General features: G+C 53.3%; 2 protein-coding genes across 8 annotated transcripts; both read right to left on the bottom strand.

The window, feature by feature from the left end:
* Nucleotides 1-63,300: 63,300 nt before the first annotated feature.
* On the bottom strand, nt 63,301-124,887 carry Dnajb6 (DnaJ heat shock protein family (Hsp40) member B6). 7 transcript variants are annotated; one of them, XM_058573451.1, is made up of 12 exons: nt 124,743-124,879; nt 123,798-123,867; nt 107,566-107,656; nt 103,938-104,047; nt 101,714-101,773; nt 100,833-100,943; nt 98,493-98,597; nt 90,413-90,544; nt 89,168-89,309; nt 87,286-87,356; nt 68,121-68,330; nt 63,301-64,665 (listed from the first exon to the last, which is right to left on the bottom strand). In XM_058573451.1, exons 3-12 carry the CDS (start codon nt 107,628-107,630, stop codon nt 64,583-64,585), a joined length of 1,089 nt encoding a protein of 362 aa, XP_058429434.1. In that variant the 5' UTR covers nt 107,631-107,656; nt 123,798-123,867; nt 124,743-124,879; the 3' UTR covers nt 63,301-64,582. The 7 variants fall into 7 exon arrangements, with proteins under 7 accessions (XP_058429434.1, XP_058429180.1, XP_046278834.1 ...); XM_058573197.1 differs by lacking the exon at nt 123,798-123,867 and adding an exon at nt 108,576-108,659 and having other exon boundaries at nt 124,743-124,874; XM_046422878.2 differs by lacking the exons at nt 98,493-98,597; nt 123,798-123,867 and adding an exon at nt 108,576-108,659 and having other exon boundaries at nt 124,743-124,874.
* Nucleotides 124,888-125,103: 216 nt separating this feature from the next.
* Nucleotides 125,104-142,388, bottom strand: Ube3c (ubiquitin protein ligase E3C; the record flags this gene model as incomplete). The annotated part of the gene is given in 8 exon segments (XM_058572886.1): nt 125,104-125,358; nt 129,288-129,520; nt 129,663-129,820; nt 133,484-133,570; nt 138,116-138,303; nt 140,554-140,705; nt 141,657-141,877; nt 142,235-142,388. Coding segments are annotated over 8 exon segments (1,433 nt in total), but the record flags the coding sequence as incomplete, so codon positions are not given.
* Nucleotides 142,389-142,921: the final 533 nt, after the last annotated feature.

The raw sequence follows: 142,921 nt of genomic DNA, 5'->3' as shown, positions 1-142,921 counted from the left end.
CGTGGACAGGACCGTCACCAGGTTGAGGAGCAACGGGCTCCGTCCCACCCTGCGTCCCACCCTGTGGCTGGTCAGAAGGCGTCACAGGAGACTCCCTGGACTGTGTGGACGGCAGCGGCACGCGGAGAGGGAAGCAGGACACAGTCCTCCGGTAGGCGGTAGCCTCAGAGGTAGGGCCTGAGAGAGACCAAGACAGGGAGAGAGACGGAGAGACAGGGTCAGAGAGAGGGAGAGACAGAGAGGAGAGAAAATCAGAGAGCAGGAGAGACACAGGGATGTGCCCTTCTAGGACACACCCCAGTGTCCCCTCAGCAGACACCAGCTCTCAGAAGTGCACAGCGCCTGGTCTGTGGTTCGGCCAGTGAACACGTGCAGGAAGCACACACCTCACACACTCACCCAGCGCACGCGCTAGGAGCTAGGCCGGCAGCACACCACCATGGCCAGAGACTCCACCACACTCCTTTGCAACTGGACTCCAGGTATTTTCCAGTTAAAAAAATAAAAATTTTCCAGTTAAAAAAAATAATAAAAAATTGGAAAAAAAGAAAAAGATCGCAACTGAATGGAGTTTAAAACAGGGGAAGTGCATTTGGTGTGTGCAGAATGAGGCAAGGTCTCTCCCTGACCAAGTTTTCAGGTGAAACACAGAAACACCTGCCAGCCCAGGTGGCTTGTCACGCATCCCAGAGAGGCTTTCCAGAGTTTAGAGGAAGGAGGGACGTACTGTGCCCAGGGTACGTGTGGTCTCGGTCTGTTCCCTGTTCCTGTGACAAAATACCTGAGGTGGCCTGCTTCATACGGAAAAGAGGTTTATCTAGCTCACAGTCCTAGAGGTCCAAACTCCAAGTTCAGGCAGCCTTGTTGGTCCGTCCTCTCGCAAGGGCCTCTTGCCCTCTGCAGCAGTACATGTTGGGGAAGCCGTCATGTCCCAAGACGGGGCCAGCTCCATGAGAGAGAGACCAGCTCCATTAGAGAGACCAGCTCCACGAGAGAGATAGAGTCCAGCTCCACGAGAGAGAGAGAGAGAGAGACCAACTACATAACAGAGAGACAAGCTCCACGAGAAACAGAGACCAGCTCCACCAGAGAGAAAGCAGATCCATGAGAGAGACCATCTCCAAAAGAGAAAGTCCGGCTCCATGAGAGAGAGACCAGCTCCACAAGAGAGAGATCAGCTCCATGAGAGACAGACCAGCTCCATCAGAGAGACCTGTCACTGCTCCACTCGTTTTGTATTCTCTTGGCCCCAACGACTGCACTTGCCCTCACTGGTGGATCTCTGCTCAGTCCACGCAGACTCGTGTCCGTCTCCCATGGAAACACCCTCACAGACTTGCCCAATGTGCCGGCTAACCAGTGTTGTAGGGATTTCTCGTTCCAGCCAAGTTTGTACCTGAAAGGAGGCAACAGACCCGTGGAGCCACAGTTGTCTATGGGCTCTGTGGGTCCTGCCACTCTGGGCTAGGCTGCCAGGTCCACATGGGCCCAGGCATCCTGCGTCACCATAGGCAGCTATCACCGACACTGAGGGCGTTCCACTGTGGCCTGAGTGTCCCCAAAACTCGTTCTTAATCCCCAACACGATGGTTTGAGGCACGCAGCACTGCAGGAAGTGGGGGTGGGGTCCTACAGTGCCTCCTCTTCTGCAGATCAATGCTGTCACCAAAGGGCTCAGCATAAGAGTCTGGCACCTTCCCCTCTGTCCCTCTGCCAGGCGAAACCAGTGTCCAGTGCCACAAGAGAGATAGCAGAGAGCAGCCCTGGCAGACACTGACCATGCTGGTACCTTGACCTTGGCCCTTCAGCCTCCAGAGTTGAGAAAATGCACTTCTGTGCTTCCCAAGTTGCTTCCAAGACTGCCCTGTGGCAGTCTGTCACAGCGAGCTACGCAGAAGAGGCTGAGATACCTCTGTCTCGGGGGTTGAGTTTTGTTGTTATTTTATGGGTTGGTACTTTTTTCTTTGTTGGTTTTGAACAGTGCAGGCATTGTGTCGCATCCTGTATGTGGGCTTGTCCTACAAGGTGCTACTGTAATAACCGACAACAAGGACCAGGGCGCCTCTAGCCCTGCCCTGGCCTTAGCCTCAGGAGGTTCAGCCCTCCTGTGCAGGGGAAGGCCGCAAGCTCCTTGTGTTTCTCACTCCACACCAAAGCCTCATGACCACAGGAAGGACTCTGCATCAGACCGCTGGCCCTCTCTGAACCCACTGACAAGGCCAGGGCAGGAAACAATGTTTTTAAGGCATTTAACACTACAAGTGTTCAAAGTCCCAGAACCTGGGTTTTCTTCACCCCAAACTGTCCCACAGAGGAAGCCCCTCTCTGGGCCCTAAGCACTCCTGATTCCCTCCCTCTCCCAGTGAAAGCGAGATTTTTCAAAGTAAAAGGAGGTAAGTGAGAAAGAGAAACCAAGTCGGTTGCCATTCACGAACACCTCACTTCACAGAGCCCCTGGCGACTCACACTCACACCTGCATGACGGATTGCGACACGGGTGTGTGAAGCCCCCAGGGTGGCAGGTGCCATGCAATGCAGCTCGGACATGCCCCAGCCTGGTGTGACACCTCCCGGTGGCCCGCCACCTTCAGTGCTCTTCTGTTCACGGTGTCACAGCAGGATGGATCAGGCAGCACCAAGCGCCTCCTGCGACCCTCCCTACCGTCACTGAAAGCCATGAGACTCAGCCTCTGAGACTCACTCCCTGCGTGGTACGGCTCGGCCTCCACAAGGCTTCACATAGTCTGGGTTCTTGCATCCTTACCTGTCCAGAACCTGTTTTCATCACGTGGCCAAAACAAGAACGACTTAGAGGAGGAAAGGTTTATCTCGGCCCATAGTTCAGTCCATGGCCAGCTGGCTCCAAGGCACACATATCATGGCTCGGAATGGCTCCACCTCCCTCCTCCACCTCCCTCTCCTCCCCTCCCCTTCCCCCTCCTCCCCTCCCCCCTCCTCACCTCCCCCTCCTCACCTCCCCCCCTCACCCCCCCCTCCTCACCTCCCCCCTCCTCACCTCCCCGCTCCTCACCTGGCTCAGAATGGCTCCACCTCCCTCCTCCACCTCCCTCTCCTCCCCTCCCCTTCCCCCTCCTCACCTCCCCCCTCCTCACCTCCCCCCTCCTCACCTCCCCTCCTCACCTCCCCCCTCCTCCACCTCACTCCCCCCCCTCACCTCTCCCCCCTCACCTCCCCCCCCTCACCTCCCCCTCCTCACCTCCCCCCTCCTCACTCCCCCCTCCTCACCTCCCCCCTCCCTCCCCCCTCCTCCCCTCCCCCCTCCTCACCCTCCATCTCCCCTCCCTCCCCACCTCCCTCTCCCCCCTCCCCTCCCCCTCCTCACCTCCCCCCTCCTCCCCTCCCCCCCCTCACCTCCCCCCCCCTCCTCCCCCCCCTCACCTCCCCCCTCCTCCCCTCCCCCCTCCCCTCCCCCCTCACCTCCCCCCTCCTCCCTCCCCCCTCACCTCCCCCCTCCCTCCCCCCCCTCCCCTCCCCCCCTCCCTCCCCTCCCCCTCCCCCCCTCCCCCCCCCTCCCCCCCCCTCCTCACCCCCCCCCTCACCCCCCCCCTCCTCCCCCTCCCTCCCTCCCCTCCCCTCCCCCCCTCCCTCCCCCCCTCCCCTCCCCCCCTCCCCCTCCCCCCTCCCTCCCCCTCCCCCCCCCTCCCCCCCCTCCCCCCCCCCTCACCTCCCCCCTCCTCCCCCCCCCCCTCCCCCCCCCTTCCTGCCCCCCCTCCCCCCCCCCCTCCTCCCCCCGCCCCCCCCCCCCCCCCTCCCCCCCCCTCCCTCCCCTCCCCCCCCTCCCCCCCCCACCTCCCCCCCCTCCCTCCTCCCCCCTCCCCTCCCCCCTCCCCCTCCCCCCCCCCCTCCCCCCCCTCCCTCCCCCCCCCTCACCCCCCCCCCCTCCCCCCCCTCCCCCCCCCCCCTCCCTCCCCCCCTCCCCTCCCCCCCTCCCCCTCCCCCCTCCCCCCTCCCCCCCCTCCCCTCCCCCTCCCCCCCCCCTCCCCCCCCCCTCCCCTCCCCCTCCCCCCCCCCTCCCCCTCTCCTCCCCTCCCCCCCCTCCCCTCCCCCCCTCCCTCCCCCCCTCCCTCCCCCCCCCTCCCCCCTCCCCCCTCCCCCTCCCCCCCCTCTCCCTCCTCCCCCCCCCCCCCCCCCCCCCCCGCCCCGCCCCCACCCCCCTCCCCCCCCTCCCCCCCCCCCCTCCCCTCCCCCCTCCCCTCCCCTCCCCCCCCTCCCCTCCCCCCTCCCCCCCCCCCCCCCTCACCTCCCCCCCCTCCCTCCCCCCCCTCCCCCCCCCCTCCCTCCCCCCTCCCTCCCCCCCCTCCCCCTCCCCCCCCCTCCCCTCCCCCCCCTCCCTCCCCCTCCCCTCCCCCCCCCCTCCCCTCCCCCTCCCCTCCCCCCCCCCTCCCTCTCCCCCTCCCTCCCCCCCCCCTCCCCCCCCCCCTCCCCCCCCCCCCTGCCCCCCCCACCCTCCCCCCCCTCCCTCCCCCCCCCTCCCTCCCCCCTCCCCTCCCCCCCTCCCTCCCCCTCCCCCTCCCCTCCCCCCCCCCCCTCCCCCCTCCCTCCCCCCCCCCCTCCCCCTCCCCCCCCCCCTCCCCTCCCCCCCCCTCCCCCCCCCTCCCCCCCCCTCCCCCTCCCCCCCCTCACCTCCCCCCCCCTCCCCTCCCCCCCTCCCCCCCCCCCTCCCTCCCCCCCCTCCCCTCCCCCCCCCTCCCCCCCCCCCCTCCCTCCCCCCTCCCCCTCCCCCCCCCCCCCCCTCCCCCCCCTCCCTCCCCCCCTCCCCCCCCCCCTCCCCCCCCCTCCCCTCCCCCCCCTCCCTCCCCCCTCCCCCCCCCTCCCCCTCCCCCCCCCCCTCCCTCCCCCCCCCTCCCCCTCCCCCCCCCCTCCCCCTCCCCCCCCTCCCCCCTCCCCCCTCCCCCCTCCCCCCCCCCTCCCCCTCCCCCCCCCTCCCCCCCCCCCTCCCCCTCCCCCCCCTCCCTCCCCCCCCCTCCCCCCCCCCTCCCCCCCCCCTCCCCTCCCCCCCCTCCCCCCCCCTCCCTCCCCCCCCTCCCCCCCCCCCCCCTCCCCCCTCCCTCCCCCCCCCTCCCCCCTCCCCCCCCCCTCCCCCCTCCCCCTCCCCCCCCTCCCTCCCCCCCTCCCTCCCCCCCCTCCCCCCTCCCCCCCCCCTCCCCCCCTCCCCCCCCCTCCCCCCCCCTCCCTCCCCCCCCTCCCCTCCCCCCCCCCTCCCCCCCCCCCTCCCCCCCCCCCCTCCCCCCTCCCCCCCCCCCTCCCCCCTCCCCCCCCCCCTCCCTCCCCCCCCCTCCCTCCCCCCCCTCCCCCCCCCCCTCCCCCCCCCTCCCTCCCCCCCCTCCCCTCCCCCCCTCCCTCCCCCCTCCCCCCTCCCCCCCCCTCCCCCCCCCCCCTCCCCCCCCCCTCCCCCTCCCCCCTCCCCCCTCCCCCCCCTCCCCCCCCCTCCCCCCCCCCTCCCTCCCCCCCCTCCCCTCCCCCCCCCTCCCTCCCCCCCCTCCCCTCCCCCCCCTCCCCCCCCCCCCCCTCCCCCCCTCCCCCCCCCCCCCTCCCCTCCCCCCCCTCCCTCCCCCCCCTCCCTCCCCCCCCCTCCCCCCTCCCCCCCCCCTCCCCCTCCCCCCCTCCCCCCCTCCCCCCCCTCCCTCCCCCCCCCTCCCTCCCCCCCCTCCCCCCCCCCCCTCCCCCCTCCCCCCCCCCCCTCCCCTCCCTCCCCCCCCTCCCCCTCCCTCCCCCCTCCCTCCCCCCCCCTCCCCTCCCCCCTCCCCCCCCCCCTCCCCCCCTCCCCCCCCTCCCCCCCCCCCTCCCCCCCCCCCTCCCCCTCCCCCCCCCTCCCCCCCCCCTCCCCCCTCCCCCCCCCCCTCCCCCCCCCCCTCCCCCCCCCTCCCCCCCCCCCCTCCCCCCTCCCCCTCCCCCCCCCCTCCCCCCCCCTCCCCCTCCCCCCCTCCCCTCCCCCCCCCTCCCCCCCCCCCTCCCCCCTCCCCCCTCCCCCCCCCCCTCCCTCCCCCCCCTCCCCCCCCCTCCCCCCTCCCCCCCCCCTCCCCTCCCCTCCCCCCCCCTCCCCCTCCCCCCCCCCTCCCCCCCCCCTCCCCCCCCTCCCCCCTCCCCCCCTCCCCCCCCCCCTCCCCCCCCCTCCCCTCCCCCCCCTCACCTCCCCCCCCTCCCTCCCCCCTCCTCACCTCCCCCCCCTCCTCACCTCCCCCCCTCCTCACCTCCCCCTCCTCACCTCCCCCCTCCTCACCTCCCCCCTCCTCACCTCCCCTCCCCCCTCACCTCCCCCCTCCTCACCTCCCCCCTCCTCACCTCCCCCCCCACCCTCCTCACCTCCCCCCCTCCTCACCTCCCCCCCTCACCTCCCCCCCCTCACCTCCCCCCTCCTCACCTCCCCTCCTCCTCCCTCTCCCCCCTCCTCCCCTCCCCCCTCCTCACTCCCCCTCCTCACCTCCCACTCCCCCCCTCCTCACCTCCCCCCTCCTCACCTCCCCCCCTCCTCACCTCCCCCCCCTCACCTCCCCCCTCCTCCACCTCACCTCCCCCCTCCTCCCCTCCCCCCCCTCCTCCCCCTCCCCCCCTCCTCCCCCCTCCCCCCTCCTCACCTCCCCCCCCTCACCTCCCCCCCCTCACCTCCCCCCTCCTCACCTCCCCCCTCACCTCCCCCCTCCTCACCTCCCCCCTCCTCACCTGGCTCGGAATGGCTCCACCTCCCTCTCAGCCTGCCCACTCAGCCTCTGTGTCCAGAGCCACAGGGACACCAGGAGCCTCTGGGGCTGGGCAACATGGATGACCCTGCTGATGGGGAATCCCGACCTCTAAAGCCACACAGGCGCCCTGTCCCCCAAGCACACAGCCAGCCACAGAGTGCAAGGACAACAATGAAAAAGGTGACATCACTGCCAAGCCCAGGCCCAGGAGAAGAGCACTCCTAGGTGTCAGGGGCTGGAGTGGCCAGGGGCGAAGGGTGGCCCTCTCCCAGATGCAGCTGAGACCTGCGCAGCAAGGCTGAGCGGCTCCCCAGGACCCGGAAGGCAAGGCAGGTGGGCTGGAGGAGGCCAGAAGGCCAGCACCCCTTGGCCCCTGCTCCTACACGTACCAGAGAGGTCTCCTCCTGCCGCGAGGGTCCCTTTATTGGCATCAGATCAATATTGGCCTCTGATTCGCCATTTTGGGTGAGGAGTCATTTTATCTAGTGGCTCCAAAGTTTCAGTTCTTTGGCGAAGCTGCTTAACTTCCGAGAGGACGTGTGCCAACTGGTCAGCCCCGCCCAGCAACTGCCAAGCAGCATGGAATTCCCCTTGCAGGCTCTAAGCTGCCCTGAGTGCCCACGCTGCTGCTGTCCTCAGAGGGACAGCCTTGCAGTTTGCCTCCTGCTTCTGACAGCGAATCTCTTGCGTGAGATTCCAGTGTGTGGCATGGTCTTTGGATTTCGCGTGGACTCTGCAAGTGTCCTTTCTAAAACCCTTGTTTTCCAGTTTTACGGCTTATGTCTTCTCTATTCTCCCACAGTCTGCACCGTGGAGTCCCAAACCCACCGGTGGAGGTAGTGCCAATCAAGACGCACCCGTCCCATGTGCCAGGCAGGTGGACCAGACCCGCTGTTTCCTGAACTGCCCTGACTCTGGCCCCTAGCGTGCATCACCCTGTGGAAACAGAGCCAAACCCAGCACACGTGGTCAGGAAAGAGCTCACCAGAGGAGACCAAGCCCGGCCTCGGCAAGAGAGACCAGACGAAGCCCAATGGACCGCTCCAAGAGGTCTGCCAAGGGATCCCATAAGGCGTCCTGTGCCACCTCAGCCACACATAGTGGCACTGGCCCTGAGAAGCACAACAGACACTGATAACTGGTCACCAGGTCCCACACGGGCCACAGGGTGGCGTCCATCTGGGATGGAGCAGGACTACAAGAACTGTCAGGAACGCAGCAGATGGAGACGGAGAGCACGGAGGCGGGCCAGGCCCCCATTCCCTGTCCACCGCACTCCCAGCCCACCTGGGCTCCCAGGCCCGCCCTCTATGAGAGCCCACGGGCACTCCTGACCCCGCGCGCACTCCGGGCCCACCCACGCTCTGAGCCCCGCCCTCACTCCCAGCCGCGCCCTCACTCCCGACCCCACCCTCACTCCTAACCCCACGCTCACTCCCAACCCCACCCGCACTCCGGGCCCCACCCTCACCCTGCCCACCCACGCTCTGAGCCCCACCCGCACTCCCGACCCCACCCTCACTCCTGACCCCACCCTCACTCCGAGCCCCTCTGGTGGCTCTGTTGATTTGTTGCTAAATCAAAAATATCTACATTGCTCCTAATACATAAACATTACCTAGAATCTTAGACATTCAGAACGCCCCGTATAGGAGCCGGAAATTCTCAGCAAGTCAAATCCCAGGAGGCAGAAACATCTCAGCTCACAGACAGCAGCTGGGCCAACACAGTATGAGACCATCTCAGGAGAGCCTTGTAATAACACTCCAAAAAGTAGGAGTGGACACTCTTGAGACATGGAGGTAAGACGTTCCAGCAAAGAAGTATGTGATATAAAGAAGACACAAATTGGCATTTTAAAACTGAAATACTCAAGAATCAAATTCAAAACTTACCGGAGGACTTACCGGCAAGGAACAAGTGACAGAGGACACAGCCGTGACCATGGAGATCCATAGATGGTGTTCAACCTGAACAAGAGAAAGAAGAGTGAAAAGCAAACAGACCCAGGCCCCCCCGGACAGGAGCACCACCTGCAGGCTCCATGCCCCTGGAGTCCAAGGATGCTGGTGTCTGTCAGCTCCACTGGGCCCCAGTGCCCATGGTGGCCAAGCACGTCTGCACGTCTGCTGTGCAGGGACTGTTAAAAGTGATCAACTTTTGGCTGGAGTGACTCTGAGTACAGCAGACAACTGTCCATAGTGTGGCTGGGCTTGACCACCAGCAGAGGCCCCGACCCTATGCTGTGCTCTCCGCTCTGCAGTCTGTGGCCAGGAGAGAGAGCAGCTCAAGGGAGACCATCTGAGGAAACAGCAGCTGAGACATCCCACGTCCAGCAGACGACTCAGAATCTGAACAGACCCCCATCAGGGTGACCCAGGAAGTCCTCCTCACCCAGATGCATCACAAAAACAACTACCCAGAGATGAAGAAAAGTTCTTTCAGTCAGAGAAAATCGAAGTTGACTTATAACAACTGGGGGCTGGGGTTGTGGCTCAGCGGTAGAGCCCTCGCCTCGCACGTGCGAGACCCTGGGTTCGATCCTCAGCACCACATACAAAAATAAACAAGTGAAATAAAGGTGTTGTATCCAACTACAACTAAAAAATAATAATAATAATAACAACAACAACTGTTTGGAAGACAGCAGGTTCCTCCTCAAAACCATGGGTCCAGAGGCAGATGGAACAGCATGTCTAAAGTGCCGAAATAAAACCACCATCAGCCGGAACTCCGGCTCAGTGAAAGGATCCTCCAGGAATGAGTGAGGGACGACGTCCTCCACAGAGGAAAAGTAGAACTGGGGCCAGCAGCCCTGCCAGCGGGCCCCAGAAGGCACACGTCACCAGGAATGTCAAGAGAAACAGGAAGTCAGTGTGGTGAGCCGTGTTTGTAGACCCGTTGCCGCCATTAGAAGATGGCACCGGTCTCCGTTGTGGATCTTGGTAAACAACTCCTTATTAGGGAAAGTTGGCGCGCTGTCCCTCAACACCCTATGAGAAAACCCCGCGTGGCAGCTTTGGATTGGACTTGAGTAAGCTTTATTAGGCTGTGCTTGGGCGCTCGGCGGGGGGTCACTAGAAGATGATACATGAAACAAGGCCTGAATAAACTGCTGAAAGAAGAATCCTGTGTCGTGTTTTCCCTTGCCGGCGAGGGGTCGCGACAATTGGTGGCCCGGACGGGGAATTATATTCCTCGAACCCAGGATCCAGAACTTTCAGCAGTCAGGGTGGTGCACCGGTAAGTTCCCAGGTAAAGTGGGAATCCGCAAGCAAATAGCGGGGCGCTCTCTCTGTAAATAGAGAGAGAGCGGGAAAAAGGATGCTCCCCTGTAAAAGGAAGAGAGCGGGGATTTTTGTACTTTCACTTTCTTTATAGCTCTAAAAACATTATGGGCGCTACTTCTTCAAGCCCAATTTTGTTGGCCCTAGATGGGTTGCTACGTTCAAAAGGACTTAAGGTAAAGCAGAGCACTTTGCAGATGTTTTTGAGAGAAGCTGCCGGGGCCGCGGCCGCGGTCTGGGCATGAGGATGGCGGTGGGCTCAGTCAAGATGCAGCCGCCGTGCGAGAACCCGGCCCTGGCCGCGGCGGTGGCGGCGGCGGACAGCGCTCTGCGCCGCAGTCCCAGCGCCCGCGAGCCGGAGCGCGAGCAGCCGCCGGCGTCGCTGCGGCCGCGGCTGAAGGACCTGCCTGCACTGCTGCGGAGCGGGCTCACGCTGCGGAGAAAGCGGAGCACCGCCGGGGGCCGGGACCGGACGGAGCCGATGTGGGTTCCAGAACGCCTGACAAGAAGAGTCCCGACAAATACATCTGAGTTAAATATAACCACTTTGGCCATTACTTCCCAGGTGTTAATTCCGTTGTCTCCTTCTAATGAGACCTCTAATGCCACTCATTTTAAGGCTTCTCCTTATTGCACCCCTGAGTATGGCTTCCCTCCTACATTTACACCTTGTCAAGATCACTCTTGGGAGAAACATCAGGTCGCTAAAGGTTTTTCCCTTTCCCCCTCTCTCAAAAGGTACTTGTATAATTCTTCCAACAGTAATTCCTCTATAGGAGCGGGTTGGTCCTGGTTTCAATGGTTGATTTCCAATGAAAAGGGGGCCACAGCCGACATTGGCTCAATTACGAGGAGTCCAAAGTTGGCTGTTTAATGTTTCTGGCAGTACCCAAGACTCGGGGTGGGGTAGGAGACTCAAATCTATTTCACACAATGCACTATTAGGTAATGCAACGTTACCCTCTGCAGCAGTCTGTCTCCAATCTCCGTTTCTGTTCCTTTTGGCTAATGTTACATCACAGGGGATGCTTAATTGTTCTAATACTACCTGTTACTTGTCTGAGTGTTGGAATGGATCCTGGACTATGGCAGTGGTTATGAAAATTCCAACTTTTGTCCCGATCCCGGTTACTGCGGATCCAGAGTCATTTCCTATTGTTGAACTGATTAGAGCCCGTAGAGATTTTGGAATTACGGCAGCTATAGTGACAGCTGTGGCAGTGTCTGCTGCTGCAGCAGTTACAGCTGGAGTAGCCATGGCCAGCCAGGTTCAAACTGCTGCCACTATTAATCAGGTCATCCAACAAACTTCCAGCATTTTAGAGTCTCAAAGTAAAATCAATCAACATATTTTATCAGGAATTTTGGCCGTTAATCAAAGGGTGGATCTCCTCCAAGCTCAGATTGAGGAATTGTCAGACCTAGTACATTTGGGTTGTGTTGATCATCGTGCACATCTATGTATAACATCTCTCAGATTTAATGATTCCAGAAATACCTCTCAAATCATCGGACAGTACCTGGCCGGAAACTGGTCCATGGAAGCAGAGAAGTTGATCCAGACCCAACTGACACAAATTGCCATGTTGAACAACACTCGTGTGGACCCTGTGACATTGGGCCAATTTACGAATTGGCTGTCTTCTGCTTTTTCTTTCTTTAAGGAATGGGTGGGAGTAGGCATTTTTGGAGCGATGTGTTGTTTTGGGGTTGTCCTTTGTCTGTGGCTTTTCTGTCGCCTAAGAGCTCGCCATAGCCAAGAAAAGGCTATGATCATCCAGGCTTTTGCAGCCCTAGAGAATGGTATCTCTCCACAAGTTTGGCTTGCGCAACTTAAGCAATAATTTCCTGGGTCTTGGCCATTGCACCCCAAGTCATCTTTGACATTGCACTGGGTTTGGCATGCCCTCCTCTTCCTGCCTTCCCAGTTATGGAAGGCCCATGCACTCTGCAGGCCTTGTTGCCATTGCACGCAGGTGGGCTTCCATGCTGGTGCTGCACTTTATGCTTTGGACCCTTCGTTTTCTCAGGGGCTGAGGGATGGTGTTGCCACTTCCAACCTCATAGTCACTGACCGGCTACTTGTAAAATCCCCCTTTTCTTTTCGCCGTCAGCACGATGCAGGATGCGAGGCAAGGCACTGCACTTGAGTGATCCGGTCTCCGGACCTCAAGGGAAGCATGTCCTATTGCATACGGGTTTGGCGTCCACGCCCCGTCCCACGAAAAAAGGCGTCGGCTGATATGGTGTCAGATCTAGGGAAGGGGCCTCCTTAGGACTGAGCCATACATTGCAGCCATGTTTGCACAGTGGGATAGGACCTCTACTTTCGCCTGCATTGTTTTTTAAGAGATAAGGGGGAACTGTGGTGAGCCGTGTTTGTAGACCCGTTGCCGCCATTAGAAGATGGTGCAGGTCTCCGTTGTGGATCTTGGTAAACAACTCCTTATTAGGGAAGGTTGGCGCGCTGTCCCTCAACACCCTATGAGAAAACCCCGCGTGGCAGCTTTGGATTGGACTTGAGTAAGCTTTATTAGGCTATGCTTGGGCGCTCGGCGGGGGGTCACTAGAAGATGATACATGAAACAAGGCCTGAATAAACTGCTGAAAGAAGAATCCTGTGTCGTGTTTTCCCTTGCCGGCGAGGGGTCGCGACAAGTCAGCACCTGGGGAAACCCGCCTCTTCCTCCCCCTTGGGGGCCTCACAAGACGTTGGACCCTTCAACAGGCAATGATGCCTTCGCTGGTGTTCTCCACATCTGTAGGTTCCGTGCCTGAGACAACCGAGCCTGCGTCCCTCCCCAGTCCAGCAGCAAGGAGGCCCACAGACCTGCTGCCTGGGAAGCGGCACAGCTGCTGGACGTGTTGACCAAGCACATTCTGAGTTTCTGGGAATTGTCCTAGAGGATGCAGCAAGTGAAGAAACGTGTGTCCTGAAACTCTTGAGCCTCGACATGCAGAGCAAGGGCTGAGCCCGCGCTGGTCCTCTCTCCCTCCCACCCGGGTGCAGCTCAGCAGCCCCACTCCTGGGGTGCAGCCAAGACCCAGCCTTCACCCCAGCTCCTATGGAGGACACCAAGGACTCCCAGGCTGCTGCTGCCCCTCTCGCCTTCCAGTGGCCGGAGGCCCAGCCAACTCCAGGCCAGTGCCTGTCAGGTGTCCTAGATGGGGCCTGGGGAGACCCACTTTGCACCCAGGACCTGGTCCTTCCCTCTGCCCCTGAGTCAGCTGGGCCACTGCCCTCCTCCCGGGCTTTCAGCACAGGGTCAGGAACTCTCACGGGCTTTGCACACACCTCACAGTGGGGACTGTCACCCAGAGAGCAGACCTCAGGAGCACACAGACGGCGGTTTAGATGGCGAGCACGACCAGGCATGGCGTGGTCTGCTCCTCAGAGGCAGAGCAAGGGGCAGATGGAAGAGAGGCGGGCAGAGGCCCACAGCTGTGTGCCACAGCAGCAGGACAGGATGGCCGAGAAGAAGGCCAGGACTTCCAGAGCGGTGCAGAGTCAGTCGGAACAGGCCCGCCGTGAGTCTGTCAGCAAAGGGCTGAGTCTCCTGCAGCGGGCCACGGCCTGGGGGCCAGTCCTGCAGCCAGGCCTCTCGCTGGCATGAGCAACCAACTCCATCGGGCTGCTCCTGGTGGCTGTGCCTTGTCCAGGGCCAACCCCACTGGACAGGTGGGTCTCAGTAGATGGGGCAGGGCAGAGCACAGAAGCTGCAGGGGTCCTGTGAGGGGACCCTTGCAAGGGGACCCTCCTGCCTGGAAGGTAGCCGCGGGGTAGCGGCCATCAGGTACACATACCCACTAAACGCTGCCTGACAAGGCGTCCTGCACAGCCCCTCTTCCCACAAGCCCACCAGTCATCCTGTCCCTCAGAGGCCTGCACCCACTCCTGGACATGGGGCTCTGCCCCCCAAGTAGCGAGAACACGCGACTTTCCCATCAAGGCTGCACTAGCTGAGGCTGACACGCTGTGACCCAGACCCTCACCCCACCGGGCTGTGGAGCTGTGGCTGCCCTGGCCCACCTGGCCCTCCAACCCGCCTCCCTCCCGCAGCCTCTCCTGCCAGTGCCTTCTAACACCCGCTTCATCATCAGTGGCCAGAGCGGAATCCGTCCTCCCACTGACACGGAACCGGGATGGAGCTCACGCCTCCCGGCAGGGGCAGGGTGTCCTGGGCTGCTCCTCTTCCATGAACTAGAGGTTTCCCCACACCCCTGCAGCTCCCACGGCGGGGAGCCTGTCCTCCCATGTGGAGGGAGCAGCAGCGCTGGAGCGGGCAGGGGCTGGATGCCACTGCAGGGGGGACTGGGCTCTGGGAGGTGGTCCGGGGGGGGACATGGGGCCAGCAGCTCTGGGGGATGGCCCTGGGCTCTGTGAGGTGGTTCAGGGGGACATGGGGCAGCAGTGACAGCCTATTCCAGGCCCTTGCTTCTGGATGGCAGTGGCTGTCTGGGCCTGCAGGGTGCCATAGGACCCCCTGCTCTTAGATCCCCTGCCCTGTGCCACAGGCTGGTGTCCCAGAGTGGAGCAGAGAGGCAGGGGCAGCTGAGTCCGAACAGAGGGACAGAAAGCGGAGAAGGCAGCCCTGGGCTCCACAGGCAGCGCCCGGTGGACAAAGGGGGGCGAAGGAAGCACCACTGCCGCCCCAGGAGGAAAGACGGCTCCTTGAGGGCCCAGGCCACCATCGTCACCATCCCTGCTCTTGGCCACAGGACCCCACTGCAGGGGCAGCCCTAGGAGCCCCGGGCATCCTGCTGGAGGGCCCAGCCTGGGATGGGCAACGGGCACCAGGGGAAGCCAAGCCGAGACCCAGGCAGGGCCAGGCACACTCAGGAGGACCAGGCAGGCCGTGGTGGAGACCCCAGAGCCCTCACTCCTGACCCAGGCTCCACATGCCCTGCGCACAGGCGCGGGAAGGAGGGCACGGCCCCCAGGGCAGGGCTGGCTGAACTGTAGCCGTGAGAGGGATGAACAGGGTTTCTGCCCCCCGAACCCCAAGGACCCAGACCAGCACCCTGACCATGACCCCTCCAAGCCACACCAAGGGTGAATGACACCCAGTCAGCAATGTGGAGATGACCAAGCGTCCCCAGGACTCCTGCACACAGGTGTGCACAGACGTGGGTACCCAGACACACCAGACACACAAGAGACACACCCAGACACACACAGACACACACAGACACACAAGAGACACACCCAGACATACCCAGACACACACAGACACACAAGAGACACACCCAGACACAGACACACAAGAGACACACCCAGACACACCCACAGACACACACATGAGACACACTCAAACACACACAGACATACCCACAGACACACCCAAACACAGACACACCAAGACACACCAAGCACGCCAAAGATACCCATAGACATACTACAGACACACCCACAGACACATAGACACACCCAGACACACCAGACACACCAGACACACACCCACAGACACATTCACACACAGACACCCAAAGACACACAGGACACACAGACACACCACAGAACACCCACAGACACCCACAAATACAAAGACACATCACAGACACACACACACACCCAAACACACCACAGACACACCCTGAGCCGTGCAGACACTCCCAGATTCACCCAGAGGCCGTGGAGTCACCCTCACACACACACATTCACAGAAGCGTGGTCAGCTGGCTGGCCGACTGGTGGACAGGGCACTGCGAAGCAGACCTTTGGCCACCCGGGCAGGTGCTGGGCTCAGCACTGGGTACAAAGTGGGAAAGAGCGGAGGCGACCAGGCCGGCAGAGGCAGGGACTAACCCTAACAAAACACTGACACAGAGAGACCCAGGAGGAAAGGGGACGCTGGACGGCGGCAGAGGAGGAAGGAGTCCGCAGCCTCCCTCGCACCACACACCCCGAAGACACCCACACGGATTTAGGAGTCTTTTAGAATTAAGGGACCTGTGAGTGTTTTCCTCCTGTCTTTAACGAGACTCCACTCTTGAGAGCCACGGGCACAAGTCACAGGGAAACTGTCCACCATAGAAAGTAAAGCTTCAGGTAGAGGGCCCCGAGCCAGACTGGAGAGACCCCGCGGGTGCCCTGGCGCCAGGGAATGCGTGTACATGTGTGAGGACACGCGGTGCTGAGGAAAAAGTACATCGCAAAATGTAGGAGGGCAGAACACTCTCATCAGTAATTCACAGACAAATGGAAGTCTCGGGAACACTCAGAATCCCCCGTCGCGGGCCTCCAAGCTACGAAAACCAGACCTCAGCAAGGACTGCGACCGGGGCTGGGCTGTTTTAGGGTGAGCTTGCTGAACGGGGGCTCTGCCTGAGGAAGCTGAAAGGGAAGTGAGGAAGAGAGACCAGGCAGAGACACTCACGAGAGTTTGTCAGAGCTGACCAACACAGGCCATCGCTCCACAGCAGAGAGAGGCCAGACGGGCTTGGGTTCAGGGAAATAAATGGGAGAGGCTCGGAGTCAGAGCCGACGGTCCTAATGCGCGGTTGGCAGGAGGGCTGGGTTGGTATGAGGGGTGGTTGGTATGAGGCTGGGTTGGTATGAGGGGTGGTTGGTATGAGGCTGGGTTGGTATGAGGGGTGGTTGGTATGAGGGGTGGTTGGTATGAGGGGTGGTTGGTATGAGGCTGGGTTGGTAGGAGGCTGGGTTGGTATGAGGCTGGGTTGGTATGAGGCTGGGTTGGTATGAGGCTGGGTTGGTATGAGGGCTGGGTTGGTATGAGGGGTGGGTTGGTATGAGGGGTGGTTGGTATGAGGGGTGGTTGGTATGAGGGTGGGTTGGTAGGAGGCTGGGTTGGTATGAGGCTGGGTTGGTATGAGGGGTGGTTGGTATGAGGGTGGGTTGGTATGAGGGGTGGGTTGGTATGAGGGGTGGTTGGTATGAGGCTGGGTTGGTATGAGGGGTGGTTGGTATGAGGCTGGGTTGGTATGAGGGGTGGTTGTTATGAGGGGTGGTTGGTATGAGGGGTGGTTGGTATGAGGGGTGGTTGGTATGAGGGTGGGTTGGTATGAGGGGTGGGTTGGTATGAGGGGTGGTTGGTATGAGGCTGGGTTGGTATGAGGGGTGGTTGGTATGAGGGGTGGTTGGTATGAGGGGTGGTTGTTATGAGGGGTGGTTGGTATGAGGGGTGGTTGGTATGAGGGCTGGGTTGGTATGAGGGGTGGTTGGTATGAGGGGTGGTTGGTATGAGGGTGGGTTGGTATGAGGGGTGGGTTGGTAGGAGGCTGGGTTGGTATGAGGCTGGGTTGGTATGAGGCTGGGTTGGTATGAGGGCTGGGTTGGTATGAGGGGTGGGTTGGTATGAGGGGTGGGTTGGTATGAGGGGTGGTTGGTATGAGGGGTGGTTGGTATGAGGGTGGGTTGGTAGGAGGCTGGGTTGGTATGAGGCTGGGTTGGTATGAGGCTGGGTTGGTATGAGGCTGGGTTGGTATGAGGGGTGGTTGGTATGAGGGCTGGGTTGGTACTAGGCTGGGTTGGTACTAGGCTGGGTTGGTGTGCGGCTGGGTTGGTGTGAGGCTGGGTTGGTGTGCGGCTGGGTTGGTATGAGGGCTAGGTGGGTATGAGGACTAGGTTGGTATGGGGGGTGGGTTGGTATGAGGGCTGGGTTGGTACTAGGCTGGGTTGGTACTAGGCTGGGTTGGTACTAGGCTGGGTTGGTGTGCGGCTGGGTTGGTGTGAGGCTGGGTTGGTATGAGGCTGGGTTGGTATGAGGGGTGGTTGGTATGAGGCTGGGTTGGTAGGAGACTGGGTTGGTGTGAGGGCTGGATTGATGTGAGGGCTGGGTTGGTATGAGGACTAGGTTGGTATGGGGGGTGGGTTGGTATGAGGGCTGGGTTGGTGTGAGGGCTGGAGTGGTGTGAGGGGGTGGTGAGCCTTTTGAGAAACGCCCTTGGGTGGGAAAGCAAAACTTTTCCCTGAAAATGGCAGCTGTCACTTAAGATGGCCATTCAGATGGTTAGCGGGGACCTTACAGAAGCCACCTGGGTGCTGGGAGGGCTGTTTTAGGGTGAACCTGCAGGGCAGGGGCAGAGGGAGCCTGCAGCTCTGCTGTTGGACGTCCCTGTGTGTGTTTCAGGAAAGCACAACGTTGGCCTGGAGAGCTGCCACCCGTGTCCCTTGTGCCTCTGACTCTTGCCCACTAGCCCTGGGAACAGCCCCCATGTGTGTAAACAGGAATGGGCGCCCTCTCAGCAGCCCTTGAACCTGGTCACCCAGAGACCTTGACGGGGCCTGTGCGGTGTCAGGCCCAGGGCCGCTGTGCTCAAGCAGGTTAGGGGGAGAGCGAGGAGAGGCCTGAGTGCCCTCCTGCTCCAGGAGACAGGGGCACCCAGGAGGCCGACCTCCTGCTCTTCTACATCCGGGCCTTCCCGGTGAGAGCCGGAGAACCAGCCTGGGCAACTTAGGGAGAACCTGCCCGAGTGAGAAACAACAAGGGCGGGGACGTGGCTCAGCCAGGAGCACCCTGGGCTCAGTCCCCAGCCCAGAAACAAGCCAGCCAAAAACCCTGGCGGAGGGGTGGAGGGCAGGGGCTCGCTCGCTCCCTCAGATAGGCTCAGGCTGCGTGTCCCCACCCCCATTCTCCTGCCAGGGCCACCAAGGAGGAGGAGGCCCCTGTCAGCGGTGGGCAGCCTGGGGGGCCAGCTCCCCAAGTGTAGGGGAGTGGCGGGACTCACCCCACAGAGAAAGCTAGGCGGTACCCCTGCGCGAGGTCACGAAGGCGGTCACTGTCGCCAGGGGAAATTCCATGCCGGGACTTCCTGACTTAATGTCCCTTATCAGACATTCTTGTGTCACAACGCAGGCCTCGCCTGACAGGGCGGGAAGGCAGACTCAGTGCTTCCTGCTTCCTGTGGTGGGACCTGCAGCTCCTTTGCCCCTGTCCGCCTGCCCCTCACCTGCACAGCGGGGACGTGGGAGAACACACAGGAAACACGCTAGCCCGCTGCTCCCTGGAACGGTACTCCCAAACCTCAGCGGACCCCGCTGCCACTCACGGGGGTGCACCCTGGCCCTCAGCCGGTGAGGGAGAGGACAGAGTGCTGCGCAGCCCCAGCAGGGCCACACCGGCTCCCCAAGGGGTGGGGCTGAGCAAGGACCCGGCTTCTGGCCAGGAAGAGCTTGCAGGTGCGTCTGAAGGTGCACAGGAAAAAACAAGAGGATGGGGTGGGGAGCGCGGGGCCAGGCGCCCAAGGGCCCTGTGGCTTGTGCCACTGTTGGATCCCGACCTCCCGTTTGCAGAGGTGTGACAGACAAGCCACCCAAGCTCTCTCCAAGTAAGTGTTTGACTTCGCACTTCCCCGTGGTCATGGTGAAGTTCCAGTCAGTTCTTTCCCATCAGCGGAAGCTTCCTCTGAGGCAGGTCCGCAAACCACCCTCGCCCTCCTTCGGGGGAGAGCATGAATCTTTCCATCTGTGCGTCCCCAGAAGAAGTGACATCGAAGTCCTCCAACACCAGCGGACTCTGTCCTCAGTCCTGGAGAGAGAGCAGGGGTGGGGACAGAGGACGGCTCTCCTGTGCAGGAGCCTGTCACTCTGGGGCTGTGGCTCAGCCAGAGACTGGGAGCAGCAGTCCCCCACCAGGACAGACTCACTCTCAGGAGGTGGCCTGGCTGTAGCCTGCTGCAGAGCCCAGCGGTGTGTAGCCAGGACCTAGCTCCAGCTTTCCTACCCCCACTCCTCCCATCAGAGATTCCCAGCGTGACCTGCACCTCTCCCACTTCCCCCAGGGCTCCCGCTCCTGGGGGGCTCCAACGCGGCTCTCGCCAAGTCCCAGGGCCTGTGTCAGGGACGGAGACTCAGACCCCAGCAAGCAGCAGTTGGGAGAGTGGACCCAGCCCCCAGCCCCAGCCAGTCCCCCTACCCCCACCCACAAGTCTTTCCATAGACCCTTTTACGTGCAGGCCAGAGGAAGAAGGGACACTGCCAACAGGTTATGCAGTGGGCACATCCTCCCAGGCAAATGTCTGTGACCTTGGGTACATACAGTGAATCGGGGGTTCATGACCTTGGCCACAGGCTGAAACCAGCCGGCAGGGCTGGCGAGGGAGCCCAACTACAGCATCACGGGCCTGCCCTCCAATCCACCCCTAGGATTCCTCTCCTTACATTTTGCGCATCCGAAGTCGTCCACAGGGACCCCTTCGTGAGGGGGCAGAGCCCCGCATCCACAGGACCCAACAGTACAAGCTCAACAGTACACAACCAGGAAGCAGACCCATCCCTGGGATCCCTCGGACCCACTGCCAGCCCCCTCCACCTGCCGGGGCAGCCATGTCTTTTCCAGGCACGTCCAGCTGTCCAGCTATTGCAGGGGACAGAGGCAGGGCACCAAAGACAGCAGGAAGCAGGTTTATTGGGCTGCAGCCAGGCTCAGAGGGCAAAGCTTTTGCTGTAAACAATCAATCCCCTGAACCCCGAGTTCAGGGAGTTTCAGAACTTTATACCCAGCCTGTGAGGGGAGGGGCTCAGAAGCTCACAGTCTGCAGAAGTTCACATAAAAGCAGCTTTTTCTCTCACTGTTCAGGGCAAGTTAACCCCTCAAGGTCAGCACCGGAGACGGGGAGAGCTTCTTCTCCCCTTTCTTTCCTCCCCCTGTACCTGTCACCAGGGAGCCCAGTTGGCAACTTCTCTGTCCTAGAAATGTAGACGTTTCTGTGAAGCCCAGCTCAGGCCAGAGCCTTGTTAAAGGATCTGTCTTTTTTTTTTTAAATCACATTTTCCATTTGCAAACACACATCTACAAACTACTATTTTGGATAAATATTTGTGAAAAACTAGTAAGGGGGCATCTAGCACCTGGAGTGCTGATCTCTTCTAGGCCAGTGGCCAAGGAATAGAGCAACAGGAAAATAGGAAGTTTACCTCCATTGAACTGTTTTGTGGAGACTCTTTTGCTGACAGTCCTAAAATCAATCATGAAGATTTTTGGAGATGCTCAGTTAAGATTCTCTGGAGGACAGGGTGCCCTACACAGGGACAGAGCCGGGTTCAGCAGGGAAGTCCAGCGTAGAACTCACAGCACGCAGAGTTGTGTGCTGTCCTGACGTAGTTGTGCCCAGCCCACAGCGGTGTTGGCAAGATCATGCCCACAGATGAAGGACAGAGCAGACACAGGCACTGACGCAGGTAAAGCGCGTCCATCCAAGAGAATGCACGCCAGCCTCGGGTCCCAGGACAGCACAGTGGCCACCCATAGTGGCTTCCCTGGGGGGCAATGCCACCTTGGACAGCTTGGTCCTGAACTTCGGCAGGCTGCGTGGGCACCAGCCCAGGGGACTCACTATTGGGCAAAGGGAAATGACAAACTTGCCCTTTAAACGCTTTGTCCCATCGGAGGAACCCAGCCAAGTCACGTGCACCTGGGGGCCATTCACTAGTTACCCCTGGCACCTCCTCCCCATGCAGCTAACAGGGCTACCAAAAAAGGTGGGCCTTTTCTGTCCAGGGCCATGTCCACGCCACAATTAGCCCCCGATTCAGTCCAGTGGGAGCAGGCAAGGGACACTCCCTCACTCCTCACCCAGGGGCCACCGGCCCCTGCTGGTGCTCTCTGCGAGGCAGCAAAGCCCCCACAGGAGCTGGTCCTCCTCGCCAGGGACGCTCGCTCAGAGCTCTCGCAACTCCCACCACAGACGCTGCGCCCTCCCCTCCATGCAAGGTGGGTGGCTGCAGCCCTGGGTCCTCACTGAAGCCGGCCACCACGGCGCTCTGTCATGCCCACAGCCTGTGGCAGTCTGGGTTGTGCCACCAAATCTGTAACTGAGTGGCCCATCACTGCACACCCTGACCATGAAGTGACCCATTGTGATGTCTGGCGGTGAAGAGCCCAGCTCTGTGAGTGTGAGAACCGTAGCCCGCTGATCCGCTTGACCACAAGACCAGGGACACACTGTAGCCGCACCCCCTGCCGTCAGGACAAGCAGGGCCCTCTGCCTTCCACAGAGAGCCAACGTGGTCAACCTGGGCAGGCCCGTCCGGGGCCCCACATTCGAGGCAGGCCTCACGTGGACCACATGCCACGTGGTTTCACACCTGCCCACGCAGGCTGCCATGCACCAGTGACCGGGTCAGAGGACGTGCCCGCTCTAACCCCTGCAGCCCAGCCAAAGCATCTGCTTCCTCACTCCCTGGGCTAGTGGGGGACGTGGCCAGTGACATGCCCTGTAGTCACCTGTTCCTGATACACCTGTCCGTGACTGTCAGTACTATCACTGTGGGAGACGCTTCATTTGCTGTCCCCATCCAGTGGTGCATAGCCCAGCCCACTGGCTACGTTGTCCTGCACCAGTGTCAAACCACACACTGTCTGCTTCCAGCCCCTCAGGCACTGCCGGTGGGCACACGGGAGTAGTGCACGCTGGGGCCACCTGAGCCTCAGACACTGCCCGTGGGCACACGGGAGTAGTCCACGCTGGGGCCACCTGTGTCTCAGGAACTGCTGGTGGGCACACGGGAGTAGTCCACACTGGGGACACCTGAGCCTCAAGCACTACCCATGGGCACACAGGAGTACTACACACTGGGGACACCTGTGTCTCAGGCACTACCCATGGGCACACGAGAGTAGTCCACACAGGGGCCACCTGTGTCTCAGGCACTACCCATGGGCACACGGGAGTAGTCCACACAGGAGCCACCTGAGCCTCAGGCACTACCCATGGGCACACGAGAGTAGTCCACACCGGGACCCCACCAGAATTTCGTGGCACACCTGGGCTCTCTTGTTCCTCACCACCTCCTGGCACACCTGGGCTCTCTTCCCCCTCACCACCTCCTGGCACACCTGGGCTCTATTGTTCCTCACCGCCTCCTGGCACGTGGGCTCTCTTCCCCCTCACCACCTCCTGGCACACCTGGGCTTTCTTGGCCCCCACCACCTCCTGGCACACCTGGGCTCTCTTGTTCCCAACCACCTCGTGGCACACCAGGGCTCTCTTCACCCTCAACTCCTGGCACACCTGGGCTCTCTTCCTCCTCACCACATCCTGGCACACCTGGGCTCTCTTGTTCCCCTCACCACCTCCTGGCACACCTGGGCTCTCTTGTTCCCCCCCCACCTCCTGGCACAACTGAGCTCTTTTCCCCCTCACCACCTCCTGGCACACCTGGGCTCTCTTCCCACTTACCGCCTGGCACACCTGAACTCTCTTGTTCCCCACCACCTCCTGGCACACCTGGGCTCTCTTCTTCCCCACCACCTCCTGGCACACCTGGGCTCTCTTGTTCCCCACCACCTCCTGGCACACCTGGGCTCTCTTCCCCCTCACCACCTCCTGACACACCTGGGCTCTCTTGTTCCTCACTACCACCTGGCACACCTGGGCTCTCTTCCACCTCACCACGTCCTGGCACACCTGGGCTCTCTTGGCCCCCACCACCTCCTGGCACACCTGGGCTCTCTTGTTCCCAACAACGTCCTGGCACACCTGGGATCTCCTCCCCCTCATCTCCTGGCACACCTGGGCTCTCTTCCACCTCACCACCTCCTGGCACACCTGGGCTCTCTTGTTCCTCACCACCTCCTGGCACACATGGGCTCTCTTAGTCCTCACTACCTCCTGGCACACCTGGGCTCTCTTCCCCCTCAACTCATGGCACACCTGGGCTCTCTTGTTCCCCTCACCACGTCCTGGCACACCTGGGCTCTCTTCCCCCTCACCACGTCCTGGCACACCTGGGCTCTCTTCCCCCTCACCACCTCCTGGCACACCTGAGCTCTCTTGTTCCTCACCACCTCCTGGCACACGTGGGCTCTCTTGGTCCTCACCACCTCCTGGCACACCTGGGCTCTCTTGTTCCTCACCACCTCCTGGCACACCTGGGCTCTCTTGTTCCTCACCACCTCCTGGCACACCTGGGCTCTCTTGCGCCTCACCACCTCTTGGCACACCTGGGCTCTCTTGGCCCCCACCACCTCCTGGCACACCTGGGCTCTCTTGTTCCCAACCACCTCCTGGCACACCTGGGCTCTCTTCCCCCCCACCTCCTGGCACACCTGGGCTCTCTTCCACCTCACCACCTCCTGGCACACCTGGGCTCTCATGTTCCCCTCACCACCTCCTGGCACACCTGGGCTCTCTTGTTCCTCACCACCTCCTGGCACACCTGGGCTCTCTTCCCATTCACCTCCTGGCACACCTGGGCTCTCTTGTTCCCCTCACCACCTCCTGGCACACCTGGGCTCTCTTCCCCCTCACCACCTCCTGGCACACCTGGGCTCTCTTGTTCCCCTCCACCTCCTGGCACACCTGGGCTCTCTTGTTCACCACCACCTCCTGGCAAACCTGGGCTCTCTTCCCCCTCACCACCTCCTGGCACACCTTAGCTCTCTTGTTAACCACCACCTCCTGGCACACCTGGGCTCTCTTCCCCCTCACCACCTCCTGGCACACCTGGGCTCTCTTGATCCCCACCTCCTCCTGGCACACCTGGGCTCTCTTATTCCTCACCACCTCCTGGCACACCTGGGCTCTCTTGTTCCCCTCACCACCTCCTGGCACACCTGGGATCTCTTCCCCCTCCCCACCTCCTGGCACACCTGGGCTCTCTTGTTCCCCTTCACCTCCTGGCACACCTTGGCTCTCTTGTTCCCCACCACCTCCTGGCACACCTGGGCTCTCTTCCCCCTCACCACCTCCTGGCACACCTGGGCTCTCTTCCCCCTCACCACCTCCTGTCACACCTGGGTTCTCTTGTTCCTCACCACCTCCTGGAAAACCTGCGCTCTCTTCCCCCTCATCATCTCCTGGCACACCTGGGCTCTCATTGTCCCCACCAACTCCTGGCACACCTAGGCTCTCTTGTTCCCCACCACCTCCTGGCACACTTGGGCTCTCTTGTTCCTCACCACCTCCTGGCACACCTGGGCTCTCTTGTTCCACTCCACCTCCTGGCACACCTGTGCTCTCTTGTTCCCCACCACCTCCTGGCACATCTGGGCTCTCTTCCCCCTCACCACCTCCTGGCACACCTGTGCTCTATTCCCCCTCGTCACCTCCTGGCACACCTGGGCTCTCTTCCCCCTCACCACCTCCTGGCATACCTGTGCTCTCTTCCCCCTCACCACCTCCTGGCATACCTGGGCTCTCTTCCCCCTGACCACCTCCTAGCACACCTGGGCTCTCTTCTTCCCCTCCACCTCCTGGCACACCTGGGCTCTCTTGTTCCTCACCACCTCCTGGAACACCTGGGCTCTCTTCCCCCTCACAATCTACTGGGACACCTTGGCTCTCTTTGTCCCCACCAACCCCTGGCACACCTTGGCTCTCTTGTTCCCCGACTCCTCCTGGCACACCTGGGCTCTCTTGTTCCCCACCACGTCCTAGCACACCTGGGCTCTCTTGTTCCCCACCACGTCCTAGCACACCTGGGCTCTCTTGTTCCCCTCCACCTCCTGGCACACCTGGGCTCTCTTGTTCCCCACCACCTCCTGGCACACCTGGGCTCTATTCCCCCTCACCACCTCCTGGCACACATGGGCACTCTTGTTCCTCACCACCTTCTGGCACACCTGGGCGCACTTGTTCCCCACCACCTCCTGGCACACCTGGGCTCTCTTGCCCCCCACCTCCTGGCACACCTGAGCTCTCTTGCCCCCCCCAACCTCGTGGCACAGCTGAGCTCTCTTCCCCACCACCTCCTGGCACACCTGTGCTCTCTTCCCTATCACCACCTCCTGGCACACCTGGGCTCTCTTGGTCCCTCACCACCTCATGGCACACCTGGGCTCTCTACTTCCCCTCCTCCTCCTGGCACACCTGGGATCTCTTGACCCCTCCTTTTCCTGGCACAACTGGACTCTCTTCCGCCTCACCACCTCCTGGCACACCTGGGCTCTCTTCCTCCTCACCACATCCTGGCACACCTGGGCTCTCTTGTTCCCCTCACCACCTCCTGGCACACCTGGGCTCTCTTGTTCCCCCCCCACCTCCTGGCACAACTGAGCTCTTTTCCCCCTCACCACCTCCTGGCACACCTGGGCTCTCTTCCCACTTACCGCCTGGCACACCTGAACTCTCTTGTTCCCCACCACCTCCTGGCACACCTGGGCTCTCTTCTTCCCCACCACCTCCTGGCACACCTGGGCTCTCTTGTTCCCCACCACCTCCTGGCACACCTGGGCTCTCTTCCCCCTCACCACCTCCTGACACACCTGGGCTCTCTTGTTCCTCACTACCACCTGGCACACCTGGGCTCTCTTCCACCTCACCACGTCCTGGCACACCTGGGCTCTCTTGGCCCCCACCACCTCCTGGCACACCTGGGCTCTCTTGTTCCCAACAACGTCCTGGCACACCTGGGATCTCCTCCCCCTCATCTCCTGGCACACCTGGGCTCTCTTCCACCTCACCACCTCCTGGCACACCTGGGCTCTCTTGTTCCTCACCACCTCCTGGCACACATGGGCTCTCTTAGTCCTCACTACCTCCTGGCACACCTGGGCTCTCTTCCCCCTCAACTCATGGCACACCTGGGCTCTCTTGTTCCCCTCACCACGTCCTGGCACACCTGGGCTCTCTTCCCCCTCACCACCTCCTGGCACACCTGAGCTCTCTTGTTCCTCACCACCTCCTGGCACACGTGGGCTCTCTTGGTCCTCACCACCTCCTGGCACACCTGGGCTCTCTTGTTCCTCACCACCTCCTGGCACACCTGGGCTCTCTTGTTCCTCACCACCTCCTGGCACACCTGGGATCTCTTGCGCCTCACCACCTCTTGGCACACCTGGGCTCTCTTGGCCCCCACCACCTCCTGGCACACCTGGGCTCTCTTGTTCCCAACCACCTCCTGGCACACCTGGGCTCTCTTCCCCCCCACCTCCTGGCACACCTGGGCTCTCTTCCACCTCACCACCTCCTGGCACACCTGGGCTCTCATGTTCCCCTCACCACCTCCTGGCACACCTGGGCTCTCTTGTTCCTCACCACCTCCTGGCACACCTGGGCTCTCTTCCCATTCACCTCCTGGCACACCTGGGCTCTCTTGTTCCCCTCACCACCTCCTGGCACACCTGGGCTCTCTTCCCCCTCACCACCTCCTGGCACACCTGGGCTCTCTTGTTCCCCTCCACCTCCTGGCACACCTGGGCTCTCTTGTTCACCACCACCTCCTGGCAAACCTGGGCTCTCTTCCCCCTCACCACCTCCTGGCACACCTTAGCTCTCTTGTTAACCACCACCTCCTGGCACACCTGGGCTCTCTTCCCCCTCACCACCTCCTGGCACACCTGGGCTCTCTTGATCCCCACCTCCTCCTGGCACACCTGGGCTCTCTTATTCCTCACCACCTCCTGGCACACCTGGGCTCTCTTGTTCCCCTCACCACCTCCTGGCACACCTGGGATCTCTTCCCCCTCCCCACCTCCTGGCACACCTGGGCTCTCTTGTTCCCCTTCACCTCCTGGCACACCTTGGCTCTCTTGTTCCCCACCACCTCCTGGCACACCTGGGCTCTCTTCCCCCTCACCACCCCCTGGCACACCTGGGCTCTCTTCCCCCTCACCACCTCCTGTCACACCTGGGTTCTCTTGTTCCTCACCACCTCCTGGAAAACCTGCGCTCTCTTCCCCCTCATCATCTCCTGGCACACCTGGGCTCTCATTGTCCCCACCAACTCCTGGCACACCTAGGCTCTCTTGTTCCCCACCACCTCCTGGCACACTTGGGCTCTCTTGTTCCTCACCACCTCCTGGCACACCTGGGCTCTCTTGTTCCACTCCACCTCCTGGCACACCTGTGCTCTCTTGTTCCCCACCACCTCCTGGCACATCTGGGCTCTCTTCCCCCTCACCACCTCCTGGCACACCTGTGCTCTATTCCCCCTCGTCACCTCCTGGCACACCTGGGCTCTCTTCCCCCTCACCACCTCCTGGCATACCTGTGCTCTCTTCCCCCTCACCACCTCCTGGCATACCTGGGCTCTCTTCCCCCTGACCACCTCCTAGCACACCTGGGCTCTCTTCTTCCCCTCCACCTCCTGGCACACCTGGGCTCTCTTGTTCCTCACCACCTCCTGGAACACCTGGGCTCTCTTCCCCCTCACAATCTACTGGGACACCTTGGCTCTCTTTGTCCCCACCAACCCCTGGCACACCTTGGCTCTCTTGTTCCCCGACTCCTCCTGGCACACCTGGGCTCTCTTGTTCCCCACCACGTCCTAGCACACCTGGGCTCTCTTGTTCCCCACCACGTCCTAGCACACCTGGGCTCTCTTGTTCCCCTCCACCTCCTGGCACACCTGGGCTCTCTTGTTCCCCACCACCTCCTGGCACACCTGGGCTCTATTCCCCCTCACCACCTCCTGGCACACATGGGCACTCTTGTTCCTCACCACCTTCTGGCACACCTGGGCGCACTTGTTCCCCACCACCTCCTGGCACACCTGGGCTCTCTTGCCCCCCCACCTCCTGGCACACCTGAGCTCTCTTGCCCCCCCCAACCTCGTGGCACAGCTGAGCTCTCTTCCCCACCACCTCCTGGCACACCTGTGCTCTCTTCCCTATCACCACCTCCTGGCACACCTGGGCTCTCTTGGTCCCTCACCACCTCATGGCACACCTGGGCTCTCTACTTCCCCTCCTCCTCCTGGCACACCTGGGATCTCTTGACCCCTCCTTTTCCTGGCACAACTGGACTCTCTTCCGCCTCACCACCTCCTGGCACACCTGGGCTCTCTTCCCCATCACCACCTCCTGGCACACCTGGGCTCTCTTCCCCCTCACCACCTCCTGGCACACCTGGGCTCTCTTGTTCCCCTCACCACCTCCTGGCACACCTGTGCTCTCTTGTTCCCCACCACCTTCTGGCACACCTGGGCTCTCTTCCCCCTCACCAACTCCTGGCACACCTGTGCTCTCTTCCCCCTCACAACCTTCTGGCACAACTGGGCTCTCTTCCCCTTCACCACCTCCTGGCACACCTGGGCTCTCTTCCCCATCACCGCCTCCTGGCACACCTGGGCTCTCTTCCCCCTTACCACCTCCTGGCACACCTGGGCTCTCTTGTTCCCTAACACCTTCTGGCACACCTCTGCTCTCTTGTTCCCCACCACCTACTGGCACACCTGGGCTCTCTTGTTCCACTCCACCTCCTGGCACACCTGTGCTCTCTTGTTCCCCACCACCTCCTGGCACATCTGGGCTCTCTTCCCCCTCACCACCTCCTGGCACACCTGTGCTCTATTCCCCCTCGTCACCTCCTGGCACACCTGGGCTCTCTTCCCCATCACCGCCTCCTGGCACACCTGGGCTCTCTTCCCCCTCACCACCTCCTGGCACACCTGGGCTCTCTTGTTCCCCTCACCATCTCCTGTCACACCTGGGTTCTCTTGTTTCCCACCACCTCCTGGCACACCTGAGCTCTCCTGTTCCTCACCACCTCCTGGCACACCTGGGGTCTCTTCCCCCTCACCACCTCCTGGCACACCTGGGCTCTCTTGTTCCCCTCACCTCCTCCTGGCACACCTGGGCTCTTTTGTTCCCCTCACCACCTCCTGGCACACCTGGGCTCTCCTTCCACTCACAACCTCCTGGCACACCTGTGCTCTATTCCCCCTCACCACCTCCTGGCACACCTGGGCTCTCTTCCCCCTCACCACCTCCTGGCACACCTGGGCTCTCTTGTTCCCCTCCACCTCCTGGCACACGTGGGCTCTCTTGTTCCCCACCTCCTCCTGGCACACCTGGGCTCTCTTATTCCCCTCCACGTCCTGGCACACCTTGGCTCTCTTGTTCCCGACCACCTCCTGGCACTCCTTGGCTCTCTTCCCCCTCACCACCTCCTGGCACACCTGGCCTCTCTTCCCCCTCACCGCCTACTGGCACACCTGCCCTCTCTTCCCCCTCCCCACCTCCTGGCACACCTGGGCTCTCTTGTTCCTCACCACCTCCTGGCACACCTTGCCTCTCTTGTTCCCCACCACCTCCTGGCACACCTGGGCTCTCTTCCCCCTCACCACCTCCTGGCACACCTGGGCTCTCTTCCCCCTCACCACCTCCGGGCACACCTGGGCTCTCTTCCCCCTCATCACCTCCTAGCACACCTGGGCTCTCTTGTTCCACACCACCTCCTGTCACACCTGGGCTCTCTTGTTCCTCACCACCTCCTGGAACACATAGGCTCTCTTCCCCCTCACCACCTCCTGGCACACGTGGCCTCTCTTTGTCCCAAACACCTCCTGGCACACCTTGGCTCTCTTGTTCCCCACCTCCTCCTGGCACACCTCGGCTCTCTTGTTCCCCTCCACCTCCTCGCACACCTGGACTCTCTTGTTCCCCACCACCTCCTGGCACACCTGGGATTTCTTATTCCTTTCCACCTCCTGGCACACCTGGGCTCTATTGTTCCTCACCACCTCCTGGCATACCTGGGCTCTCTTGTTCCCATGCACCTCCTGGCACACCTCGGCTCTCTTGTTCCCCATCACCTCCTCACACACCTGGGCTCTCTTGTTCCACACCATCTCCTGGCACACCTGGGCTCTCTTCCCCCTCACCACCTCCTGGCACACCTGGGCTCTCTTGGCCGCCACCACCTCCTAGCACACCTGGGCTCTCTTCCTCCTCACCGCCTTCTGGCACACCTCGGCTCTCTTGTTCCCCACCACCTCCTGGCACACCTGGGCTTTCTTATTCCTCTCCACCTCCTGGCACACCTGGGCTCTCTTGTTCCCATGGACCTCCTGGCACACCTCGGCTCTCTTGTTCCCCATCACCTCCTGCCACACCTGGGCTCTCTTGTCCTCACCACCTCCTGGCACACCTGGGCTCTCTTGTTCCCGACCACCTCCTGGCACACCTGGCTCTCTTGGTCCTCACCACCTCCTGGCACACCTGGGCTCTCTTGTTCCCCACCACCTACTGGCACACCTGGGCTCTCTTGGTCCTCACCACCTCCTGGTACACCTGGGCTCTCTTGTTCCCCACCACCTCCTGACACACCTGGCTCTCTTCTTCCTCACCACCTCCTGGCACACCTGGGCTCTCTTGCTCCTCACCACCTCCTGGCACACCTGGGCTCTCTTGTTCCTCACCACCTCCTGGCACAACTGGGCTCTTTTGTCCTCACCACCTCCGGGCACACCTGGGCTCTCTTGCCCCACCTCCTCCTGGCACACCTGGGCTCTCTTGTTCCCCTTCACCTCCTGGCACACCTGAGCTCTCTTCTCCCCCACCACCTCCTGGCACACCAGGGCTCTCTTCCCCCTCACCACCTCCTGGCACACCTGGGCTCTCTTCTCCCCCACCATCTACTGGCAAACCTGGGTTCTCTTGCCCCCCCACGTCCTGGCAAACCTGAGCTCTCTTGCCCCACCACATCCTGGCACACCTGGGCTCTCTTCCCCCTCACCACCTCCTGGCACACCTGGGCAATCTTGTTCCTCACCACCTTCTGGCACACCTGGTCTCTCTTGTTCCCCTCCACCTCCTGGCACACCTGGGCTCTCTTGTTCCCCACCACCTCCTGGCACACCTGTGCTCTCTTGTTCCCCACCACCTCCTGGCACACCTGGGCTCTCTTGTTCCCCACCACCTCCTGGCACACCTGGGCTCTCTTGTTCCCCACCACCTCCTGGCACACCTGGGCTCTCTTGTTCCTCACCACCTCCTGGCACACCTGGGCTCTCTTGTTCCCCACCACCTCCTGGCACACCTGGGCTCTCTTGTTCCCCACCACCTCCTGGCACACCTGGGCTCTCTTGTTCCTCATCACCTCCTGGCACACCTGGGCTCTCTTGTTCCTCACCACCTCCTGGCACACCTGGGGTCTCTTGGTCCTCACCACCTCCTGGCACACCTGTGCTCTCTTGCCGCCCACCCCCTGCCATCTCCTGGCTCACCTGGGCTCTCTCAGCCCCTGATGGCACACCTAAGTCACAGGGTTGTGCAGTATCAAGAACATGTATCACACAGAGTGTGTTCCCCTGTCTGCTCCCAGCTCCCCTAAATCACTCAGGCAAAACAACGAATTGGTCAGGGGCTCTCGTGGCCTCTGTCTAAATTATTTTCCCAAGTCCATGAGCTGTTGTCAGGCGTGGTGGACGTGGCTACCTGGGCCCGCCCTGCCCGCTGCCCACTGGTGTCAGCAGCGGCTCCCTCTCACTTTCCGCATTACCACCTGGGAATTGCAGGAGTTGATCCCTCTCCTCCTGGGACTCCATTAGCACCACGTGGTAGGCCACGGGGGTTTTCGAGGCATGGAGATCCTCCTCTGGACCTGTGCGCTGGTTTCCAAGGCCCCTTCGCTGTCCTGTGGCCCCCTCACCTTGGCAGTCTCTGGTAAAGCCGCCTCAGTGTTTTGTCTCTGAGCTGTAAGAGACACGCACCCCGCGTCCCTGTGGTCCTTCAGGCTGTGTCCCTGTCTCATCTGTCCTGAGGCTGCCACCTTCCTCCTGCAGCACGCTGGTGCAGTTCAGTCTCCCCCAGGGTCCACATCTCCTTGTAGGATAATCGGACATCTCCCCTGTGCCCACGGAGACCACAGCATCCCAGCTCTCCCCAGGAGTCCCTCCTAACAGGACTGCAGCAACCAGGTGCTACGTGCTGCTCAGTGGACACAGGCCCCTCCTGTCATCAGGGTCCACGCGTCTCTTACCTCCTCAAGATCTGCAGACCTCACTAATTGTCAGGATGGAGGCTCAGACCCAAGAAACAAACTGAGGAGCCTAGCAGGTGGAAGAGGATGCAAGATGCAGTTGGGAGAGTAGACGTGCTTTATTCAGAGAGGGCAGCAGCCCCTGGCCAGCCCCAGTCTCCACTCCCACCAGCCCTTCCACAGCCCTATTTTATGTGCAGGTCAGACATCGAAGGCAGCTGCCGACAGGTTACACCATGGGCGCATGCTCAGAAGCCGACGTTCATGGCCTTGAGAACACAAGGAATCAGGGTGTTCGTGACCTTGGCTATACACTCAAAAAGCCCACGGAAGCCTTGGTAAGGGAGCCTGGTCATCACCATCTTGTGCCCACCTACTACCCCTTGGTTAACTGGCTTAGCTCTGGAACCCAGCATGGTCCAAGTCCTTCAGTCTCCGAGTCTGGCTGCCCCGCCAGGACTCGTGTGGAGCCCAACACCGCGCCCTGACACGGCCTCCTGATTATCCCAACAAGCAGATTGCCGCGTGCACACTGGGAAGCCCAATTCTAGATAGCCACACAGCATCTAATGTGGCTTCTCAAAGCATTAGCATTGGAAATGGTCCCGCATCCATAAGAAGCCACCAGGACCTGGGTGTCCCCCATCCCCCCAGAACCCCCTGGGTGGTTTCTCCCAGGAGGAGCCATTCTGCCTCCCCGGTGAGATCCAGGTGCACGCTCTCTGCCTGATGGGGTAGGCAGAAGAGATGGGGAGGCAGGCGCCATCTGCACCAAGATCAGAAGTCCAGGGCGTGTGCGTCCATCCAAGGCCTCGTCCAGGTTGCCAAGCCTCGGTGATAACATCCGGGAGGAGCCGCAGAGGGCACGATATGGTTTTCACTGCAGGAAGGACAGACCTAGATGGGAATCAGAGATCGTGCCGAGGTTCTCCTCAACACCAGCCCCTGAAACAAGAAGGCACTTCGCAACCTGCTTAACGCCTTGGCTGAGCCAAATTCTAGGGAGGCTCTGGATACCGCCCTGGGGTCTCTGCCCTCACCTCAAGGCTCATGCCCCTTGAGCAGCTGCAGGGGCTGATTTGGGGACGCTTCTTGATGCTGAGAAGAGTCTGGATACAATGCTTGCATATTTTGTGGGGCTTCTAGATGTGATTTTATGTGACTCTTGAATTTTTGCAACTAAAGGTTTTTCCAATTATTCACAAGATCACGTTGAGTTGGATTGAATGAAATTCGCTTTGACTCGGGGAGAGCAGTGGAATGCCACCAGCATGGGTCTGGATGTCCCTGTCCCCAGTGCCCCAGCCTGCAGTGCCCTCAGGGACACCACTCTGCATGCCCACCAATCTGCGTTGTCACAACGTCACAAACCTAATGTCCCTGAGTGGGATCCAGAGCTGGCTTGCCATGGCAGGAGGAAATGGGGGGACCCAGGGGAAGCTGGCAGGGAAGGAGCTGGGCACAGTGGCTCGGTGCCACCGTGAGGCTCTAGGCTCCGCGACAGACCTCACAGGTTGCAGGGCAGCCGCTGGGAAGGCTCCCCCACATTCTGCTCAGGTTTGTGTCCAGTGGAAAGTGGGGTCCCTTATACAAAAACCAGAGCACCTCTGTCCACGTGGCCCTAGGCCCAACACTGAGCCACAGGCAGGAACACCAGAGGCTGCGGAGACAGCCATTGCTAGACAGTCCCACCAAGCAGGAAGAATGGAGCCCTAACAACAGTGAACACAGGGGTAGCACTGGGTACTGCCCACCTGTCCCCAGCACTGGACTCAATGACTTGGCCCACCCTCCGGTTGGCACCACTGCTGTCCGGCTGCATTCGTGCCGGGGCCAGCCAGTGCAGCCTGTGAGCACGGGGCCACTCTTGCCCCTCAGCCCAAGGGGCCAGCGCGTTGCTGGCACAGCGCCAGCTTATGGGATCCCCAGGTGGTGCTGAGCGTCCTCAGCAGGTGGGGCTCCTTGGCACGCTCCCCTGACGTTAAAACGGACCACCCGCCATGCTGACCGTGCTGGACGCCAGGCGGCCAAGTGATCCCTTACTGCAGTTGGTACCTGAGAAATGTGCAGCCTCCACTGGTGGTTTAGTTTTATAAATTCAACCCAAAATGGTCCAAAATGCAGCCCGATCTCTGCCTGAAACACACAGGGCCCCTTGGGCACAGGCATAAGAGCGCTCCCTGGCACAACCGCTCACCAGGGCTGGGCGGATCCCCCCGTCCTCCAGACGGAGGTGCGACGTGGCCACGCTCTGCTGTCCTGGTCAGCAAGTAGTCACTGTTGGCCGTGCCTGACGCACAGCTGATTTGCGATTAATGACATATTAACGACTGCGAGAGCAGCTGCTGGAGTCGGCGCCTGTTTATTGCACTACGCGAGAATGGGGGTGCCACCGTGTGCCCTGCATTCACGGGTGCTTCCCTCACAGAGGGCTGCTGCGCCCTCACGGCCCTCGGCTTGGCGTACGCGTGTCTGTCTGATTTCACTCAAAGGAACCACACGGCACAAAGCACATTGTTTTAAAACATCCTCTTCCTACAAGCCCTGCCTGTGCTGGATGTTTCAAAATAGCCCACTTTCACATTAATCTAACACCTCGCCTGGCCAGCGGTCACACCAGCATCGTGTGAGCCGCAGAACTCCCTGGCGGGTGCCGCCGCCCGCCTGCCTGCCAGCCGTCTCACTGCACATGTCTCCACTGCACATCGGGAGGCCAAGGCGCCTCTGCAGGTCACACTGGCTCCAAGCTCACACAGGAGAAGAATCACCCTGAGGCACGGCTGTCTCTGTCCTCTGTCACTCTGTAGGTGAGCACTGGGGGGACGGCCAAGTCCCTGGGCCTTCCCTCCCCATCTTGCTATCTTTTCAGTTTGAAGACGATCACTACCCAGTTTCCGTGGCTCTTCCCTTAAGAGGCCCAACACTGCATCTCACTCCCGGACTGTGGCAGCGTCTGGAGGTGCTTCCCGGGGCTCCCCCTCCCCAGCCTGCCTCTGAGAGCCCGGCTGGCGTGGGGCACAGGGGCGATTTTCACCTGGCGGCTTCGTCCTGGCTCCAGCATAAACACTGCTCTGAGCTGAGGCCCCTCCTCTGTGTCTCCCTCTTCGGCCCCGCGCCTTGGGGTGGCGGTGGCCTGCTGCCGGGGCAGGCCGCGACAGGTACCCGCCACCCTGTCCAGAAAGCGTCTGGCCCTGGGAGTCGCGCTCCACCCCTCCTGCCTGTGAGTCTCCTGGGCTCTGGCTAGGCCTCCGCTGACTCCACCTGGTGACATTTCCTCTCTGCAGAGCAGCTGGGGCAGTGGGGTTTGGAGGGCCGGCTGGGACCCGGCCAGGAGAAGCAGGGCGCCCTTGCTGCTCTGCGGGAGGAATTGGCCACGCCCTCCCCCCTGCACCGGGCGGACCCTGCGTGGACGGCTGGATACCAGTGGTGCTAGACGGGAGCCCAGCCTGCCCTTCGTCCCCTTGGCCATCCGTGGCTGGCTTCGAGGCAGGCTTGTGGCACGGACACTGTGTCAACGTGGCCCTCTCCCACCCCAGCCTGTCACGGGCCACTCTCAGGAAACACTTCTGCCTCGGGTGGAGGTTGGAAGAGAGGAGGGAGGCTGGAGCCCTGGCCTCCTGCCCCTGCCCCCGCGTCTGCCCGCCCGAGGAAGCCAGTACTTAGAGAACTCCAGGTCGCGTGTGCACACCCCATCCGTTCTGGTCACTCAGGGAGAGCGTGCCCCCACCGGTTTCAGCGCTCAGAGAAAATCCTACACGCTCCCTAGAACAAACAGCAGCCCCCGGCCTGGCTGTTCCTTGCATAAGAATCAACATCCTCTGTGGCAGGAGCCATCGCCAACGGCCACTGGGACTGCCACAATCCAGCTTTGGATTTAAAACTGATTTTTTTCTTAAGAAACCAGAAGAAAAGAGGGGACTTGGAGCTCATCTGCATTACAGATCAGCCCTCTCAGAGAAAATCAGCCATCCATAATTCATTACATGCTTCCTGCCGGGGCTGGCAACAGCCTGATCCTAGCAACGAGTCCTAGCAACCAGGAGCCAGCCCAGCCTGCACCGCGGGGAGGAGGGGCGAGGCTGGGACTCCTTGCCCCTCACATGGGTGTTACAGGAACAGGGGTGGGGGTTGCAGTGGGAGGGGTGGGGTGGAGATGAGTGAGGTGGAGGTGGGTGGGGTGGAGGTAGGTGTGGTAGAGGTGGAGGTGGGTGGGGTGGAGGTGGGTAGATTGGAGGTGGGATGTGTGGAGTAGAGTGGAGGTGGGTGGAGTGGAGGTGGGTGGGGTGGGGCTAGGTGAGGTAGAGGTGGAGGTAGGTGGGGCGGAGCTGGGTGTGGCACAGGTGGAGGTAGGTGGGGCGGAGCTGGGTGTGGTAGAGGTGGAGGTGGGTGGGGTGGAGGTGGGTGGGGCGGAGCTGGGTGTGGCACAGGTGGAGGTAGGTGGGGCGGAGCTGGGTGTGGTAGAGGTGGAGGTAGGTGGGGCGGAGCTGGGGTGGAGGTGGGTGGGGTGGAGGTGGGTGGGGCGGAGCTGGGGTGGAGGTGGGTGGGGTGGAGGTGGGTGGGGCGGAGCTGGGTGTGGCAGAGGTGGAGGTAGGTGGGGCGGAGCTGGGTGTGGCAGAGGTGGAGGTAGGTGGGGCGGAGCTGGGGTGGAGGTGGGTGGGGTGGAGGTGGGTGGGGCGGAGCTGGGTGTGGTAGAGGTGGAGGTGGGTGGGGTGGAGGTGGGTGGGGCGGAGCTGGGTGGGCCAGAGCTGGGGTGGAGGTGGGTGGGGCAACATGCCCAGTGGCTGACGGCTTCTGCAGCTGTTTTGTGAGCACCCAGCTGAGGGGGCTGTGCTTGGACACCACCTAAGAGGGAGGGGAGGGAAGGGGTGGCATCGTCCCCCTTGCCCTCCTGACACACTGCAGGGGGCTTCTCTGCTCAGCTGCAGGACAAACCTTCCAGGACAGGGCTGGGCTGCGGGCAGGACAGGGTGGGTGGGCAGGAGGAAGAACCTGGGCTCAGGCTTCAGGAGGTGAATTGGAGCCACTGGGAACCTGGGCCGCATGAGAGGGTTGGTGTTGTAGAGCTGCAGGTGAGCGAGGCTCCGTGGCAGAGGCCTGCTGCCAGGTTCTCCTACAAACACACAGACAGACAGCGCCCAGCCCCGCAGCTGGACAGCTGAGCACTGAGTGGGCGCCGGCCTCCCTGGCTGCCTGCCTGCCCGCAGCTCTGGAGACCAAAGCAGGGGACATCATCCTCTTCCTGCGGCCTCAAGCCAAGGGCCTGTGCACGCTGCTAGAGGAAAACAGAGTGCCTGCTGCCGGCCAGGAGGGGTCCCCACGCAGCCCGGCCTCTCCCGGGGCCATCCCGATGTCTCTCCTGATGTTACTGGGAAAACTAACCCATCTCTGAAAATTGGTGGCATTTTTTCTGTCTGAAATTGATGGTTCCTAAAACCAAGTGACAACGTCATCTTCAACGGCCTCTGGACGTCAGAACCACTCTGGGTTTCTGCACACTCCAGTGGACACCCCGAGCTCACCGCTCCTCAGCCCAGACACACAAGCTCCACGGGGAGCCCAGAGCCCAAGGAGCCGCAGGACGCAGGGCCTTGTCCTAGGGGCACAGGGGCCACACCCGCCTCTCCTCCTCCAGGAATCCACCCAGGCTCTCAGGAGCCCACGGGGCCTCAAGATCCAAGTCAATGAGCTTGTCTTCCTCCCCCTTGATGAATTTCCTCGCAGGACTCAGAAGACATCTGCTCTTCTAGATAACTTTGCACATCTCGTGTTTATCAAAATGTGTGTCCCCCTAAAGAAGCAACCCCACAGTGCAAGAGGAACATCCCTCCTCCCCAGCCACCCGCCAGGCCCACCCTGTGAAGAGCAGGTCCCACGCGGTGCCCATGGCGAGATACAGAGGACACCTCCACCCAGAGGCAAGCCTCAGAGGGGCCCTGGCCCTGAGACAGTGCTGGGCAAAGGCCAGGGCCTCCCACGGCGCGGGAGGACGCGGGATCCAGGAGCTCCGGCTCCAGCCGCTGCTCCCCAGCCAGGCCCAGGGCCCTGCAGGAACCTCGGAGGTCCCGCTGCAGCACTTCCTGGGCTCTTCATGACCACGGCAGGGACTCACGGCCTTGCCTGAACCCTGCCAAGCCCCAGGGTCCTCACAGCCAAGACCACCAACCGTAAGGCTTCAGAGAAGGCCAGACTCCCTCCTTCCAGTCCTGCATTTGGGCTGATCTCACCACACCCCAGGCATGCACACCCACGCACACCCACACACAAGTTGTACTTCGGTTTTACTTACTTTGTATTTTTTATAGTCATTTATTTGCAGTACCAGGGATGGAACCCAGGCTCACCACTGGGACACACCCCCAGTCCTTCTTCGGGCTTATTTTGAGACAGGGTCTAAGTTGCTGAGACTGTCCTCGGACTTATGATCCTCCTGCCTCAGCCTCCAGAGTCACTGGGAGCTAGTGCCCTTGGCAGGGTTTATTTCTCTCCTTACCAGATTTCTAGTGCCCAAAGATGACCATGCCACAAAGCCAGGGACGACCAACGGGTTTCACATATGAACCTTTGTCAGCAGATCAGGGAACAGCTTTGTGTCTCAGAAAAGTGTTGAGGTGAGACTCGGCCGCTGGGGAGCCAGCTCCAGGCCGAGTTTGAACACGGGTGGGGGTGATGACAAGTACACAGTGCTCCAGGTGGGGGGAGGGGCGCTGTCACCGCTGTTTTATAAAAAGGGCTGGTGACACAAACAGTGCCCATGACATTTGACATTGGCTGAGGCAGGAGCCGAAGCCCCGCAGGGAGTCCAGCCTGGTCTTGCATGAGCTGTGTCCACATGCAGAGCACAGAGCGAGCCGTCCAGCCAAGGGTGGCAGGACACGGGAGCATTTCCATGGTCACCCTGGGCGAGGGGCTCCTCAGCGGCCCCTGCGCCTTCAGCTCTTCTTGAATAAGAGGCTCGTGGAGGAGCAGCCGGGACTGGGGAAACCCGTTTCCATCAGGAAGTTCAGAGACCGTCCCCTGTTGGCCGGTGCTGACCCGTCAGGTTCTAGACATTTGGCAGGACTTCCAAAAGAGAACTGGAACCTGGGCACAGGCCAGCAAAATTCCAAGAGCCTGGCCACCTGCCTCAGAGGCTCTTCGTGAGCACCCACAGGCTTGGGTGCCTCAGCTTCGGACACGAGGGTGGGGACGGACACGAGGCGGGAGGCACTGCGGCCACAGCTGCCCGCCCAGGGGGGCCTGCAGGCAGGCAGCTCGAGCTGCGTCTCCTTCCAGGGATGTGGAGCTGTCGCTGTGCCCCTCCCAGCTCCCCGCCACCCCCAGGCCGGGCAGGACCTGTGTTAGCCGGCTTTCCCTGACCGTGACAGAACACCTGGCTGGAGCAACTTGGAGGACGAAGGTGGCTCGGGGCTCAGAGGTTTCTGTGGACGGCTGGCTCCAAGACAGAACGTCATGGCCGGGGGGACGTGCAGAGGGGGTGCCCAGCTCCTGCCAGCCAGGAAGCAGAGCGAGAGAGAGCAAGCGAGGAACACCTAGGGACAGACAGAGTCCCCCTAGGCACACCCCAGTGACCCGCTTCCTCCGACACATGCCCACCTCCTGGCAACCACCTCCTTCCTGTTGTCCATTCCAATGTGACTCCATCAGTGGATTAATCCACTGGTGAGATTAGAGCCCTTGTGATCCTCTCACCTCCTAGAAGCCCTGTGTCCAGACATGAATGCTATGGGGACAAGCCTTCAGCACAGGAGACCTCAGGGGACACTCCAGATCCCCCAGTAACTGGGCTCCTCCGGACCAAGGCACAGGAGGGCACCAGCCCCCAAGCCATTCCTGGCCCCTCTTCCTCCCTCTCTCTTCTCACTCCTTTCTCTCCCTTCCTTGTGACTTGAGGGCAGGTGGCCCCATGGGTCTCTGCCACAGACAGACACCGTGAGTCTGCACACCCACCACAGCACCTTGTGCCGTCTGCAGACACAACAGCCTCCGCGGCCTCCCCTGGCCTCCTCTGCAGCTTCCAGGACTGCAGAAGAAATCTTCGGCTCTTCAGGGCCAGGTTCCAGAGAGGTCAGGAACAATGGCCCTGAAGCCCACCTCCCCTGCCCTGGGCCAGGAAGTAGGGGATTGGCAGAAGGTGGGACCTGAGGTCCTCTGGAAAAGGGGCATCACACCTGCGCCCCAGGGAACATCCTAGCAAGAGCAAAGCTCCAAGCCCAGCCGAAGAGCTGCAGGTCTCCATCGCTCTGACCTAGAAATCTGAAGAATGGCGAAAGTCCAGAGGATCAGGGAGGGAACAAGCCGGGGCACCAAGCCACAGATAGTGCTGGCTTTGATTAAGGGACAAATTGCCGAAGGAGGCTTTGCTGGTTTCCGGCCACTTCCTGGGCTCAGCAGCGGGATCTTCCTCCCGGCAGCTCATGACACGAGGACAGGTGATGAGCGAGACAGGAGCTCTCTCCACTGCCACCCCCTTGAGCGTATGAACCTCTGCCCATGGCCCCCAGACCAGGCAGGTGCACACTGGGCCAGTCGGCCCCAGGCCCTGCCAGGTGGGACTCCAGGCAACCCACTGCCCTCCAGGCTCAGCTGCCTCTCTGTGAAAGGAGGCAGAGCAAGTGGTTGTGGCAGAGGACTTCCTGAAGGCCAGGGGACCTTGCGAGGCCCAGCAGGGGGGCTGGCTACTAAGGGCCACTTCAGAAGCCCCGCAGAAGCGCTGCAGTAACGTGTTGGAAGGAGACTCCATCAGCTGGGGAGGCCACAGTCCTGCACAGCGTGGGATCTGCCAAGGGCCGAGGGCCTGGGCAGAGAGGGCCTCGTTCCCTGAAGCCGCGGTGAATGGAGAAACGCAGAGCCTACGATGCCAGGGTCGTAAGAATTTGTTCTAATCGGGCTTTGGAGGCCTAGCGTTCGTTCGACAAAATCCCAAGGCACTTGAGGGAAAGGTAGAGGGGAGGCGCCAGAACTGGTGCCCACATCTGCCATCCAGCCACCTGGGAGACTGAGGCCGAAGGATTGTAAGTTCAAGGCCAGCCTAGACAACTTAGCAGGACCCTGTCTCAGAATGAAGACAAAATGACCTGCAGGTGTGGCTCAGTGGTAGAACACCCCTGGGTTCAACCCCATTACCTAATATGATGGTGATGGTGATGGTGGTGCCAGGCTGGGCATGGCTCAGTGTGAGGGCTTTCCTAGCATAGGAGAGGTCCTGGGTTCCATGCCCCAGGACTGCAAAAAAAGTGGGATGGAAGTGAAGTTCTCCGTGGGTGCAGCACAGATCCGCAGCGCCCACACCAGCACCCTGCTGAGTGGTGAAGGGCCTGGGGCTTCCCGAAGGCCAGTAGCAGCTGTGGATGTCGGTCCTCCCACTGCTGTGGGACTTGGCACTGGTGCTAACAGGGCAAACTCTGTGGGAAAGAGACAGAAGGCAAATGGGTCGGAGCGGGATGTGTAGGACTCGACCTGCCGATGACGTGACCTTGTCTACAGACGACCCAAGGGATCCACTGACGGCCTGTTGGAACTCATAAAGGCACTTGGGAAGGTAGAGCAATGTACAGAACCATTGTGTTTCTTTCTTTTTTCCTTTGGGTGCTGGGAGTTGAACCCAGGACCTTGCACATACTAGATACTAGTGATAGCTCCTACCACTGAGCTCTGGCCTCTGGTCCCTCGATTGTTTTTCCAAACATTATATAAAAATTAAATTAAAACAATTCTGTTCACAATATCATCAAAAAGGATGAAATACTTAGGAATAAATTTAATAGAACAAATATAAATATTACAAATCATTGCTGAAATGAATTGAAGAAGACCTTAATGAGTGGGAAGCCTCCATGTTCATGGATTGAAAGGCTTGACTGTTCTAACGGCTGTGCTCCTGTCCCCAGATTCAACAGGATCCCTATGAGAATCCCTTCCGTCTCTGCAGAAGCTGAGAAGTCGGTTCTGGAATTCATAGGCAACAGCAAGGGATCCAGAGCTACCCAACATTCTTAGAAAGAGAACAAGGTGGAAGGCTCACATGTCCTGATTCAAACTTACCAAGAGCAATGAGGTCCAGACAGTGTGGTCCTGGCCTCAGTGCAGAGTGGACCCGAGAGTCCAGAGCACTCCTGGGCATCTGTAAGAGCTGACGTCCCCCAGGGTGCCAGGATCCTAGTGGGGAGTGAACGTGTCTCAGCTAAGGTGCTGAGACTGGGCATGCACATGGGAGAGGAAGGAGCTGGCAGCCAAGCATGGCGGCCCCTCTGTAAGCCTGGCCACTGGGGACACTGAAGCAGGACCGTCACAGGTTTGAGGCCAGTTTGAGCAACTTGGCAAGACCCTGTCTGGAGATTTTAAAAAATAAGATAAAGGGCTGGAGATATAACCCAGTGAGCAAGGTGGGTCCGATTCCTAGTACTGAGGAAATCAGGGCGGGGTGGAGGGGCTGGGGGCTACGGAGAGCAGACCTGTCCCGGAGGGAGACCTACAAGTGACCATGAGCGCCTGAGAAGACACTCGACACACTTGTCATCAGGGAAGCGCAGACCAAAACTGCAGTGAGCACCTCCGGCCCATTAGGACGGCCGCTCCAGAGCAATCCGAACACCACAAGGTGGGCAAGCACGAGAAGAATCAGCGCCCTCACAACTGCTGGGGAGCGGGAATGTGACACTGCGTGGCGCCACAAGCCAGCTCCTCAAAAATGAGCAGAACTGCCCTGAGGTCAGCACCTCCACACCTCCTGGCTCTTCCAGGCCCCGTGGTCAGCACCTCCACACCCCATGGTCAGCACCTCCACACCCCATGGTTGGCTCCTCCAGGCCCCGTGGTCGGCTTCCCCACGCCCCGTGGTCGGCTCCCCCACGCCCCATGGTCGGCTCCTCCAGGCCCAGTGGTCAGCACCTCCAAGCCCCGTGGGGCATGCATCAATGTGGCAATCACTGCGGATCTGAATATGCTAAAATTCACTGTCTTGAACGGTTTTAAGTGGTGGATTGAACGGTATGTGAATTGCAGGTCAGGAATGCTGTTTTTAATAAAAGGACACGGGCTGGTAGAGACCACACTGCCCCAAGCCTGACCACGCCCCTGCAGGACAGGCCAAGCTCTGCCAGACCTCACGGCCACACCCCAGTCCCCACTCGTTCACGAGGAGCCAGCCCCAGGCTGGAGCAAGAAACACCCAGGTCACCGAGGGAGGCACCTGGTGTCAGATCCAACTCCTGACGGAAGCTTAGTTGGCTAGTGATCACAGGGTTTCGACTGACCTTATGATTAAGGAGTGGATCACCACCCGCAAGCACGCAGAGCAGAGGAAAGCAGACCTTTCAGACCTCCCTGGGGTGGGGCATGTGGCTCAGGGCAGAGCCCTGTGTTCCTTCCCCAACGCCGCAAAAAACCTAAACAAAACCAAATGAAGAAAACCTTCTAGAAAAAAAGCAAAATCAAGAGAAATGATCCACAGCTCAGCCCAGAACCCTCGAGGGAAACCCTGTGAAGGCCCCTCTGTGCCACATCCCAGCCTCACCCGGAGGAGCCGGCCACGGGGCAGTTCTGCTCATTTTTGAGGAGCTGGCTTGTGGCGCCACGCAGTGTCACATTCCCGCTCCCCAGCAGTCGTGAGGGCGCTGATTCTTCTCATGCTTGCCCACCTTGTGGTGTTTGGATTGCTCTCGAGTGGCCGTCCTAATGGGCCGGAGGTGCTCACTGCGTTTTGGTCTGCGCTTCCCTGATGACCTCACCAAGTTTGTCAGGTGTGCCCAGCGTGGAGGGAAGCCGCCTGCAGACCTTGCCAGTGCCCAGGACCAGGGCTCTGTCTGCTCCCGGCCATAAGTGACAGGACGCACAGGCCACGGCTCAGCGCACCGAAGGTCCTGCCTTAGCCTGGAGAAGGGAAGCCCAAGGTCAAGGTGTGGGGACTGGACTCCCGTCAAGGCCTCTTCCCCGCCTGCAGACAGCCACCACTCCATGTCCTCAAGTGGCAGAGTTCTGGGTACCAATCCCGACAAGAGCCCCGCCCTGGAGACGTCCTCTAAACCAAGTCCCCACCCCCACTGCCACCCCTGAGGCTTGGGTTTCAACCCCAGAGTCTGAGGGACGTGATCAGTCGCAACAGGGAACAGGGTGTGAGGTTCCTAAAGCCACACCCAGTGACACCCACAGCTCAGAAGAGGCTGAGCAGGGACCCCAGGGCACATGGGCCTAGCCCTGGCCCCCACCTCCACACGTGCTGCAGCTGGGGGGCCGGAACCAGCGCACTGACCCTGGCCTCTGCCACGCTGGAGGGAGACGGACACCCTGCATGCTGCCCCCCCCCCGTGCTGTGAGCCCCCAGCGCGGCCCACCCTCGGCCAAGGGCCTCTGCTGCTGCAGCAGCTGGCTGACCCTGATGGGGGCAGAGGGCCTGTCAGACGGGGCCAGGCTGTGCACCGCGGTCCTGCCTGAGAGTGGCAAGGGTGGCCTCGGAGACCCGCGCCCCCGCATGGCCCACCGGGTGCCCTGGACACGGCAGGGCAGAGCACGCCTGGTTGGGGCTTCTGGGGAGGGCTGATGGTTGTTGATTTTCTTTCTTTTTGACTCTGCCATTTGCCTTTAAGTTTCCACCTGAGAAACAGCAGGATCTAAAGAAAGTTAATTATTGAACAATATCAGGACTTAAAAAGAATTTTTTAATAATTAAAAATGCTCAAACATCCCCTTCCATTCACCTCTCAGGTCTTAGGGTTCAAAAAGCAAGAAGAGCCCAGACAGGGGAATCTTGAAGTAGCCCCACAGCGTGGCCACTCCATGCCTCCCGGCCTCCATGCCTCCCGGCCTCCATGCCTCCAGCAGCTGGAGCGCAGCCTTATGCCTCAGCTCCATCCCCAGGGGCACCACTGGGAGGCGCTTTGGGCTCTGGAGTGGGCCTAGAGCAGGTCCTGGGGTCACTGGGGCATCCTCTCAGAGGGGCCCCTGGGACCTGGTGCCCTCCTCTCTCCCTGATGGCTTGTCCCCAACACATGCTCCTGGCCACTGCCTCCCAAGCCATGAGGTGGAGCAGCCAGGGTGGCCCGTGCCAAGGCTCCAGACCTGGACTGTGACCCTCCCAACCACGAGCTGCACAGCCCTTCCCTCTCCACGTCCACTGCCTCTGGCCTTTCCTCCCAGACCTCGGCCAGCCTCCTGCTCCAGGCTGTCCCTTTCCTCACCGCTGCCTGGGGCCCTCCTCCCACCTGGCCCGTGACTTCCCTGACGCTCTTTCTGCCATGCCCTCTGCCATCCACGTCCCACTCGTCCTTCCGGTGGCTGGCCCAGGATTCTGACTGCAGGTCCATCAGCCCCTGCCCAGGTGGCCCCCACCCGGCCACAATCACGGCTCTGAAAAGGCAGGCGGCCCTGGGGCTTTACATACCACAGAACCACGGAAGGTTCTGGAAGTCAGTTCTGTGGCCAGCGGTCAGTACTGACTCCTTAGTAAGGCAAGGAGCTGGCCAGCACTTCACTGATAATTCAAGCTGGCACCAGTGGGACGCAGGTTGGTCCCTGTCGAGTCCCAGCCCAGCCCCTCTCCTGTGGCCTCTGCCTGCCACAGGCCAGGACCCCAGGGGGTGGGACACACCTGACTCCACCAAGCCCCCCACACAGCACGAGGCTCCCTGATGTAACTGACTGCAGGCCACAGTGGCCAAGCTGAGGGACACAATGCCCCAGTCCCTCAGGGCAGGCCTGACCCAGGGCTCCCAGTCTCCGCATGCGGAGTCCTAAGCCTGGGGGAAGAAGGTTGAGTGCTGACGGTCAGTGGTGGCCTCACTTCACTTCCCATCGTCCACCACCAGCTGCACCAGCACAGGCTGGTGGTGGCAACTTCAGGAAACGGTCCCCAGGGGTCTCTTGGGGCAGCAGGGCAGGGCCACGGTGGCGGGAGGCTACACAGTCCCCTACAGACTCTGTGAACCTGACGATCAGATTGAGTAGGAGGCAGCAAGGCAAGGGACAGGGACAGACCTCAAGGCAGTGTCCAGCGAGCCCGATGAGACCCTGGCCACCAGTTATTCCACTCACAAAGGGCAAGAGGGCAAAGGAGCGAGTGTGGGCCAGACCCGGGCCCACATGTGCGTGGCGGGCAAAGGATCCTCACGCAGCCAGCGCTGTCCAGCGTGGAGGGGGACGCGACCCACACGGCCCGCCTTGGAGGGCCCGCCCCAAGGGTGTGCAAACCGGCCTTCAGGGCAAAGTCAGTAAACACTCGTGGCAGCCAAGGGTAGGCCCGGCCAGCGGTCATCTGAGCTGGGCACCTGAACCTGGCTGTGCTGAGGGGGCTCCGTGCAGAGCCGTAGCGGCCCGCTGACTCCGTAGGCGGGGAGGTGGGGAGCCAACCCACCTGCATCTGCACCGCCCCCCACGGCCCACTGAGCCTCTGCCCTGAGGCTGCACCAGGCCCTCCGGACGCTCTTCCTGCTTGGCCCCCTCAAAGTGGACACTAGACTCATGGTGCCCAGGGAACCCACCCTCCCTCTGCAGCTGCCCGCCGGCTTTGCTGACCTGACCGTCCCTGCCCAGCCCTGCCATCCGCCCGGGCTGGTTCCCTCCTGCTCCCTAGCGTCGGGCCAAGGAGCGGGGTGCAGCTCGGCGGCAGGACCCTTGCCTAGCAGGTGCGGCCTGGGTTCTGTCCCTGGCACCACACAGCCAGGATCAGAACTCAACACTCCTAACTGACCTCCACGGCCGCTGGAGCCACCACCGGAGACCACGCGCTCCGTACATTCAGGTTGTCTTCACCTCACCTCTCCACAGTTGCATCTGGCAACTTCTGACCATTAGCTGGAGGCCGAGACAAAGCCAGGGCCATCTAAGTGGCCCTCAAGCACACGCTCCCTGGCTCCGTTCGTCTGCCCTGCCTGACTCAGGAGAAGGGTTCCCGGGCCCTGAGAGTGGGCAAGGGGGACGCAGAGGGAGCCCGGCTAGGATGGAGTGGGCAGCCCGGGGCCTGGAGCACAGGGAGGGCGGCTGGAAGGCTGGGCCCTGCTCTCCTGGGGACAGAAGGACCAGGCGAGGCAGACAGAAACAGGGACAGAGACAGGCGCAGAGTGAGCTTCAGGCTCTGGTGAAGAGAGGAGACGCACAGCGTGCGCCACCTCCACAAGATGCCAGCTCCGTAGCCTGGCGCTTCTGTGCTACTCACTGTAGGGCCCGGTGGCAGCGGGGGGCGGAGCGCATGCACTGCCGGGCAGACCCGCGGCTCCTGCCCCAGCCCGGGCCCAGCACCCAGCACAGGCCTTGCTGTGAGCACCAGGGGGTGTGCGGGCTGGGTCCCCCTTCCTTCCTCCACCTGAGCCCAGGTGGTCCCACGTCCCCAGGCCTCCCTCTGCCCTGCCCTCAGGGCCTCTCCTCGCAGGGATAAGGACCCCGTGACTGCCTCGCCCCCAGCCAGGGCCATCTGCTCAAGTCCAGGCATCTGGAGGGCAGCCCTGGGTCCCCGTGTCCCTGTCCCTGCCAAGCGCAGGGCTGCAGGGAAGGTGGATGTCCCTAGAAGCCCAGTTTCTCCACGGCTGTGCCCTACGTGAGCCTGGGGAGTCTTCTCCCAGGCTGGGTTTCCTCGCCACGGTGGCCGCCATGTGGCCACCACACACCCTCAGCACCACTGCCCTCCACGGGAGGGGCCTCGCCCTGCCATGGGCCACAGGCAAGCCCTCCCTGCACGCCCGTCCCCCCTCCATCTTTGGCGGCTGGTTCTGGCTGCCCAGGCCCGAGCCCACGCTCCAGCACCGGAGCACAAGCGACTCCCAGGGCCTCAGAGGTGTTGCCCACACCTGGAACCAACAGGACCAGGGACGGCGCATCCTGCCCCTGCAAGGACACTTGGCGTGCACTGATCCACTAGCTCGCCCCACCCCACGTCCCAGGAAAGCAGAGGGGGTACTGACAGGAGCACAGCCCTGAGTTCATTTCCACCCCAGGAGGGAGAGACCCGCGTGCCAGAGACACCTCAAGGAGACACACGGCGTGTCCCCGATGAGACGAGGACACAGCAGCCACCCTTCTACATGTGAAAACAACCCCTGCCTGGACGTCCCGTGGAGCAGCGTCATGCTGGCCATGAAGATCAGGGACACTGGCCACTGTCAGGGCAGGCTGCACCAAGCCCAGGAGCCTCCACCTCCCGGGGGCCGGTGCTCCCGGACCCTGCAGAGCTGCGTCCTCCACCTCCGAGTCTGAGTCCACGCTCGGAGGACAGCGGGAGCCCCCAGGCTGCAGGAGACGTGGCCTCACCCCGTTCCTGACCCTGTGGCCATTTCCACAGTCCATCTCCTCACGCCATTTCCCCAGCAGCGAGTGAGAGAAGTGACACTGGAAAGAGATGGAGTGGTTTCCCTGCAGCCGTGGAGGAAGGACACTGATTCAGAGCCTGGCTCAGGTGGTGGGCCTCGAAGGGACGCCCTTTGTCACTTTCGCACTGACAGATGGTGCCCAGGCCCGCAAGGCAGGACAACAGGGCAGGGCTGTCAGGGCCTGATGGATGTGGAGGCCTCACTGGTGGTCCAGCAGGAGCTCGGTGCCGCCGTGGGCCCTGCCACTCACACTTCCTCCAGGGTGTGGCTGGGGTCACAGAGCCTCCAGGGAAAGGCAGGGACAGTGGCCCGGTTCTGACAGAGGGCCCTGAGGTGGGAGCCCATCCTGGGGGAGGCCACAGGTGGACCGCCCGCTCCTCAGAGCTGGAGGCCAGCTCGGGCCCTCGGGGGCATTGGGCGAGACGGCCGTGGTCCTGGAACACCAAGACAAAATGGCGGCTTGACAACAGGGCCTCAGGGCCCAGGAGGCCGAGGCCGAAGCCAAGGTGTTGGTGGGGCCACCTTCCTGCAAGGTCCCTCCTCGCCTCTGCTAGCTTCTGGTGTCCCCAGCAATCCGTGTCCCCAGTTATCAGTGTCCTACCTCTGCCCCCTCCTCCACGTGGCCCCCTCCTCCACGTGGCCCCCTCCTCCACGTGGCCCTGCCCCGAGGGGTCAGGAAGATCTTGATGGCTGCTTGTCCAGGAGCGTGTCTCCTCCCAAGGGAGCTACTTAGTGCTGCTTGTTGGGCATGCGGTCTCAGCCTCAAACAGGCCATGACCTTTCCAGGTGCAGGATGGGGCCCAGTGTCGGCCAGAGAACCAGGAAGCGCGACTCAGCTCGCCCGCCTCTCCTGGGCCTCCTGGTCCCCAGGGCTGCAGCCTCCTGGCCCCAGCGGCCGTTCCCCGGTCAGTGTGGTCCCACATGAGCTGACCTGCCGTGGTACTGGCTACCTGCAGGCGTCACAGAAAGCCTGGTCACAGGCACCGCATGGTGAGACTGCTGCTCTCCCGGCTGGGGCGGCCACCAGTTTGGGCCAGCCAAGGGCTCTGATCACACAGCCCTCCTGCAAGCCCCTGCCTGGCACACCGCCTGTCCCCGTGGTCACCAGGATGGCTCCCAACACCAGCATCACCTCGTGTCCCTGTCCGGGTGTCCTGCCACCCCGAGGTGGGTAGCAGTGCAGATTGACCTCCAGACCTTAGAAAGGTGACTTGCTCCTGGCGATTCTGCCTGCCACGTGGTCAGACGCCGGTGCCAGACGCACCACGTTGCCAGCCCAGGTGTGCTGCTGCGTGCCCGTCTCCTGCCTCCACAGAAGCTCCCCATGGAGAGTGCAAGAAGACTCAAGCCACTGCAGGGGCCCCAGGAGGTCCCAGGCAGCCCCAGGACGTCCCAGGCCACCCCAGGCCACCCCAGGCTGTCCAGGCTTGCCGCAGTCTGGCTGGGCACAAATAACCGGGAGGTCACGAGCCACTTGTAGGTTCAAACAGGAACTACTTTATTGCCAGAACCCAACGGGAACTCCACCGGAACTCAATGGGAACTCCGCGAGAACTCAAAAGTAGCGGGCACCCGAGGTAGCAGGAGCCGCCTTATTGCCGGACAGCAGAGGTTTATATACACAACTGAATACACAGCTTGTTTCAATTTTGCATCATCAGTTACAGCAATCAGTCATTAGCTTAATAATTATACACAGCTTAACTTAATTATCATCATCTTAATGGCTCGCTGGCGTTACTTCTCAACCACTCCTTCTGGCAAAGTGCCAGGCGCCATCTTGACCTGGTTGTGGCTCTCAACACGGGCTCTGGCCACCAGACCTACAGACCAGAGGCCAGACTCCTGGCTCATGGAAGCTTCTGAAATTGTTGGTGCCCATTCTCCTCAGTTGTCACCATCAATGCCGTGTGAGGGAGGAAGCAAGACAGTGTCCAGGGGGTCACTTGGTGTTGACCACCCCAGGTCTCTTCATGCCAGCTTGAGTTTTTTCTTCCAAAGAAGATCCCTGTGCTTTTTAACTCCAGTTTCACATTCCCATCAAGTGAACTCTGAATGGCTTCTGGATCACAGAGCTCCTTGGGTTAAGCACACACACGACCTTAGCAATACTCTATACTACTGTGTGTTTGTGTGTGCGTGTGCACGTGTGCACAGTGCTGGCATCCAAAGCAACACTGTGTTTAGACTATTCAGTCAGCTTTTGGTAATATTGTAAACACCGAATTTCACCATCTCTCGGGGCAGCTACAAAGACACTGCTATTCAAATCAAATTTAAAACTGAGATTGCTAATCTGTGTCCCTAAAAGTGTTCATAAGGTACGTATTTCAGAGAAAGAGATCCCACCTCATGAGATGCCTGCCTGCACGCCCACACTTCACCTTCTACAGCTCTGCCAACCATCTGACGTCCAAGGACCCCTGGCCTGTCCAGCTCCACCAGTACTGGCCCTGACAGACACCACCGCTGCGGGGTTCAGAACAGCTCAGGCAAACCTGTGAGCTGCCAGTGGTGGGCACACGGGAGTCCTGGTCAGGCTGAGGCCCAACCCGACTCCCAGCCTCACACAAGAGGGAAACCACATGTGAAACCCCAGGCCACCCCGGTAGAGGACTGAGCTGGCACCGCCGCTCCCGGGCCACACCCGCGAGGCCCGGGGCTTCTGCCGTGTCCGTCCCCTGGGCTGGGCTTAGCTGTTCCACAGCTGTGGCCAGTTGTCTGACCAGGACAGTTTTAGAGGAGGGAAAGTTTGGGGGTGTCATGGTTTCAGAGGTCCCAGTCCACAGGTGGCCGGCTCCACTGCTCTGGGCCTGAGGTGGGGGCAGGCGTAGAGGCCGTGTGGAGAAGGACGGAGCGAGGACAGGCCACCAGGAAGCAGAGTCCTCAGCAGAACAGAGACCCCAGGCAGCCCTCCAGGCACACCCACCCCCAGCTGCCACCCAGTCGGTCCCCAGGTCAAGGCTCTCGCCTCCGAGCCTTCGTAGGATGCCTCACATGGGAGCTTTTGGGGGTCACCTCATGTCAAAACCCTAGCTGGGCTGTGCTCCTTCCCTAGACCCTCCGTCTCGAGGCAGGGCCCAGGGCCCCGAGGCCTCCAGGCCATGGTGTGCTTTCCCAGCCTGGGGCACACCCGGTGCTCCCCTGCTCCCAGTCCACAAGTGTGCAGAAGGCGCCCACGGCCATGCCCACGGCCTGTGGTCACTGTCGTGTGCTGCTACTCTGAAATCCAAGCGTGAGCCCCAGCTGACCGGACGGGAGTCCCGTAGATGGAGTGACCTGCTTTAGGCCTCTCCGCCCCAGGTGGGGTGCCCAGGCTCTCTTGGGTTGAGTCGTTGCTCTCTGGTTCTGGAGACCCGCTCTGTAGGAGGAGAGCCAGGGCACAGAGCCACGGCAGGGGGGCAATGCCTCCCTCGGGAGAGTCACAGGCTGGTGCACCTCTACTTCTCTTCTTCCTTCATTCCTTCTGCGGGCTCGAGTTCTCCCTGCTTTCCTAACAATTTGTTGGAGGATGGGATACGAGGAGGCATGGGCCTTGGTGGGCACCGCGTCTGCCAGGACGGGAGGAAGGCCAGTCATTGGTGCCATCTCATGTCTGGATTAGTGACCCAGCCGGGCAGTCCACCAGGGACCTCAGAACCCACTGCCAAGACAGCCGGGCGCAGGGCGGCCTCCCTGCCCCCAGCCCAGGCTCGACTTTCCCCCGCACAACCTGGGGCCACGCAGGACTACGTAGCTAGAAGGTGATGGACCTCAGAGGCTGACTTGTCTCTTAGCCCAGGAAAACACACATCACCGTTTGTCAGACATTTGGGTAAAATATCTGGGAAACTTTGGGGCATGTGTCTGCAGGAAAAAAGAGTGACCTGAACTTCTGGGGGGCACTGACCCCTCCCCTACAGCTGCACCCTCCAGAGCCCTCTGCAGCGCCTCTTGGGATGGCAGCGGCTGAAGGAGAAGCCTCCCACTCCACAGCAAGGCCAAGGGTCCTCTTCAGCCAGGGACAGCGCCTGCTGCAGCCTTCCCCCTTCAAGAATTCCAGCCTTTATGAACTCGGACATAATTAAAGGAAGACTGATTCACTGTGTGTGCACTTGTGCACAGGTGGGCAGTGTGTGTGAGTGTGAGTGTGTGTACGGGGTGTGGGGTGAGGGCATGCGAGTTCATACCTGTGTGTGCATGCGGCGAGTACTGCAGGGTGTCTCAGTGCATTGTGTGTGTGCATGCAGGGGGAGGGTGTGCACATGCGCGTGCCTGAGTGAGGACCGTGCAGGGAGGGGGGCACTGGGCACATCCCGTTTCCTTTTATGGAGGCGCCCTCATGTGTCCAATGCAAATATTGCATTGTGAAATGCCATCTTTGCCCAGGGCATGTTCAGAATCTATGCTGCCTTTCTGCAGAAGCACCTGAATTCCCGGTGGATAGATTCAAGTCCCACTCAGCTCCATGGGTACATGGCAATGTTGACGAAGTACTTCACTGGGGCTGGGTGCAGCTGCGTGCACCTGTAGTCCCAGCTGCTTGGGAGGCCCACTCACGCCCAGGAGTTCCACCCTGGGCAACATACCAGGACCCTGTCCAAACAAACGGCCAGAGAGCAACAGCAAAGACGGGGTTGATCGAACTTCCAGCCAAGACAGAAGCACGGCCAAGCCGCAGTCCCAGCAGGCAGCTCGGTGGCCCCTGTCCAGGGCTGCAGCAGCCAATGACCATGGACAAAGAGGCTGTCTCTCATGCCTCAGAAGGGGTTCAGCTCCAGGTGTGGGCAGGGCTGGCCCCCTCCAGGGCCCACGGAAGGGGCCTTCCTGCCTCACAGAGCTCCTGGTGGCTCCACGCATCGGGGCCCCCATCCCCTGTGGCCTCTATCTGGGCCTCAGTTCTCTCTTCTCTCAGATCACCTGGCATTGGACTTGGAGTCTGCCCTGAATCCAGGACGATCTCCTCTCCAAGACCCTGCCCCATCAGGTCATGTCCAGAGGTTCCAGGGTCAGGAGACGGCAGTCTCCTTCAGTCACCACCAGTCCTCTGCAGAGGAGAGACCCCCTCGGGGGGCTGTGGCTGAAGGCCTGTGGGGGATGGGAAGCAGACCAGTAGCGAGCAGGGCGCTAGAGCAAATGACCCCTTCCACCCTGGAGTCCTTACGCACGGTTCCCAGAGCTGGCCCATGCACGAGGAGCAGGAGAGGCGGACACAACTGTCCCAGCCCATGAAAACCTCCAGAGCAGGGTCCATGCCTGACACCCATGGCCAGTGCATGACTCACCAGGTGACAGGTGACCCACCAAACAACAGGGGATCCCATCAGGTGACAGGTGACCCGTCAAGTGACATACCCTACAAGCAGCAAGGAAGACAGAAACAGCAGGATTCCCGGAGAGTGTGAGGCACCTGGTGGCACCTGCCATCTCCCTACTCTCAGGCCTGAGCCCCAGGGACCAGCAGTTCCAGTCTTTCCCACAGCCCACCTGCCCCCACCTGGCTTGGACAGGGCCCTGCTGGCCAGTGGACTGCCATGCACTCACGGGCAGTGTGACAGGCCCAGAACCAGAGGGTGGGGCTCCGGGCTGCCCTGCGCTGCGCTCGGCCCAGCCAGTCGTGGCCCTCACCGCCGGCCTCACCGGGAATCCCTGCCGCCCAGAATCCTCCCTCTCCTTCACCCGCCACCCAGCAGGCAAGCCCAGGTCAGGCTCTCCTCGCCTGGACAGACGGCCCACCCCACCCAAGCCACTCAGGACACCCTGATCCCACCACCCCCAGGCAGCCCTGCTCTGGATCCCAGTATAGCCATCTGAGCCTGTGTCCCTCTGGGGACATGGCCACATGGGCCTGCGAGACTGGCTGGAGTGATTGGTCCTGCCCCGCGGACCATGCCCTTGTCCCTTCTGCAGGGCAGAATGGCAACACGTGCATTTGTGTGTCCCCAACAGTACTTGGTGTGTACTGGACAGACAGGCGGATGGACAGATGGATGGATGATGGAGAGTAGGAGGGGTGGATGAGGGGGTGGGTGGGTGGACGGACGGAGAGAGGGGTGGGCAGATGGACAGATGAACAAACCTCAGGTGTGTACTTGAGGCGCTATAGCAGCCTGCTGGGTGCCACAGGCCAAGCAGAAGGTCACTGTCTTGAGGCACCCCCCTGCAGGGCACCCCGTGAAGGGTTCCAGCTGGCACCGAGCCACAGCCCCCGGGGCTCAGGAGGCCTGGGCAGGTTTCAGTGTGTAGAGTGCAGCCATTGCCACTGTCCACTTCCAGATGTTCCGACCACTGAAGAAATGAGCCTCCAGGCTGCCCCGTGAACTCCTGAGGCGGTTCTGACCCAGGACGCCTCCGCTTCCTGCCCCCTGGCTCTTTCCAGTGGGCTTCCTGGCCTGACCACAAGCCCTCCTCCACCTCCCCAGGCCACACAGGACCAAGGGAAAGTCCCAAGAGCCGGAGGAGCAGCTCACTGCACCCGGCACCTCTGCGCCAGCTGCACCCCAGCAAACCAGGAGCCACATTCTCCCTGCGGCCAGCGGTCTCTGTCGGGTGGTCCTCACATGGCCACATCCAGTCCTGTGGGGTGACACGAAGGTCTAAGCTGAGAACAGGGCACAGCCAGGCTCCAGCTTCTGTGAGCCAAGTCACTCTGTGTGGCAGGGTCCCCCAGTTCACATCGCACAGTGTCCCCTCTTTCTTTGGATCCAGACAAAGCCCAAGGCAGAAGCCAGCGCAGGAAGACAGAGGGCAGCCTCTGCCATCCCTGGCCTGCGGCGGCCTGGGACACTGTGCTCCTCCCAAAGGGCTGAAGGTCTCTGGGCCCTGAAGCAAGGCCCACCTCTCCCACCTGAGTGTGCTCCTGCCCTCCCTGGGCTGCGTGCTGACCTCTGCATCCTCACCTGTGTCCCCTGCTCTCCTTGCTCCAGCACACGCAGCACCCTCCACAGGACCTGGGACAGCACTTGGACTGCTGGCAGTCCCCAGGACTGCCCCCATGGACACAGCAGACCCTGGAGAAGAGCTGGGATGTGCCTCAGCTGCAGAGAGCACCCACCCTACCCACTGCCCACGTCCCCACGCCCCTGGTCAAGGAAAGGTGAGTCCAAGGCAGCAGAGGCCACGCTCAGAGAGCAGCACAAACCAGTGGAGATTCTGACATGAGATGTTCAGTCCCTGAAAACCCCACAGGTGCCGTCCCCAGGTGCAGGGCCACCATCCCACAAGGCCCGCCCTCCTGGCAGAACTGCCCAGAGGCCCTGGCACCTCCAGGGCATGGAGTTTGGGGGTAGATGGGTTGCCTCCTGGCCTTTCCTCCGGGGGCTCACTGCTCATCAGCATGGGGGGCACATTATGCTCTTCTGGTGGCCCTGGCCATGCGGCTCACTGCCCTCCCACGACCACCCAGGCAGATGCTCCCCAGGAATCTTGACAGGGATCTCCCCAGAGGCCTCCTGGGGAGGCTGCTTGGCTCACAGGCTCCAGAATCTTGCAAATAGAAGAGCACGGGAAACCCAAGAGGCAGCTGCACAGCCCTGGCCCGTAAGTGGAGTGGCCAGTTCAGAGGCTTCCTCCCTATGCTGTTCCCAAGGAGGGGTCAGCCCTGGGCACCTGGGCCCCAGCTGAGCACTGGCATGCAGCAGGTGCTGAGGAAGGACACAGCTGGGTTGGACCCAGGGTGAGGCCTACTGACATAGGACAGGTCAGAGGAGTGGGCAAAGTGACCAGCTGTACCCTGGGCCTGAAGAAGCCACTGCCCGTCAACCTTCTAGAGGTCTCTGGCTGACAGTGATGCTGAGGTGTGCCGCCCTAGACCACAGAAGCTCACGGCACCCTCAGGATGTGGCAAAGTGAGGCTCGCGGCTGTGAGGACCCCCCAGGCACCTCCTCCTACCCCTCCCAGGGTCCCCACATCATGAGCCTGGGAGAACTGGAAGCAGCGCAGCCCGAGCCCCAGGGCTCCCTCCAGCAGGGCTCCCTCCAGCAGGGCTCCCTCCAGCAGGGCTGCTATTTCAGTCTGCTTGTTCGCTGCTGGGACTAAAAGACCTGACCAGAACACCTTTAAAGGAGGAAGAGTTTATCTGAGGGTCACAGTTTCAGAGGTCTCAGTCCACAGAAGGCCGGCTCCATTCCTCAGGGCTCGAGGTGAGGCAGGACATCATGGCAGAAGAGTGTGGTGGAGGGAAGCAGCTCACAGGGTGGTCAGAAAGCAGAGAGAGGTCTCCACTCATCAGATACAAATGTATACCCCAAAGCCAAGCCCAGTGCCCACCCCAGCACTCCAGTGACCCCGTTAATCCCATCAGGGGACCAGTTCACGGAATGACTCAAGACTGAACCTTCTCGCACTGTCTCACACGTAGCTTCTGGGGGACTCCTCACATCCAAACCTCAACAGCTGCTAACAGGGTTTGTTGAAGGGAATAAGAAAACATCCAGCGGCAGAGCCCTCGGCTCGCACAGGAGGCACCGGCTCCATCCTCAGCACCACAGAAAATCACATGATTGATTGAAACACATAAAAGTATTGTGTCCATCTACAACTAAAAAAAGAGAAAACATCCAGGTCACAGCAAAGGGTCCTGTGACCCACCCCTCCCGAAGATGGCCTTGGGGGTCTCTGCTTCTGCAGCTCTGCCCTCCTGGCCTCTGTGTGCAGGAAAGTGGTCAGAACCAGCCCCAGCCGCAAGAGCCAGCTGAGCACCAGCCCCAACAGACAGCGGAGCACCAGCCCATCAGTCAAAGTCACTTTCTCAGCAATGGGAAGATTCATTGTCTCCGCATCACTGGTGCCACCCTGTGTCACAGCAAATGGCTAATCAGTCAGAGAAACAGTAATTTTTATGCCATAAAAACCAAATTCCATTTGTCCACTAAGAATGGAAGCTGTTGATCAAGCAAAACCACAAGGGCCCGCGACATAGGAGGAGGGTCGCGCTGTGGCAGGCTGCTCCAAGGCCGGGAGGCACCGCTGCCCAGAAGCCGCAGCCAGTCTCAGCACAGGCCGCAGCTGCAGGTGAGGTGGCCAGGCCCAGGCAGGGCTCTTGACAAGAGGGAGCCGGTGTCAAGAGGGTGTGTCAAGAGGGTGTCTCGGGCAGCACTGAGCAATGTTGAGCACCAGGGTCATCTGCTGAAGCCACAGCCCCAGGACCTGGGATGTAGCTGTTCAGAGACAGTGGTACTTAAAGATGACCTGACTGTCCACACAGAGCTGAGGTGGCTGACCTGTGGTTCACAGCACCCACCTGAAGCAGGCGTCCTGGAGCGACCTGAAGGATCCAGTGTCCACCACACACAGTCGGGGCGCCGCCCAGCCCACCCTTCTGTTCTGCAGCCCGTCTTCCAACACCTAGAGCCACATGAAGCTGGCCACGTTCCCCCTGCTGGGGACTGCTCTCAGGGGTTCCAGAACGCAGGACAAGGCTAGTCCCCCATCTGTGACATGCTTTTCCTCTTTGCCTCTCAGTGTCCAGAGTCTCAGGAAGGACACAAAACAGAAATTCTCTTTCTGCACAACTAGAGTTTGTCTCCAGCAGGGCTGCCTGCAAAGGTGGCCAGGGCCACTCCTCACAGCCCGCCTGGAGGGCCCTGCCTGAGGGCCAGGGCCCATCGCTCACATCGAAGACTTGATGGCTGGGATGCAGCTCAGTGATAGAGGGATGCCCAGCACACATATTCCATCCCCAAAACAGAGACTTCCCGTGAGCCATGGTGAAGCCTCCGCACTGAGGTCCACTGCTGCTCCCTGGTGCGGCCATGCCAAAGACCCGTCCATGACTGGCCTGGAGAGAATCCTGCGTGTGACCTTACAAGCTCCTCTGGGAAGTCGAGGCTACCCTGGCAGGACACCTGAGCAACCTCAGGGCAAATGCTGATGGCCTGCACACAGGTCTGGGAAACTAGTGGCACGCTGTCCAGCCAACCTCAGAGAAGAGGCCACAACCCTTAGCCAAAGCCCTTTCTCTCTGGGCCTAGCCTGGGGGGACCCTTGGGTGTGTGGTCACCAGGCAAAGGCAAGGCTGGCTCCACCCCCCACCTTTGTCCCAAGGCCTCAGCTTCACCTTCAGGCCCCATCAGCAGAGCCTTTCCTGGGCACATGTACTGGACAGGCCCCGGACACTCCCCACCAGAGCCTCTCCTGGGCACACCTCCTGGACAGGCCCCGTACACCCCCCACCAGAGCCTCTCCTGGGCACACGTACTGGACAGGCCCCGGACACCCCCCACCAGAGCCTCCCCTGGGCACACCTCCTGGACAGGCCCCGGACACCCTCCACCAGAGCCTCCCCTGGGCACACCTCCTGGACAGGCCCCGGACACCCCCCACCAGAGCCTCTCTTGGGCACACGTACTGGACAGGCCCCGGACACCCCCCACCAGAGCCTCTCCTGGGCACACGTACTGGACAGGCCCCGGACACCCCCCACCAGAGCCTCCCCTGGGCACACGTACTGGACAGGCCCCGGACACCCCCCACCAGAGCCTCTCCTGGGCACACCTCCTGGACAGGCCCCGGACACCCCCCACCAGAGCCTCTCTTGGGCACACGTACTGGACAGGCCCCGGACACCCCCCACCAGAGCCTCTCCTGGGCACACGTACTGGACAGGCCCCGGACACCCCCCACCAGAGCCTCTCCTGGGCACACCTCCTGGACAGGCCCCGGACACCCCCCACCAGAGCCTCTCCTGGGCACACCTCCTGGACAGGCCCCGGACACCCCCCACCAGAGCCTCTCCTGGGCACACCTCCTGGACAGGCCCCGGACACCCCCCACCAGAGCCTCTCCTGGGCACACCTCCTGGACAGGCCCTGTACACCCCCCACCAGAGCCTCCCCTGGGCACATGTAGTCCCGGGTTGGCCCCGGGATACCCTCCCCCATAACATCTGAACCACACATGTGAGGTCGGCCGGAGGATGGGACCAGGGTGCACCAGGGACCCCAGATGTAAGCAAGCAAGAGGCAATGGTGGACAGCAGGCTTGGGAGGGTTGGAAGGTCAGGGTGCTAGCCAAAGCAAAGCCAGCCTGGTGGGCACGAGATGCCCTCTTCCAGCCACCCTGGCTCCTCTGGCAGCTCCAGGGCGGGGGAGGACTGGGGCAACGGCAGAGCTGCCCATCGGCCGTCTTCACCACCTCACAGCTGCTCCACTGTGCTCCGGGCCTGGAGAGCAGCAGACGGCAGGCGCTGGAACAGGTGCTGGTCCCCAGGGCTGGGTGCCAAAGGAGGCAGTGCCAGGCAGGAGCAAGAAGCTAGGAAAGGTCCTGGTCCCAGGCCAGCCCAGTTGGGCACCAGGAGGGCCACTCGCTGGATGCCGAGTCCCACAGGCCTCAAGGAACACCTTGACATCCCTCCTGCCCTCATCTCTGACCCCAGGCAGCAGACAGCCCAGCCGACAGCCACCAACGGCGGACAGGGAGAAACACGGGTACCTCCAAGGAAGAGAAGCAGGACACTTCCCAGAGAGGACCCTGCTGGATATCCATGAAAAGGCCACCAAAGGCCAGATACTGCAGGATGCCACCAACAGGGGGCCCAGTGGGTCACTCAAACACAGGTAGGATGGGAGACACAGGAGGGGGAGATGCTCATGTCCCTCTCTGTCGTTACGCAGCGTCTACGCGCTTGCTTGATAGCACCGTGCCCAGTGGGCAAGTGCATACAGGAATGGCAGGAGGCAGGGGAGTCTGTTCGCTGGGGACAGAAAGACCGGTTCTGGAGACACAGGTGGTGACAGTTGCCCCACACAGTCCTCGTGCTCAGTGGTCTCCAGAGGGTGCCCGCAGGGTGGGAGTGGTGGGTTTGTGGCATGTGCACTGTAGAGGGCAAAAAGCCCAAGACGGCTCACGGCAAGTTCTAAAGCAGGCGGCGAGGGCCCAGGGGCTCGGCAGGCGCTGGGCTGCCCAGGCTCCCCAGCCACGCACTCCTTCCTGTCCCTCATGTCCAGTGCCTGCCCTGGGGGCCTCCGTGCAGAGCTAGCCAGCAGGTCCAACAAGCCCACCCTCTGGAGGAAGGCGTGCAGATCCTGGGGGACGGTGTAGGGTGAAGCCCAAGGAGGGGTGGACCCCTGAAGGCGGCGGACCTGCCAGGGTCTCCTCCTCTGACTCCTCCACTCGTGGAAAACAAACTCTGGAGCAAAGAACACAATTTCCAGAAACTGCACCTGTTACCTCACACTGAGGAACAGGGGCAGGTGGGGGTCTTCTGCAGTGGGGACCAGCCCCACACAGTTCCCCTCCCACCTCCAAGACAGCAACAGGGCCAGAGATGCAGCCCAGCCCCCGTCACGGAGGTGCACCCAGCGGGCACGGCCCCAAGGGCAGCTGCATGTCCACTGCTTTTCCCACACCTGTCTGCTCTCTTCCCAGACACAGGGCCAGACACCCCAGCCCTCCCCACCTAGCCCCTGCTCCAAGTGCTCTGGCCACCCGTGTCCTCCTGGGGCGTGGCAGCAGCCAGCTGGTGTCCACCCAGTCTGCACTTTGCCCTCCACCACGGGGACACGCAGGGGAACAGGGAACTCTGGTTTCCTCACATCTTCCAGGGCGGCAGGAGTGCAGGGGACACAGGAGACATGGGGGGACGGGAGATGGATCCCACTGCTAGAAGCCCCCACGTGCAGCCTGGGTGGGAGGCAGGGCCATGAGGAGGCAGCGTGGGTCATCAGGGACCAGGGCAGGCAGGTGGCCGAGTCCTCACGCCCTCCAGCCCACCTTCCTGCAGAAGGCCCCCATAGGCACTGTGAGGACTCAGCCCCAAGACCACGTGCCCGCGGCCCCATAGGCAGGTTTGCAGCAAGCATCGTGCAGTAGACAGGGAGCTGGCAGCCTGTCCACCTGGAGCCCAGCCTTTCTGCACATTCAGCAGAGCTGCACTGACCAACCTGGGCTGGCTGCCACCCACTCCAGGCTTTAGGTCGCCACCTGCCCCATCATGATCCAGCATAGTGGGGTAGCCCCAAGCTGATGCCCACCATATCCCACAGGCCAGCAGCAGGGGCATCTCAGGTGAAGGTGACTATAGACCACTGGTCATCTCTGGATGGAACAGCCACAAGGACACTCACAGGAGATGTCCACTGGGTGGCATCTGGGGGCAGAATCAAATAAGGAACAAGCTTCTCCAAGGGTGGAAGCCCACCCAGGACCAGGGATCTCAGGGTTCCTGGGAGAGACACAAGACCTCGGAGTGGTGAGGACATTTGAAGGAGGACAGGGACTGAATTTAGACTGAACCTCAGGTCTCTCCCCAACAGCTAGCAAAAGAAAAAACAGAAGCCATCGCAGAGGTGGCTTTTCATGCCGTGGCTGCGTTCCTGAGGTGCCGAGCCACAGGTGGGCTTCCTGTGGATCATGCCCATCTGGCCAGTCACTGCAGCAGGGGATAGGAGAGGGCCGAGGGCCTCACCGCCCTTTCCTACCATTTTCTGTTGACTGTGGTGTATTTCCAAATGTTTATGTGAACTCGGGTTTGGCAAGTGGGATCCGGAGCCCTTAGCACCTAACCAGGGCGCAAGGCCTATGGCAGTGCAGGGTGGGGTGGGGTGGGGTGCAGCCTCCCCTCCGGTCCTGGTCCCAGACCCTTCCCAATCACTCCCCTGTGGAGAAGCAGGAGCCAGGCTTCCTCCCTCCTCACCGCCCTCCACCCACATCCTCCACCTAGAGCATAAAAGGCCACAAAGATGGCAGAGGACAAGGCACGCCCCACTTCACAGCTGCTGGGTGGAGAGTACGGATGCCAAGCACCAGGGGCACCAGGGCTGGGCCTGGTGCCTGTGGCCCCACAGGCAGGTTTGCAGCAAGCATCGTGGAGTAAACAGTGACCAGGCCTCGAGCTGAGAGGCAGCTGGATGCCAGCCCCACCAGGAATTATGCCTGTTCCCCAGAGCAAGGCCCCACCCTGTGGCCCTGGCACGCAGCAGGCACAGCACATGGCCTCTCTCCCTCCTACAGGGAGGGACCACAGGGGGAACTGCCTGGTTCCTGAAGACCTGGGGACCCACCGCTTTGGTGGCTGTGATGACCCTGCTCTGTGCGCCTACGGCCAGCCTGAGGTGGTGCTGTGGCTGCAGGCAGCAGTGGAACTGGCTGCAAGGCAGAGCCGCCCGCCTCAGGCTCCACAGGACACCTGGGACCTAAGCAATGAGCTATGCCTTCTCTCAAACCCAGAGTGGGCGCTGCAAAGCCCCTCTTTCTCTCCGTCACTGGCTGAGGCCCGCACACTCGTCAGCTACCAGTCTACTGGATGTCACCGTAATGGGGCCTTTCTGCATCTCTTGACCCTGGAACATCACAGTATCTATAGGATTGAAAACAATGAAGAATGGCTCCTTTTTTTAATTGGTAATAACAGGGCAACTTCCTGATCATGAAAGGCCACAAAGATGGCAGAGGACACAAAAAGACCAACAGAATGAACACAAAAGAGACCAACAGTGTCCGTGTGTCCATGTTTTATTTATGTAGGTACCATTAAAATACAGTGTGCCTTCAGGGTCACATTTCTACAATTAAGCATTAAATACCGATCTCTTCTCCACCCAACCGCCCACGCCACTCCCCCAAAACCACACACAGCAAACTCCTCTGCAACCTCACTTTAAACCACAAGGGACACTTGCTCCTGGCCCAACCTGGACACTAGTGCACGGCTCGCACCAGAATGCTCCTGGTCTCCACCAGGCTGGACTACACTGCTGGCATCTTGAGGCCATGGCAATGCTCGCTTCCAAGAGGACAAGGGAAAGCAGTTCCTCGTGTTAAAAGGGAAGGGCATGTCCTGGGAGGAACATCCAGGCAAGTCGGGCAACACCAGGTCTCCTTGGTGCTCATAAAAGCCAGGTTAGGCGGCCAAGCATCGAGCAAACGGAACAGGTACAGGAGGCTAGGCAGAGTCTAGATAGAAGAAAATGTGTCAGGGGCCAAAGTCTGCAAACTGAAATTTCAGCACAAGCTTCGTGCTCAAAGCTGACTGATTGCATCTGTGTGTGCATGCACGCAGACAGGTAAGTAATCAGTCTGTTCTCCCAGCAAGACCCTGAGCCACAGAAGCTGAGGTGGCACTGCTGAGCAAACCTTCTTGCTTAAAAGAACAACTGTGGGCCCAAGCAGAAAAAATGAGATGTAGCAAACACTAAATATTTGGAGTCAAATTTGGACTACCTGGAAAGGATTTAAACTGGAACAATAAATACTAGAAATGGTCTTACATCTCAAGTGACTTGTGAGGGTCTGCTATGTGTGGCAAATTGCTCTGAACAAAAAGTACCCTGCCAGCCACGGTTTCAGGTGCAGTGTACATTATCTTCAAGTTCTGCTGCACTTAACTACATCCTAACTCCAAGCCCCGAGCCACCAGGAAAGGAGGCCGCGTGTGTCATGAACACCGGGTTCCCAGCAGCACCTCATACATAGCCTTCTACAGTTACGAACACCTCAGTAGCTGGTGTGGTGGCTGAACAGCTGGAAAGAATGAGACAGACCCTTCATAATTCTAGAGAAAAACGCTCACAGATTTAGTGCTGAGGAAGAGCAGAGTCAGACAGTCAAGACCACCCGTGATGTCACCCCATCTCCAGTGCCCCTGATCCTACCGATCTGTGAGCGCACGGCGTGATCCTGCTAAGCAAGGTGGCCCTGGGACAGCACCGCGAGTGCTGCTACCTAGCGCGTGCCCGGCCATGCGAGCGAGGCTGTGCGCGGCTGCAGGGCCAGTCCAGCCTAGTGGTTCCCTTTGGTCGACTTCTTCTTCTTCGACTCCTCTCTCTGCTTCTGCTTCTTCCTCTTGCCACCTTCTTTGAACCCTAAGGAAACACGGCTTGTAAAACACTGCACACCAGCAACTGCTTCCCCATGAGACACAGGCAGGTGGCTAGAAACTTCCCCACGTTGAAAAGAAAGCAAAAAAGGCCATCGGTCTCGTCCACGTCTAACCTCCACAAAGACACGCACTGCCGTTCTGAACCCCACGTGGAAAGCCTCTCGGGTTGCTCACAAGCCACCCACACAGGGCCCTGAGCAGATGCACAGCCAAGACCCAGGGCGCCTCACCACCTGCAGGCCCCAGGTCAGGCCGAGAAGGCAGCGCCTACCCATCTCTCACCCAGGACAGAGCCCCTTATGTCCCCTTGAGTCAGATGGTGCATGACCAACCTGTCCAGCCAATCAGAAGAAAGACTGCTCACCCTGGGTATTCTGCCCCAAGGGCCATGAACAGCCAGTCCCCAGCCCTGTGGGTGGGGAGTGGGCCGGAGCTGAATCGGGGCCACCTCCCCCACACAGGTCCCTGCACACCCGTGGCTGCCTGGGCTTCAACTGGGAATGTCAGCACAACAGGAAGACAAAGGTCAGACTGCCAGAAGCCAAGAACAGGGTCAGCACAGCAGTGACAAGGGCCACCTCCCACAGACACCAAGCCTCAGGGTCCACGCTGTCTTCTCTCATGACTTTCACATGCCGAGTCCTTCTCAGTTTCTTTTCTAATGGCCACATGCTCCTGACAGGCCCACAGGGTGCTGGAGCCAATGTGGAAGAGGAATACACCTTTCCACATGTTACTTCAAGGTGGCTGGCTGCAGCTCAGCCTGTACCTCTACAACGAAGCAGAGCGATTTTAAAGGAAGTCAGCGATCCATGGCCACAGCAGGGCAAAGGCCACCAAGCCCAGGTGCGGTCTCACACCACCTCAGCACCACGGGGCACGGTTAGGGCTCCCTGGACCACCTCCTCTGCAACGGGAGACGGTCCCACTCCCCAAACCCCAGGGCACCCGCTGTCTGCTTCAGCAGGCACGATGCACAGTCATTCCATCCCTTAGAAGCGTCTCCCAGGGAGACTCGTTTTCAATCTGGAAAACTCACATCCTAGAAGCAGGGCAAGGGTACACTCCGACACTGGGCAAGGAAAGCGAGCTCCTGGGAAAACCAGGCCACTCTGCGGTGCAGCCGAGAAGCCGAAGTGTGAAGCTGGGGTCCCTAGCACTTCAAGGTGACAGTGTTCCTTATTATACACTGCTTTTTAAGGAAAAAAGGCCCAAACTTGCAAATTCAACAAAAAGGCAATGGCAGGGACGTTCAAGGCCACAGGGGAGCATGCAGAAGACAGCCAGAGTGTCTAAGTGTTCTGGGCTGGCTTGGCTCCAGGCCACAACTGCAGGAAGGCACACCCTGGCTCCGTCCTCTCCTGACACCTGGAGCACCCAGACCTGCAACCCAGATGAGCAAGTCCTGGAGGCAAACCCTCTTGCTGGAGGGGAGAGGCCCCAGGGTCATGGCTCTGCTGCGCTGGGGAGGGGACACTTGGTGTCCAGGGCACTTCCTCTACTCCGCTCCGGCCTCCCTGCCTCCTGCCTCCCTGCCTCCTGCAGAGGGCTCAGCATGCTGCACCTGCAAGGACCCATGCTCCTCAGCTCTGGTGCTCTTCTTCAGGCCTGGGACCTGAGTACAGGGAAAGGCAACCCGACAGCTCCGGCACATCCAGAGCCTCCCCTGACGGGGGCACAGACCAGCAATGCCCCAGCTCACCACACGCAGGGGCCGATGGGCAAGGACGGCACCGCCCACCTCTCCTGTGCAAGGATTTCTGAATTCACAAGTCTACTGTTTTTCCCATTCAAAAATGGCATCTGGTCAGAACCCGATGACACGTGGACCAACGACTTTGCAGGGCTGTCTCCACTGCTAATTCCTACTTTTCCCAAACTCAACAGGATCCACAGCAACAGATGCCACCGTGGAGAGAAGGAGCCTGGTGTTGAGCCAGGGTCCCCGGCCGGGTCTGCTGAAGCACTACCTTCCAGAAGGCCCACAGTTCTGGGATGGTGGGTCCCCTGGGCAGCCCACACCTGCACACCAGCTCTTAGGACCTGCAGGCCATGCATGACCTAGCGAGCCAGTCCGCAGTCTACAACCTGCATGTCCTGTACCTCACAGAGACCCTTGAGAGGACACTGCCCTCCCGCAGCCCTCACAGCCCTCGGTACTAGCAGTGGACAGAGGTCCTGGAGGCTTCGCAGGCCCCTCCGTGGGGCAAGGCCAAGCACACTGCCTGTCCCTCAGGCCCACTGGGAGAGCTGACGCCCCGCTACGTTCCCTGGCACACCTGCTGCAGAGCAGGGCAGCTGGCCACAGGGGCCATGTGCCAGCTGCCCCAAGGCCCAGCCACACCTGCCCACAGGTGAGTGTTGATGAAAGGGTGCGTTTTTTTCCTCTAAACCCTGCAGACACTGCTCTGTCTGGGGAGGACCAGACGGGAACGAAGGAGGCTCTGTGAAAGCAAAGCAGTAGAACTCCTCCCTTCGGTTTCCTGCTCAGAGCACCTGAGACTGCCTGCACCACCCTGGCTCAGATTACCAAGCAGGGACCCTTCCACAACTGTCCTGCTGTGGCCACCAGCTTCCACACAGCTGTGGGACCCAGGGGCACAGACACCTCACAGGGAGCGACACTGGGCTTCAGGCTCAGCACCACAGGTAGCCAGAGACCTCCAGGCGCTGCCAGGAGGAAAAAGGGCAGAGCGGGGACTCAGGAACCAGGTCCTGGGTGCCAGGCCCACAGAAGGGCAGCCAGGGCAGCCACCTCCACCCAAACTGTTGGGGACTTTGCTGGTTTTCTATTTTGTTTTTGTTTTGCTTGTTTGGTGCTACCGAGGACTGAACCCAGGGGCAGTCTACCACTGGGCCACATCCCCAGCCCTTTTCATTTGTATTTTGAGACAGAGTCTCACTAAATGGCCCAGGCTGGCCTTGAACTTGCGGTCCTCCTGCTCAGCCTCCCAAGTTGCTGGGGTCACAGGCGTGTGCCACTATGCCGGGCTGGCTGGGATTTTTTTCTTTGAAGGGTGAAGCAGATGCAGAAGATAGGTGTGGCTTGGGACCATCAGGGCAAGTGACAGATCTCCACCTCTTGGCACGAGGTTCCAACAGCAGCACTCAGGTAATGGAGCGACATGGCAAGCGCAGCAGCCCTCACCCCTGCCGGGCAATGCACTCCACACACACCGCAGAACAGTGGGACCCTGCTTTAATGGAGGGAGAGCTTCGAGCAGCCACAGCTAGGCCTCCCGCGGCACAGCTCCTGGAGGTGAGCTCGGGCACAGGCCTTCCTCTGCCTCTGCCCCCAGGGCCTGGTGCCTGCCCCCTGGCTCCCCACACCTGCTCAGGTCAGAACACAGCAGCACAGGTATGACTTCTGTCCTCTCTGTCCTGAACTTGGGGGAGGATCACTTTGGGGCTGCTCCACACCAGTTTCCCTCTGCACACCTGCTGAGCTCATGGGCGTGTCCCAGGTGCTGGGGACCCGTGGTTTGTCCTGCTCCTCCTCTTGCTCCCAGATGCTATGCTGTGGCGCAGGCCTGGCCATCTGTGTGGGGCGGCAGGACTTCTGAGGGCGGGTGCTGGCGTGCTGGGCGGGCAGGGCAGGCTGGCCTCTCCGCAGGCGCTCTTCCACAAGGGCATTCTCATCAGCCACACCTGAAAACACACCAGGGAGAGCACATGAGCGGGAGACCCGCCCTCAAGGGCAAGGGTGGCATGCCCTCAGGAGCTGCTTACCCCTAGAGCCACAAGACTTCTGGAAAAAGAAATGGGCCATTCCAGGCTGGCACTGTCGGGGCCTTGACTTACAATCCCACGGAATCATGCTATGGAAACAGCGGCTCCAACCCACCCTGCAGGGCATATTCAGAACCATCCAGGCAAACACCCATTGAAGTGCGGATGGACAACCACCCTGGACAGGATGGCTGTCAACCCAACCGTGCCACCTGCAAGGAGGCGGCAGACCCAGTCAGCTCTCGGGCCTGTGCTGAGAAGAGTCCTCTGTACTGGCTGAAGCAAGCACCCCGTGAAGGCGTGCGGGTGCCCATCCAGCCATCCTGCCAGGCAAAGGAGTGCCTTGGCCCTTCCTGAGCCCCAGGCTCCTCCCACTGCCCCGGCCTGGGCCCTGGCGTCAGTGCCCCCACCACTCGACACGAGTCACTCTGAAGGCCCTTATCAACCTGAAACATAGAGCAGTTTCTGCACACTGACTGGAAACAAGGAAGAACATCTAAAAATAGTACTGTTGAAGGACTGACTTTGACTCTCCACAAGTTCTCAACTAGCAGCACTTCATGGATCTGTTAGAGAAAGCGCTGCTGAGACTCCTCCCAAACTACCAGGCCCATCTCCCTGGACTCCACTCCCTGCGAGGAAAACACCTGCTGCCCTCCTGCGCAGCCCAAGCCCGGGGGAGGCAAAGGCCTCGCACCTGCTGAGGAACAAACCGAGGCAGGGGTCACCCTGTGGTGGCTCCTTCATCCCTGTTTCCCAGTCAGCCCAGGGTGTTTGCCACTGAAACTGAGGACGTAAATGCTAGTCAAGGGTCTCAAATGTCCTCACCTGCACACCAGCCCTGGAACGTGGTGCCAGGCTCCATGCTGGGGCTTCACCCAGCTACAGCTCACACCAGCTGGAGCCAGCGACTCCCGGAGTCCACTCAAGTCCACCTTGCCTTGGCCCCTGCACCGTCCACAGCAATCCTATTTCTCCTGTCTCTCCGGCCACGTGACTGAGTTCCCAAAGGGCAAGCTGAGAGGCCACCACAGGCTGTCATGAGCTACCACATCAGGTACTGACTGCCCCACCCATCACTCACAGCATCCAGCATGTCCTGCCAGAGGGCCGAAGGCCCCCATGAGACATGGATCTCCTCTGGGTCACATGAAGCCTCTGGGCTGAGGGTGGCATCCTGGCAGTGGGCAGGATGTGGACTCTGCAGCGTGCCCAAGCCCTGAGGCCTGAGACCGAGTGGCTGTGTGCAGATGCCCACAGGCACCAGGGCTCAGAATGGCACCTCGGGACAGTCTGTGGCAGGCGGCCAGGCTGGAGGGGTGCTGCCACTGAAACGCCGCACCCTGCAGAGAGCCCCGGCACAGGCTGGGACAATGAGGAGCTGGTGCCCCCCACAGGGCCTGGCATGTGAGCACCCAGGGCACGCAGGAGTTGAGAGATCCGTGCTCTCTGCCTCGGAAACAAGACACCGAAGGGGGCCCAGGCAGCCTGCTACACCACGGCACTGGCCCTGGGCCAGCTGCAGCCAGCCACACCAGCACCAAGGAGGCCCCTTGTCCTGGGCAAGGAAGAACAGGAAGCCAAGCACAGAGCCCATCCCCGCCCCGGAGCAGAATCCCAGCTTGAACTTCTGTTTAAAAACTACACTTTGTCAACCCAAGTGTGGACACTTGAGAAGGAAATGTAAGAGTTCCAGGTAAAGGACTGCCCACAGGCTGCCTGCTGCTGAGCACAGGACTCTGGGGGGCCAGCGCCGCCAACTCATCCACTTACCTCTGACTGCAAGGGCCCATCAGCAGGCGGGCCTGAGCCGGGCCTGAGCCGTCTCCTGTCCAAACACACGGAACAATGGTGTCTGGCACACTCTGCCATTCCGGGCTCCACCCAGGCACACACCTGCACACCTCACCAAGTGCTCCCAACAGACCCTCGTGCAGCCACGGGTCTTCCATGGAGCTAGCTCACAAGTCCCCAAGGTCCCACACTTCAGCCTGGTCTCTCTGAGGCTACAAAGCCACTGCCTGCAGAGGAGCCAGACTCTGCACAGCTGTGGCTCCTTACCTCTTCCACCTGCACCTGCCTCCCTGAAGGTGGGGCTGCAGAAATGCACTGCTTCTAGAGCTGCTAGAGCTCTGTGCTTACTGTCAGCTTAGAGAAGAGGAGAGAAGAGGGCTAAACAACACACAGATAGAGCAGACAGACATTGCACACTCCTGCAATCCCAGTGACTGCAGAGGCTGAGGCTGGAGGATCGAGAGTTCAAAGCCAGCCTAGATAACTCAGCGAGGCCCTACCTCAATTAAGTAAAATAAAAGGACTAGGGGGGCCACCCGCAGTCACCACCCTGCAGACAGCCCAGGCCATGGCCACCAGTAGCAGAGGTGGACAAAAGCCTGCCTTGAAACAAGCTATTGTGAGGTGCAGTGACGAAATCTCCCAGTGCTTCTGGGCCGGCCCGGATCACTCAGAATTCAGAGCCATGTTGTTTGTTCTGTGTCTCCCACAGGGAGAAGGCCCAGGCCTTTGGAGGGGGCCAGCGGTAGCAGGCCACCACCTGAGAGCACAATTCTCCAATCCTCCCTGCCCCAACCTGGGCGGAACCTCTGCTGCTGGCTCCCAGCTCCCACTTCCCTGTGCAGTTCTTCGGGCACCTCTGCTCCCAAGCAAACCCCTCCAGGAAGCCTTCCTGCCCGGGTCCTTGTGACTGGGGTGGGCAAGCACAGCACCTTTTAACCAATGACAACCAAGGCATGGAGGCCATAAGGTCCCCACAAAACCTCCACATTTGAAAAGTGCCTGGGAAGGAAATAAAGTGGAAACGGAGGTGCATGCAATTCTCCTCCAGAATTCCCACTGGTACTGCCCGACCACGCCAGCACCCTGGACTCCTCCCGTGCCCATTGCCGTGACACACAGGCCTTCAGTTAACCTGCACCAAACGGTGGCTTCAGTAACATGGGCCCATGTCACCACCCTGCAGACAGCCTGGGCCATGGCCACCCGCGTCACCACCGGAAGACAGCCCAGGTCATGGCCACCCGCAGCGTAGAGGGTGGCCGCAAAGCCACAAGATGGGCTCCCGCCAAGGACTTCAAGCCCCAGTCCTGCAGCACAGGCCCGTGAGGGTGGCCCTGGGAGTACCTGCTCTCAGGCTCACACAGCAGTGTCCCACAGCCAAGGGCCAGGGCAGAGGACTAACACTCCCAGGGCGCCAGCTTCTCTAAGCATCTTGACTTCCACTGCCACACAACGCCACTCAACCTGCCCTGGCTGGCACTGGAATGTCCCGACCCACCAGGGCTGGTCTTCGGCCCCCTGCCCTCCCCACATTGTGGTCTGCAGACCTGCCTGGGTCTGACAGTAGCCCAAGGAACCCACTCCCTGTGATCCAGAGACTCAACTGTCCTCCTGTGCTGGGTGGGGCTGCTAACCACAGCAGGCACAGGCTGGTACTGGACGGGTTTCCACAACACAATAGAACTTACAACAGCGCCACACACCTAAGACACCACCATGCCCACCCTCCAGTGCAGGAGGCTCCCAGAATACCCAAGAGGCTGGGCCAAGCCAGGACCTCCCTTGCTTGTTCTTTCCCTCTGGGCCCTACCCCCTGGCATCCAGCCAAGCACCCAGGTCATGCAGGGGATCTACCCTCTATCTGCAGCCCTGAGCACAGAAACTCAGAGAGCCAGCAGCAAGCACTTCCGGGGGTGGGGTGGGGGGGGGCATGCCTTGAAGTCTCAGTGGCCAGGAAAGCAGGCCAGAGAGAGCACAAACATCACTCGAAGATGCTGCTTGCTGGAGAGCAGCCGATCCCAGCAACCTCCCACAGCAGCAGGGTGGCCAGCACCTTCAGAACCTCAGTCGGCCTGCAGAGGGGCCTGTGTGGCTCAGACACCATGGCAGAGGACGGAGGGCCCGCATGTCCTGGCAGTGCCACTGGAGGCCACACCAGGAACCAAGGAAGCCTTACTTCCTTTGTTGTCCCCAGTGCTGGAGATGGGACTGAGTCCTGCTAGACAAGCACTCTACAACCAGCCCACTTTGGGTTTTTTTTTTTAATCAAGGATTGAACCCAGAGGCACTGGACCACTGAGCCACACCCCCAGCCCTATTTTTTTAATTTTTAGAGACAGGGTCTCACTAAACTGCTGAGGCTGGCTTTGAACTCGCTATCCTCCTGCCCACGCCTCTGCAGGCGTGCACCACTGCACCCGGCCTCAGCCCACTCTGGTCTACAACTATGAAGCTCCTGTCTGGGCGCCTAAATGCTGAATTACAGGTGTGTACCTCAGCTCTCAGCCTCCCCCTCAGCTAAGCCCTGATCAGGACAGGAGGACAGGCAGAGGCGGCCCGCGACACAGAGCGCGCAGCTCTCTGCCTGGGCAGGAGTACCCATCCGCAGGCTGTGCTGCGCCCCCTTGCAACTATGGGCCGCAGGCACCGCCAGGAGGGAGTCAAGGTTTCTCTTCTCTCAGGAAGGAGAATAAAATGCTAGAAAAAAAGGCTGAATGCATCTAAGACTCAGCCTTGATATTGCCAAGAAAGGATGGTATGGTGATGCTGGCACAACAACTGGAGACGGGGGTCTCCAGTGCTCGCTGCTCAGCAGTCAGGAGGCTGCAACCACGCCACACACACCCCTGCACTGCACCCTTCCCAGGGCCCGCTGTCAGGAGGACCAAAGGAGCAAGGTAGAGACAGGGAGGAAGAGCTGGCAATCGCCCTTGAGACTCCTGTAAGAGCACCAGCAACAGAACGCTCCGCTCCTTAGAAGACAAATTTTAAAGCTCTGACTGTAACAAGAGTAAAGAATCCTTCCTGTACTAAGAGATTCAGGTAACAAAGCCCATGCAGGGACTTGGGCCCACTGCAGGAAGAGTCCCAGCACACCCTGAGCTAATGGACCTGCAGAGCCCCGGGAGGGCCAGGGTATGCACCAACCAGGGCAGCCTCAACCACATCAACAGGTTCCAATCGCTTCCATCTCCCTCAGAGCCTGGTCATGAGGTCACCACTGCACACAGGCCGCATGCATGAGCTGGGGCCCTGGCCAGTCTGCCTCCCGCACCTGTGTGGCCTCAAGTTGGTACTAGGTTCCTCTGCAGGGCTCTGAGTGAACATGCCAGAAAAGTCCTCAGTGCCCACAAACTGTGCCTCACCATGCTCCTGTCCAGCCAAGCAAGTCAAGCTGGGGGTTCTCGCTAACCTGCACATCCAGGGTTCCCATCTACACTGCATCCTGCACACCACAGCTCCTGCAGCAGGGGAATTCCACACCATTAGCTGGAGTCAGATGGGCCTTCAAGAGCAGGGTGCACGGTGGGCCACAAGATGTTTGGATGGAAATGTACACACTTGCCAAGCCAACGCAGAGGACCCAACTCAAGCTTTTCATGAGGAGATCTTCACAGTCTCCACTGGCAGCTGGGCTCCAGGGATAGTGCCTTTGAAGACATAGTGGACCTTGACCCCAAAAAGGTCACACAGGTACAGGATGAGACACACACACAAAAAAGCACACAGCTGGCCCACTTTAGTGCCCAGAGGAGATGGACTGCGAACCATCAACAGGAGAAGGAGAAGGCCCAGAGACACGTGTCCCAGAGCCTAGTCACACTACCCCGGGACTGCCTTCCTCTAACTCCCCCAGAGCCTGAAACAGGCAAGGCCGACTGCATTACAGCCCTGTGAGACCAGGTGAGTGGCTAGGGAGACCAAGGCAGGAGTAATGAGACTCTGTCTCAAAATAAAAATAAAAAATACTAGGGCTGGGGATGTGGCTCAAGCGGTAGTACGCTCGTCTGGCATGCATGCGGCCCGGGTTCGATCCTCAGCACCACATACCAACAAAGATGTTGTGTCCGCCAATAACTAAAAAATAAACATTAAAAAATTCTCTCTTTAAAAAAAAAAAAAAAATCGGGGCTGGGGATGTGGCTCAAGCGGTAGTGCGCTCTCCTGGCATGCGTGCGGCCCGGGTTCGATCCTCAGCACCACATACAAAACAAAGATGTTGTGTCCGCCGAAAACTAAAAAATAAATATTAAAAATTCTCTCTCTCTCTCTCTCCCTCCCTCCCTCTCTCACTCTATCTTAAAAAAAAAAAAAAAAAACTATGTATATATGTGACCTTTAAAAAATAAAAAATACTAAGGATGTTTTTTTTAAAATAAAGAATACTAGTTCAGTAATAGAGCACCCCTGAGTTCAATCCCCGGTACCATGTACACACATCAAAAATAAATAAAACAAATATTATCAGTATTTAATATATTTAATGTTCAAGCTTTAAAACTGAGGCTTTTCTGTGTTTTTATTGTTGTTTATTTTTGGCAGTGCTGGGGATTGAACCCAGGGCCTTGCACATGCGAGGCAAGCGCTCCGCCACCAAGTAGCACACACGAACTTCAAAAGTCTGCATCAGATGCTGTCTCCTGGCTCAATCCTTTAAAACCTGGGGAGTCATCTGAAAAGCAAACCGAGCAGGGATCGCTCTGTACATGCTCATCAGGAGGGAAGATCTCCAGGCCAAGAATGAGGCCAGCAGCAGACCCTATGGACCCTGCTGCCACAGGGAAGCTTCCGCACACTGCAGAGAAGCCCTGAACCAATGCCCTTTGCAAGATCTCCATAAAGAAGGCCATCAAAGAACTGGGACATCCTTAAGAAGCAATCAGCTGGCTGGGCCTGGTGGCATAAGCCTGTAATCCTGGCGACTAGGAAGGACATGGCAGGAGGATCCCAATTTTAAGGCCAGCCTCAGCACCTTAACGAAGCACTAAGCAAGTCAGAACCTGCCTCAAGGGCTGGGGTTGCAGCTCAGTGATAGAGTACTTGGCTACAGCATGTGTACGGCATGAGGTTCAATCCTCAGTACCATGTATAAGTAAAATAAAGGTATTGTGTCCATCTACAACTAAAAATACTTTAAAAAAAAGAGAACCTGCCTCAAAATGAAAAGCACTGGAGATGAGTGAGACTTAGTGGTACAGGTCACTGGGTTCAATCCTTAGTACCAAAAAGCAAACAAACCAGCAATCAGCTTCTCCATCAAGACAGATGATTCTTAGTGCTGCAGACCTCTAATCCTGCCCTCTGGAAGCTGAGGCGGAAAGGTATCGGATTCCAAGCCAGCCTCAGCAAAATTTAAAGACACAGGTTCCACTCTGACACATTCTCTGAACTAAAACTAAAACCTGTGTTAAGTGCAGCTCCTATCATCCCGCCACACCCACCATCACAGTCTGAAAGCTGATCCTCCAAATTTTCCATGTGAAGCCACTGGCTATTATCATCTCCTACCTTTGGAAATATACCTTTGGCTTTTTCAGAGATTTCCTCTCCCTGCCTAGTACTTGGGATTGAACCCAGGGGTGCTTAACCACTGAGCCATGCCCCCAGCCCTTTTGACATTTTTTATTTTGGGACAGTCTGACTAAATTGCTTAGACTAGCCTCTAACTTGTGACACTCCTACCTCAGCCTCCTTGAGTCGCTGGGATTACAAGCACTCACCACCACTTCTGGATATACCACTAGTTATTTAAACAATTTTTTACAGCAATTTTTGCAAAAAAGGCAATAGTTAGTTGTATAAAAAGTCACTGCTAGCTGGACACAGTGGTTCACACCTGTAATCCCAGCAGCTCAGGAAGCTGAGGCAGGAGAATCGTGAGTTCAAAGCCAGCCTCAGCAAAAAAGCCAGGTGCTAACAACTCAGTGAGATCCTGTCTCTAAATAAAATTCAAAATAGGGCTGGGGATGTGGCTCAGTGGTTGAGTTTCCCCGAGTTCAATCCCCAGTACAAAAAAAAAAAAAAAAAAAGGCACTGCTAAACTCTACAAATCATAGGTAAATGACTACTTTGTGTAACTTCTGATAGACCCTTCCTGCACATGAATTAACGAACATCTGCTTTTCTGCTCAGGGCTTCCAGATGCTGAGTGCACATTGTAACATTGAGCTGGTCCTGAATTATTAAACCCTATAAATGACAGAAACATAGGTTGGTTACAAGAGTTCAAGTTTCTTTTCTCTCTTGGGAAAGAAAATATACCTAAAGATGTCCTGCCTTCTACAAAGTTAAATCTAAAAACAAATACAAGGCGTGCAGCTGTCGCCCAGAGCCACTGAAGTCATCTGGAAGCTGTGAGTAACATGCACCAGCTGTCACTGCAGCAGCTCTGGTTCTTGGTGCAGTCAAAGGCTGAAGGCATGCAAATGAGGGCCACCAGCACACACCACCGCTTTCCCAAGCCCACAGTGTCCAAGGGCCTCTGCTGCGGCTGCTCCTGTCCATCTTCTGTGGGGTGGGAAGAAAGTTCGATCCCATACATATTCAAATCATGAAGACTGCTCTCCCTAAGGGAGCACAAACATCCAGAATCGCCTGCTGGCCCATTCAAGACGGGCTCACTTCCAACACCTGGTGTGGATGTGGGCAAGGACTGGGGACAGCGAGAACCTACTACTGTTGAACTCTACAGCAAACAGGTGAGAACAAAATAGGACATGGCAAGCAGGTGCTCGCTGCCTGAGCTACCCAGAGTCTGGGACCAATGGCCAAGGGACCCAGACCTAGAGTGTGCAGCTGACAGAATGGGCAGAGACCTTGGCTTGCTGGGGAAGAGCAAGCTAGAGGAGAACAGGATGGACAAGGAAAGGAGACTTGTGAGTTCAAAGCCAGCCTTAGCAAAAAAAAAAGTCAGGTGCTGGGCAATTCAATGAGACCCTGTTGCTAAGCAACACAAAATAGGGCTGAGAATGTGGCCAGGAAAGGTCTGTAGACCATTGTCCCGGAACAATCTAGGTCAAGCAGTGGCCAGCCCTGTGACCACAGCTACTCAGGAGGCTGAGGGAGGAGGATCCCAAGTTTGAGACCAGCCTCAGCAACTTATCAAGACCCTATCTCAAAATAGAAGAATGGTTGGGATATGGCTCAGTGGTAGAGCACCTCTGGGTTCAGTTCCTGGTACCCCCCCCCCACAAAATGGGGCGAAGTGGTGAATGGAAAACAGCCAACAGGCAGAGCCTACGTTACAAGGTATCTCATAAGAAAACCTCAAGAGGCCCTGAACTATTTCAAATTATTTCAAAATTCTACTTACCACATATGGACACACGAGAGCCACTTTGCGGCACCCACGAGGCAACTGAATTGAGGTGCAGGACGGGCAGGTCAGAGTGAGGCAGGCAGACTCTAAGACTTTATTTATTTGTTTGTTTGTTTGTTTATTATTTTTCTTGCTGGGAATAGAATCCGGGCTTGGCCCATGCTAGGCACGTGCTCTGCCATTACACAACATCCCCAGCCCTTACAAGTCTAACAGGCTACTGACTGAGGGGTCTTCGGAAGATGTGAAGACCACTTATCAATGTTACTGGAAAAAGAAAATGACAGCTACGGAAAAACAGGCAGATGCCTGGGTTCAACTGAGAGTCAAGCACAAACCACACCAAGGCAGACAAGGGCCAGAGGATCCGGAGGCCGCACAGGGTCACTTCCCCCAACAGCAGGCCCTATATTAGACGCCTCTCCCTGAGCTGGGTTTCAGTCTCCTGGGGCCCGCAGGAAACACCAAATGCTCACTGGAGCTCAGGCCAAGTGCTGTGAGCCAAGACAGTGCAGCTAGGCAACCCTGGTAAACACACAGTAGTCACCCCTCAAACCATGTCCAGGAAACAAGATCGAGGCCAGGCATGGCCCTAAGGGTAGACACACACGGCAGTCCCTGGGACCAGGCCTGGACAACAGCCCACTTAGAGGGGCAGACCCCACTAGCACTGCGGCCACCCCTCTGCAGAAGAGCAGCACAGTGGCAGAGCTCAGAGATACACACTTCCACCCTCAGGTCCAGGGCAGGTGGCAGCACAGGGACAGTTGCAGGGAGTCCCCTGAAGGTCAAGTCCTTCAGCCTGGGTGCTACTGCAGAGCCCAACCCTAACCCTAACCCTAACCCTTTAAGATGCCCTGAGTGGTTTTCAGCACTGGGAAAATGCTGACAGCTGTGCTGTGCCACTCCAAGCAGACCCAGCCCCTCAGGAGCTGAGAAGATGAGGAAGAAGCCCAGGGCTACTGTGGAGCCCAAACAAGGTCAGCCACCCCTGCAAGGCACGTGCCAGACCTGGTGCAGGTGGGAGTACAGGGAATTGCTAGAAGCAGAGCATTTTTACTCCCCTCATTTTCAGACACTGCTACAGGGGCCACAAGCATGGTCTCGATTAAAGTGACTCCAGGAGGGGCTGGGGTGGTGGCTCAGTGGTAGAGTGCTCGCCTAGCATGCATGAGGCACTGGGTTCGACTCCTCGGCACCACATAAAAACAAACTAATGTATCCACCTAAAACTAAAAAGATACATACATAAATAAATAAATATTTTTTAAAAAATAAAAAAATAAAGTGACTCCAGAAAGCAGAGCCTTCAGCACAGCAGGAACCGCACATTCTGTCCAGAGCACTGGAGGTAGACAAGGTGCCCACATAAGGGGAGGGCCTACCCCACCAGGTCAGCAGTGCCAGCAGCCCCTTCTGAAGCACAAAGCAGGGTCTGGTCTCCTACATGCCCACTTGTCCTAGACGAGCTTCAAGGGACAAAGTAAAACTATACCAGGTTAACATTAAGTCAAAAAGCAAAGGAAGTGTAGACACATGTGCAAGCTGTTCACGCAGCTCTGCTGCGCCACACCACAATCCTAAAACAAGTCGGGCACAGTGGTGCTGCCAGTGATTCCAGTCTCTTGGGAAGCTGAGGCAAGAGGATCACAAATTCAAGTCCAGCTTTGGCAACGAGGTGAGACCCTCCAACAACCCAGCCAGACCCTGACTCAAAGAATAAAAAAGAGCTGGGAATGTAGGTCACTGGTAAAGTGCTCCTGGGTTCAATCCCAAGGTCGGGTAAGAAGGAAGGGCAGAGACAGGAAAATTAAAATGGACACAGTGACATACACCTTTAATCCCAGCAATTCAGGGTACTGAGGAAGAAAGACTACAAATTCCAAGATCAGCCTGGGCAACTTAAGATCCTAGCAAAAATCTGGAAATGTAGCACCGCAGTAGAGCCCCACTAAGGGACTAAGGGACTCTAAAGGGAAGGGACTATGACAGACAGATGGGGCAGGAGATGCACCCACAGAACAATATAATGCCCTCGGTGCCATTCCCAACACCGCACCCCCCCCCCCAAAAAAAAAGGAAATATTTCAAATCTGTTTTTCAGAAAGTAAAGGTATTTACTTTCTGATTGCTAAATATAATCAGAACTTCATACTTGATTGGGGGGAAATAACAGAGGGAGAGTTCACACTACTAAAATAGTAAAACTAGCAATTTCTGAATAATTTACACCAAAACAGATGCTTCACAGGCCATGTTGGGTGGAAACAAATTCAAAACTACAAATGATTCAGAACCAGCAAAAATGAAGACTTTTATAAGTGTAACTTATTTTTAAAAAGGGAGGGGGGGCTGGGGATGTGGCTGAAGCAGTAGCGCCCTCGCCTGGCATGCGTGCAGCCCGGGTTCGATCCTCAGCACCACATACAAAGATGTTGTGTCCGCCGAAAACTAAAAAAAACAAATATTAAAAAATTCTTTCTCTCTCACTCTTTAAAAAAACTTTTAAAAAAATTAAAAAATAACTTAAAAAGTTGGCCTTGAGCCACGTATGATGGCACAAACCTGTAATCCCAGTCACTTTGGAGTCTTAGGCAAGAGGATCACAATAAAGAGGCCAGCCAGATTAGGGAGGTCCCAAACAACTTAGTGATATTCTGTCTCAAAATAAAAGACAAAAGGAAGTGGGGAATGTGGCTCCATGGTAAAGTGCCTAAGTTCAAGTCCCAGCACCAAAAAAAGGTAATTCTTAAACTCAAATTTATAAATATAGAATGCAGATCAACATCTCAAGACAAACAACTGAAGAGGGAACACACCCCCACCCTACAATCCCAGTGCCTCAGGAGACAAAAGATCTCAAGTTCAAGGCCAACCTAGGCAACACAGTGAAACCCTGTGTCAAAACACAATCTTTTCAGAAGGGCTGGGAACTAGCTCTACTAACAGTAGCTCCCCAAGTTGAATACCCAGTACCACAAAAAGTTACACAAAAGGACTGGGGAGGGGTTGGGAATTTACCTCAGTGGCAGAGAGCTTGCCTAGCAAGGACCTGGGTTCAGTCCTCAGACCTGGGGGGGGGGGGGGCACGGACTGAAGATTTGCTCGGTGGTCAAGTGCCCCTAGACTGAATCCCCAGTATTGGGGTGTGAGGTTCACTTTTTTTTTTGTTAACTTTACAATGTTGTGAAAGCAATACAGGTTCAGTAAAAACCATATCTGGAATTTGGAATCTGCATCTTTTCCCAGCTGGCAACACACAGGCTGAAGCACTCTCCAGCCCTGTCACTGGCAGCAGCACACTCCACACTGTGCCCTGTGCTGCTGAGCTCACTGGGGCACGACGCACACTCCAACTCCTGGCACTTCAACCTGATGATGGGTGACAGGGAGATGCTCCCATGGCATACACTGCAAGAAATGGCGGGACTCCACCTGCAAGCTGAAGCCAACCCAAGAAGGCCAGGCACCTCCAGAGGACTTCATCTTACAAATGTTGAACCACTGCACTCAGCTAAAAATCTTTGCCAAAAATACTAATGATTAGTTATGAGAAAATAAGGGGAGGGGGCTGGGGGATGTGAGCAAACATAGAATTTTTTCATTCTAGAAAATATGCTATTACATGGGCTGTGGCTCAATGGTAGAGCACTTGCCTAGCATCTGTGAGGCACTGGGTTCAATTCTCAGCACCACATATAAATAAATGAATAAAATATAGTCCATCAACATCTAAAAAAAAAAATTAAATGCTATTACAGACAGAGGCAAAAGGATCCCAAGTTCGAGATCAGCCTGGACAAGGTAGCAAAACCATTCCCCAAAAAATGGCTAGAGATAAAGCTCAGCGGCAAACAAACAAAAAAATTGCCAGGCGCAGCAGCACACGCCTATAGTCCCAGCACCCAGAATGATAAGGCAAGAGGATTGCAAGTTCAAAGCCAGCCTCAGCAACAGTGAGGCCCTGCCTCTAAATAAATAAAATACAAAATAGGGCTGGGGAGGTGGCTCAGTGGTCAAGTGCCCCTGAGTTCAATCCCTGGTTTAAAAAATAAATAAATAAATAAAGAATGAGAACCTGGATAGGGAAATCACCAGGACATCCCACTGTGTGAAGCCATACCTGGGATGTGGATCATTGGTTGAATGCCCCCAGCACCCCCCCCCCCCGAGTTCAATCCCTGGTATCAAAAAAAGGGGGGAAAAATTGCAAAATGAAATGAGAGTAATCCAGGAGTGACTACATTAAAGGAACTAAGTAAAAAGACGACATGATAAACAGGTTCCCTTTTTTTGCGGGGGAAGAGGGAGCACGGTTTACTGGGGATTGAACTCTTTTGTATTTAGAGATATTTAGGGCCTCACAGTTGCTGAGGCTGGCTTAGAACTCATGATTCTCCTGCCTCACCCTCCTAAGAAGCTGGAATTACAGAGTGGGCCACCACACTGGCCACCTACGTTTCCTTTAAGAAATGGGCATGCACAGTCAAGCAAGGTGGCATACGCCTGTAATCCCAGTGGCTCGGGAGGGCTCGGAATGTGGCAAAGTGACCCTGGGTTCAACCCTCAGCACACAGATGCACAAAAAGAAGTGCACATGTGTATGAACAGCATTAATTTTTTTCGTTAGATGTTTTTATTTGGTGGGGGGAGACAGGGTTTCCGGGACTGAGCCACATTTTGTATTTCACTTAGAGACAGGGTCTCACTGAGCTTAGAACCTTGCGATTACTGAGACTGGCTTTGAACTGGCCATCCTCCTGCCTCGGCCTCTGGAGCCACTGGGATTATACATGTGAGACAACACACCTGGCAAAAGCCTGAGCTTGGATCCTAACACCACCACTACCCAAAGTAGGAAGGAAGGCTGGCCAAGTCAGCCATATTGTTCCTGGAAGTGAAGTGAATCTACCAATTCAATGCAACTCAGGATTGTAGGGTACCTGGAGTTGACTTTGCATTGCATCTGAAAGAACGGACTAGAAGAGTTTTCCATGAGCTGTCCTTTCAGGTAATCACTGTACCTGATATAAGGGGATCTGGCACAGAAATAATCCTCAAGAACAAAAGTACACAAGAAAAGAGATGCTATATCTAACAAATTAACGGGATAAAGATGGCACGAAGTCTGGGAGAAAGCTGGGAATTCTAACACAAAGGTCAAGGTACAAAATGAAAATGTGGGAAAGTGCTCTGAAAAGCCGTGTCATCAGGCCAGAGACTATCTAAACACATGACCAAGATAGCCACAGGGCAGGGCACAAGAGAAAGGTGAAGCAGAAGGCCACTTGAGCAGCAAGCTTCGGACCACTTGGCGACATGGAACACAGTCACTGAGAGAAGGGCCTGCTCCACAGAGGAACAATGCCCTGAACAGGAGGCTCAACCAGCTAAACAGAGGATGCAGGCTCTGATGCAGAATGAGAACACCAAAGAAAGTACTCAGCTTCCAGGGACCTCACTGGAGGTACAGCAATGCAAGACACGCCCAAATCATCAGGTCACAGTCAACTCCTGGATGGTCTGATGAACTTTCCTCCACAAAAACAGGAGGGCAAACAGGCAGTGACATACCTTGTGGTCAACAATTATGCTTTTTTTTCTAATAAGAGGCAGCCCTTGAATCAGCGGCTCCATTATGCTGCAGAGGCTGGGGAGTGGCTTAGCAATACACCTGAGGCCCAGATTCAATCCCCGGGACCAGCACCATAAAAAGAGGGAGAGGGCACTGGGGTTATGTCCCAAATTTTACCTCTAATAAATCAACTGTGGGTCAGAACCCAGCACCAAAGTCTGGGTCCCTAGAAAAGCGAAAAATAGTACATTCCAAATGTACCTGAGTCAGCTGGGGTATTTGGTGCACGCCTATAATCCTAAGGATTCAGTCATTTATCAACATCTTGTCTCAAAACAAAATGCCAGGTATGTAGGTCAGTGATAGAGAAGCCCTGGGCTCGAAGCCCAACACTAGCAGGTGTGGTGGCACATGCTTAGAATCTTAGCTGCTTGTAATCCCGCTGGCTTAAGAGGCTGAGGCAGGAGGATAGAGAGTTCAAAGTCAGCCTCAGCAATTCATAAAGGCCCTAAGTAACTCGGCAAGTCTCTGTCCAACGACAACTAAAAAAATAAATATAAAAAAAAAAACTCTCTACCTCTCTCTTTTATTTATATATCACACACACAAATATATGCGTGTGTGTAATTAAAAATAAAGGACTCACAATCCCCAACACTGGGGGGATGGTAAAATTGCCCATCAGACCCTACTCAAAATTAAGTTTGCTTTCAAAGCGAAGCAGCTCTTGAGGGTCAAAACAAACTGGGCTTTTGTGGCATGACCCTGTGATCCCAGGGGCTCAGAAGGCTGAGACAGGAGGATCATGAGTTCAAAGCCAGCCTCAGCAACAGCGAAGCACTAAGCAGCTCAGGGAAACCCTGTCTCTAAATAAAATACAAAATAGGGCTGGGGATGTGGCTCAGTGGCCAAGTGACCCTGGGTTCAATGGGGGGGGGGGGCCCGCAAGGAAGCCAAATAAAAGTGGCACCATGGGATGACTCCCAAGGGCTCAGGAGAGGTGACACAGGGATAAACTCAACACACATGAGCTAGTTCCTGCCATGTTCAGCTACCAACTGCACAAGCACGGCCCTAAAAGGTCACAAGATCTCGTCTGTACTTAACCACCACACCCCAAACTGGTCTCATAATTCAGCTAGCTACCTCTAGACCATAGGACACCAAGTGTTCAAAGTGACTCCATATAACTGCACTTGAAAACCTACACCAGAGAGGAAACACGTAGCTCCATGTTGTCAGGGAGCATGCAAATGGCTGAGATCACAACAGAAGAGAGAGAAACCAGGTACCAAGACTGCTGGGTGCAGTGAGAACATCTGTCATTGCACAGTGCATTAGTATTCCTTAGAAAGGACACCACCACCCAGCAGGCAAACAACACAGAACCCAAGCTAGACTGAGCAAGGGGACACATGCCTGCAAGCTCAGCAACTCAGGAGACAGGCAGGAGGATAGATAGTGAGTTCTTGGCAACTCGGGGAGACCCTGTCTAAAAATGAAATAAAAAGGACTAGAAAGGTAGCCCAGTGCTTAGCATGCAGGAGGCCCTGGGTTCCACCCATAGTGTGTGTGTGGGGGGGGGGGGGTGGGGGGGGGGGGTGGTTCTACAGGAATAAGCAATTTAGTAGGTAACTAATAAATTCAAACTGCTCCAAAGATGATCATCCCAGTGCTCTTCAGATCTTACCATCCTAGAAGGAATCTGTGCTTCAAAAGAAATGTCCTCAAGCTGTAAGAGAAGCTTAATCAAATGGTTAGACTAAACCTCTGGGATCTTCTGAAAATCTGCCAGAAGAAGAACGCCCAGTAGGAATTAGATAAATAATGCTCGGAGCCATTGTCTTTAATATTGTAACAGTCACTAGAACTCCAAAACCAAACCTGAACACATGGACACTGAGCTTACATTTTGTTGAGAAGTACAGGATAAAACCCACCAGTAATCTCAATCAAGTCAACTGTGGAAACCTAACTACAGAGAAAAGGAAGCTTGACAGAGGTAAGATAAATGCAGCAAACTGGTCCCTCACAAGAGGTCCTCCGCCACAAGGACACTGGCCACAAACCAACGAAGCAGCTCCTGACAGTGGGCATGGGATCCACCCTTTGGGTGGAAGTGAGCAGAAGCAAGTTCACCTACGCATCGAGCTGCTTTCAGATTTCAATTTAAAAGGCAATCCACACTACAGAGACATCTTTTCAAATACAGAAAACAAAAGAAATATCAAATTTATTGAGACTTATTATCTACATGAAATGCTGTTCTGCCATGTCAATCTTGGAAATGGTATTTTCACTGCTACAAAACAGTTTTGTAACTTTTCAAAGGTGCTTTCATATTATACTCTGGACTCATTTCTCATGCAATGAACTTAATATCTTCTTCAAAAACCCAGGGAACCAAATTTGAAAAACAAGTAAGTTGTCAATTTTACTAATAACGTAATAAACCCAACTTGAAAGTTCTCGTTCTGTAACAAAATCATCTGTGCTGACAGCAGGCTTTCTGATGCAAACTTCTAGCTGTACCAGCATGGTCCCAGGACGCATACCTACCTCCAACCAGAGGTCATGTGCCAAGATCTCCTAACACACCCAGGCCCATCACTCACTGCAGTCTTTCGTATGGCACTCTTTAACTACCTGTTACCTACTGCTGCACTTGGTTCCTATGGCATCTGTTAAAATACTGTTTACTTACTTGCAGTAGCGAAACAAAAGGTTCATTACAGACACTGTGATATTTAATAGAAAATCCCACAGCTTGGTCACCTGGGCTAAAAGTCAGGGAAGGACCATATACTGCTCGTTCTCAAAACAATGGCGGGGGGGGGGGGGGGCGCTTACCACACGACACAACAGCCAGGGCACTGTTTAAAAGCAATTGAAGGCCTTTTTTTTTTTTAATATTTGTGATTTTGAGCTAGGATTCTGCTTACCAATGGTAATTGCAAAAGGTTTTACAGACTGAGAAAAGCAGCAACTTTATTTTTGCTCACTTCTTGTGATTCCATTACTTTACCATGTATACTGTGCTTAAGTGATCTTACATCATATCATATACATCCTACAGAACAATATGCTTTAAAGAATGGAAATTGGTGGTGTACAACTATAATCCCAGCCACTGGGGAAGATGAGGAAGAAGATCTCAAATTCAAGGGATGCCTCAACAAGGGAGGGAGGCCTTGTCTCAAAAATAAAAAGGTCTGGGGATGTGGCTCAATGGTTTTTTAACAAGCTTTACCCACCTCCCCCATATAAATGTTATACTGACATGTTCAATACATTGCTAATAATCTCTTAAGATTGCTGATAATTCTTTATAATCTCTACACACTCTCCAAATAGAAAATGTCTACATGTGCCTTTCAGTCAGTATCCACCTTAATGATGAAAGGAACACTAATGGAGTGACACTAGAAGCCCAGGCACAAAATCATACACAGACACAAGGAGGCTGCAGACCCCACTCAGGAAAAAATGCACCAAACACATTCACATTTATTTTCTTTTTTTTTTTTTTAAGCAAATGACAAAGACCCAGTTTACTAGATTTTTAAACCTAAGCTTAACATTACATATTTAAACAATTGTCAAAACTTTACTAAGTTGCCAGCATTCATGCACAACTAGAAAACATCCTTAAATTTATATTAAACCAGAAATGTATTACCATTAATGCATTAATATCTTTCATTACTAAATACTGGAAAAAAAACAAAACCAAATTACTTCTACAGGAGCCTCATCCTGGCATTGTTAGCTCACAGCAGGCTGACACTACTTGGCTCACATGTCAAACACAATGGGAAGCAGATCCATGCTGGTGTTAGAATACAATCTTGTCCTAGCACTACTCAAAGTCAAGGCTCACCTTGGATTATGTTTAATAAAAAAGCAAAGTGCATACAGAGATTACAACAATTTTAAAGACAAAAAAAAATGGTCCTATTGTGTGGTCCCAACAATAAACTCAAAAGTCTATGACAAATAGGGGCTCCGATGAGCTGTTTATAAATACTTTTGATTAGGTACAATTATACTGAAAGTCGAGTTCGTCTGAAATCTTCAAAAAAATGTTCCTGTTAATCCTCAAATGGTGCTTGTTATAGTTTAACATTTCTGTTAAATGCGTGCGTTGAATTACTTGTTATCCAAGCGTAGCAGCTGCTCCTTACCATTTATCGTTAAGGACTTTAACTGGCCGTCTTCTTCAACTTCTACTCTTTCTTGACCATTCTCGACGATTCTGTAGGATAGAATTCATTTAAACCTCTTTTGTAAATGAACAAAATATTTATATGAGAGTGAATATAATACATATAAATTCACAAGGGCATTACTACAAAAGTGGTGTGCAAACTGGAAAACAAAGACAACCTATCGGTCTATCTTTCTTAAAACAGATTTATTCTGATGGGCACAGTGGTACATGCCTATAATCCCAGTAATTCTGGAGGTGGGGCAGCAGGATCCCAAATTTGAGGCTAGCCTTAGCAACTTAGCAAGACAATGTCTCAAAAAATAAAAAGGACTCGGGATGTGGCTCAGTAGTAAGGTGTCACTGGTTCAATCCCCAATACAAAAAACTATTTATCCTGAGAATAATAAATCATCCCAAATACTGCAAGGCTGACTGATAAATATATGCAGATACTGTTCATCAAAAATACTAAGGAACTCAGGAGCACTGATGCACACCTGTAATCCAAGTGACTGGGAGACACAAGGCAGGAGAATCTCAAGTTCAAAGCCAGTCCCAGCAATTTAGGATATTGCTCAGTGGTTAAGCAATCTTGAGTTTCAATTCCAAGTACCAATATAAGCAAGTAAAGCAGATCCTTTAAGGGTGATGACTGAGGTGTTCACACTGTTGTGTAAGGTGTACCTCCCTGCTAAAGCTAGAACTGGGGATGTGGCTCCATGGCAGAACGGCTTGCCTTGCATGCCAAAGGCCCCAGGTTTCAACCCCAGCACTGGAGGGGTGGCTGCAGCCCTGGTAAAGCACTTCCTAGAATGTATGAGGTTGAGACCCTAGCTTCCATTCTTCACAACAGGGCAGCAGGGAGAGGTGGCAGGGATGCACACCTGTCATCTCAACAAAGTGGGAGGTTGAGGCAGGAGGATCACAAGTTTCAGATCAGCCCATGAACCTGACTCAAAATAAATAAAAAGGGTCCAGGAGGAGGGGGCATGGAGGTAGGAAAGATGGTGGAATGGGACGGTCATGATTACATCAGTACATGTATGACTGCAAGAATGATGTGTCCCTACTTTGAGTACAACCAGAAGTAAAAAGAATTCTGCTCCATTTGTGTACATTGAATCGAAGAGCATGCTGGCGTCATGAGTAACTGATTAGAACAAACAAACAAATAAATAAATTTTTAAAAGAGTCAAGAGAGTTCAGTGGTAGAGCACCCCTGTGGTTCAATTCCCAGGACTACAAAAAATAAATTAAGGGCTGGGGATATAGCTCAGTTGGTAGAGTGCTTGCCTTGCATACACAGGCCCTGGGTTCTAAAATCCAACACCACATTTAAGGGGGGGAAAAATCTGCCCCTGGGGTGGACTCACAATACATTGAGGCAATAAATGAAGAAAAAAAAAAAGTTTTTTTTTTGATAAATTAAACGTAGAGGTTTTTATTTTTTTTAAGATGGATGGACCTTTATTTTATTCATTTATTTATATGCTGTGGTTAGAATCAAACCCAGTGCCTCACACATGCTAGCAAGTGCTCTACCACTGAGCCCCAGCCCCAGCCCACAACTAATGGTTTTTCATTTTATCATTCTAACAATGTTGGGAAAACTTATTACACATTATTACATATTAAATAAAGATCACTTCTAATAATTTAACAAAAAACACTGAAAAAAATCGCTGTCATATAACAAAATTTTTTTTAAATGAGGAAGAAAACATTGGAAAGAAAGATTCCAGCTAATTAAGAAATTTTTCATGCAGCTTATACTTCAGCTGACTGATAAGCAGTACACAACACCAATGAAACATTAAGCTGACATAATAAATATAAAATGCATAATTCCACTCTACCTTTTTGTAGTGATTTTTCTCCCATTTACTATTTTGGTAGAAGTTGATATTGATTTGAAGTTACTCATCCCGCTGCCACCAAATGATGTAGAAGAGAATGAAGTAAGGCCACCGTGACCTAGTGACCCAAATGAAGTAAATCCTATAGGAAAACAGAGAATAAAGATGACTGGGGGCTAATAATGACTAGTATTAATTCAAAAATAGGACTAAGTTCAAATTTAGCAGAAGACCATCTGATGTCGAAAGCCACACAAGAGCAGCTCTTGCCAAAACCACTGTAGCACAAGGGGCACTGAGAGGACTGGCAGTATCCACAACCAGGGGGTGGTCTGGCTGATTCCCTCTAGGCATCTCTCCCCACTCCCAAGTGGCTGAGACCTCACTGACACTCTAGCATGGCGGTGGGCCTCCCACTGTATCTACCTGGCACCCCATGGCACATGGGGCACCAACGGCAAAAAAAGAGGGAGTAAGCCGGCCCACAATAATACCTAAAGGCAGGATTGCTTAACACAAGCCCCAGACACTGGCTTAGATGAAGTGCCGTTTCCCTCATGTTTTCAACAACCTTGTTTTTGTATGCTCACCAGGCCCAGCCTGGCAAACTACAGACACCCACTGAGAGCTCTGCTGGGGAGAGCCAGGCACACCATGCACAGAAGCCCAACCAAGGCAGCTGTGTGCTGGGTAACATAGGTATCATGGTGAGGGGGAATGAACTCAACTGTGCAAAAAATGGCAATTCAAACTACCAAAGTTTAACTCAAGTCAGACCCAGGAGCACCCACCTCTGTAGGCACATCACCAACCACTGTGGCTGACCATGTGCTTGGGCTGGACACTTCAAGGGAACAGTCTGGCTAAGGTCACACACCCCAGGCCATGGGCCAACCCGCCAATCCCATCCAACTACACACTGCTTAGATGGGACTGTGCCCTTTTGTTTAACTGCAAGGGAGGCAAGAACACATGCAGAGTTTAGCAAGACTGTCCACTGCAGCTGCTTCATGCCTACTCAAACATGCATTACCCTTTTAGCCAGGAATTTCATTATATGGTATCCCTTATGAATGACTCACATTCTTGAATAATTAGGTCATTAAGCACTGATTTGTACACGCAAAATCCTGACAAATGCAAAAAGCTCTTCTCCTAAAAAGAATAAACATAATTCAAACTGCTCTAAGTGTTCTAAGCACTAATTTCTCCTCTAACAACAAATTAAATCTAGGGATTTAATACCTGTATCAAATGCAGAAAATCCACCTCCAAATGTTGGAAATCCACTGAAAGCGGAGAAAAATGAGCCTGCACCTCGGTTTCTGCTTCCTCGGGGACCTCTTCGGTTCCCAAAAAAGTCTTCAAATGTATCTTCTAGAAACAAACAGAAAGGTGTATTGTATAAATCTTTTAGATTTTTTTTTTCATGGGAGGAGGAAAAGAGATTAAAGCCTTAACTTACCAATAGATTTGGAGAAGAAATAAAACAAGTAGTATAACCAGGCCTTATCATGAGATACTTTCTCACTACCTTAATTCAAGTAAAGGCACATAACAAGGTAAACATTCGACACAGACCAAAAATGCACGCGTGCACACACACAAACTCAGGACTGCCCCGCATTTCACCAGAGCTGCCTGCTGCCTTTAGCTTAGTGTCCTAATGGGACACTGCTCCTGGCGACGAGACCTGATTTCACACACAGGTAGCTGTACCCAGTGAACCCAAGCTGCCTTCTTCAGGGAATTAAGACACAACATGAACTACTGGAGCATTATAAACTCAGAATGGGGCACCAAGTAGGCAATGTTTAAGTAGCCCACGAATCTAGCCAAGAAGCCCAAGAACACCTTTCACGTTTCTGTAAGATGATGTTTCAAAAACGATTTTTTTAAGTTATTAGTTTAAGTACAATCTAAACCAGTGTTAACTGTCAAACATTACACTGTGATTGAAGCAATTTTAGTAGAAAATTATAGACATCAGTGGGTATCTCATTGATAGCTCAAATACCAAAATGCTCCAAAAATCAAAAATAAGACGTGTAGATTCTTTGAATTTATTTCTATGCTTCCAAACCTAGGTCAAGAGTTCCTGGTTTCTGCACTACACAGGAGCTGAAAAAAACTATCAGGGAAAAAAGTTAGCATACCAAAAGCCAGGAAATGAAACCACTGACATTAAGGGATGTGGTCATTGATTTTTCTGAAGACAATGGAAATGCCTGGACCCTTCTCAGCAGACATTATATGGAGATGTGGTGTTAGAGACCTATAGAAACCTACTCTTTATTGAAATATGGTCTCCTTGATTTGCTTAGCACCTTGCTATTGATGAGGCTGGCTTTGAACTTACAATCCTGCTGTCTCAGACTCCCAAGCTGCTTGAATTACAGGTTTTTTTTTTTTTTTAGACTTCTAATCAAAACCAAGAATTTTCAGGAGAGCAAGAAATAAACTATTTTTTGCAAAACTTGATAAAGCAAAGGTATGGAAAGCAAGACAGTTAATACCTGGTTTTAAACAAGAAATAGAAATTGAAAGAGAGGGAGGTTCAGAAAATTTGTCTTAATGAAGGGAAAAAAATGAAAATTATTTATGCAGAAAATTACAAAGTCATCAGGTTATATTATTACAAACATCCCAGAAGACTGACTGCTCAACTTGTGCCATTTACTTTTTCTTTGGTTAAAACTTTGAATTACATTATTGTAATTGTAAAATTTTTACTACTCAGTATTTTGTGTAAAACCACTTGCAATACACAATATTTTCAAATGCAAAAACATGTATCAAACTACATTTATGCATTGTTTACAGGGCATTATGAAGCTGTATCTTACAAATACCGTTAAGGAAATAAAGATTCAACCAGCTTGCTCAGCTTTAGAAATAGGATTAGAATAGAAATAGGCATTTTAATAAAAAAAAAAAATCAAAACAGTAATAAAATGCTTATAATCAGTTATGTTTTTAAAACTTTTAATAATCTCTACATAAGTTCAGGTTAGAAAAAAGTATACAGATCATTAATTTAAAATTGCAGTATTCTAATCTGTCAGCTTTATGAAGTAAGAAGGTGATTTTCTACACAGTATAGACAAATTGTCTTATCATTTAAACACATGCATAGTAAGTCTACTTAAAGAAAAGAAAAACATGAAGATTAAGGAAATGCTGCAGTAAGCCTTACTAAGATACTTCTGTTGAAAAGGACAATTAAATGTGTTTACAGTGGAAAAAATAAAAATAAAACGTGTATTGACAAATTAAGAATGAATAATTTACCCTAAATCCAGCGATGCATTTTTTATTTGCAGATTGACAATATCCTTATTTTGTTATTTTTTTATCTTGTGATGAGGATCGAAACCCAGTGTCTCACATGTGCTAACCCAGTGTTCCACTCAGCTACAACCCCAGCTCCACAACACAACCTTTAGAAGATGAGCTCCGAAAGTTTTTCTTTGCAGTGGTAATCAAGGACAGCTTCACTGAAAACACAATTTATACATACTACTTCGTAATTTAGCTGGGTTCTCAGTGATAAAGTACTGTGTTTTTCTTCCAGAAAAATGGAAAATGTACAAGGAATAAAAACAAGTATTCCTGATAAACATGAATGCATGTAGACAGAATCCATCCAGAACACAGAACAACATAATTAGTGTGGCATGCATCCAAGCCAGAGGGCAAGAGAGGGCAAACCAGGAAGCGCGTATGCCAAGAGTCAAAAATGTGACAGCATGCCCACCACTGCACACAGCCAGCCAATGACTCAGGAACGACGCAGGTTTATAAGTCAACTAGGCCCAAGAAAAGCTGCAGCAACTGGAAAGGGGAGAAGCAATACCCTAGGGAGGTCTAGAGATGGAGAGAAGCAGACACTGAGGAAGCTCAAGGACAGATGGGAACAGGCAAGTGACAGACGGATACACTAAGCCGGACATGCCTGTAATCCCAGCTGCTAGGGAGGCTGAGGCAGGAGAGTCACGGGTTCAAAGCCAGCCTCAGCAAGGTGCTAAGCAACTCAAGGGAGACTATAAATATAAAAAAAGCTAGGGATATGACTCAGTGATTAAGGGCCCCTGGGTTTAATCCTGGGTGTACACACACACACACATACACACACACACACACACGACCTTAAGAATATTCTGGCTGGGTGTGGTGGCACACACCTGTAATCCCAGCTGATCACTGCAGAATGAGGCATAAGCCACCAGTTCGAAAGCAACATCGGCAATTTAGCAAAGCCCCGTCTTAAAAAATAAAAAGGGCTGGGGACATGGCTTGGTACTTAATCATCCCAGGTTCAATCTCTGGTACAAAAAGAAAAAAAAAAAACAAAACACCCAGAACTATTCTGAACAAGGAATGCCCAGTCAGCTCCACCTAAAGGTAAGCTCAGGAATACAGAGTTTAAAGTCCTGCATGCAGAAAAGTGGGCACTGTTTGCTGGTTCTAAGAGCTAAAGAGGCCAGAAGAAGGGGAGGCAGAATATGCAACAGGGCATGTGAACACGTCCACCATGGCATGGACCAGGCCAGGCACGGGTTGGGAGTGGATAGTGGTGCTACCAAACCCTGCACCAGGCAAAGGAGTGGGAGGAGCTTCTACAGTTAACAAGAGGTTAAACCCACTGATTGATGATGTAGTTCCCACCTTCCACAGCAGTCGTCACCCCATAGGAAGTTCAGGTATGAGCTTCCATGTAAAGAGATCTGAATGTCCCACTTGCTCTAATACTTGAAAGAAAACTTAAACTATAACCCTCAACTAAATCTAGTAACATGTCATGCTTTTGCCAGAGGATAAAACTTTCATATAATCCAGATAAGATCTGTGCATTCTACTTGTGCCACCAGCTGTCAGTGCCAGCATGCCAGCTGCACTCCACCTGGGTGTCCCCACAGAACAGATTGACAACCTGGACAAGAAATGTGACAGCTACAGTGAAAATTTGTTATGTGAGCCGGACACAGTGGTCCACACCTATAATCAAAGCAGCTTGGCAAGAGGATCCTAGTTTAAGAGCCAGACTCCCAAAACTAAAATAAAAGACAGGCTGGGGGTCAGATGTAGTGGCACACACCTGTGATCCCAGCAGCTCAGGAGGCTGAGACAGAAAGATCAGGAACTCTGAGCCAGCCTCAGCAATGGCGAGGCACTAAGCAATTCAGTGAGACTCTGTCTCTAAATAATATACAAAATAGGATGCGGAGGTAGCTCAATGGTTGAGTGCTCCTGAATTCAATTCCTGGTCCCCCCAACACCAAGGGAAAAAAAAACACCCTTCCTATGTGATAGAAGTTCTCTTGTTCTCGTTTAGGAGGTGACCATCTCAAACCTTCTACATTTGGGGTGCTGATTTGATCCAAGATGGTATCAGAGACATGGCCACTGGACCCATACCCTACCAGTAGGAACCTGAGAGGACAGCAGATTCTTGCATGCCCTTCTGCTCCTGCTTAAAGATGACATCATGTTACTTCTGCCACAGGGGGATTAAGAGCTCTACAAAAGACACTGCCCCCAACACTGTTCCTACAAAGCCTGAATCTAAACCAGGGGACAACTTCTGTATGCAGGTAAGGGTATGGCTCTCTGAACCTTTAGGTGGTCCACAACAAACATTAAAAGCTTATGAATCAGGCACACAGTAATGCATGCCTATAGAACTCCAGCTACACAGAATGAGGCAGGAGCATCCCAATTTTGAGGCAGCCCGGGCAATTTAGATAGACACCAAAAATGAGCGCACATTCATTGGTGGAAACCCCTATGTGCCATCTCTAGTAGCGTGTCAAAAGGGGCAGCGTAAAAACCAAACAAACAGATCTGATACTAATGCCTTCCTTGGTGGGGTGGGTATAGAAGGATAAACAGGAAATGCCACAGAGAGCTGACTGCTGGCTTCATTTCAAAAACAGCACCTGAAACCTCACAGAACATCTCAAGCTTGCTGCAGGGGTGGCCAATGCCAGGTTCTCATGGCAAAGACCACAAGTTTCAAAATGACCTTCCCAAGAAAGCCGCTGCTTGTGAAGAAGGGCAGAGGAAGCAATGTGCTGAATCACTTGAGACACATGCAGAAGCAGGTAAGAATGCTGCATCGCACGAGGGCAAGCCATTCCCAGAGGCCAGCTCCCCAGCACACACTGAACCAGACTCAGATGTGGTGTGCACCAGAACAGCTCCCCAAGGAATGGACTCATCTGGGAAGTTACAGGCAGAGAAGCGCTGAGCTACATGCAAAACCAAAACCCCTAAAAACATCTGTTTATAAATGAACTTTAAATTTTCTTTCTAGCTTTCTTAAACTTCATTTGTGTAGGTGTCATATGCATGATATTTGTAAATATCCAAGGACACTTGCTCCCACGTGAACCACAGCAGTGCCTTCAGCTATGATCATAAATCCACATGAAGACTAAACCATCTTAACATGCCTTTTCTAAAGTCTGCTGCTAGCCAGGCACTGTGGCGACTACCTATTATCCTGGTGGCCTGAGAGGCTGAGGCAGGAGGATCACAAGTTCAAAGCCAGCCTCAGAGAAAGTGAGATGCTAAGCAACTCAGTGAGACCCTGTCTCTAAATAAAATACAAAATAGGGCTGAGAATGTCACTCTGTGATCGAATACAATCCCTGGTACAAAAGTGAAAAAAGTCTGCTGCTAGTTTCTAAAATGAACAGACTACGACAAAAACCTAAGTGACTCTGCTTAGAAAGTCTATTACAGGTTGAATTATGGCCCTTCAAAAAGATTCAACCAACGAATGGTATCTTATTCACAATTAAGTCTTGGCAGATACAAGTTACAAGAAGTCATTGGTCTGAGTCTAGTCCAACTGGTGCCACTGTCAAAAGGAAACGTGGACACAGGTAGCTGCAGAGTGGGATGAGCAGACACAGGAGAAAAGCACCCAACAAGCCAACATCCCTATGGGGCCACAGGGGACTGGAATCAGTCTGGGACAGCTTCTCCCTCCCCTCCAGGAGGAATGGGCTCTGCTAACGCCTCATCTTGGACTTGACCTCCAGCACTATGAGAGGGAAGTTTGTTAAACCACTCAGTTGGAGGTACTTTGTTACAGGAGCCCCTGGAAACTCGGTGCTTCAATAACCCACCCTTCTTTAACCATATCTCCAAGGTAGCAAAGGTCACGTGACCAAGTATACTACCAATGTGATAGAAGAAATTTTCTCACTCTGAATAAACTTTAAAATAAACTAAACTTTCTTATAAAGCAGAGACGGGGCAGTTCCTTTTGCAATTTATTGTTGAACAAGTAGTGCCTCAAGTTCTGGCCCACTGTACTGCTCCTCCTCGCTCAGCAGCTCCTCGCACTCCTCGCTGAACTCCTCTGTGTCCCCAGGGCTGGCTTCCTCCTCGCTGGATATGAGGTCCAACTCCTCACTGAGAAGTTCACCCTGGCCCCGGCTACAGCCTTCGCTTGGCTCTTCTTCACTAAAGAGGTCCAGCTCCTCGCTGGATATCACATCCAAAACCTCACTGTTCTCGTCACTTGGAGAATCTTCCACTGCCTCCTCAAAACAGGGCTGCTCTAGTTCTTCACTAGGCTCCAAGTCCTCACTGGCCACTTCCTCGAACCCTAGGGAGTAAAACGACTGACTCACTACACCAAATTGAGATCATGGCTCTGTAAAGTCAGCCTATTTTCACCCTCAACACAAGGCTCCTTCCTCCCCAACAGCGGGCTGCCCTTGGCTCTACCCACGGGAAGTTCCCCACTGCTACAAGGGTTTCCTTCACCGAGGCTGGCAAGACCAGAGTCTTCATAGAGAAAGATACACGGGAGTGCCAGCATGACAAGGCTCTCTGGGAAAGTCCTCCCACTCTGCTTTGGCTTTCTGAAGTGAGAATATAAATAAAAATGTTAATTAATACCCAATGTTCCAAACAATCATTCTAATGGATCAATAAAAGGCCTACTGTCCATGGGCACAGAGGCACACACCTGTAATCCCACGACTTGGGAGGCTAAGGCAGTAGGATCATAAGGCAGAAGCCAGCCTCAGCTACTTAGCAAGGTCTTATTAAAGCAAATAGGGAGAACCTGTCTCAAAATAAAAAATTAAAAGCACTAGAAATGTGCTCATTGGTAAAGCACCCCTGGGTTCAATCCTTGGTATCAAAAGAAAAGGCCTACTATTACCAAGGACTTTGGCATCCAAGAACAACACTGGTGTCCTGTGATGAAAGACAAATGAAGGTAACATCCTCATTCAAATTGGCTTCCAATTAACATTTTGAAAAGGGCCCATATGCATGTGCTCTATATTGTGGAAAAAATTTAAACAGAACTGGGAGCCTCAAATATTCCGAGCCAGTACTGTTTCAGGGCTGCTGGCAGAATCCACCTCTCTTAGCTTTCCTGGGAGATCTGCTAACTTTAGGATGTCAAAAGTAGTTAAGTTCCCACAGGACCCTAGGCCACCCTTTGCCCTGCTCCTCAGTTCTCTGGTTCTGAGGCCCACCCCCAAAACCTGGACCATCTCAAGTTCCCCCAAGGAGTCCTGTGCTCTTGTCATGAGAAATGCACGTATAGCTCAAAACCATCTTGAAACAGAACTTTTCCTTTGCCCAGGCTGAGCCAGGAAAGGTGGAGCATGCCTGAAATCCCAATGACTCAGGAGGCTTGGCAAGAGACTCCAAGTCAGCAACTTAGTGATGAGTCTGTCTCAAACTAAAAACGACTGGCTAAGTAGTAAACCACCCTCGGGTTCAATTCCCAATTTAAAAAAAAATAAAATTGCCCTGGGTGGCCTTGATTTTGAAATCATTTTTTATTTATTCATTTTTGCGGGGGGGTGGGGGAAGTGTTCCTGGGGAATGGAAAACAGGGTCTCACGCATGCTAGTTAGGTAAGCACTCCATCACTGAATCTCTGGCCCTAATAATTAATTTTTATTTTGAGACAGGGTCTAAGTCATCCAGGCTGTCCTCACTAGTAACTCTCTTTGTCTGCCTGTGAGCACACTGGGCAGATTTTTCATTAGATTCTCACTATGTTGCCTGGGTTGGCCTCAAACCTTCCTAATCCTTTCTTTAGCCTCCCAAGCAGCCGGGATTACAGGAACGAGCCAGGGCACCCAGGTATCTGACGACGGAGTTTAAAGTACTTCTTTTGAAAGCCAAACAGAAACAGGGAAAAAGGTGATATGAAAAATTAAGACTAAAAAATACTTTGCTACAATAAATGGACTCTGTAATGGGTTGTGAAAATGACATCGATTCTGATAAACGTTGACCAAGTCCCAGCCCTGTATACCACTCCGCTCTATACCACACATACCGCCAGGAGGCTGCACAGTCACCTCGTACACGTAGTAGCCATGGTGCAGCTTCTTTTCCTGTATGTAAATCCTTACAGCCTGAAAATGGAAGTCCCCTAGAACACCTACAAGAATGGATTGGAGAAGCATCACTGCCGGGAAGCACCTACTGTCAAACCTTGAGCCGCCACCGGGGAGTCAAGCACCTAAGAGTAGTTTCAGTAAGCTTAGCATCATTTTCGACTAGTAAAAATAATTACTCATTCACTTCTAATTATAAGCCCTATATCTTCTTTAGAAAGAAACAGTCAAGGAGCCAGGCAGGGTGGCACACACCTGTGATCCCAGGGACTCAGGATCTCAAGTTCAAGGTCACCCTAGCAAAAGTGAGGCATCTCAGTGAGACCCTGACTCAAAAACCAAACAAGGGCTAAGGATGGAGCTCAGGGTCAAGAGCTCCTGGATTCAACCCCAGCATGGGAAGGGGGGGTGAGCGGAATATATATGAGTGTGTTTACACACATAAATCTCAAGTCATTTTTAATGAGGCGGCTAATGCATCAATATTTTTCTTAAGGAAAACATTGGGTGCACAATTCGTCACTAGGGGACATTTTCCCCCTTTAAAAGAACTTTTAATCATGTAAGATAAAATTATCACTTAAGGAACTTGGCCTTCTGAGAAGGTGCTTCATCTCCTGAATCAAGACCCAGGGGTCAGAAATGTAGGTCTCTTCCTCCTTAGCCACCAGGAGACTTGTGGCTTTGGGAACATATACTATAACCCTAACACTGCCTTGGCCTGCAAAACCAATAAAGTGGAGCTTGCTGGAGCCTATGGTGTGACATGTGATATTCAAGGCAGAACCAGTGGGTCAATCCTCCTTTCATGAAATATCTCTTGCCTATTAGGGTCAAGTGACATGGATATAAATATGGTTCTCTTTCCTATTATATGGTGTCCTTTAATTGAAATGCTTGGGACCAGAGGTATTTCAGATTTGGAGTATTTAAACAAACCCTTAGCAGCTGAGGATTTGTAACCTAAAATTCAAAACCAGAAAAGCTCAAAGATCCCAAGCTTTCTGAGCATTACAGACATGTACTCTTTATAGGGAGCCCTCACAATACATACGGCAGCAGTAAAGTCAACTCTTCCTCTATGTAAAGGCAACGTATTCTCCTCTGACCCTAATCTGAATGTTCTGCTTTGATTCAGCAGCTGCATTTGCCTACAGGCATGCTGGAAGGTACTCAGTATTATTCCCTCCTGCAATAAGGTATGCTCAGAGTCAGGACATGCCATATTAAAGAACAAGGACACTATGAATCTCCACTGCGGATCACCTCGACTGCATCACGTAATCTTCAAGAGGCCCAAGGCAACCTACCAGATCCAGTGACAACCTGCTCCTCTTCATGCCCATGACAAGCAGGGACTCCACTTATCTCCCTGTTATTACTGGTAGACACAACTGCTCTTCCTTCTTCCCTCCTGGGGTCTGCCAGTGGTGTTCAGTCTCTTCAACTGTGCTCCAATCAATGAAGGAGGCAAACACAAGATGTGTTTACCCGCCCAGTGCACAAAAGACAGAAATGGCGGCGGCAGCACACTTAACCCTGGCCTCCCAGGTTACCCGGCAAGCATCAAACACAGGAAGCTTAGAAACTAGAATGGAAATTCTACTAGCAGACAGCTAACAAGAATACCTAATGTGCAGTTCATATCCTAGACATAACACAAAACCTGGGATCAGGCACCAGGACAAAAAAAAAAAATATTTCCTACAACCCAGCAGTTGTGAACAAACAGTCTCTTTTAGCAAAACTACTCTCCAAGACACTCTGCTGCCTTGATCCAGTAAAAGTCCTTTCTTCACAAACTGTGGCTTCAACCATTATAACACTCCCAGACAAAAAAGAAGGCAAGTTCATAATCGAATGTCCTCTAAACAATGTCCGTGACACTTAAGGATTTCAAGAGGAAGATTCCATGACAAATTCCTACAGAAACTGGTGTTTGAGAGGGGAGCTAGACATGTAGCTGAGGCGAGGAGTACATGTTTTTACAAGGCCCTGGGTTCCATCCCCAACACCATAGAGGAAACAGCGTTTCCAATCTCACCACTGCCTTGCCTGAGAGGGCAAAAGCAAAATAAAACCACACAGAAATCTTTACTCTCCAAGAAGTTAATAAAACAAAATCTCTGAAGAGGGCAGATATGTTCTGACTGCTCCTGCTCAAACAGAAAAGTTAATAACCCAGGCACAGCACCCCATAGCAAGGTCACCACCAGCCCTCACCATGTCATGGACACACCACACATACCACAACTGACCACCACAGGAAATTCACTTACCAAAGAAGTCGAAGGAAAATGGGTCCCTTCCACCAAAAAAGTCCCTGAAGACATCATCTGGGTTCCGGAATGTGAAGCCAAACTCAAATGGACTGTCAAAATGACTTCCACCTACATAAACATAGCATAGCTTTAGTATATAAGAATTCTGGTGCCTATAAGCAAATATTTTTGTAAAACATTATATGAATCATGACCTAGAAAGAAAAAAGAACCTATTTTATATATCTGGGGTTCTTTGAAATTCAAAATGATTCCTACTGTTATTGAAACTCTGTGCTCAGAATGTCCCACCAGCAATTCCTTCATTACTACTTCTGAGCAGCTCCCAATCTGGGATCAGCATGTCACTGCTGATTTTATTACTTAGATCTATGAGAAACAAGACTGTATTCACCCAACTTTCCTACTGTTACAGCTTGAACACATGGGCTCAGCGCAGGAGTTCAGAGAGCACCACTTGTCAGACCACCACAGGGGCTTTCGAAAAACACACTTTTTAGCTTTTCAGTAATCTTCTCTTCAAACCCTGATGGAAAATTTACTTACTAATACTGATTACTAGTCTAACAGTATAAGCTCACAGGATGACAGTACAAAATAATGAACAATTTCCTATGTATATAAAGTTATATCAACATAGACTTTCTGGTCTAACAAAGATTAATAGGTTTGTTTTTTCTTGTTCTTGTTTTTGTTTTTAATGCTGTCAATTTCTCCTTCCCCTACCCAATTCAGTCCACTTCTCAGGCTGCATCTATATTTAGCAAACAGGCTGACCAAGAAACTCAGTAATTTACAATTCAAACACTGAACTGAACTCCAAGTCAGAGGATGACTGTCAAGACCTTTGTCTCTAGAGAGGAAATCCATTTACATACCTCCACCTCCACCATTTAAGCCTTCTTTGCCATACTTGTCATAGATGTCCCGTTTTTTAGCTTTAAATTTGAAAACAGAATTATTAGGGCCAAGTTCTTTTCAAATCCTCAAAATTCAATCAATAAGGTAAATTCAAGTAATAAGGCATTTCCCAAATTGTAAATGAGGTCTCAGTTTTTCATGAATTTTAAGTCTGCCCTTGCTTTAAAAGACAAGAGGAACAGGAGAAGGACCTTATATATATATACCCCGTTCTGAGAGAAGATGAGGAAAACTCTTTAAGCACTGTTCTTTAGAAATTATTAATGTCTATTCGGTTACATCATTTTACTTTACTGCTTAGAGTTCATGCATACATCACAATCAACCCGTCCTAGCATACATGAGGCTATAGATGGGGGGGGGGGGGGGGAGGAGACCTATCATATAACCAAGCACAAAACTATTCCTACCTAGAACAGAAGTGATCCCCCTTAACTACAAAGTCCAACAGGGGATCAGGTCTGTGCCCTAGGTAGGCTGAAGAGGAGCTGCCCTCAGCCTGCAGGCCTGGCTGCTCATCCCCAGATCTCCAGGACCAAGAGAGCTGTAGCACAGCGCTATGGACACACCAGTGCTGACTGCACACCACCACCTGTGTTCCCTGAAAACCTTATTCCACAGAGTGGGCAGCAGGTTTAGAAGATACCCATTTGGGGTTACCAAGCCCTACCTCTGAAAACTTCACCTATGGCGGAAGGCCAGCCATGGTACATGACCAACACAGATTCCACCCAGAGACTTTCATGACTACTTAAAGGTTCTTTCCACTGAATATGAAGCCTCAGTGCACTCCTCAACACAGCTAATGTCAGAAGTGCCTGAAAACCTTCAGTGTGGGAGCATGGCATGGTCACACTATCAGCAAGACAGGACCCGAGACGGAGTCTTCAACACCCTTCAGGCCCCATGTCCCATCTGCAATTTATGTTCTTAAATGCCACATTTAGGGGCCGGGGTTGTGGCTCAGTGGTAGTGTGCTCGCCTAGCATACATGAGCCACTGGGTTCGACCCTCAGCACCACATCAAATTGAAATATAGTGTGTGTCCACCTACAACTAAAAAATAAGTATTTAAAAAAAAAATAAATGCCACATTTCAAAGTTTTCCATATCAACACAGTGTTTTGATAAGCAAGGTATCTGAGACTCATCGCTTATGAGCAGCGTTGATGCAGCAAGGAGGCAGTATGCTGGTGACTGCTGAGAAGGTCACACTGGGCTCCTTTCTCAAACAGCCAACTGTCACCTGACCACACACAGAACACGTGAGGCTTTGGCCCATTTCCTGTGGTCAGTTAATCAGTCCCTACCCTGCTAACCTCCTCTGCCTCTGCCTTACCCAGAGTGTAGGTAGTAGATTCCAGTCTCTGTCACCATTCCCACCAGGCCCCTGCAGTCTTGCCTTCACCATGAATCACTGAAACCATCTCACCAATAACTGACCTTTAACCTAGTCACAAAACTAAGCCAATGTTTCTGCCATCAATACCTATGCTCTAGAACTAGGGTGGAGAAAACACAGAGGTTTTGATGCTTCATTCTGAGCTGTATGTTCCCTTCCTTCTTTACTGAAAGTCCACTCAAGCAGTAGAACTTACTCCATTAACATGGTATACTTCCAAGTAAGGCAATGAGGATGAGAGGACAGCAGGGGCAAGCACAACCACATGCAGTGACCGAAGCAGGGCCCTGCAAGCTGGGCAAGGTGGCACATGCCTGTTATCTTAGCCATGTGGGAGGCTGAGGCAAGAAGACCATAAGTTTGAGGCCAACCTCAGCAACTTAAGGAGACCTTATCTCAATGGAAGATAAAAATGGTTGGGGATGCAGCTCAGTGGTAGAGTATTCCTGGGCTCAATCTTGAGTACTGCCAAAATACAAAACAAAACAAAGCCCTGCAACCCAACCCCAACCCCAAGCCCAATGTCTTCCTCAGCTCCTCCAAGCCAGGGCATTCCTACTGTTCTACCAAAGTCATCCTGAGTGCTCCTCAACACTTTTGGCTAACTGGGTACGTTCCAAGCTTCACCAGAAAGAAACATTCTCAGTGGTCTCAAAATCCACCTGGTGACAGGATGTGTGTCCACATCCTGCTAGGCCAGAGGAAGGCTTCACTGCCTCTCCATTCCCAGTTCTACTTCACCCACTCAGAGCCCTCCCCTGAAATTCAGCATTACTCACCATCTGATAACACCTCATATGCCTCAGCTACTTGTTTGAATTTTCTCTCTGCTTCTTCTTTATTCTCAGGATTTTTATCTGGATGCCACTTTAGTGCAAGTTTCCGGTATCTTGGGAAAAGAGCAGAATATTTATCACATATGTCCAAAGTCCATAAAACAAGTGAGCTTTTAAAACTAACATAATTTAGCCAAACACAGTGGCACATGCCTAGAACCTTAGCCAACTCACGAGGCTGAGGCAGGACAATCCAGAGATTAAGGTCAGCCTCACCAAGTTAGCAAGGCCCTAGGCAACTAAGCCAGACCTCATCTCAAGTTAGAAAAATAAAAAGGGCTGGGGATATGGATCAGTGAGTAAACAGCTCTGGGTTCAATTCCCAGCACCAAAAAAATGAATGAATGAATAAATAGTAAGATAAAAAGTCCTGGGAGGGACTGGGGTCGTAGTTCATTGGCAGAGCACCTGCCTAGCATGAGTGAAGCACTGGGTTTGATCCTCAGCACCATGCAGAAATAAATAAAATATGGGCTGGGGTTGTGGTTCAGTGGTAGAGCGCTAACCTAGTACAAGAGAGGCACTGAGTTCAATCCTCAGCACCACATAATAAATAAAATAAAGGTATTGTGTTCAACTACAACTAAAAAAGTTTTTTTTAGTTAAATAAATAAAATAAAGGTATTGATCCATCTACAATGAGAAAAAAAAAAATCTTTAAGGAAAAAAAGGCCTGGAGATTCGCTTCTGGGTTCTTTCCCCAAAACAAAATACAAACAACAACAACCACCTTCCCCCCCCCCAACGCCCCCAAAAAAAGCAACAAGTTATTTGTAATACCAACCTCCAGAGTTGTCTAACCTGTATACCAGCAGGTCAGTATCAAAGGAGAAAACCCTGGCCTGTGATTCAAATGCAGGGGAAGCTGAGTCCAATGGTGCCAACCTGTAAACCCAGCAGCTTGGGAGGCGAAAGCAGGAGGATCAAAAGTTCAAACCCAGCCTCAGCTGCTTAGTGAGGTCCTAAGCAACTTAGGAAGACCCTGTCTCAAAATAAAAAAGGGCTGGGGATGTTGCTCAATGGTTAAGCAACATCCCCAGCCCTTTTTTATTTATGGGCTCAACCAGGTACAAAAAGGGGGGCTGGGAGATAGCAGCCACACCCTCTTAGTCCTCAAATAGAAACTATCAATACACGCAGCAAAGCTAACAGCCACCCCGTGGTTATCATTTTGCTCATGTGAAAAAGCTAATATTTATGCAACTTAATAGGGAAAATTTGTTGCTTTCAAAGGTAACCGCCTGTTTCTAAAGTTACGTTTAAATCAACCTGCATGTACTTAGCAAAATCAATCTGCTCTCCAAAGCTAGTACGCCAGGCATGTGATTCCATCAGTAAATAAAATTACTACACGTTTATTCAAAAATATTATTCAAAAGTATTGCGAGGCATGGTGGCGCACGCCTGTAATCCCAGTGGCTTGGGAGGCAGGGGCAGGGGATGGAGTTCAAAGCCAGCCTCAGCAAGACACTGAGGAATTCAGTGAGACCCTGACTCTAAGGTAAAATACAAAACAAGGGTGGGGATGTGACTCTATGGTTCAGTCACCTTGAGTTCAGTCCCCCTGAGATCAATCCCCGGGGGAGGGGGAGGGAAGAAGGAATTCAACTATCTCTCTGTTCCACTGTTCTGTCTCTCTGTAAAAGTGGCTATTAACTAAAACAAATATAAGAACAGTGTAGACCTAGCGTAAAACCCCACAGCCTCCCATCCAGGATGTGCAAGATACTCACACTCCAAAGTGACAGTACCCAGGCCAGCCTGGTCTCTCCTCAGTGGACTGTGCTGACCAGCTAGCCTCTTGGCTGGGTCTGAAACAGGAGACACTGACAGCTATCTTAACCTAACTGGTTGACTGGTTTGAAGCACTTCTGTGGATGGAACCAAAGGACTTAGGCATGCCAAGCATCTTCTCTACAACTAGGTTACATTCCCATCCCTAATTCTTTTTTTTTTTTTTTTAAATAAAGTTCGTTTCTTTTTTTTTTTTTTAAAGAGAGAGAGAGAGAGAATTTTAATATTTATTTTTTAGTTATCAGCGGATACAACATCTTTGTTTTGTATGTGGTGCTGAGGATCGAACCCGGGCCACACGCATGCCAGGAAAGCACGCTACCGCTTGAGCCACATCCCCAGCCCCCCATCCCTAATTCAACTTTTTTTTTTCTTTTGATGGGGGAGGGAGGTGCTGTATATCAGGGCTTGAACTCAGGGGTACTTGGCCACTGAGCTACATCCCCAGCCCTATTTTATATTTTATTTATTTAAAGACAGAGTTTCACAGAGCTACTTAGCGCCTCGTTTTTGTTGAGGCTGGCTTTGAACTCGCGATCCTCCTGCCTCAGCCTCCCGAGCCGCTGGGATTACAGTTATGTGCCAAGCTCAATGTTTTGAAAGGACTATTTCTGCTCCAAATGAAAGGGGGGGGGACCCTTTTCCCATTTAGAAGTTTAGACTTCATCATATATTGAAGAGTTTTTTTAAAGTTGTTTGAAAGTCTTGTTCTCAGTTAACACCTCAATGAACTGAATGGATCCAGAGTCCTTTGGAGCCATATGCAACCTGGGACTCGCCCTGTTTGCACAGACACAGGCACAGTGGGCAGTGAAGGAGTTCTCAGCACTCATGAGGGTCAGCAGGAATATAACAGCGGCATGGGTTAGGCTTCAGGTCTGGCCCCTACCCTGCCTGAAAGGGGTGCGTAAGAGTGACAGTCAACAGCACCGCTGAGTCCAATGCAAAGGGTTTGAGAGATTTTCACATTCTCAGTCCAAAAAAAGGAAAAAAAAAAAAAAAAAAGAAAAATCAAGGAGCAAGGTGTAGTATTAGAGACTTAACCCGAGAGTCCCCCAACCTGAGCTCTATCGCCAGTCATTTCTACTGTTTGAGGCAGGGTCTCACCAAATTGCAGAGGATGGCCTCAAAGTCAATCTCTTAAATCACTGGGATTACAGGCATGCATCATTTGTCCTGGGGCCTCTCAATTTTAACCTACTTCAGGCATATAAGGAATTCAGTCCCAAAGCAAAGGAACAATAACTAGACAACCTTACTGATAAGTAAACTGTAAGGCCATCTAATTCAAATGCTCATCTGTATTGTTTATGTATTAAAATTGCATGAACTAGCCAGGTACAGTGGTATATTCTTGTAATCCCAGAAACTCAGAAGACTGAGGCAGGAAGACTCCAAGTTCAAGGCCAGCCTCAGCAACTTAATGATGCTCTAAGCAACCTAACAAGACCCCGTCTGAAAAATATTTTTTTAAAAAAGGTGGGGAGGGGTTGGGGGGTTTTAACATCACACCTGGGCTTAATCCAATATAAAAAAAAATTAATTAAATAAACTGTGGCATTCATTGATGATATATTACATTAAAAGCCATTTTAGAATTAGGGTTATAGTGCAGTGGCAGAGCACATGCCTAGCATGTGAGGTCCTGAGTTACAATCCCAACATCACAAAAGAAAAACAAAAAAAGCCATTTTAATAAGTAACAGTTATACTATCCACTTACCAATGTATGCTTACACATTATCTTATATATCATTTCAGAAATAAATCTACTTACGCCTTTTTGATATCCTCGGGTGAGGCATGTCTCTGCACGCCTAGAACTTCATAGTAATCCACCATGTTTTAACAGATTGTTAGAACAACTCCTGCAATTAAAAATGTGTGGTCACTGACAAGACTGCCAAAGTTGGGTGGCTCAAGAGGGTAAGACCTGTGAGGGGGACAGGAAGATCACCTCTGTACCTACTGACCCACAGGGAGAACTTCTGTTCCTCAGACACTAGCTTGTCAGTCTGGGCCTAGTCTGGGAACTGGTTCAAGACCTGGGCCCAAAGACCCTTCTAGATAAAGAAAAAAAGCTGTGAAATCATCTAATTATAGACTGAATGAAACAAACAGGTGACTGAGCCCTGAGCAGAGGCTGGTGGCCACTTGACCAGCAGCTAAAAGGCTTTCTGTATCTGTTTCCCTGGACACAGGCGCGCTTGGGAAGCTTCAGCTACCTCCGCCCTTACTGCATTCCCAGGCCAGGCATTGGGCAAGGCTGAAGGGCTCACAGGAACACACTGTCCCTGCCCTAAGAAACACCCCTTCATGGCTCTGCTGCTCTCAGGGGAACAGCAGGAAACAGCAAAAGACCTCCCACACATTCCCCAGACAGAAAAAGGGAAAGGCCCTGGACTACACTTACTAGTGTAACTTTACCATCTGCCTTCAAATGCCCCAGTGCCCATCTATCGAACCAGCACAACACTGCCCTGCCTCAACACTAGCTAGATGGTTATCACTGCCAACTAACATACAGTGGCATATACCTGTAATCCCAGCAGCTCAGGAAGCTGAGGCAGGAGGATTGAAAGCTCAAAGCCAGCCTCAGCCTCATAGGGAGATCCTAAGCAACTCAGAAAATCCTGGTCTCAAATATAAAATATAAAGGGCTGGGGATGTTGCTCAGTGGTTAAGCACCCCAGGATTTTAACCCCCAGTACCCCACCCCCAATCAAAATGGAATTTAAAAATAGCTCTGTGGGTGTAGCTCAATGGTAAAGGCACAGTGGCACACACCTGTAATCCGGGAAACTCTGGAGACTGAGACAGGAGGACCAGCTCAAGACCTGCCTGGGCAACTCAGTCAGAACCTGTCACAAACTAAAATTTAAGAAGGGGTTAGGAATACGGTTTGTTTCCAGGATGCCCCTGGTGCAATGCCAGTACCAGGAAAAACCAAAACAAAATCTATGCTCTTTGCAGTCCCATTGCAACCTGCTTATACTCTTCTGCTTTTTTGCCTTAGCTGGCCACTTCTGTCCCACCCAAACACACGAAAGGAACTCTGATTCCACCAATAAGAGAAGCCTCCATGGTACCAACCCAGAGATTTCAGGTTCTCCTTGCCTGTCTTCCCAAATGCCCTTCCTGTAATCTCTGATGGGTCTTCCATGGCCCATGCAAAGGTTCCCTCCACTCACCCTATGACAAAACCGCTATACAAAAACCAAGCTGAAAATATAAGCGTAACCTTAGGTCTCTCTTTGGCCTTTCAGACACAAATAGATGATGACCAAGCAACGTGGCCACTTGAGCACCTAGCAGGCATCCCAAGCAGAACCAAAGTTTAACCCCCGATTCTCCCTACTCCAGCACCTGGCCTCTCCCTCGTAACTCCCACACTGCTTGGTCCTGGAGACTTCCACCCTCTCCAACATCACTAAGCCCACACAAACCATCACAGTCCTATCCATCCTAGCCTGACCTAGCTCCCAAATGTTCCAATTCCATCCCCTCCTCTAGCTCTACCAGCACCCTGCTTCTTATCCTTAACCACTCCAAGAGCCTCACGCTGCAGAGGTAAACTGCCAACTACAGAATCCGTCACTAGGATCCCCTGGGCATGCAGTGGACAACATCAGCCACAAGGGACACTGTCCCCTCAACTGGGGATTAGAGGAACATTCACTGTAACAACAAATGCCAGGTTTGAGGCAGGAGAGGTACAAGATGAGCCCAGGACTTATAGCCAAGCAAAAGTAAACAACTATCAAAAATCATAGGCTGGTCAAGAAAAGACAGCTCTGTCAGCTTAGAGGTATCCAACAAAGGCCAGGCAAATGCAACCTTGGTTTCTGGATCGGCTCTTGGAACGGAAAAGGAACTACAGCATGGGAAGCAGAGGGAACAATACTGCCCCAAGTGAATTTCTTCATTTTGAGAAACACACCATGGTTACGTAAGATATTCTATTAATAAAAGTTGGGTGAAAAACACACAAGAAACTTACTTTCCTTGATTCTCTTATGAATTTAAACTTATTTCACAAACTGAGGTGTAGCTCAGTAGTAGAGTGCTTGCCTAGCATAAGCCAGGCCCTGGATTCAATCCCCAGGTCCCCAATAAATAAACACATACACATGAATAAATGCATGCCTAAACAAATAATAGAAGCCAGGTATGCTGGTGCCTGTCTATAATCCCAGCAACCTGGGAACCTGATATGCTGAAGCAGGAGGATCTCAAGTTCAAGGCTAGCCTAAGCAACCTAGTGAGATATTGTCTTTAAAATACAAGGTTTGGAAATGTAGCTGGGTGCTGGAATGCCCCTGGGTTCAATCCCCAGTAAGGCAGTGGGAGGGGTGGGGGAGGGCAAAGATGATCTTCCAATAACAACAGGAGGGGAGTATCCAGGGGTGTGGGGGTGAACATGCAGGACATGAACCACCGAGTTAGAAAACCCATCTACAAGGATGTCATGTCCTCACTAGGGATGGAAACTAGGAATACTCTACCACTGAGCAACATCAGGTCTTCCACGTCCACCCATTCTGCTAAAGGAACACTGAGGCTCACTTCCAATAACCCACAATAAAACACTTCATGATTCAAGTAAATCCTTTTGCAATACCAACCTACTTGGAGCAAATATTTTTTTAAATGACAGCAGCTACTTAGCAGAAGTAAAAATCATGATTTCAGGGTTTGTCAACTTATTTGATCCCAAGTACTGCTATCTGACCTTTAACATTCCAAGACCCAGAACAAAAAACAGTGAGCTAATCTTCCAAGACAGGATCGAAGGACAAGCAGCTGGCTGCTGTCTGGAACCTGCTAGTCAGAATCCAGAGTTAAGGGGTTGTCTATGATCACCTCCTACAACCACCCTCGCCATCTCCAAGGCAGGTCCTGACTTGAAACCAAGGGTTGTCTTCTCCCTGATCCTGCTCCACAGGTCTCCAGGGAATGTTCACCCTCTGGTACATGTTCAGTTTTAGAAAGCAGATCTTGGTTTCTCTTCCACACAGCTGCCTATGTAGGGGCTTTATCATGGTGCTTCCCTCTCTTGACTAGTATTTTTTTTTTTTGCATTACGATTCTTTTCTTAAATTTTGTTTAGTTGTAGATGGATACAATAACTTTATCTTTATTTGTTTTTATGTGGTGCTGAGGATAGAACCCAGGGCCTCACACATGCTAGGCAAGCACTCTACCGCTGAGCCACAACCCCAGCCCTACAATTCTTATTACACATATATACCACAATTTTTCATATCTGTTTGTATATAAAGTATGTTGACACCCAATTTGAGTCTTCATACATGTATTCTGGATAATGATGTCCATCACATTCCACCATCCTTGCTTATCCTCTGCCCCCTCCCTTTCCCTCCCACCCCTCTGCCCTATCTAGAATTCATCTATTCCTCCCATGCTCCCCCTCCCTACCCCACTATGAGTCAGCCTCCTTATATCAGAGAAAACACTGGGCATTTTGGGGGGGGATTGGCTAACTTCACTTAGCATTATCTTCTCCAACACCATCCATTTTCCTGCAAATGCCATGATTTTATTCTCCTTTATTGCTGAGTAAAATTCCATTGTGTATATATGCCACATTTTTTTAAATTTTTTTTTAATATTTATTTTTTAGTTCTCGCAGACACAACATCTTTGTTGGTATGTGGTGCTGAGGATCGAACCCGGGCCGCACGCATGCCAGGCGAGGGCGCTACCCCTTGAGCCACATCCCCAGCCCGCCACATTTTTTTTATCTACTCATCTACTCTAGGGCATCTAGGTTGGCTCCACAGTTTAGCTATTATGAATTGTGCTGCTATAAACATTGATGTGGCTGTGTCCCTGCAGTATGCTATTTTAAGTCTTGGGTTAGGTAGAGGGATAGCTGGGTCAAATGGTGGTTCCATTCCCAGATTCCCAAGGAATCCCTATATTGCTTTCCATATTGGCAGCACCAATTTGCAGTCCCACCAGCAATGTATGAGTGTGCCTTTTTTCCCTCACATCCTCAACAACACTTATTGTTGCTTATCTTCATAATAGCTGCTATTCTGACTGGAGTGCTGCAATAGTGACTCTCTACTACTTCTATTCCCTTCTAAGAAACCCAACCTACCTGGTCCCTCCCCTCTGAGCATGTCCCAATGTTGCAGGCTCTTAGCAGGAATCCAACATGAATGCTCAGAGACAGTCTAGGTAGACTGCCATCTACAGAAGAGAGTAAGACTCCTATATCTCTTTCTAAACCAGTGCAGTGGGAAGGCAATTGTGACTCTCCTGGTAACAATAAAACTCTAAAACTCTGATAAACACCCAGGTCTTTTTTTTAATATTTATTTTTTAATTGTAGTTGGACACAATACCTTTATTTTATTTACTTGTTTTTATGTGGTGCTGAGGATCGAACCCAGGCCTTGCATGTGCTAGGCGAGTGCTCTACCACTGAGCCACCCAAGCCCCCCCCCTTTTTTTTAAAGAGAGAGAGAGAATTTTTTAAATATTTATTTTTTTTTTTTTAGTATTCGGCGGACACAACATCTTTGTATGTGGTGCTGAGGATTGAACCTGGGCCGCATGCACGTCAGGCGAGCGTGCTACCGCTTGATCCACATCTTCAGCTCCCACCCAAGCCCCTTTTTATTTTTATTATTTTTTTTTTTAGTTGTTATGGACCTTTATTTATTTGTATGTGGTGCTGAGAATCGAATCCAGTACCTCACACATGCCAGGCGCGCACTCTAACACTGAGCCACAACCCAAGCCGCCCCCAGGTCTTTTTGAACCTGGGATTACTTGAACCTGGGATTACTATCCTGCCTTTGCATTATCTTTTGGAGCAGATGAAGAGAGTTCACAGCTTGGTTCATTGTCCAACCAAACAAATCTGCTATGATAACAATGCTTTAATTCTGATTGACCTTGCCCATACAAACTTACTATTTATGGGCTGGGGATATAGCCCAGTGGTACAGTGTGTGAGGCCTTGGGTTTGAACTCCAGAACCACAAAAAGAAAAAAAACAGGGGCTGGGGTTGTGGCTCAGTGGAGGAGCGTTTGCCTAGCGCACATGAGGCACTGGGTTCAATCCTCAGCACCACATAATAAAAATAAAGGTATTGTGTCCACCTACAAATAAAAAAAAAAATTTTAAAAAAAAAGAAAAGAAAAACCCAAACTTGCTGTTTGTAACATCTATGCTAGCTCTGAGAACAACAGAAGCCATTAATTCCGGAGAAAGATAATGCTGGGCATGCAGTGGTACATGCCTATAATCCCAGAAACAAGAAGGATAAGGTTGGAGGGCAGGCTGGGCGTGGTAGCACATAACTGTAATCCCAGCGACTTGGGAGGCTGAGGCAGGAGGACTGCCAGTTCAAAATCCAGCCTCAACAATGGCAAGGAGCTCAGCAACTCAGTGAGACCCTGTAGGGTTGGGGATGTAGCTCAGTGGTTGAAAGCCCCCCCACCAGTTCAATCCCTGGTAATCACCCCCCACACACACACACAAAAAAAGGTAGGAGAGGACAGTTTCAAGGCCAGCCTCAAGCAAACTATAAAATGCTCTAAGCAAAAAAAAAAAAAAAAAAAAAAAATTTAAAGGTTGTAATTTTGGTAAAGCACTCTGGGTTCAATCCCCAGAGTGCACACACAAAAAAAAAGTTCAGTGAAGACAGGCAAGTAAACACAAATCACAACTAACAAACTCCATATAGAATGTTAGGGAAGGAGCATGGAGTCACTGGGGCAGACAAAGCTGATATTTACTGAGGAAGGGAAAATCAGGAATAATAACCCCGTACAGAGAAGATAGAAAAAATTCCGACACAAATCACAACATACGCAGCACTCAAAATCTAAAAAAAGAAGGTGCACCAGGCTCAGTGGCACATGCCTGTAATCCCAACCACTCAAGACAACTAAGGCAGGAGGATTACAATTTTAAGACCAGCCTCAGAAACTTAGTTATGTCCTAAGCAAGTTAGTAAGAGCCTGTTTCAAACAAAAAATGAGAGCTGGGAATGTGGCTCAGTAATAATAAAGTGCCCAAAGTCAATCTCCAATATCAAAATAAAAACAGAGGGTAGAGACAATAGGGACAGATTTTTTTCTGTCATCAAGTAAACTTCTAGGCCTACACGACCAATTCACACTGCAGAAGCCCTTAAATGGCTTAAGAATTAGAAAGAAAATTAAGAAATACATGATTTATGGGTCTATCCCTTCTCAAAATGAAAAAAAAAAAAATCCATGGGAAAAGGGACACTGGTACACAGTTTTAACTGCTTTATTAAAAAAGGAACTTCAAGACTGGTGATGTAGCTCAGTGGTAGAATACTTGCCTAGCATGTTCAAGGCCCTCGGTGCAATTCCCAGTACCCAAAAAAAATTTTTTTTTTCCAATACAAAGATTCACTGATGGGCTGGGGATGTGGCTCAAGCGGTAACACGCTCGCCTGGCATGCGCGCAGCGCTGGGTTCGATCCTCAGCACCACATACAAATAAAATAAAGATGTTGTGTTCACCGAAAACTGAAGAATAAATGTTAAATCTCTCTCTCTCTCTCTCTCTCTCTTAAAAAGAATCAAAAAAAAAAAAAAGATTCACTGAACTTCCCCCTGCCCCACACCTAACTCTACCCCACAAACTCAGAGAAACAGAGGTTTACCCAGGGTCTCTTGCAGAGCCAGGAAGAGGCAACTTACCCAAGTTATCTCATTCAATGCCAGACAGTAGAAGGTAGAGAAACAGGCATCCGGCTTCAGTCCCGTGGGGTCTGTCCTGTGCATTGTATTATTTAGCAGATCCCTGGCCTCTACCCATTGGATGGGTGAAACACCTTCCCAGTTGGGACCATCAAAAAAAGTCTCCAGGCCCAGCAACTTGAGAGGCTGAGGCAAGAAGTCAACTTCAGCAACTTAGCAAGGCCCTCTCTCAAAATAAAAAATTAAAAGGGGTGGAGAGGGAGTTCAGTGGTAAACCCCCGCACCCCCCCCCCAAAAAAAACCCACTAAAGTCTCCAGACATTGCCAGAAGTCCCTTCAGACACAATGATAACCCAAAATAAAAACGACTGCTGCAGGTTCTTTTTTTTTGAGCTAAATGGAGCAGAACAAGCTACACAGCAAAAACACAGTACCTAATCCAGATGAAATATGTTCTCGTGGGGCAGGAACTGCTCCTTTCCAGAACACTCCTACCTAGCTTCCAACCCACCCTACCACCTCTTTCCCAGTATACCTGGGCAGGACATTCCTATCAATCAATTCAATCTCTAAAGTCTGCATATAAGGACCCAATGGTCCATCAGCTTTTTGCCATCTTAAACCACACCACAACAGATACCCTGACATCACGAAAAGTCAGTTTTACAGATAATACCTGAGCCCTTACTACGGGGAGTACTAGTCTCATCTACTCTCCTCCCTCCTTTCATCCTCGCAGGACAGCCCTACAAAGGTCAGCACAATCACTGCCCAACAGAACAACTGCACAAAGGTGGGCCTGATCAGACCCAGGGTTCTAGAGCTGCCCTCTTCACCACTGCTGTCTCAGGGAAGCAAGATCTCTAGGTAGGCTGCGGAATGCTTTCAAATTAAGGATTAGGGATATAGATAGCTCAGCTGGTAGAGTGCTTGCCTTAAATGCACAAAGCCCTGGGTTTGATCCGCAGCACACCAAAATAATCATCATCATAATAATAATCAAATAAACCAAAGATACTGAGCTGAGGCTTTAGTTCGGTGGGTGAGCACTTTTCTAACATATCCAAGGCCCTGGATCCTATCCCCAGGGAAAAGGAAAAAAGTGAGGGCGGTCATGCAAGCCTGTTATCCCAGACTAGCCTTGGAAACTGAGCATGACCCTTGGCAACTTACCCATACCCTGTCTCAAAATTTCTTAAAAATAAACAAAAAGGGCTTGGGATGAAGTTCAGTGTTAAACGGACCCATGGGTTCAACCCCAAGTGAAAGACAGACCTGCTACCCAACTTCCTCAGAGGTGGCTGGCACCAATTTATATTCTGATTATTATTATCAGCCTCAGGTTTTCGCAGTCCTCAGAAATACTTCCTTGCTTGATTTTTCCATCATAGTAAGTAAAGCCTAACTGCTCATTGTTTTTGTTTTGGTACTGGGAATTGAGAACCACGGGGTACTCTACCACACATCTCCAGCACCACCCTTTTGTTTTGATACTGGGAATTGAACCCAGGGGTGCTTAATCACTGAGCCACATCCCCAGCCTTTTTTTTTTTTAAGTTGTACATGGACACAATACCTTTAATTTTGTTTTTATTTTTAGGTGGTGCCAGGGATCGAACCCAGTGCTTCACGCATGCTAGGCAAGGACCTTACCCCTGACACACAACCCAGCCCCTGAAGCCTTTTTATATATATATATATATATATTTTATTAGAGACAGGGTCTCACCGAGTTGCTTGGCACCTCCCTTTTGCTGAGGCTGGCTTTGAACTCAAGATCCTCCTGCCTCAGTCTCCCAAGCCATTGGGATTACACGCGTATGCCCCGAGCCCCAGCCACCCCCCACTTTATTTTTAAATGTTTTTTAGTTGTTAATCTTTTATTTTCTTATTTGTTCATTCATTCATTCACTCATTTATTTGTATGGAGTGTTGAGGATGGAACCCAGGGCCTCATATATGCCAGGCAAGTGCTCCACCATTGAGCCACAATCCCAGCCCAACCCCCACTTTTTGAGTCAGGGTCTTCTGACTTGCTGAGGGGTTCACTCGGTTGCCCAAGCTGACCTGAACTTGGGATCCTCCTGCTTCAACTTCCTGAGTCACAGGAATTGCTGGCTGCACCACCAGGCTGTACAGTTAAGTACCTTTGAGGTTCAAGAACCATCTACAGCTTTGTTTCCCAAGACCTGCTTATCAACATCCTTGCTCATTTTTCCACCTAATTGTTGGCCTTTCTTTTACTTTTAACCAAATCATATGAAGGATTTACTGAGATTACTACATTCCAAGTCTTATCTGTCTTCAAGCATTCTTTTTTTTTTTATTTTTGTAGTTGCAGATGGACAAGATGCCTTGGTTTTTTTTTTTTTTTAAGGTGGTTCTAAGGATCAAACCCAGTGCCTAACACAAGGTAAGCAATTGCTTTGACACCATGCTACTACAGCCTAGCCTCCCAACATTCACTCTTTTATTTGGTACCGGGAATTGAACTCAGGTGCACTTGGCCACTGAGCCACATCCCCATCCCTGTTTTATATTTTATTTAGAGACAGGGTCTCACTGAGTTGCTTAGCACCTGGTTTTTTTTTTTTTTTTGCTGAAGCTGACTTTGAACTCCTCCTGTCTCAGCCTCCTCGGCCACTGAGATTACAGGCATGTACTCCAACACACACTCTTCACACAGATGATGCATTCCCACCAGATGCCAGACACCCTGCTACTACTGCTTGGGGGTGGGGGTTACCACAGGGGACCTAAATTTTGTGTTATTTTTTTGAAGTGTTAGAAATCAAAACCAGGGCCTTGGGCTCAGCAGGTAGAGTGCTTGCCAGGCATGCACAAGGCCCTAAATTAATCCCCAGCACCAAAAAAGGAAAAAGGAAAAGAAAGAAAAAAACAGGGCCTTTCTCACACAAGCTGTCTACCACTGAGCTACATACCAGCAAAACGGGTTAAGGTGATGGTGCTTCTACAAGATATAATTACGTGCAGCTAAAACGCTGAACTAGATCAACAATGAACTGCAAGAATAAGCTCCTGACAGCCTAGAAACAGAAATAAGGATAGCAATCCGGCCAGGCATAATGACGCACAGCACACACCTGTAATCCCCCTGCAAAAGGGAGTCTGAGAAAGGAAGAGCCCAAGTTCAAGGCTAGCATCAGTTAACTCAGGGAGACCATTGTCTCAAAAAAAAAAAAAAAAAAAAAAATTTTTTTTAAGGGACTGGGGACATAGCTGAGTGGTAGAATCCCTGGGTTCGATTTCCAATACCCAATAAATATTAAATAGATAGAAAGCAAACTGTTCCTGGAGTATGCAAAAGGAACTTGTCTAAGAAAGAACTGCTAATCCTAATCCATGATACTATTGCAACAGGCAGGATGTAAACCTGCCAATCTGTCCTACAAACAAGCACCACCACCCCCCCCCATTGATTCAGTGTGAACCCAAAGTCCACTTCAGATGAATTTATATTAGCCAATCCAAATTAATGAAATTTTACAATGGCACTGCATACCCAATACATGCTAGATATTGTTGAAAGAGAACAAATTTTATTCTATTTGAGTCTAGACCTAGCCCAAAGAGAAGTCTGCATTCAATGCACCATACCTGCCAGATGACGCAACCAACTACATGGATGAAAAAGACTAAAACCAGCGATTCTTACCTATTTACATTATGTTTTAAAAGTTCAAAAAAATAACCAGAAAAAGAAACCTTTAGTTATCCAAGGAGAAACTGTGGCTAAGAAAGAAATTCTCTCCTTCCAATTCAGCCGGCCTCTTAAATGTTAAAATTTTTTTTTTTTAATCCAGACAACAAATTATTTACCAGACTGGGGCTGTAGCTCAGTGACAGAGCACTTAGCTAGCATGCGTGAGGCACTGGGTTCAATCCTCAGCACCACATAAAAATAAACAAAATAAAGGCATTCTGCCAATCTACAACTACAAAAGAAAAAAAAAATTTAATTATTTACCACGCACACAGCTCAGCTCAAGAGGCTGAGGCAGGAGGATGGAGAATTTAAAGCCAGCCTCAGCAAAAGTGAGGCACTAAGCAAGTCATTGAGACCCTGTCTCTAAATAAAATACAAAATAGGGCTGGGGATGTGGATCAGTGGTTGCAAGCCCCTGAGCTTAATTCCCTGTACCCCCCTACCACCAAATTATTTACACGTTCAACATTCTCCAGATGTATCTTACAAATACAAAAAAAATTAAACTTGTAAGTATTGGGACTAAGACCCGTAGATATTAGGACTAGGTATACCTCACATCACAAAGATCATCTTTCTAGGAGAGAAGACTAGAGGATACCTATTCCCCTACTGTTGTTTTGCTTTATACGCTATTTCCTCAATCCCCAAGCAGTAATTCAGCTCCCAAAAGTTGAATTAACTACCCTCCACAATTACTCTACAGGTGAGCTAAATCACTATAATTACATTTACCTCAGATGGGTGATTACACTTGTAATCCCAACAGCTCTAGAGACTGAGGCAGGAGGATCCCAAGTTCGAAGCTAGCCTCAGCAATAGGAAGATCCTGTCTCTAAATAAGAGCTAGGAATGTAATGAAGCTCAGTGGTAAAGCACTGAGTCAATCCTCAACACCACTACCAGCACCCGCCCCCCCAAAAGTTACATTTTTAAGTCTTATTGCTAATTTTTGTGGGGTTTTGTTCGTTTTTTGCCATGCTGGGGATAAAACACAAGCCTTGCACATGCCCCCAGCCCTTTTTATTTTATACAGGGCCTTGCTATGTTGCTCAAGCTGGCCTTGAACATGTGATCTTCCTGCCTCAATGTTCTAGTAGGGCCAGGCTCCACTGGCAGAACCTGTGATCCCAGCTTGAAAGGGGGACCTGAGGCAGAAGGATTCCTAGTTCAGGCCAGCCTGGGAAACAAGGAAAGACCCTGTTTCAAAGTAATAAAAAGCTCAGGATGTGACTCAGTGGTTAAGCACCCCTGGGTTCAATCCCCAGCACAAGAATAGGACATAACAAATTAATATGCTTATTTCTTCTACTAGCCTATAAATGGGTAATTTAAATATTTATTTTCAGAGGAATTCAATTCATGTTGTGGCATCAAACAAATTTAGTGCAGGAAAATTTGCTTAATGGAACAGAAGTAGGGAATTTTAAATGAAAAGGTCATAAATCTGGACACCTTTCCTAAATGTCATTTCATCATCTTTTGAATTCCCAGAATATAACACACAGGTAAGAAAAGGGGGGGAGGAAGCCACAGTAGTAAATCATCAGCACTCCTCATCACAGATCTACTAATGCATTCCACCTGTATCCTGAATGCCCCAATATGTTCCTGAGACACACACAGGAAGCTTTTGCCATGACTCCAGGTCAAAGGTTGTTCTTTTAAACAGCAGTCATCATCTGTTACACACTTACGGGTGTGACCAACTCAAGTCATCTCCTGAGCACTCTGGACATTTCTGTCTAGGTACAAATAAAGGCCTTCAGATTCAAGGCCTAGCCCGGAGGATCAAGCCAAAGTGACACAAGGAAGTAAGAATTATTGGTGCACTGGGCTGGGGTTGTGGCTCAGTGGTAGAGTGCTTGCCTTGTACATGTGAGGCACTGGGTTCGATCCTCAGCACCACATAAGAAAATGAATAAATAAAGATATTGTGTCCATCTACAACTAAAAAAAATTCTTTAGAAAAAAAAAAGAATTATTGGTGCACATACCAAGACAAAATGTGTGCGAGTATGGACAACATAAATTTTAACAGACTTTTCACATGCTTGTGGTGGCAAAAACAGTTTTACAGGGGTCAAAATCATACTGTGTGAGGAAATTACTCCTCCCCTCAAAAGACAAAAAAAAATTTTCAACTGCAGCTGAAGATTCCTAAAATGCCTTGAGTGCTTTAATATGCAGATAGCTCAAGGGTCTGGCAGCCAGAATAATAGTCACTCTTGTTTATTCAGAATGGCAAAAAAGTCCTTATGAATTTTAGGTAAGGTAACAATTTTCAGAGAAAACCAAGCTATAGCCAAATAAAGTACAGCTTCTGCAATACACAAGAGCAGTATAAATAAACCGAACCTGTCTCCTCTTTGATAGGTACTACATATGAGCCTTAGGAATCCAAATACTTTTCTTTTTTGGTACCAGGGATTGAGCCCAGGGGCGCTTTACCACTGATCTACATCCCTAGTCCCTACCCAAACCCTCCCCTTTTTCCCCAGACAGGGCCTCACCAAATTGGTGAGGCAGCCTTTGAACTTGTGATACTCCTGCCTCAGCCTGTAATTGCTGAGATTACAGGCATGCCACCATGAACCCTTGGTTCTACCACTTAAAATAATGGGATTGCTCAAAGGGAAAAACTAATCCAGGCCTCTTAGTTGTAGGTATTACAACACATAGTAATCCCATATTCATATAGTCTTCACTGTATGAAACAATGCTGTGCACCCAGAACTCCTAAATCCTTTTAATATTTACCAAAACTCAATTTTCCAAACCTTAAAAAATTTTTGAAATTTATTTCTTAAGTAGAATACTAACATGAAAGGAGCTAAATATTAAGTTTGACAAATACCTCATCAGTAATATAATAAAAACATGAAGCCAGGCACTGTGATGCCAACCTGTAATCCCAACTACTGGGGAGGCTGGAGCAAGTGGATCCCAAGTTTGAAGCCAGCCTCAGTAACTTAGCAAGAACCTGTTTTAAAATAAAAAAATAAAAGAGTTGGAGATGTAGGCTCAATGGATATGAGCCCCTGGATTCAATCTCCTATACAATAAAGTATGTGCAGTGGCATACATCTATACTCCCAAGGATTTCTGGGAGGCTGAAGCAGGAGAATCACAAGATCCTGGCCAACCTCAGCTATTTAGGGAAACCTTATTTCAAAAAAGGCTGGGAATTGTAGCTCAGTAATAAAGCACCCCAGGATTCAATCCCCAGTACCAAAAACAAAGCAAATGTCCAATCTTACTGGCTGACCTACCCAGTGTCACTCTCTCCAGGTAGCTTGACCCTTGTCTTTCCATTCCTACATCATCATTTTATTACCTTCGTTTGACCAGTTTCACTTTTCTTCTCAATCTCAGTTTAGGGTCAAGTTCCCTCTGAAATCAGCATTGGTTCAATTTTGCCACTGATCCATCCTACTCACTAAGGGGCTTGCAGCTACCAGCCCTTTACCACTAGATGGTGTCCTGGAAGAATTCACACCAAATTTTCAACACAGAATCATTTCCAGTGAAGTAGGAGACTTAAACCAAAAAAAAGTTTGGTTTAGCTTGTTTTTATTACCAGGGATTGACCCAAACTCACTTAACCACTGAGTCACATCCTCAGCCCTTTATTTTGAGACAGGGTCTCACCAAGTTGCATAGGGCCTTAAACTGCTGAGGCTGGCATTGAACTTGTGATCCTCCTGCCTCAGCCTCCCAGCTGGAATTAAATGCAGGTACCACCACACCCAACTCTCTAAAAAAGTTCTTTTTTAAAATCATGTCAAAACATCAAATATGAAAGCTGACTATGTTCACTTACTCCTTATTGACAGACATCAGAAATGGCTTAAAAGTTTCTTCATCTGTAAACACTAAACATAGAAGGTAACCTTATCAGATTAACAGTAAAGTGGAAAGTGGTACATGTGTCATACCAGTTAGACTCCAGTTAGAAGTGTTTTAAAGTGCCTTCTTTAAAACTGTGAAAGATAGGGGCTGGGGTTGTAGCTCAGCGGTAGAGTGCTTGCCTAGCACATGCGAGGCCCTGGGTTGGATCCTCAGCACCACATAAAAATAAAGGTATTGTGTCCGACTAAAAAGAAAAAAAAAATTTTTTTTTAAATGTGAAAGATAAACCAGGAGTGGTGGTTCATGCCTATAATCCAAGGAGTTGAGAGGCTGAGGCAGGAGGATCTAAGTTCAAAGTCAGCCTGTGCAACTTAGTGAGACCCTGTCTCAAATAAAAAGAACTTAATGGGGCTGTGACTCAGCCACAGTGCACCTGCCTGTCATGTGTGAGGCACTGGGTTTGATTCTCAGCACCACATATAAATCTAGGGGAAAAAAAAAAAAAGCAGAGGCCAAAAAAAGTCTCCTAGAACTGCAATCTCAGCAACCAACCCTGGGAAGCTGAGGCAGGAGAATCCCAAATTTAAGGCCAGCCTCAGCAACTTATCAAGGCCTAAGCAACTTAGTGTAACCCTGGCTCAAAAAATGAAAAAGGCTGGGGATGCAGCTCAGTAGTTAGTGGAGCACTTGCCTGGCATTCATGAGGCCCTGGGTTTGATCCCCAAAACCACAAAAAGTTGTTGGTGGTTGTTATGGGTACAATTGCCTATGTGCTTGAAACTGTCCCAAAACAAGAGCACAAGAGAAAATGATTATACCCTTGGTTCTACCACTTAAAATAATGGGATTGCTCAAAAGGAAAAACTAATCCAGGCCTCTTAGTTGTAGGTATTACAACACATAGTAATCCCATATTCATATAGTCTTCACTGTATGAAACAATGCTCTGCACCCAGAACTCCAGTTAAGTCCATCCTGCAGCCAGCATACCTCTTGAATCTGGACACTTCGTTATCTATTACAAAATAAGTCTGGAAACTGATGTTTCAACGAGTTCTGAACTCGCCCAAATCTTTTTTTAAATCTTCCACCATACCACAATACCAACTTCAAAAACTCACCTCTCCCCAGCGGCTGGGGAGGCAAAGCTTGCTTAGCAAACTCAGTGATACCCTGTCTCTAAATAAAATACAAAATAGGGTTGAGGATGTAGCCCCTGAGTTCAATCACCACTGCCGCCCCCCCAAAAATTAAAAAACCCACCTCTCAACGCTTTTTTTGTCCCACTTCATGTCATGTCACCCACACCTACAAACTACACCAAAAAAAAGGTAACTCATTCTCCAAATTTTATATTATCATTCATAATGGAAAAAAACGCAGCTCATCAGTGTATATAAACACAAAAGGCAGCCCTAACCCCTCTGGAGCTCCTGGTTCCCTCCCGTGGTGGAAATAAAAACACAAGCTGGAGCAAATGTCCCCGAAAGTACAAGAGACAGGACTAGGGGGAAAGTATACAATTCCTTTTAAACACCACTAATTCATGGCGATACGAAAGATTAGAAAAACGAAATCAACCTCAAGGAACAAGTAGCTATGAAAGTTGAAACATTTAGATTACAGTTTGCCTTTCCTTTTTTCTTGGGGGGCTATGAGGAGACGGTCGCTTAGTCTAACTTTTCTACTAAATCAGTTGCTTTAAAATATTTTACCGCTGGGCTGGGGGTGTGGCTCAGTGGCAGAGCGCTGGTCCAGCAGACGCGAGACCCTGGGTTCCAGGCCCTAGAACCGGAAGTAAAAATAAAGTATTTTAGTAACAAAAATTTAAAGCAAACCCCTGAAGTAAAACGTCGAAAATGCCCAGGGCGCTGCTGGGCCTACTCCGCTGGGCTGCAGCCCGAGGCCTCCCGGGGAGACGCGGTTCTGCGTCCCCAGCCGGTCCCGTCCCAGGCCACACCGGTGCCAAGCAGCCCGCCGCAAGCTCACTCCCCGGACATCCGGAGGCCGCCGGCCGCGCTTCCCGGCCGACGCGGACGCGCAGGAGCGCAAACTTAGTTACATAAACTTAGTTACATAAACTCCAGCGGTCCCAGGAGCGGCCGGCGCCGGGCCGGCTCCCCACCGCCCGGAGCTGTGGAAACCGCCTTGCGCTCCGGCCGGCTGCCCGCCGAGCCTGCCTGCGCGGGGTGCAGGCCGCGGACTCCGGGCCCCGAGCTCCGCCGACCCCGGCGCCCCGCGCGGACGGCCCAGCTCAACCAACTCTCCGCGGCAGCGTGCGGCACTGGCCCGAACCAAGCGCAACCCGAGCCCCGGAACCGGACTCGGACCTCCGCCTAGACCCTCACGGGACCCTCACCCGGTCAAAGCCCGGCCCCAGCCCCGCGCCCGGTTCAAACCCACGACCCGGTGCAGAGCCGGAAGCTCAGGCCGCGGCTCTGAACCCAGCCGCACCCCAAACCCGACCCGACCCAGACCCCGACCCCGGCCAAAAGCAAGGCCGAGACCCAGGCGCCGGCCCCAGCCCGGGGCCCGAAACGGCTCCGACCCCAAACCAGACCCCGGCCTCGAACCCGGCCCAAACCCTGACCCAGACCCCAGACCCAGCCACGGCCACCACCGAGACCCAGACGCTGGCCCGCCAGCCGGACGCGGCTCACCGAGGACGCGGCGGGCGGGACGGGGCGGACGGACGGGTGCTCACGGTGCGGCACGGCTGCGCTGGTGGCGACGCAGCGGCTCCTCGCGCTTTCCTTTCTCTCCTTTCTCCAACAACAAACAGGAAGTACGTCACGCGGCGGCGGCGCAACGACGTCGACTTCCGCCCGGCCGTGACGCCGCGCACGCGCAGGCGCCCCGCACCGCCCTGCCTTCGCGAAGGTTCCGCAACCGCGCGGGCCGTGCGGCGCTTTGCGGGGGGTCGCCGCGCGTGGTGGGGTCGTTCCTGCCCCTTGTCCGCGGCGCTCTCTTCCTGCCTCGTGCACTTGACGAGTGTCCCGCGCCGGTGCTGGTTAGCCGGCACCCTTGGTTCGCTTCTTAGATCCGTTCGCCTGGAACTGACGAAGCCGACCCGAGGGCCCCGGCTGGAAATGCATGGGGAAGCCGGGCCGCGTGCGTCTGTGACCCCAGCCCCGCTGGGCTGGGACGTGGGGCTGCAGGCCCGCCCGGGCGACTGGCCGGGAGCTTGTCGCGCAACGCAGCACGGCCTCGCGGGAGACCCCGGAGGCAGAGGGGTGCAAGTGCGAGGCCAGCTTCAGCTACTTCGGGAGACCCTGTCTGAAAAAAGAAAGAGGGCTGGGGGTGAGGCTCAGTGACAGTGCCCCGGGGTGTACCCTCTGGCACACTCAAGCGCACGGAGGGGGCTGGGAATGTGGCTGGGGTAGAGCGCTCGGGTTCCAACCCCCAGTGCTGGGGCCGGAATTTCCCGGGCCGGTTTCCCACGCATGACAGTGAAGTTCCTCTGCCTTAATCCTTGCACCAAAAGGTAGACCAAACCCAGTAGGTATTTTTCTATTGTTCTGTGGGCCAGCCTGGATTTAGGACGAAATTAATATTGAAATGCCCTATCCCCATGGCTTTTTTTTTTTTTTTCCTTGAGAAAGGAGATACAGCTCTGTGGTGGACTGCTTGCCTGGAATGCAGAAGGGTCTTGGTGCCATCCCCAGCACCTACAAAAAGAGACAGGTCTCTCTGAATTGCTGAGGATTTCTCTAGATTGCAGAGGCCGACCTCAAACTTGGGATCCCCCTGTCTGCCAATGGTTTGTTCTTCAGACTTTCTCTGGGTTTCCAGACATGGTGGCGCATGCCCATGATCCCAGCAACTCTGAAGCTGAGGCCTCTAAATAAAATAGAAAATAGGGCTGGGGATGTGCCTCAGTGGTCGAGTGCCCCTGAGTTCAATCTCCAGTAACCCACCCACCTCCAAAATAAAAATCAACAAACCAGCCTTCCAAGACAGGGGAGGATGTGGTCCAGCTCTTCAAGAGCAAAGTATGGTAGAAGGCTCTGCCCCTTCTCTTCAACAGTGAGTGTTAATAGCAGCAGGCTGGGAATGTAGTTAGTATACTGCTGTTGCTTTAATTTTTTCCTGTATTAAAAAAGTTTTTAAAAAGCTGTGTGTGATGATGCACACCTATAATCCCAGGGGCTTAGGAGGCTGAGGCAGGAGGATCACGAGTTCAAAGCCAGCCTCAGCAAAAGTGAGGTACTAAACAACTCAGTGAGACACCGTCTCTAAATAAAATACAAAATAGGGCTGGGGATGTGGTTCAGTGGTGGAGTGCTCCTGAGTTCAATCCCTGGTAACCACCCCCCTAACACAAAAAAAGTTAAAAACAAAAACAAAACCCCAGAAAAATGCAAACGGACCACACCAAGGAAGTGAGAATCACGGACACCACAGTGCTCTACCAGCAGACCAGCATGGAGAGGGAGGGTGAGGACTCATCTTTGGGCCACAGTGCTGGGTAGAGCCTCCTGCACGCAGGGGCACCCACGAACGCGGCCAGCACAGCTCCATCTACTCCAGTGCTAAGGTGATCACAGCTATAAATGACACTTCAAGAGGAGTTTATAAATCTGATAAATGCATAAACTGTTTTAGCAGTGTCAATTCAGGGCTTAGAAACTGACCTCAATTCTTCTAGTGACAAAGAAAGATGACTCTATCCACTTAAAATTCTATGTTCTGTGACCAGTCTCCAGAGCCTCTCACACAAATTAGTTCGGGAGGACCATCACCAGCTGAAAAATGAAAATGGTTGGTGCGCAAGGGTCAGGCCTCATCTGCAGTTCTGTCAAAGTCAGGGGCAGGCCGCAAGTCGCTGGCCAAGCGTGCTCACCTTGTTACTTGGTTCTACCTTGGACACTCCAATTTGGATTGGGCTCTATAATACCTAAAAAGTGCTGGTAAAATTTACATTTTGGTTTTCAGAGGGCAAATGTGGAAGAGCAGCTGACTCTACCAACTGCCAGCTGTGCGCCGCTATCCAGGGGGATGAGTGTTCTTCTATACAGAATCACTGTAGGAAGCGCATGGGCAGAGGCAGAGCCTGGAACACTGCCTAGAACGAGGACCCACTCTGGGGCAAGTGCTGCTGAGTACTTCATAATAAAGGTCATTTTTTGTTTTTTTTGTTTTTTTTAGAAAACCTAATAGCTTGATTATGGATTATGCCTTGATTTTTATCATTTTTAAGGAATGGCTTAACAGCAGGAAGTATAAAATGATTTGGGGTGGGATTTTCCATCAAAAAAACGAGGAATCCTTTAAATCCTATTTTAATCCTATTCTTAGCCCAAGAGGTCTTGGTGATAATGATTTCAATTCTAAAGCAACTGGATGCCCAAAACGGTGAACTTTCAGGACTGGGGGTATAGCTAGTGGTAGAGTGCTAGCCCACCATGCACAGGCCCTGCATTTGGTACCAGCACCAAACAAAACCAAAAAACCAGTGATCCTTTCACTAATTCTTAAAATCTTCAATGATTAACGAAGTGGCAGTAAGTCACTGCAACAAAATTTTAATTAAATGCTTGAACAAAACAAAATAGGGCCAGCGTAGAAAATAACTACTATAGCATTATTAAATACAGAGATTTCTATGTCCTGAAAGACAAGCCTGTCATAGGAAATTATGACACTCTCCAGAGGTGCTGTAAAACAACGGAATCATCTGGCACAAGCACGGAGTCTGGTCTCCCACGTGAGGGAAAGCGTTTCCAGCAAAGATCCCAGAGTTTAATTAAAACCTAAAAGGAAAATACATATGCCACCATAACGCTCTTATTCAGATAAAGCTCCCACAACAATTATAAGTCCTGAATAGGTGAGAGCGTATTTTTAACTTGGAAAAATCACATAACCGTCAATCTTTTAAGAAAGGATTTATTAAGGGCTCAACATGTGAACTTCAACATCTACTTAGAGACAGAGATAAGTAATTAAAATAAAGTGTGCAAACATGCATCACACCCATCTGTTCAAATTATGAATTCAATGATGCATTAGCCCTGTATTCACGCAATCAAAACATTATCAGTTACTTTCACTGCTGCTAATGCTCATGCTCCTAAGTGAAATGTGTTGTAAAATCAGGCAGAATGGGCTGCAGAGAGACTCTTGGACTTGTAGGATGAATAAGCATTCCTTAATTAGCCCATCAGGTTAAGTGCAAGCATTAATGTGCCTTTCCTAAAGTCTAGCTTGACATATTCCTCCAAACATGGCCAAGAAGAAAGTTCCATTAGCAGTATTAATACAAGCTTAGTTGATCATTTTCATTCAATTAACTTCTTTCAATTAAATAGATAGCTTGACAAAAGCAGTGATAAAAGACCTGAAGGGACAGTCGATGGCTCTGCCTGAGCGCTGCCGGGCGCGGGGTCGCTGGTGGGAGAGGAGCTGTAAATCCAGCACTCAATTTGGGAAGTGCACCACGTCTGCCCGCCCTCCGTTAATGAGCAGTTTCAGCTGACCTTTGCTGCTGACGTTTGCTGCTGATGAGGCAGCACCCTCCCTCTCCGCCCCACAGCAGTGACACTCCCAGTGGTGTTGGTTCCCAGCCAGCACCCAGCAAAGGAACATCCCCCCACTTTCTGCGTGTGAGAACGACACATCTTAGCATAATTCATATGCGCCTAGCATTAAAAATGAGTGACCAATCCTACCTTTGTTACTCTGCCTTTAAAAAGATGAAAAACTGTAAAAGCTGTTTGAGATCTATTAGTGAAAAATAAAAAGGAAAACATTTATCCAGGCAAAGTGGCACACACCTATCATCCCAGAGATTTGGGAGGCATGAGGCAGAGAATCCTAAGTTTGAGGCCAGCCTCAGCAACTCAGCAAGGCCCTAAGCAACTCAGCAAGGCCCTGCCTCTACATAAAACAGCTGGGGGACATGGCTCCGTGGTTAAGTGTCCCTGGGTTTGATCCTTGGTACAAAAAAGAGAAAACTTTAATCATTTATACCTTATCAAAGAAAGTCCTTTGACAATTTACAAGATGCATGTGACAATATCAAAAACAAGGTATTAAAATGAGGCAAATGCAAAAATAAAGGTAACTTTTCTTAAAAAGTTTTGTAAATTAAAAAACATGCTTGAAACAAACCTGTATTTCTATTATTCTGAAATCAATCAGGCCAAAACCAAATCTAGGCTTATTTAGCCCCAGGAAACGACACCTGCCCGTACATGGAATACCTTAAACAACTGAATCCAACGCTTCTGCTCCATCTGTATACATTGCTGCATCTCAGCGCTGGTGGTGACGCCTATGCTCTGAAAGGCGGTGACGTACTCCTCCCGCACCTCGGGCTTTGTTTCCGGGTAGGCCAGCTTGATGATGCCCAGGCAAGCGTCGCGCAGGCAGCGGGACAGGGCGACCAGCTCCTCCAGCGTGAAGGGCATCATGGACGACCGCCTCTGCCCTACAACTGCAAACACCCCCGTTTCCAATCAGCCCCCTTTCCCCTCTCTCAACATGGCATGCACACTGCGAAGGCTTGGAAGCTGCCCACTCTCTGTGAAGACCGACAGCCTCTGGGCAGCAGCCAAGGAGCTCCTCAGAACGCTCACCTTCTATGGGGTCGCCAAAGAACTCATTATCGTGGGTGGAAATCAGTGAGTGGCTGAAGAGGGAGCTGAAGAGGTAAAAGAGCGGGATGATGCGGCCCGAGTCCTCGAAGGACATGGGAGAGCCCCTGGATATCACCTGGAACAGCGGCACCATCGATCTTGGGGTGGAGACAGGGAGGAAAAGAGCTATCCAGTTATTTCAAAATCAGGTTTAGTTTGGGGTCTAATTAGGAAATGATATTAGACAAATGAAAACTACAGTGACATTAACAATAAAATGACTTGAAGGCAAGGCAGAGTCACTGGGGCAACACAGGCCAGTCAGGGGTACAGACCTGGCTTCCCCCCAGGACTGCTCTTCCTGCCAGTGGGCACTCAGCCCAAGGCCGAGGCCCTGGAGAGGGCGCTGGGAGGGCGATGCGGACTTCCCTCCTACGAGGAACACCACGGCCTCCTCTCCACCTGGCAGTCAGCAGAGGTCCCAGAGACTCACGGAGCTCCCGACTACCGGAACTTTCCAAACAGCTCCACACGCAGTTTCTGCTTTCGGCTGGCTCATTTCAGTGCCCCGTGCACTGGCCAGCCCCACTCCTCTCCTGCTGGCCCCCTCTGAGCCAAGCAAGCACTGAGGTGGCACAGTGGTGGGGCAGCCTTTAGGGAAGGCAGGGTCTCTACCACTCTGAAGAGCTCTGACCTGTTCAGTGAGTCCACATCTTTCAGCGGGAGTCTGCTCCCTGCCCCTCTGCAAGTCCAGTTCTTCAACTGGTGGGCATTTAGTAACAGTTCCATGTCTCCTCGCAGTCCCATTCGCCTGGCTTAGCAAACCTACATGGCACCACCCTCACGCCTCCCTGACATGGCGAGATCCGCCAGGACCAGGTCCACAGGGCCAGCTGCCATTCTGCACGCCCGAACACGGCAGACATACCAGGCCAGGCACTGACGCTGGGCAGGATAATCAGTCAATCCGTGAGTTAAGGAAGGAAAGCCATCCATCCAAAATAAAACGCGGTGGGGACAGAGAACGGCAATCGTACCTTACAGTCAAAGGGAAGGCAGAAGGCTGACTTAACTGTACAACCCTGGCTTTGTCCCCAGCCCGGCCCTCACACCTCCAGAAGGACTCCCCACCATGCCTTGTGCAGCACTACCCACACAGTGGCGTTCAGCAAAAAATTTGCTGACAAGCAGAAGAATTTAATGTCCTACGTTTAGGTGGTATTTGTAAAAATAATGGTCAGTACCTTTTAGTTCCCTGGCCACTTAATGAAAAACCACAAAAATAACTGATACTACTTAGGAGAACATGCTATTTAGGGGAGTACAGCAGCCAGGCGGGCAGTTTCCTGAGTCTAAGCAGTGCTGGGCCCACTTCACTCAGTCCTGCTCAGAGTCCTGTGTGCACGGCTCAAGAACCATGCTCTAGGGACACCATGTGGATCATGTGAACCCCTGGGGATCAACCAGCACTCCCTTGTTCTCTTTAGCCCATGAGGACGCAAGAGGAATGGGTCCTTCTGACTGGAGCAACAGAAAACAGGACTGGTAAAGAGGGCCCGTGTGCGCTGGGGACCTGCAGCTGGGGAACAATGAAACAACAGTGTTTGGGTCCTCTGCTGACCATGCTTCCTGCTGTAAACACAGACTCAAATCTCTCTGACACAGGGTCCATCTCAGAAGACTTATGAGCAGATTAAAAGTCCATGATTTATAGAAATGGAAAAGACACTGATTCATAACTTGGGGAAGTTGGTTGAATTACTGCCCCCTGTTTCTACCCTCAGAATGAAGGTTTGCACACTATCTGTGGGGACCCAGCAGCACCTTAAATAGTTTCCTGCCTTCTACATAAGCTGCCTACCAAGTGGACATGCGCCTAGAATCTTGAGCACTACTCAAGATAGCTGGCCTATCTGCACATGCTGAGCACATGGGGCAGAGCACCTAGGTGTTAGGCTCCGGTAGAGGGATGCCCACCAGAAAAGGGCAGCCAGCTGGCTGTGAGTTCCTGAAACCTGACAAGGAGGACACCCGGGGTCCAACTCCAACAGCAAGTATTTAAGGTGAAGTATGCGAATAAAAATATCACTTGCAAAAATGTCTGATGCGCTGAAATGGTTGCTCACTGGGACAAGTAGCTAGACACACTGGCTGTTCCTAGCTAGCCCAGCTGCAGGGCAGAAGGATCTCAGGCCCAAGTCTCAGAGCTCTCAACACATTCCCTCAGGACTCTGCTGTGCAAGTCTGGTTGCAAAACTATTTTCAAATTAAATTCAGTGCCACTCTTAAAAACATTGTGTACTTCAGCCAGGTGCGGTGGCGCATGCCTGTAATCCCAAGGACCCAGGAGGCAGAGGCAGGAGGATCACAAGTGTGGGGCCAGCCTAGCAACTTAGAGACCTCTCTCAAAATAAAAAAATAAGAAGGGCTGGGGATGTGCCTCAGTGACACAGCGACTCTGGGTTCAATCCCCAGTGCCACACATTCAAAAAATTTATGTATTTCATTTAAATTTTTATTCTTGACAGCAAATATGAAACATATGTAATTGGAAGATATCAATATACAGGACAGTTCTTAAGAGGACTTTGTGTGAATAAATTGAATAAAAGAAGTTCTCAACTGCCTTTTTAGAAATATTGTTTTCAAAAACCCATATAACTTTATCACCTTATAAAATATTATTAATTTAATATAATTAACAATATCTCAATTGTCTTTCATACACAAGGACTCCATTTCCTCACCAAGAGACAAATGCCATAAACAAGTCAGGCAGTCCTTGGTGGTGTCTCTGTTGCTAAGCGGGGATACTCACTGGGAAATGATAATTTCCTGTCCTAACAATCCCCAGTCTCCTTCGGCCCTAAGTAAACCGGTCACTCATGAAAACCCAGGCTCTCAGGGCTGACACAGGCAGGAGTGGCTGAAATGTGCCTGGTACCACAGCACAATGGCACATATTCAAAGCCTCCTATTTCAGACAGAAATATTCTAGACATCAGGGTATCCTCTGTGGCTCTCATTTGTCTGTGGGTACTCTCAAGGTTGACTTAAGATAAACCACTCCACCTTCTTGAGTTTTCAGCAGACGCGGGGTCACCACTAAAAACTCCCTACTGCCAGGCACTGTGGTGCACATCTGTGATCTCGGCAACTGGGAGGACTGAGGCAGGAGGATCACACACCCTGTCTCAAAATAAAAAGTAAAAAGGGTGGGGATGTAGTTCAGGGGTAAAGCACCCCTGGGTTCAATCCCAGAGACCAAAAACTAAAGCCAACCAATGAAGAAGAAAAACACAAGAACAAAACAAACCCTCTCTTTTCCTCACAGATGCTTAAGATTAAATAAAGGCAAAGCAGGACAGTGATGCTGTCCACAGTGACGATCCCCTTTGTTAGGAAGCACAGTTCATGCAGATGACCAAATCCCAGTTCCAATCATTCAGGGGCTGACAGGGACTGACTGAAAGGCACACATCTCAGCACAGGGTCTTGCTGCACACCACCCGACATGCTACAGACCAAACTGGACTGCAGAGGAGTGGAGTGCAGAAATCCCAGACCCTCACCCCAACCCACCAACCTCTCGTGTATATGAAAAACCAACTCTTCCTTCCATTCTATCAACTGAGCTACTCTTAATAATGCATAAAAATAACTGTAAAACAAGGCACTAATTTTGGTGTGTGTGAAATTAAGACCATTCAGAATTTTTCCTCTAAAACAAAGCCGAGCACTTCCAAAAGCCCTCCTGCCGCACTGTGTCAGGCATGGGGGCCACAGCAGGAGGCCCACAGGTGAGCAGATGCAGTACATACCCTGTGATCATCCGTGTTGTCATGGAAGAGATGAGGACCCAAAGGTGCCGCAGAAACCTGGCATTGAAGGCCAAACTGTAGAGAAGCCTGAAAAGAAGCGGGAGTGGGGGACAAAGAGAAGCAGTCAAGTCATCGCTCAATGCACTTCCTATAAAGCAAAGCTGTACTTGAAGACAAGGCCCAATTAAGAACACAGCCACAGTGACCTCACAGCGAGCTCCCGTCTGACATGACCCTGGTGCAGAGCCACCGGCGGGGCAGCCTGAGGCACCCACACAGGCTGAGGCTGCTCCCCCAACATGCTGTGACATGGTCTCCTGCTCACAGGGACACTAATGGTATGCACTTAGAATCTCTACCTAATGACCGACTGAAGTCACTGTCCTGAAACAAACACAAAAAAATAAGTTTAACATCTCAAAAATCATTTCTATGTAAAAAGACATTTTAAAACTAAGAAGTTTTGAACAGCATTTCCTCTATCACACCAATTAGAGACTGGAGAACTCTGAAGAATGGGCAGAGCTGGACTCTGAACTGGCTCTGGGCTGAGTGCTGCACTGTGATAGGAGACATGTTCTAGTTATAGCGGCATCATCAGAAAATATCTCCTATGAACTTTTTTTTTTTTTTTTAATGCAAGGGTCAAAAAAAATCTCAACATGTGTAAGATGAATTCACAGTAAGACCCAGGTAGGAAAATATGATTTTTAGGAAGGAATGTTGGCTACGTGTGGCTCGCCTGTAATCCCAGCAACTCAGGAGGCTGAGACAGGAGGATCACAAGTGTGACATCAGCCTCAACAATTTAGTGAGAACCTAAGCAACTTAGCAAGACCCTCTCTCAAAATAACAACTAACAAGGGCTGTGGAGGTGGCTCAGTGGGATTGAACCTCTGGGTTCAATCCCCAGTACAAATAAAATAAAATACTCGTTAGTTTTATTTGACCTTCACGAAAGAATGCAAATTTTAACATGATCAATAGTTGATTAAATCCATTCATTATACTGAAAATACTAACAAAAGCAACCATGAAATCATAGGCAAAGAAATAAATTTATTTCTTTCTCCAGTACATCTTTAAAATCATTATAAATTTTTTTATAAATCACATTATCAATATATAATATTTAATTCTGCATATACAATGAAAGAAATCTATTTTTGTCCATTCAAGTTATTAATAATCATTTTATCCTACATTATTAAAGCATGAAACATGAACTTGTACAACTATGTAAAACAAATTAAAAAAAACAAAAAACAAAAAACCATGAACTTGTAAACCAAGAGCGAAAGACCATTTGCTGTTGCTGCACATCCACTGTGCTGGGCACACACAGCCCCGTGCAGGGCACACAGCTCCAAAGTGTGATTAGCAGCACCGGGTGCTCCTACGCTGGCTCATTCTACTAGTTTTTGTTGGCGGGGGGGGGGGGGGGGAAGAATCAAACATACACAATTGATCTGGGATGCCTTGATATGATGTATTTATATAAGAACTATAGGCAAATTATGGTGCCAACTGTCCTGGCCCCTCAAACAATACCTTTAATACTCGGTTTCAAAGCTTTTAGACCTGTTGCTAGAGCAAACAGTCAGGCCTAGAAGAACATGCCAGCCCATCTCTTCCAGGACAGACCAGGACGAGGGGCAGAGTTATGGTGCAGACACCCGTGGGTGCAGAAGGAGAGGGTAGGAGAAGTGGGACGGGTGATCGAAAACCAAGAGATCAAGCAAGGCTGGGAAAAGCAGCCTGAGCCACAGGTCAAGTCAGAGGTGACTCCAAATATCTGGTATGAAAGGCTCTGCTAAAAATCCACAGTCCAAGGAATAGGAAGTGTTTCTGAAAGCAAAGGGAGTCACCGTGAGGTTTAAGCAAGGTGGCTTTGCTTCCAAAAATCTAGTGTGGCAACACCTGAAGCAGACACATTGTGGAGACAGAAGGCAGGCAGGACACTGCTGGAAGAAAGTCTAAGTCCACTCCCCAGGACAGCGTGGCCCAGGGACTTCCTGAGAGGATGGGCCTGCTCCAGGCATGCTGCAGGGTCCTTGCATGTGCTTAACCCATGTGCAAGGCACTGCGGCTCCAGGACTGGGCACAGACAGCACCATGAATGACGGGGACATTCGCCAGCATAGGACGGATGGAGGGCCTCAGGGAGGTGTGTGGGTGTATGGGAACAGGTCCCTCCCTCTACCTCTCCATGAAGCTGGAGCACCAAGGTGTCAGCAGGCTAAAGAGAACCCGGAGAGTCGACCTAACTCAGGTGAAGCTGTTATGTGAAAGAGATCACCTGGAAAATCAACTGAAAGAAAAAGGCCCAAAAAGTAAAGGAAAAAGAAGCAAAGCTTTCAAAACACTGAGACAGAGAGAGAACCCATGAAGGAGACCACAAAAGAAACCCAGGAGTGAAAGAGAAGGCAGGAGAGGAGCATCTGCGGAGGAAGCGGGTGGAAGGGCCAAGAGAGGAAGGATGAAGAATGTCGCATGTGGGGCTGGGGCTGGGGCTGGGGCTCAGTGCTGGGGCACTTATGAGGCATATGTGAGGCATTAGGTTTGATTCTCAGTACCACATAAAAATAAATAAAAATAAAGGTCTGCCAACAACTAAAAAACATATATATTAAAAAAAAAAAAAAAGAATGTAGAACGCCACGCCAAGCCCGCCCATGAGGCCACTGAGGCCCTGCTCAGCTCAGAGTGGCGCACCTGCCCACTGGCCCACAGAACGTCACAGGAGGCACACGGGCTACAGCCCCCGAGTGGGCACTTTCAGACAGGCTGCCGCAGGTCCCTGCCTGAAAACCCCTGCTGCCATTAGACCTGGGGGAGTTTGGACAGTGCCCTCCTGGACCCATCCCACAAGGGAACCATCTAGGATCTATTCACATTTTTAAGCAGTAATATATTTTTTGCAGTGTGGGGACTGAACCCAGGGCCTCCTGCATGCTTGCCAAGCACTGCCCTCCCAGTACAAGGAAAAAATAACTTTAAATCCAGATTTTCCTCAGACTCACAAGTCCAATAACAAGACATGCAATGTCCTCTCAAATAAAGAAGCTAGGACTGGGGATGTGGCTCAACACAAGCTCCAGGTTCCATCCCCAGCACCTCAAAAAACAAGTGAAAACAGCAGCTAGCAACTTACTCTATTTCACCCAGATTCAAGCAGCACAGAGACAGTAGGGCTGTAAAGACCTCCACACACATGCTCATTAGTGCCCACTCCGTACGTTTCTCTAAACAAATACAATCAGATATTCTTACCCTTTCCCTCTTTTTTACACAAAAAGGAGGTAATTATGAGTACTGATCTCTTAATCTTCCTTTTTCATGCACACATCTGTCTTGGAAATCTTTGCATACCAGTCTAAATGGGACTCTACAATCTTTTACACTAACAATCAATGTAAAACAGAAATTAAAACTGCAAATCCAAGCTCTAAAAAGACGATGAACTGATATTAGCCAGACAGGAGTTGAGGATGAGTTATCAGCTTGGGATATGTCAATCATCTTTTAAATACTTAAAAAAAAAATCAAATCTGAAAGGAGTTAAAATCTACAAAAGTTAAAGCAAGGCTATGTGCTATTTCATGAGCTCTGGAAACACTCTCAATACTGGTTTCCTGGAAGAGATAGGTGCTGTGCCCATGAGGTCCAGTCTGTACAAAAGGGGCTCCACCTACTCAGCACCCTAAGCAGTTCACTGGGGCACTCAGTCCAGGGCAGTGCAGAGTCAACTAGTGGCCACTACCCAAAGCAGCAGGCTCTGTGGCACATGAGAGCAAGGAGGCCCTGGCTTAGGTCACCCCCAGCTCTGCAGCAATTGCCTGTACAGAGCCTAAGGATGACCTGGTCACAGTTCACAGTGCCCTGCCTCTCCCACTGCAGTGGGCAGCAGAGAGTCAGGGAATGCTCACCAGGCCACTCTGATAGCTGGTTCACCTTTCTCTTGGCCCTTGCCAGAGAATGCTGCGCTCTGTGTGTGTGACAGGGTGATATTTTGCAGAGACAGAACTCCATGGGGGGACAGGAATCTGCACAGGTCCCACTGACAGGTGGTGCTTTCTGCAGCCTGCCTGTGCGACATCAGCACAACAGCTGCTTCTGCTCTGCACTACACCCAGCTGTTTCTCAGATATCCAACCAGCCACTGTCACTCCAAGTGGGAAGAAACAGCTTAGGACCACCATTGAGACCATCTAAGTTCAAATGAACCACCTCACAAAAAAGTTGGGCATCTGTTTTAGTCCCAACCAAAAGTTTATCTCAGAGCCTTGTAAAACAAACATTTACCTACTAGAGTAAACTGCCAAGGGCAACCTGATAAACCGGGTGTTATGAAAACAGCCCAAGAAGAAATGTTCACATACTGGCTGTCACAAAGGTCTGCGTCCAACTTTCAAGACAGGTAGCCTGGTCTACACTCTCATTTGCAGGTGTTACAGAATCAGACATGACCTGACCTGCTGAGGCAGCATGTATGGGGCCAGGAAAGATGCCAACAGCATTAGTTGGTTTAAAAAAAAAAAAAATTCCATTTTCTACACAGCTGAACTGATGGGGACCTGCGCCCCGGCCAGGGCATGCTTGGCTCTGCACATGGACCCCAGGGAGACCTGCCTGACTTTGGGCACCATCATGCGGTGCTGCACCATCAGCGTGTGGCAGATGGAGGCCATCCGGGTGAAGACCTCCTCGCTGGCCGAGTCCCTCCACACCAGGTTCAGCAGGGCACTGGTCTGCTGCTTCGTGTCCAGCTTCTTTAGACATTCCTCGGTGATGTATGGGGCAGAGACTCTGCCGTCCTCCTGAAACACACAAGTCCTGCTGAGTGGAGGGCACTGCTAGGACTCGCCTGCCCCCAACATCAACGCTTTCCAGGAGAAAATGGGGAACATTACAGGCAGCCTCTCTAGGTCACTGCTCACGCCAGTTTTATACAGTGGATGACACAAAACGGTCACATTCAGTTTTTGCCTGCCAATATGACCTTCTTCAGTATTTACTTTTTTGGGCAGTGTGGGGCACAGGGTATTAAGCCAGGGTGCTTAACCACTGGCCTCAAAATTGCAATGCTCCTGCCTTAGTCTCTTGAGTCACTGGGATGACAGGCATGTACCACCACACCTGGCTTAGTATTTACATTTTATGAAAAATTCATTTCATACATTGTAGAGTGAGTTGTACCGAGACAGCAAACATGGTATATCCATACTACTTTCTGAGGGCATTTCCATTTTAAATTATCAGAGATTATTTTAAGCAAAATAAGTAAAAGTATCAATTTTTTTTTTTTTTTAAATCAAAGGGCGTTCGTGGTAAATTTAGTCTTCACCATTTTAATGGTTTGCTGAGAGAAGCCCTGGGCTGTGCATGCAGCTCCTATGGGTAAGGCACTCCAAAGGTTCCTCCTCCTGCCCACAGCTGGAAACATCAGCGCTAGCTTGTCTTATCACTTTCAATATTCGGCCAAACTTAACAGCGCCAACTGAACACTGCTTCAGAGTAAAAGCTGAAACTCCACCTGTCAACCTGAGTCTTTAAGGAGCAACATGAATGTCAGACCATACACGTGGGCACCGCTGTTCTGGAGTGTAGAATTTTAAAATCAATTGTACATGTAAGTAAACAGATTACACAGAATCCTAAGGACAAGGAAGTTTATTCAGGGCAAACTGACCACTAAGAACCTCAGACAACCAAATCAGGCCACAGGCGAAAAGGATGTAGCAGACCTGGCTAAAAACAAAAGGAGGACTCTTAGCTCCCACGTGGGCCACTAGTCCTCCATTCCAAGGCGGACAGGAGAGAAGGGACAAGACCAGGCAGGGGAAAAATGAAGAGGATCAGACAGAGCACAAAGCCATGTGATCAACAGGCCCTGAAACCTTACGTATTAAAAAAGAGGAAAAGTAAAGTATAGTAGCTTTTCCACAGACTTAACAAGAAAAAAACACTCACCAACAACCTCACTGTCGAGTGTAGGCTGCACAACCTCAGCCAGCGGGCCTGTGGTTCCCTCTGCTTAGGGGTCTCCACAGAGTTTCCCTGTGGCAACGTCCAGCAGAGGAGGAAGTGTCTGCCGCCTCCCTAGCTAACACAGCCTATGCCCTCTTTGCCATACTGGCAGTAGTTTACATAAATCTCATTTTCATAGATTCTGTGGAAGGCAACTTAAAAATTTTACTTTGTTCTAAAACCAAAAATTTTACCTATATTCTATCTACAGACCTCATTCTTTAGTTGACTCTACAACAGAATCCATATTTTGGTGCACAGTTCTGAGTCTTGACAGATGAGACATTATCAGCACCCACCAAAAAACTCAGTTTCACTTCTTTGTAGGAGCCCTCAACCAGCCGTGACCCTGGCAGTGACCCTGTGCTGCTCTTCCCCTCCGGCTGAAGAAGCTGTCTGGTAAAGGACAGTACTGACCCACCCTCACGTCAACAGACACTGAAGTTTTCTTCCACCTAGACCACCAGGCCACTCTCAAGTGAGCACTATCAGTACGAGACTCCAGATGGAAAACAAAACCCAGCAGCCTGTCACAGCCACACCTCAAGCCTTTTCATGTAGGAGGAAAAAATGGTCAGCATCAGGTTTATATCTAAGCAAACACAATTTCATGGGTGTCCATGTGATCATAATGCCTTGTATTACTTGCAGTAAAACAGAACAAAGGGGGCTGGGGTACTAAGTTCAGCGGCAGAGCCCTGGGCTCACTCCCTAACACCAGGGAGAAAGGAGGAAGGGGAGCTTAAAGATGTGACCATGGATTCCAAAGTGAGTCCTGACACGCCTTCCACGCCCAGCAGTGCTCACAGGACAGGAAGGAGAGTTCACCTTGGGCTCAACAATCTCACTGCAGGAAATGCTTCATGAGCAATAATTAATACACAAATGACCTGACTTAGCCAAGACCAAGCTACATACCGCCACGTCACCCCCTCACACACACAGAGAAAACCACGCAGGGTGGTGGGTGCGAGGAAGGGCCCCGGGGTCAGGGAGCCAGAAAGGCTCCTGGTGCATCTCAGGGCCTGGTGTGGGCTTACGGGGCTGGTGGGCTTGTCGGCCTCCTCGCTCTCGTCCTCAGAGTCGCTGGTGGAGTCCTGGGAGCTGGCGCCGGCAGGAGAGGCAGGTAACTGGGAGAGGAAAGTCTGGAGCACGTGCAGATACACCAGCAGGCCCTCCTCAGAGAGCACCCCTGGTGAAACAAGCACCACAGCTTTAGTTAGTGCCACCCACGGAAGGGAACAGGTATGACCTCCTCCTACCCGAGGAAGCATTTCAGCTTGAACTGAGTGTTTAAAATTCCAACTGTGCTTTGCTATGAAGTAGATTTGGTCCTTGTCCCAGAACAACCAAAACTCTTAGGTGTCCTGAAAGCAAAGAGGGTCCCTAGGGAATCCCGAGGATGCAGCCTGAACTCATGCTGATGAGGTGATGGGGGCGAGGGGGCCTCGACAGCCTGCCCTCCCACCCACAGGTACCAGGGAGCGTTCGAGGCGGTGTGCCCTCCTAAGTCCCTTGCCCAATGAGTCTCTGCTTCTGGCTGTCCATCTATGTCCTTTGTAACAGACTGGTAGCCATCAGAAATGCTGCCCTGAGTTCTGTGAGCTGCTTACAAATTATCAAACCTAAGGAGGGACTGAGGGAATCCAATTTTTGTGGGTTGTTCAGAAGATGGGTGACAACTACCATGTGCACAAAGTGTGTGAAGGCGGGCAGGCTGGCGGGTCTGAGTCCTCAAGCTGTGGGGGTCTGTCCCTACCTCCAGGGAGACAGGCCAGAACTGAAGTGATCACAGGCCACCCAGAGGCAGCTAGGGTGAGCGGGAAACCAGCTTCGTCTTCCCTAGGTCCCTCGGTTCTAACCGTGCACACATACAGGAGTTAACGCTCCCAGAGGCAAGCCTTCTGATTCCAGAATGGGCACACCAGAAAAACCCACGAGCCTCAGAGAACACAGGCCGGAAGAGCAGCCTTCCCTTTGTGCCTGGAGACCAGCCCAGGGACAAGGCAAAGCGCCCTGCTCAGGCCCCACCCAGGAAGCCATCTTTACCACGTGACACTTGCCACAGCGCAGCCTTCTCCCGGCTCATCTGCTCATGCTACCTACGTAGGAGTTCAGGTAAAATGTATCTTGTGTTTCATACCCAAGTAATTTTCGCCAACAGTTAAAACAAAATAGAAAAGCCACGGTGCTCCACGGCTCCTTTTTGAACATCTACTCTCTAGTAACAACAGTGCATTCAGAAAGGGCTCGTAAGGGAAAGCGGTCTGTACATCTGCTAAGGCCGGGATGATGAAGCGGAAAATCTGATCTGTAAAAGGTGCTGCCAGAAACTCCTCTGTGAAGGCTGAGAAAACTTGCTGCCTGAAAAGGAAAAGGAGAGCTTTGTGACACCAGAGCACGTTACTCACCAAGGGACAGTCAATTAACTGAACATTCCTCTAACAGACAGCTACTTCCTCGACCGATCCAGGTGACCAACCTGAAGTCAGCCTGATCCACAGCCTCCCTAGTCAGGTGACGGCCACATCCTGACAGTACCGGGAAGCTGAAAATAACCAGGCCACCAGAATTCCAGAATCCTGTGAGGCTGCAGGACGACACAGCACACTAGTGCTGTTCCCGTGAACTCAGCCACACTGATTCAAGTCTGTATGCACAGCAGCATCCCATAGAGACGCCTGACAGCCAGACGCCCCTCCACCACCCCCTCTCACCCACCTTGCACCTTCTGGGCAGGAGCTGTAGGTAAAGTGCAACGGTTTTAGGACATTCTCCAGCAAAATTTTTGCTATAGGAACTCGAGATAAATCAGAATATTCAATACTTGATGGAAGCTTGCTGTTGATCAACAAATAGAGAGACCTATAATACCCTAAAAGAAAGGAAAAAAACATTTAAAATCGAGTACTTTTTTTTTATATTGAGGAAAACTTTTATTAATCTATTTTTTGGACAGTACTAGGGGTGGAACCCAAGCCCTTGCACATGCTAGCCAAGTGCTCTACCACTGAGCCACATTATTTTGAGACAGTGTGTCACTAAGTTGCTGAGGCTGGCCTTAAACTCACAATTCTCCTACCTTAGCCTCCTGAGTGGCAGAGATTACAGGCATGCACCAATGCCCCACAACATTTCTCAACTTTTAAGTTCCTTTTATAAATCTCTACAAGTCCAAATTTAAGTAAATTCTTCTCTAACATTTCACTAAGGAAAACTTGAAACAAATATGGAAGTCATCCAAATGGCACGTAAGCCTCGGCACCCACCACTCGGTACCAACAGCGTCAATGCCAGCCATCTATACCCTTATGTCTCATTGCATCTGTATCCACTCATGTAGAGGCAAATCTAAGACAGGGTTATTTCAGTATATCCTCAAAAGCTAAGGACACTGTGTGAATGTGT

Source organism: Marmota monax, unplaced genomic scaffold, assembly GCF_021218885.2.
Source record: "Marmota monax isolate L192 unplaced genomic scaffold, Marmota_monax_Labrador192_F-V1.1 WCK01_AAM20220418_F8-fsc00275, whole genome shotgun sequence".
Classification (NCBI taxonomy): Eukaryota; Metazoa; Chordata; class Mammalia; order Rodentia; family Sciuridae; genus Marmota; species Marmota monax.
The sequence above is the reverse complement of the archived record's forward strand: the minus strand, read 5'-3'. Positions and strand labels throughout refer to the sequence as shown.

Excerpts from the sequence above, each read along its gene's own strand:
- Dnajb6 (XM_058573451.1), bottom strand. The coding sequence starts at position 107,630 with ATGGTGGATTACTATGAAGTTCTAGGCGTGCAGAGACATGCCTCACCC. Across the intron at positions 100,944-101,713 it reads CTTAAATGGTGGAGGTGGAG|GTGGAAGTCATTTTGACAGT; the intron begins GTATGTAAATGG and ends ATGTTTATGTAG. Across the intron at positions 64,666-68,120 it reads CACGCCCATGAGCTCAGCAG|GGTTCAAAGAAGGTGGCAAG; the intron begins GTGTGCAGAGGG and ends GTGTTTCCTTAG.